The sequence below is a fragment of the Bufo bufo genome, chromosome 1 (assembly GCF_905171765.1).
Source record: "Bufo bufo chromosome 1, aBufBuf1.1, whole genome shotgun sequence".
NCBI lineage: Eukaryota > Metazoa > Chordata > Amphibia > Anura > Bufonidae > Bufo > Bufo bufo.
The window spans coordinates 334,082,852-334,227,030 of NC_053389.1; the positions used below are offsets into that span (position 1 = coordinate 334,082,852).

Here is a 144,179-nt window from a genome sequence, read left to right on the forward strand (position 1 = left end):
TGTCATTGATCACCCCCCCTGTCATTGATCACCCCCCCTGTCAGGCTGCATTCAGATGTCCGTATGATTTTTACGGATCCACGGATACATGGATCGGATCCGCAAAACACATACGGACATCTGAATGGAGCCTTATAGGGGGGTGATCAATGACAGGGGGGTGATCACCCCATATAGACTCCCTGATCACCCCCCTGTCATTGATCACCCCCCTGTCATTGATCACCCCCCTGTAAGGCTCCATTCAGACATTTTTTTGGCCCAAGTTAGCGGAAATTATTATTTTTTTCTTACAAAGTCTCATATTCCAATAACTTGTGTCAAAAAATAAAATCTCACATGAACTCACCATACCCCTCACGGAATCCAAATGCGTAAAAATTTTTAGACATTTATATTCCAGACTTCTTCTCACGCTTTAGGGCCCCTAGAATGCCAGGGCAGTATAAATACCCCACATGTGACCCCATTTCGGAAAGAAGACACCCCAAGGTATTCCGTGAGGGGCATATTGAGTCCATGAAAGATTGAAATTTTTGTCCCAAGTTAGCGGAAAGGGAGACTTTGTGAGAAAAAAATAAATAAAATCAATTTCCGCTAACTTGTGCCAAAAAAAAAAAATTTATATGAACTCGCCATGCCCCTCATTGAATACCTTGGGGTGTCTTCTTTCCAAAATGGGGTCACATGTGGGGTATTTATACTGCCCTGGCATTCTAGGGGCCCTAAAGCGTGAGAAGAAGTCTGGGATCCAAATGTCTAAAAATGCCCTCATAAAAGGAATGTGGGCCCCTTTGCGCATCTAGGCTGCAAAAAAGTGCCACACATGTGGTATTGCCGTACTCAGGAGAAGTTGGGGAATGTGTTTTGGGGTGTCATTTTACATATACCCATGCTGGGTGAGAGAAATATCTTGGCAAAAGACAACTTTTCCCATTTTTTTTATACAAAGTTGGCATTTGACCAAGATATTTATCTCACCCAGCATGGGTATATGTAAAATGACACCCCAAAACACATTCCCCAACTTCTCCTGAATACGGCGATACCAGATGTGTGACACTTTTTTGCAGCCTAGGTGGGCAAAGGGGCCCACATTCCAAAGAGCACCTTTCGGATTTCACAGGTCATTTACCTACTTACAACACATTAGGGCCCCTGGAAAATGCCAGGGCAGTATAACTACCCCACAAGTGACCCCATTTTGGAAAGAAGACACCCCAAGGTACTCCGTGAGGGGCATGGCAAGTTCCTAGAATTTTTTATTTTTTTGTCACAAGTTAGTGGAAAATGATGATTTTATTTTTTATTTTTTTTCCTTACAAAGTCTCATATTCCACTAACTTGTGACAAAAAATAAAAACTTCCATGAACTCACTATGCCCATCAGCGAATACCTTGGGGTGTCTTCTTTCCAAAATGGGGTCACTTGTGGGGTAGTTATACTGCCCTGGCATTCTAGGGGCCCAAATGTGTGGTAAGGAGTTTGAAATCAAATTCTGCAAAAAAAGACCAGTGAAATCCGAAAGGTGCTCTTTGGAATATGGGCCCCTTTGCCCACCTAGGCTGCAAAAAAGTGTCACACATCTGGTATCTCCGTATTCAGGAGAAGTTGGGGAATGTGTTTTGGGGTGTCTTTTTACATATACCCATGCTGGTTGAGATAAATATCTTGGTCAAATGCCAACTTTGTATAAAAAAATGGGAAAAGTTGTCATTTGCCAAGATATTTCTCTCACCCAGCATGGGTATATGTAAAATGACACCCCAAAACACATTCCCCAACTTCTCCTGAATACGGAGATACCAGATGTGTGACACTTTTTTGCAGCCTAGGTGGGCAAAGGGGCCCATATTCCAAAGAGCACCTTTCGGATTTCACTGGTCATTTTTTACAGAATTTGATTTCAAACTCCTTACCACACATTTGGGCCCCTAGAATGCCAGGGCAGTATAACTACCCCACAAGTGACCCCATTTTGGAAAGAAGACACCCCAAGGTATTCGCTGATGGGCATAGTGAGTTCATGGAAGTTTTTATTTTTTGTTACAAGTTAGTGGAATATGAGACTTTGTAAGAAAAAAAATAAAAAATACTTTCAGAAATGGGGTCATTTGTGGGGTGTTTGTACTGTCTGGGCATTGTAGAACCTCAGGAAACATGACAGGTGCTCAGAAAGTCAGAGCTGCTTCAAAAAGTGGAAATTCACATTTTTGTACCATAGTTTGTAAACGCTATAACTTTTACCCAAACCATTTTTTTTTTACCCAAACATTTTTTTTTATCAAAGACATGTAGAACAATAAATTTAGAGCAAAATTTATATATGGATGTCGTTTTTTTTGCAAAATTTTACAACTGAAAGTGAAAAATGTCATTTTTTTGCAAAAAAATCATTAAATTTCGATTAATAACAAAAAAAGTAAAAATGTCAGCAGCAATGAAATACCACCAAATGAAAGCTCTATTAGTGAGAAGAAAAGGAGGTAAAATTCATTTGGGTGGTAAGTTGCATGACCAAGCAATAAACGGTGAAAGTAGTGTAGGTCAGAAGTGTAAAAAGTGGCCTGGTCTTTCAGGGTGTTTAAGCACTGGGGGCTGAGGTGGTTAAGAGTGACTTTGACAACGGCCGCCCCTTTAAGAGTGACTTGAACAGTGGCTGCCCCTTTAAGAGTGACTTGAACAGTGGCTGCCCGTTTAAGAGTGACTTTGACAACGGCCTCCCTTTTAACAGTGACTTTGACAACGAGCTCCCCTTTAACAGTGACTAGAACAGTGGCCGCCCCTTTAAGAGTGACTTGAACAGTGGCTGCCCCTTCAAGAGTGACTTGAACAGTGGCCTCCCCTTTAACAGTGACTTGAACAGTGTCTGCCATTTTAAGAGTGAGTTGAACAGTGCCCTCCCCTTTAACAGTGACTTTGACAACGGCCTCCCCTTTAACAATGACTAGAACAGTGGCCGCCCCTTTAAGAGTGACTTGAACAGTGGCTGTCCCTTTAAGAGTGACTTTGACAACGGCCGCCCCTTTAAGAGTGACTTGAACAGTGGCTGCCTCTTTAAGAGTGATATCAAATATACTATCTTAATAGGGTGTCTTTTAGTTGTTTGTTAAGTGCTCCGTGTACCTCTTGTTGTCTACACATCATCAGGGTTGTATACAGGGTGGGCCATTTATATGGATACACCTTAATAAAATGGGAATGGTTGGTGATATTAACTTCCTGTTTGTGGCACATTAGTATATGTGAGGGGGAAAACTTTTCAAGATGGGTGGTGACCATGGCGGCCATTTTGAAGTAGGCCATTTTGAATCCAACTTTTGTTTTTTCAATAGGAAAAGGGTCATGTGACACATCAAACTTATTGGGAATTTCACAAGAAAAACAATGGTGTGCTTGGTTTTAACATAACTTTATTCTTTCATGAGTTATTTACAAGTTTCTGACCACTTATAAAATGTGTTCAATGTGCTGCCCATTGTGTTGGATTGTCAATGCAACCCTCTTCTCCCACTCTTCACACACTGATAGAAACACCACAGGAGAAATGCTAGCACAGGCTTCCAGTATCCGTAGTTTCAGGTGCTGCACATCTCGTATCTTCACAGCATAGACAATTGCCTTCAGATGACCCCAAAGATAAAAGTCTAAGGGGGTCAGATCGGGAGACCTTGGGGGCCATTCAACTGGCCCACGACGACCAATCCACTTTCCAGGAAACTGTTCATCTAGGAATGCTCGGACCTGACACCCATAATGTGGTGGTGCACCATCTTGCTGGAAAAACTCAGGGAACGTGCCAGCTAGATGAACAGTTTCCTGGAAAGTGGATTGGTCATCGTGGGCCAGTTGAATGGCCCCCAAGGTCTCCCGATCTGACCCCCTTAGACTTTTATCTTTGGGGTCATCTGAAGGCAATTGTCTATGCTGTGAAGATACGAGATGTGCAGCACCTAAAACTACGGATACTGGAAGCCTATGCTAGCATTTCTCCTGCGGTGTTGCTATCAGTGTGTGAAGAGTGGGAGAAGAGGGTTGCATTGACAATCCAACACAATGGGCAGCACATTGAACACATTTTATAAGTGGTCAGAAACTTGTAAATAACTCATGAAAGAATAAAGTTACGTTAAAACCAAGCACACCATTTTTTTTCTTGTGAAATTCCCAATAAGTTTGATGTGTCACATGACCCTCTTCCTATTGAAAAAACAAAAGTTGGATTCAAAATGGCCGCCATGGTCACCACCCATCTTGAAAAGTTTCCCCCCTCACATATACTAATGTACCACAAACAGGAAGTTAATATCACCAACCATTCCCATTTTATTAAGGTATATCCATATAAATGGCCCATCCTGTACATAGGGCACGTCTGTGTTTGTCTTGTCTGTCTGTCCATGTAGGAGTCCACTTTTAGGCTCTAATCCACCAGCTGACATAAAATTTAGGGTATAATAGGAGCTGGTAGCCAAGGCTCGAGGACAGGGAGTCCCCACCATTAGGGGCCGTCCCTGGGCAGAGGGTATAGCTTTAGGGTGTCTATATAGGGAGAGCTTCCCCACCCATTACTAGCTTACCCAGCCTTCTTGTGGATCTACCTACAATAGGTTAATATTGTACTTCATTTTGTATAATTATTATTAAAATTATAATTTTCTCTATAAGGGTTACTCTTAGCTGGACTTTAAAACTCTTTAAGAGTGACTTTGACAACGGCCTCCCCTTTAACCACCTCAGCCCCCAGTGCTTAAACACCCTGAAAGACCAGGCCACTTTTTACACTTCTGACCTACACTACTTTCACCGTTTATTGCTCGGTCATGCAACTTACCACCCAAATGAATTTTACCTCCTTTTCTTCTCACTAATAGAGCTTTCATTTGGTGGTATTTCATTGCTGCTGACATTTTTACTTTTTTTGTTATTAATCGAAATTTAACGATTTTTTTGCAAAAAAATGACATTTTTCACTTTCAGTAGTAAAATTTTGCAAAAAAAAACGACATCCATATAGAAATTTTGCTCTAAATTTATAGTTCTACATGTCTTTGATAAAAAAAAAATGTTTGGGTAAAAAAAAAATGGTTTGGGTAAAAGTTATAGCGTTTACAAACTATGGTACAAAAATGTGAATTTCCGCTTTTTGAAGCAGCTCTGACTTTCTGAGCACCTGTCATGTTTCCTGAGGTTCTACAATGCCCAGACAGTACAAACACCCCACAAATGACCCCATTTCTGAAAGTACACACCCTAAGGTATTCGCTGATGGGCATAGTGAGTTCATAGAACTTTTTATTTTTTGTCACAAGTTAGCGGAAAATTATGATTTTTTTTTTTTTTCTTACAAAGTCTCATATTCCACTAACTTGTGACAAAAAATAAAAAGTTTTATGAACTCACTATGCCCATCAGCGAATACCTTGGGGTCTCTTCTTTCCAAAATGGGGTCACTTGTGGGGTAGTTATACTGCCCTGGCATTCTAGGGGCCCAAATGTGTGGTAAGGAGTTTGAAATCAAATTCTGTAAAAAATGACCTGTGAAATCCGAAAGGTGCTCTTTGGAATATGGGCCCCTTTGCCCACCTAGGCTGCAAAAAAGTGTCACACATCTGGTATCTCCGTACTCAGGAGAAGGTGGGGAATGTGTTTTGGGGTGTCATTTTATATATACCCATGCTGGGTGAGAGAAATATCTTGGCAAAAGACAACTTTTCCCATTTTTTTATACAAAGTTGTCATTTGACCAAGATATTTATCTCACCCAGCATGGGTATATGTAAAAAGACACCCCAAAACACATTCCTCAACTTCTCCTGAGTACGGGGATACCAGATGTGTGACACTTTTTTGCAGCCTAGGTGGGCAAAGGGGCCCATATTCCAAAGAGCACCTTTCGGATTTCACTCCTCATTTTTTCTTGAATTTGATTTCAAACTCCTTACCACACATTTGGGCCCCTAGAATACCAGGGCAGTATAACTACCCCACAAGTGACCCCATTTTGGAAAGAAGACACCCCAAGGTATTCCGTGAGGGGCATGGCGAGTTCCTAGAATTTTTTATTTTTTGTCACAAGTTAGTGGAAAATGATGATTTTTTTTTAAATTTTTTTTTTCATACAAAGTCTCATATTCCACAAACTTGTGACAAAAAATAAAAACTTCCATGAACTCACTATGCCCATCAGCGAATACCTTGGGGTCTCTTCTTTCCAAAATGGGGTCACTTGTGGGGTAGTTATACTGCCCTGGCATTCTAGGGGCCCAAATGTGTGGTAAGTAGGTAAATGACCTGTGAAATCCGAAAGGTGCTCTTTGGAATGTGGGCCCCTTTGCCCACCTAGGCTGCAAAAAAGTGTCACACATCTGGTATCTCTGTATTCAGGAGAAGTTGAGGAATGTGTTTTGGGGTGTCTTTTTACATATACCCATGCTGGGTGAGATAAATATCTTGGTCAAATGCCAACTTTGTATAAAAAAATGGGAAAAGTTGTCTTTTGCCAAGATATTTCTCTCACCCAGCATGGGTATATGTAAAATGACACCCCAAAACACATTCCCCAACTTCTCCCGATTACGGAGATACCAGATGTGTGACACTTTTTTGCAGCCTAGGTGGGCAAAGGGGCCCATATTCAAAAGAGCACCTTTCGGATTTCACAGGTCATTTTTTACAGAATTTGATTTCAAACTCCTTACCACACATTTGGGCCCCTAGAATGCCAGGGCAGTATAACTACCCCACAAGTGACCCCATTTTGGAAAGAAGAGACCCCAAGGTATTCGCTGATGGGCATAGTGAGTTCATGGAACTTTTTATTTTTTGTCACAAGTTAGTGGAATATGAGACTTTGTATGAAAAAAAAAATAAAAAAAAAAATAAGCATTTTCCACTAACTTGTGACAAAAAATAAAAAATTCTAGGAACTCGCCATGCCCCTCACGGAATACCTTGGGGTGTCTTCTTTCCAAAATGGGGTCACTTGTGGGGTAGTTATACTGCCCTGGCATTTTCCAGGGGCCCTAATGTGTGGTAAGTAGGTAAATGACCTGTGAAATCCTAAAGGTGCTCTTTGGAATATGGGCCCCTTTGCCCACCTAGGCTGCAAAAAAGTGTCACACATGTGGTATCGCCGTATTCAGGAGAAGTTGGGGAATGTGTTTTGGGGTGTCATTTTACATATACCCATGCTGGGTGAGAGAAATATCTTGGCAAAAGACAACTTTTCCCATTTTTTTATACAAAGTTGGCATTTGACCAAGATATTTCTCTCACCCAGCATGGGTATATGTAAAATGACACCCCAAAACACATTCCCCAACTTCTCCTGAGTACGGCGATACCAGATGTGTGACACTTTTTTGCAGCCTAGATGCGCAAAGGTGCCCAAATTCCTTTTAGGAGGGCATTTTTAGACATTTGGATACCAGACTTCTTCTCACGCTTTGGGGCCCCTAGAATGCCAGAGCAGTATAAATACCCCACATGTGACCCCATTTTGGAAAGAAGACACCCCAAGGTATTCAATGAGGGGCATGGCGAGTTCATAGAATTTTTTTTTTTTTGGCACAAGTTAGCGGAAATTGATATTTTTAATTTTTTTCTCACAAAGTCTCCCGTTCCGCTAACTTGGGACAAAAAATTCAATCTTTCATGGACTCAATATGCCCCTCACGGAATACCTGGGGGTGTCTTCTTTCCGAAATGGGGTCACATGTGGGGTATTTATACTGCCCTGGCATTCTAGGGGCCCTAAAGCGTGAGAAGAAGTCTGGAATATAAATGTCTAAAAAATTTTACGCATTTGGATTCCGTGAGGGGTATGGTGAGTTCATGTGAGATTTTATTTTTTGACACAAGTTAGTGGAATATGAGACTTTGTAAGAAAAAAAAAAAAAAATTCTGCTAACTTGGGCCAAAAAAATATCTGAATGGAGCCTTACAGGGGGGTGATCAATGACAGGGGGGTGATCAATGACAGGGGGGTGATCAATGACAGGGGGGTGATCAATGACAGGGGGGTGATCAGGGAGTCTATATGGGGTGATAACCACAGTCATTGATCACGCCCCTGTAAGGCTTCATTCAGACGTCCGGATGCATTTTGCGGATCCGATCCATCTATCAGTGCATCCGTAAAAATCATGCGGACATCTGAATGGAGCTTTACAGGGGGGTAATCAATGACAGGGGGGTGATCAGGGAGTCTATATGGGGTGATCACCACAGTCATTGATCATGCCCCTGTAAGGCTTCATTCAGACGTCCGGATGCGTTTTGCGGATCGGATCCATCTATCAGTGCATCCGTAAAAATCATGCGGACATCTGAATGGAGCTTTACAGGGGGGTGATCAGGGAGTCTATATGGGGTGATCACCACAGTCATTGATCATGCCCCTGTAAGGCTTCATTCAGACGTCCGGATGCGTTTTGAGGATCGGATCCATCTATCAGTGCATCCGTAAAAATCATGCGGACGTCTGAATGGAGCTTTACAGGGGGTTGATCAATGACAGGGGTGTAATCAATGACAGGGGGGGTGATCAGGGAGTCTATATGGGGTGATAACCACAGTCATTGATCACGCCCCTGTAAGGCTTCATTCAGACGTCCGGATGCGTTTTGCGGATCTGATCCATCTATCAGTGGATCCGTAAAAATCATGCGGACATCTGAATGGAGCTTTACAGGGGGGTAATCAATGACAGGGGGGTGATCAATGACAGGGGGGTGATCAGGGAGTCTATATGGGGTGATCAGGGGTGATCAGGGGCTAATAAGGGGTTAATAAGTGACGGGGGGGGGTGTAGTGTAGTGTAGTGGTGCTTGGTGGGACTTTACTGAGCTACCTGTGTCCTCTGGTGGTCGATCCAAACAAATGGGACCACCAGAGGACCAGGTAGCAGGTATATTAGACGCTGTTATCAAAACAGCGTCTAATATACCTGTTAGGGGTTAAAAAAAACACATCTCCAGCCTGCCAGCGAACGATCGCCGCTGGCAGGCTGGAGATCAACTCTCTTACCTTCCGTTCCTGTGAGCGCGCGCGCCTGTGTGCGCGCGTTCACAGGAAATCTCGCCCATCGCGAGATGACGCATATATGCGTGACTCTGCGCAGGGCTGCCACCTCCGGAACGCGATCCTGCGTTAGGCGGTCCGGAGGTGGTTAACAGTGACTTTGACAACGACCTCCCCTTTAACAGTGACTAGGACAGTGGCCGCCCCTTTAAGAGTGACTTGAACAGTGGCTGTCCCTTTAAGAGTGACTTTGACAACGGCCTCCCCTTTAACAGTGACTTTGACAACGACCTCCCCTTTAACAGTGACTAGGACAGTGGCCGCCCCTTTAAGAGTGACTTGAACAGTGGCTGTCCCTTTAAGAGTGACTTTGACAACGGCCTCCCCTTTAACAGTGACTAGAACATTGGCCGCCCCTTTAAGAGTAACTTGAACAGTGGCCTCCCCTTTAACAGTGACATTGACAACGGCCTCCCCTTTAACAATGACTAGAACAGTGGCCGCCCCTTTAACAGTGACTTGAACAGTGGCCTCCCCTTTAACAGTGACATACTTGTTAGGTAGAATTACTTACAGTGATCAAAAATTCCAGCTCTTCTGGATTGAAATAGCTTTTTGCCATTTTCGAATAAAGTTTTCAAAATCTGTCTATAGAATCTGTCTCTCTCCACTCTCCTTGCAATCCAAAGACAGGCATGCACGTACAGACGCACGCACGTACAGACGCACGCTCACGATTATTTAAATTACGTATTATCGAGATAACAAACCAAACATAGTAGACTGTATAGGCAGGCAAATTTCATATTGGTACCTTGCTCTAAGTTGTATTCGCGTATGAATGAAACTTAATTCTATTGAGCCAAACAATAGTAAATCAGACTAATAGCTCTAAGTTGTATTCGCGTACGAATGAAACTTAATTCTATTGAGCCAAACAATAGTAAATCAGACTAATAGCTTTAAGTTGTATTCGCGTACGAATGAAACTTAATTCTATTAACTTCGTTAATTCTAGCAAGCTGACCCATTCGAAACCCAGCTCTAAGTTGAAATCGCAATGCGATTAATATAACTTGAAGTAATCGCATTGCGATTTCAACTTAGACCTGGTTTACTATGGTAGAATTAGCGAAGAAGAGGAATATGACGAATGTATTCGTCATATTCCTCAAAACGAAGATAAAGAAATATTCTCCATCTTCGTTTTAGCTCCATATTCGTCAACTTCGCTAATTCTAGCAATCAAATAGGAAAGTTGACTATAGAGACAGCTGTGTTTAATTCGCTATGAGATTATATTACTTAGCTTTTTTTTAAAATAAATACTGTAGAATAATTATAATACTTGATAATTATTATAATTATTCTATTTATTAAAAAAAAAGCTAAGTAATATAATCGCATAGCGAGTTAAACTTAGCTGTCTCTATAGTCAACTTTCCTATTTGATTGCTAGAATTAGCGAAGTTGACAAATAGATAGCTAAAACGAAGATGGAGAATACTTTGTTATCTTCGTTTTGAGGAATATGACGAATACATTCGTCATATTCGTCATCTTCGCTAATTCTAGATATCAAACCAATAGGAAAGTAGCCTTAAGTTACAATCGCAATACGCGATTATTTAAATCGCATATTAATCACGATAACTAGAATAATGGCGAATATTCGATTTCGACGAATATGAGACAAATATTCTAGCGAATATTTGCGAATTTCGCCGAAATCGAATATGGCACCTCCCGCTCATCACTACTGATGAAATACTGACGCAAAAAACTGACCAAATACTGATTATGTGATATAGGCCATTAAAGTGCTGCATGCAGGATTTATTTTCCATCTGAATAAAACCGATTTCAGAAGCAAATGGACAAAAAACATATGGAAATTGAGCATGAGGCCTCGGATCCGCAAAACACTTACGGACGTGTGAATGGACCCTTAGAGAGTTTTTTTTCCCCTTTACCTAATGCATGTGGCGATTTTTAACTGTGCATGTTTATTAATGTTTGTAATGCTCTTAGCATTAACAGAAAAGAATCTGCGGTATGCCAGACCGACAGGGGAAATTATATGTGAGCATTAGGTGGGCCAAGGTAAATACAGTTCTGGTCACTCACAGTTACGTCGTCCCTGGGCAGTCCTGCATTAGTGAAGAGGAGAACGGCACAATAATTCTCTGGGGCACACTCTGGTGTAAGGGACACAGGCCAGAGGGTGGTTCGAGGTGCCCTTGATGGTCTGTATTAATGTGCCTATGGCAAGGTCCCTTGTAGTCGTGACGCCAGTACCTTTTGTAGTGGTACAACCATTTACTGTAGTGTTAATTGAGGAACTGAAGACTGAGACAGGTATGGTGCAATCCAAATGATAACTTTTACTGAGCGTTGCTCCTAGTAACAATTCCATCCAATTTAAAAAACAGTCTTTGGTACATCCCAGTATAAAATACAGTCTCATGCATACAGGGGTAGGGTAATGTAAGTCCTCAGAAGAAACAGGCTCTTAGTCTTATGTATACATGTAAGAAAGCTGCTGCTTCAGACTAGGCTTTGAAGAAATAAAAGTCTTTGGCTGGTAAAAACTCTCACCTGATTCTAACCTGACTTGAAGGTGGTTTGCTGAGTCCTTTAACCTCTATTTTCCAGTGTTTTCCGACAGATGGCCTATCTGTCCTCAGGGTATAAACTGGAAGGTGTGGATGCCGGAAGCTATGTCCTACACCTGCTTGCAAAGGTGCCTGGGAAGCCCTTAAGTATGTCTGTCTGCTATCCTTTGACTTTAAGACAATATCAAAATCCCCTTGAATACTTGCTTTAGTAGCTGGACACTGGTCACCCCGGAAGAGTGAGCTGTAGAAGTGGACTTCTCACCTCTGGGTGGAATCTTGTGGCTTTAACCCTAGACTGTGGAGCCAACAGGGAGAGAGCAGAGAGGCAGGAGGCCTCCCTCAAGCAAGCAGCTACTTTATGGCAGCTCTCTGACTAAACTGGCCCAGACTGGAACTCACTGCCTAACTTGTGCCTGAGCTAAGCTATATATACACTGTAACACTGCCCCATCTTGTGAAGAAACTAGTGTAGTGCCCCCTAACAAGACCTGTGTAAAGGATCTTACATGTAAAATCACATAATGACATGGGAGAATATGACATGAGATGAAATACAGCATACATGCATAATATAATGACAATAAAACACAATAAAAACAAGTTTGCGGTGCCCACAGTTACGTAGTGGGACACTGCAAATCTGGCCACCAGATGTCAGGTGAATGATCTGTCTCATGTGTATAGACAGAAATAATGATACATTTCTAGTAATCAAACTAAATGTCACAATTTTTACCATTTATGCACATAGTATGCTAATGACTTTAGAAAGTATTTATTATTTGGACATATGGATGTCATGGGGGGGCCTTCCCTGCTCAGAACCCCCTCTCTGCGCCAGAATGAAGAGCTTCTCTGTAACAGCAGCTTCCATTATGGTGGACCTGACCAGGGATTCTACTGTATATATTAAATTGCATAGGAGGTGTGTGATGCTTCTATGAAAGGTTGTTTGTTCAGTTCAACTAAGCTTCTATGAAAGTACCTACAAAGTCAATATAGCTTTTTTATTGACCTTCACATACACTGTTCAGTGTGATACCATGAGAATTTCACCACAAGGCTATCAATGTTAATTATAGAAGTGCACATATTACACTGTCACTGTGAAAATAGTCTAAGCCTTCATATCTACTGTTCTGCAATATTTCATCCATTCGGCCTAGAAGCATTTACAGAGCACTCTTTTAGGAAATTTAAATTGTTTCCCTGATAGCTCAATTGTCCTGTTTTTTTTAAACCTTTCCATCTATACTGTAAGTAGCCTTAGGTAGGGTTCACACGGGCGTTGCGGGAAAATGTGCGGGTGCGTTGCGGGAACACCCGCGATTTTTACGCGCAAGTGCAAAACATTGTAATGCGTTTTGCACTCGCGTGAGAAAAATCGCGCATGTTTGGTACCCAAACCCGAACTTCTTCACAGAAGTTCGGGCTTGGGATCGGTGTTCTGTAGATTGTATTATTTCCCCTTATAACATAGTTATAAGGGAAAATAATAGCATTCTGAATACAGAATGCATAGTAAAACAGCGCTGGAGGGTTTAAAAAAAAATAAATAATAAAAAAATAATATTTAACTCACCTTAGTCCACTTGATCGCGGCCCGGCATCTCCTTCTGTCTCCTTTGCTGAACAGGACCTGTGGTGAGCATTAATTACAGGTAAAGGACCTTTGGTGACGTCACTCCGGTCATCACATGATCCATCACCATGGTAAAAGATCATGTGATGGATCATGTGATGACCGGAGTGACCTCACCAAAGGTCCTTTACCTGTAATTAATGCTCACCACAGGTCCTGTTCAGCAAAGGAGACAGAAGGAGATGCCGGGCCGCGATCAAGTGGACTAAGGTGAGTTAAATTTTTTTATTATTTTTTTTAAACCCTCCAGCGCTGTTTTACTATGCATTCTATATTCAGAATGCTATTATTTTCCCTTATAACCATGTTATAAGGGAAAATAATAATGATCGGGTCTCCATCCCGATCGTCTCCTAGCAACCGTGCGTGAAAATCGCACCGCATCCGCACTTGCTTGCGGATGCTTGCGATTTTCACGCAGCCCCATTCACTTCTATGGGGCCTGCGTTGCGTGAAAAATGCAGAATATAGAGCATGCTGCGATTTTCACGCAACGCACAAGTGATGTGTGAAAATCACTGCTCGTGTGCACAGCCCCATAGAAATGAATGGGTCGGGATTCAGTGCGGGTTCAATGCGTTCAACTCACGCATCGCATCCGCGTGGAATACTCGCCCGTGTGAAAGGGGCCTTACACCTTTGTATCCATCACATAACTAGGACAGATTTTAACCTTTAGGCCCTTTTTCACACGAGCGTGACGGATTAGGTCCGGATGCGTTCAGTGAAACTCGCACCATTTTGCAAGCAAGTTCAGTCAGTTTTGTCTGCAATTGCATTCAGTTGTTCAGTTTTTTTCTGCGCAGGTGCAATGCGTTTTGATGCACTTTTCATGCGCGTGATAAAAAACTGAAGGTTTACAAACATCTCCTAGCAACCAAAAACGCATCGCACCTGCACTTGCTTGCGGATGCAATGCGTTTTTCATGCAGCCCTGGCCCCATAGAAGTGAATGGGGCTGCGTGCAAATCGCTGAATATAGAATATGCTGCAGTTTTAACGCAATACAGAACTGATGCGTGAAAAAAATGAATGGGTCAGGATTCAGTGCGGGTGCTATGCGTTCACGTCACGCATTGCACCCGCGCGGAAAACTCGCTCGTGTGAAAGGGGCCTCAGGAATAAACAATTCTTGAAATTGGGAAGGAACTGATACAGATGGCATATATACACTTTACATGATACAGCAAATAAACTGTATTTGCCGAAACTATAATTGCTCTTTCAAACGAGCAGATCCCGCGCGGGTAATCCGCTGCGTGAAAGAGTGCCAAGCCCCATTCCGGACAGCAGAGACACGGAGCATTAACATGATTGATACTGCTCTGTGCCTCTCTGTGACCTTTTTACTACAAAATCAAAGTGACAACTTTATCTCACTGTGATTTTGTAGTAAAAAGATCACAGAGAGGCACAGAGCAGTATCAATCATGTTAATGCTCCGTGTCTCTGCTGTCCAGAGTGCGGCTTGGCACTCTTTTACGCAGCGGATTACCCGCATGGCATCCGCTCGTGTGAAAGAGCCCTAATACCTCTTTGAATCCTCTAAAATAATAATAATTCATTTTGTCATATGCCTAGGTCTAAGACAGGGATCAGCAACCTCTGGAAATCCAGCTGGTCAGAAACTACAACTTTCTGAAAGCTTCATTCACTTCTAGGGGAGTTAGTATAACAGCCAAGCATATTTGCATGCTGGGAGTTGTTATTTCACAGCAGCTGGAGTGCTGAAGGTTGCTGATCCATGGTTTAGGAGATGAAGTTAGGCAGAGCATTTGCACCATGCATACCCTTGCCATATCCTGCTAATATTAGGAAATAGTATATAAAATCATCTCCTGATGGCACCAGGTCCTGCTTATTTTAATATATCCTACACTGTCTTAGGGCTCATGCACACAACCGTATTTTGCATTTGTGTCCGATTTGCATTTTTTGTGGACTGCACACAGACACATTTTTATAGGTCCAGAAAAAAAGAAAAGAAAAAAGGACAGCACATTCGTTTGATGTCTGCATCTGTATGTTCATTCCACAATATAGAACATGTCCTATTCCTGTATTTATTGCAGACAGGAATAGTCATTTCTAGTGATGGAAGTGAGAAAAATGTGGTTTGCACATAAGGTTCTGTATTTTGCGAATACGTGGTTTGTGGATGGCAATATGAACACGGTCGTGTGCATGACACCTTACAGCTAAAGGAACTCAACCATTAGACAGAAAAGGACCTATATCTGCTGCACAAATGCCAGAAAAACACTACCAGTTAGGAATGTCCAAAAATTTGCTGAATATTTTTCAACTGCTCTGGGCATGACAAAATATGAAGTAGCATCTGGTCACAGCAGTAATTTTCTACGGTGTCTGATATGTGGCTATGCCTGAGATCATGAAGATAAGCTAACATTAGAGATCCAGAGGCTACCACTATTGTATTCTGTCTAGATAATGCCCAGCTTGAACTGCAGAGCGATACGTTTAGTGAACATTGTACACTGAAACGTAGTAGCAATCTACCAGATATTTGTGCAGCTATCATAAAATTAAAGGATTGTTCTCAACTCTCTGCCTTTTTATAGGTGGGGGTAGGCCATAGCAGTGCATGGTAGCTTGGCAAATGATTAGTACAGTTAACTATGCTGTTTCAGTAACATTTTGGTTAGCTCCCAATCACTGCTGTGGGTGTTATGGAAAAAGTGGGGAGCAACAGGCTTGAATTTTTCCGTGACTCTTTCCATCTCGGCCTTAAAAGTGTAACTGTCATTTTCATTTATTTTTTAGATTGTGTAAGGACAGTGATTTCAACTATCTGTGTAATATACTTTATTATTATTACTTAGTTATTATTTCTACTAGATAACTGCATGCAAAATGTCAAATCCAAGTGTCAAGTGTCAAATTGTATTGGAGTCTATGAGAGAAGCAATCTAATGATTGCTTGATCAAGTTCCCTAGGGTAACTATTAAAAAGTGTAGAAAAAAAATTGAGAAATATAAAAATTCAAATCACTTCACGTTCACCAAAATTAAAATTAAAATGCATGAATAATTGATAAAATAAACATCATTGGTATCAGCTAGTGCACAAAAAAAGCCTGTACTATTAAAATATGAAAATATTCATCCCAAGCGGCGAAACTAAAAAAAAAGTAAAAAATGGCTGATTCGCTGTTTTTTGGTCACCACCCACAAAAAACTGAATAAAAAGTGATCAAAAAGTCATAGACATTCCACAATAGTATCAATAAAAAGTTTAGATCGCCCCTAAAAACTGAGCCCTAACACAGCTCCGTACACATAAAAAAAAAAGTTGAGAGTTAGAGAAAAAATAGTTTTTTCCAAAGTTTTTTTTCTTCAGTATTAAAACACAAGAAAAACTACACATATCTAGTATAATTGTAATTGTACATTCCACCCCACTTGAAATTCTTTTTCCCACTTCCCACTACATTGTATGCAATGTGGTGTCATTAGAAAGTACAACTTATGTGAATGGAAAAATAAAAAACGTATTGCTTTGGGAAGGCTGGGAGCAAAATACGAAAATGAAAAAAAGGAAAAGAGTTTTCCAGGACTGGAATACTGATGACCTGCAGGTGAAACTCGAAACTCTAAAATATGAGATGGACTCATTACATGCAAAGCGAGATATTTCAAGCCTTTATTTGTTATAATTTGGATGATTATGGCTTATAGCTTATGAAACCCCAAAGTCATAATTTTGAGGTACCCTTTGCTCAGGGGGTATGGATTAATTAGCTGACTAGAGTGTGATACCTTGAGCCTAGAACATTGAACCTTTTCACAAAATTTTAAATTTAAGCTGCATTAATGCAATTCCTTTTAATTTGCATTACTGAAATAAATGGACTTTTGCGCGATATTCTTGTCACGAGGGTGTCAAGATCCACGTCTGACTCCGTTATACCTGGGGTCAGGAAGTCGCAGCTGGTGGCTGCGCGCTCTATGTCTAAAGATCACACTGCTTCTTAATGATAGCTTTCTGTGTTTGCCTTGCAATCTTTTTTGTCTCACTCAGGGATCCGTAGCTTCTTCTCCTCAGCTGTTTCTTGTCCGTCACTCCCAACCTCCTTATATTCTCCCTCCCACTTCTCTGGTTGCCAGATATAGAGCTTCCTGCCTGGACTTCTATACTGACCTACTGGAGCTGTGTAGCTGTGATTCCTGATTGTTGTTTCAGAGCATCACCCTCCGGATGCCTGTTGGGCTTTTGTTGTCCGCTATTGTCGCCCACCTGGGATTATATGTTTTGTCTGTATTGTCTGTCCTCTCCTTGGTGTTTTCCTTTAGTGTTAGTGGTGCGGAATAGTGTACCCACCGCCCTATTCACTACCTAGGGCTCATCTTAGGGAAAGCCAGGGTTTAGGCACGAGATCGGCATACGGGTGAGAAACCCGTCTAGGGACGTCAGGGCAGTCAGGTGCCAGCCTCAAGGTGAGTTAGGGGTCACCACCTTTCCCTCTCCCTTGGACAGGGCCTTCCCTTTTCCCTCCCTTTGCGTCACGTATGTGATCGGCACGCCGGTCGTGATAATTCTAATTTTTCGAGTTTCACTTGTATACTCAGGATAGAACATCAGTATCTGATAGGTGGAGGTCAGACACCTGGGAACAGCTGTTTGAGAAGGCACCTGCCCTCCTGTGAGCGCCGTGGCCTTCTCCTTGCTCACCAAGCATAGCGGCATACATTGTATAGTGGCTATGCTTGGTATTGCGCTCAGCCTCATGAGGCTGAGCTGCAACTAGGCCACGTGACCAGTAAACGTGTCGTCACTGGCCTAGGAAACGCTGAGAGAAGGCCGTGGCACTACTCTGAGCACCGCTGTCTTCTCAAACAGCTAATTGGCAGCGGTCCTTGATGTTGGAGTCTCGGGAAACCCCTTTAAGTATTGTATAATCTTTCTACAGTACTCTGAATGCTTGTGGTAAAATATTAGTTTTGTAAAAACCTACTGTATGTATGTGTCACGCCGTGCCCTGTGTGTGGTTTAAGGAGATCTGTCAGAATTGCTGCACGTGACTCGATCTGATAGTTTGTTTGTGGGTTTGAGCACAGTTCCACCTTCTCCCAGGTGGTGTTCTTTTGGTAATTAGTAAAGCTATTTGTACCTCCCTTTTTCCCTATAGCCTTTGCAGGTTATAGTTCTACCTTGTGTGAGCTTTGGATGCTTGTTGGATCGTCTTCTCCTTCTCGTATGAGAAGTCTTTTCCCTTCTCTTTTCCCTTTTGGTTTCTGTTTGGTCTAGGCCTCTAGCGGAGACGCTAGCGCCTTCGGTGGTAGAAGGCGCTGTGTGACTCTTACCCTTTTTCCCTATTGCTGAGGGTCTGTTTAGTGTGTTATAGTCTTAGGCATGGGGACATGTGTATATCTACCATTGAGCTATGCACATGGACTTAGCAGCCTAGGGAAAGTGTGTCAGGGATTGCTAGGAGGCGACCTTGACCTTGTTTTTCCCTAGCTTGTGGGTCCTAGTCCGTTGTTTAGTTTGTCTTTCAGTTTGCTGTTCCCTTCCCTACCTATCGTGAAATTATAACCTGTCACTACCGTTATTTTGTTTTCCCTTGTTCCGTGCAAAATGGATGCTTTGACTGATCGCATGCAGGAATTAACTTGGGAGGTAGCTGACCTCCGTAATTCAGTTGCACTGTGTCAGAATTTTCTGCTGCATGGCTCTGCTGGTGGAAGTCAGTTCAGCCTTGAACCTAAGGTCGCTCTCCCTGATAGGTTTTCCAGGGGAAGTGATAACTTTGTTCGGTACAGGGAATCCTGCAAATTGTATTTTCTTCTGCGGCCAATTTCATCTGGAGATGAAAACCAAAAGGTAGAGATGATTATCTCTCTGCTAAAGGGCGACTCTCAGTCTTGGGCTTTTTCTCTGCTGACCGTTTCACAGTCCTTCCGGTCAGTGGATGAATTTTTCGGAGCCCTGGGTCTGATTTATGATGACCCAGACCGGGTATCAATGGCTGAATCTAGGTTGCGCAGTTTGTGCCAGAGAGAACGTACCGCTGAGTACTATTGTGCTGAATTTAGAAGATGGGCGACTGACTCGGAATGGAATGACCCTGCACTCCACAGTCAGTCCTGTCAGGGGCTATCTGAGAGATTAAAAGATGCCCTTTCTTTTCATGAAAACTTAGATTCTTTGGAGGCGGCCATGTCTTTGGCCGTAAGGATTGATAGACGACTTAGGGAGAGGTGCAAAGTTCTCCGTGGGCAGGGGGTGCTGTCTGGTGGTGAATCAGCCCTTCCTGTCCCTTGGGGTTCTATGACACTTGAATCCGGCGCTAGAGAGAAGCCTATGCAATTGGGTCAGATTACGTCTTGCTGTGATTATATGAATTTTAGGAAGCTGAATCGACTGTGTTTCTTCTGTGGTAATAAAGGTCATTTCATTAATGTATGCCCCTTTATTAAACCGCTAAATGGTAATGAAAAACAATTAGGGGATTAATTCAAAGAAAAAAATAACTCCCTTACGCTCGGTAGCGTGAATGGGGAGTCAGAGCAGGCATATTCGTATCCTACCTGCAGTACCCGATTTCTCCTGCCTGCCACGAAAATTTTGAGTTAAAGGTATTTGTTGACAGTGGTGCAGGGGTTAATCTTATTGATTTTCAATTTCTCCAGAGTCATGGTTTCAAAACTGGCGCTTTAAGCAAAGAGATACCAGTGTTTGCTATAGATTCCGCCCCTCTCTCGCAAAGAAGTCTAACTCATATAGTTCAGGATATTCATTTGAGGGTGGGTGATTCTCATGTTGAGGTGTGCCCGCTGTGCCCGCTTCGATGGTTCTGGCTTTACCATGGTTGATAAAACATAACCCTACCATTGACTGGCAAACTAGACAAATTTGTAATTGGAGTGAATTTTGTATGTAAAACTGTCTTAATGCCTTTATTTCGGGGGTGTCCACTATGGTGTTGCCTCAGTTTCTTTCCAATTTTTTGGATGTATTCTCGGAGGGTGGAGCTCAGGAGTTGCCTCCGGTCAACCTTATACCCAGAGCTAAATTGCCTGTCTCGGTTATATAATATTTCACAACCTGAAAGAGTAGCTATGCGGGAGTATATTACCGAGAGTTTGGCAAAGGGTCATATTAGACCATCTAAGTCTCCTATGGCCGCTGGCTTCTTTTTTGTAAAGACGAAAGATGGATCCTTTAGAACGTGCCTAGATTTCCAGGAACTGAATCTCATTACTGTCCGGGACCCTTATCCCCTTCCCTTGATTCCGGATCTATTTGATCAGATTGTCGGTGCCAAGGTGTTTTTTAAGTTGGAGCTTATAATCTGATCAGGGAAGGGGATGAATGGAAGACGGCCTTCAATACCCCTGAGGGACACTTCGAGAATTTAGTCATGCCCTTTGGTTTAACTAATGCCCCTGCAGTCTTTCAGGGCTTTATCAACGACATTTTTCATCATTTGGTGGGGAGGTTTGTGGTTATTTACCTCGATGACATACTTATTTATTCTCCCGATATGAAGACCCATCAGGATCATTTGAGACAAGTGTTTTTGATCCTTCGGGAGAATAGGTTGTATGCTAAGTTGGAAAAATGTGTGTTTGCTGTTCAGGAGCTGCCGTTTTGGGGGTGCTTTCTGCCTCCGGCTTTTGTATGGATCTCGAAAAAGGTCCGTGCGGTACTGGAATGGGATCGGCCGGAGAATCAAAAAGCCCTGTTGCGGTTTTTAGGATTTACGAATTACTACAGAAAAATCATCCTGAATTATTCCACCATTGTCAAACCTCTGACAGATATGACTAGGAAGGGCACTGACTGGTTGGAGGAGGCATTGCAGGCCTTTTCTGCTATTAAGAAATGTTTTGCTTCTGCTCCCATTCTGATGCAGCCTGATGTGTATTAACCCTTCATTGTGGAGGTTGATGCATCAGAAGTTGGTGTCAGAGCAGTCTTGTCGCAGGGTCCCTCTCCCAGTAAATGGCGTCCGTGCGCTTTTTTTCTCCAAGAAACTCTCGGCCGCCGAAATAAATTATGATGTGGGGAATAGAGAGTTGTTGGCCATCAAACTGGCCTTTGAAGAGTGGCGTCATTGGCTGGAAGGGGCTACTCATCCGATTACGGTATTTACTGACCATAAGAATCTGGCTTACCTGCAATCTGCTAAGCGTTTGAATCCTAGGCAGGCTAGATGGTCATTGTTTTTTACTAGGTTTAATTTTGTGGTCACTTATCGCCCGGGGGTTAAAAACGTCAAGGCGGATGCTTTGTCACGTAGTTTTCCGGGGGGGGGGGGGGGGAGATTCAGAGGATCCCTCTCCAATTTTGGCTGATGGGGTGGTGGTTTCTGCCCTTTACCCTGAGCTGGAGACGGAAGTGTTGGGGGCCCAAGAGGAGGCATCTGATTCTTGTCCTCCAGGCAAGTTGTTTGTTCCCTCTGAACTGCGATACAAAGTGTTCAAGGAACATCATGATACCGTCCTTGCGGGACATCCTGGAAGTGTATATCTACCATTGAGGTATGCACATGGGTTAAGCAGCCTAGGGAAAGTGTGTCAGGGATTTCTAGGAGGTGACCTTGTTTTTCCCTAGTTTGTGGATCCTAGTCCGTTGTTTAGTTTGTCTTTCAGTTTGCTGTTCCCTTCCCTACCTATCGTGACAGTATGATACAATTGACTTTGTGAAGACCTTAGGATTAAAGGGGTATTCCTATTTCAGACCTTTATGGCATATCAACAGAATAGTCTGCTAGATGTTTGTCCCAACTCTGGGACCCGTATCTATCTGAAGAATAGAGAGGTGGCCACGCATGTGCTTCTTCAACTTTTCTTGGCTTTTCTCTGAACAGAAGTCAATGGAAAGAGCTGTGCATGTTTCCATATACTGCAGCTGGCAAATGGGGCCCCTTTCTAGAGACCAATGCGGGATCCAGAGGTGGATATGTGGATATGTCCTAAAATCAGACATAGGAATACCCCTTTAAAGAGGTTAAAATGAAAATTTTATTCTGATTTATAGATGTAACAATTTGCATTTGCAAAGAATTGTTACTCTAACACATAACCCTAAATGTGCATGTGTAGCTATAGTAGGTGCTGAAGTAGTAGTCACACCTGGACTCGGGTACCTGAGGGGGTGTGGTCATAGGACCACTGATGGGAGTCTCTAAAAGTGCCTTCACACATGGCAGATTTTGTGGCAGAAAATTCCACGACTGAAAATCAGTTCCTTTCATTTAAATGGGGCAGCAAGCACATGGATTTCTGCAAGCCCCATTTTGGGTGCATTCACATTCACATATTTACATACATACTGTATGTATTTTGCGGTCTGCAAAAAAAAAGTATGACATCCGTGTGGAGTTCATGTTGGATCCGTTTTTTTTGCAGACCCATTGTAACAATGCTTATTCTTCTCTGAAAAATGGACAAGAATAGGACATGTTCTCTCTTTTTTGCGGCACTACAGAAAGGATATATGGATGGGGTCAGCACACGGTGAGGTCTGCATTTTTTGTGGAACCATTGAAATGAATGGGTCCACACCCAATCCACAAGAAATGTGGATCGGATGCAGACCAGATTTTAAAATCTGCTGATTGTGAAGATGGGTTTTTTATGCATTTTTTGAAGCCAAAACCAGGAGTGGATTGAAGAAAGTGGAGAAGTTTTTTCTGTCCATAATATTTTCTCTCCTCCTATGAGCCATACCTGATTTTGGCTTAAATAACTGCATCAAAAAGACTGAACGTGTTTCAGCACTCCAAATCATTTGCAGAGACTTACTTAACCCCTTAATTATCGTGTCATTTTTTTCCAGAAAAAAGTCTGGTAACACGTTCGGCTGGTTTCACATCTGCATTGTGAACTCCGCCACTCTGTCGGAGTCAAGTCAGTGTATCCACTATATATGCCGGCTTTGACCAGAAAAAAAAATTACATGCAGCATTTTTGTCTGGCCAAAAGCTGACATATATGCCATAAAGCGGCTGGGTCCCATTACAGTGAATGAGGATTATCTATTTGCTCAAATACCACTCTTCTGACACCAAGTGTAATGTAACCTGACTTCTAAAGATTTGAGAATGAATAAACTTACGTAGGCTAAGTGAATAAATATAACTAAGTGTGATTAAATATACGATAACACAAAAAAATCACATACAGAATAATAAAAAGTAAATTAACATCACTAGCCTAAATATGGGGTATAGATCTGGTTGATCATGCTATAAACCATGGCTGTCTAAAATGCTATAACACATGACCGACACCCCAGGGTGTACAACAGATAGGGCAAATCAATACTTACATCCTACCTAGAGTGAAGTTGCTGGTCGAATCATAATTATTTGTTAGTGCAGACCACAGTTATTTCCATCAGCCCCTCCTCCAGTGTGCATCACGCATGTTTCTGAAATCACTCAGGAATGTGTTCTTCTCAGCACAATTATATTGTATATACAATTATTTATAACCCACTACATTGCAAGGGAAACTTTAATATACAGGATATTAAAGGTAATATAAAAAACTGAATTTAAGGGGACAGAACCAATCAGTACTTAAAAATACCCTTACAATACAAGGTTTCAACTGTGCACGGTAGTATCCAGCTATGCCGGATACAGAGAACTCCAGCCATGGGCAGACTGTAAACTTAAAGTGGCCCTGGAAAAAAAACTAAAAGTGGCTGCATGTTGTAGGCGGGTCTAAATTGAAAGAAGGCGGGGAACACAAGTAGGCAGGACCAACACAAATAGGCAGCGACAACAGATGAAGCCAGGCTTGCAATACTGTAGTGCAACGCAAAATACTGTCTCAATAGAAGCAAATACCACAGTTCTGCAGAAAATACTGCTGCCCTCACCACAGTATATTCAACTGTATCACTGTTTTGAGGAGTCAAGGTTTGTTGGGTTTTGTTTGTATGGACAAGAAAGGAACGTAAATTGATATAGATAAGATAGCATGGTATCCCAGTGTAAATACAAATCAAAAAGTTTATAGAAATAGGACCCTTAAAATCCAATACTTTATTTCTAATTAGATAAAAATATATCCCAAGCCTAATATAGAGGCTAACTCTGATGTACACAAATAACGATAAACAAAAGTAACACAAAAACAAAATAACACACAACCACTATCGTAGGGACCAATAGATTATTAAAGGAAAAATAACACGGGGGAGTGACTGGCTGACCAGGGAAGGGAGAACTATCCCTAACAAAAGCCCTGGTCTACCCTCAGCCCAGGGACTACTCCTGGTGGTGGGGTTTCCCCGTCCCAGTACCTGTCCTAATAACACTAAGAAAGCCTTTTGTTAGGGATAGTTCTCCCTTCCCTGGTCAGCCGGTCACTCCCCCTGTGTTCTTTTACCTTTAATAATCTATTGGTCCCTACGATATTGGTTGTGTGTTATTTTGTTTTTGTGTTACTTTTGTTTATCTGTTATTTGTCTACATCAGAGTTATCCTCTATATTAGGCTTGGGAGATATTTTTTATCTAATTAGAAATAAAGTATTGGATTTTAAAGGTTTTGTTTGTATGGCCTTCACTCTGTGCTAAAAATGACATGATGACCCTATTCTGCAGGTCAGGATAATTACAGCGATGCCAAATTTATATGGTCTTTATTTTCTTTTACTACTTTTCACATAATGAAAACCTGCTAAAAATCTGTTTTGCATCACCATATTCTGACATCATAACTTTGTTATGCTTTTATCTACAGAGCTGTGTAGTAACTGTGGGTAGAAATACATGGAGCCAAAAACAATAATAAAATACTAATAGGAGTTTATTATAAGCCACCTAATATACCAGAGTCCAAATAAAATCTACTTCTAAACTAAATAGACAACGCGGCAAATCATAATTAGGTCGTCATTATGAGGGACTTCATCTACCCAGATATAGACTGGGAAACTTAAACCTGTACATCTCATAAAGGATACAGGTTCTTGGCAATAACCAAAGACAATTACCTTTCCAAACTGGCTCAGGACCCGACTAGAGGGACGGCCACACTGGACTTAGTATTAACCAATAGACCTGACAGAACAACAGATGTGCAGGTTGGGGGACACCTTGGAAATACTGAACATAAAGTAATAACCTTCCTATTGTCAATCAAAAGAGTGTTTCTTCAGGGAGGAACAAAAATACCAAACTTCAAAAAATCTAAATTTAGCCAACTAAGACATGCCATAGGCCTAACTAACTGGGACAAAGTTCTCAAAAATAAAAATACAGCCACAAAATGGGATATTTTTAAAACCCTCCTAAAATCTAATTGTGACAGGTACATACCTTATGGGAATAAAAGATTAAGGAATAAGAAAAAAACTATGTGGATAAATAGAATTGTAAAGAAAGCAATAAATGACAAAAAGAAAGCATTTCAATCACTAAAACAGGAGGAATCCTTGAAAAACTATAAGGAAAAAAATAGAATATGTAAAAGACAAATAAAAGCAGCCAAACTAAAGACCGAGAGATTAATTGCCAAAGAGAGTATAACTAACCCTAAAATGTTCTTCAATTATATAAATGGTAAAAAGTATAAATCTGAAGGTGTCGGCCTTTTACAGTGTAATGAGGGGGGAGTTTCAGAGAGCGATGAGGAGAAAGCAAAGCTATTAAATATTTTTTTCTCCACTGTATTCACTGAGGAAAATAAACTGTCAGATGAAATGCAGAATGTAAAAGTAAATTCCCCATTAAAAATGCCCTGTCTGACCCAGGAAGATGTACAACAGCGACTTAAAAAGATTAAAATAGACAAATCGCCAGGACCAGATGGCATTCACCCCTGTATCCTAAGAGAATTAAGTAATGTCATAGCCAGACCCTTATTTTTGATATTTAAGGACTCTATAATGACAAGGAGTGTTCCACAGGATTGGCGCCTAGCAAATGTGGTGCCAATATTCAAAAAGGGTCCAAAAACAGAGCCCGGAAACTATAGGCTGGTAAGTTTAACATCTGTAGTGGGTAAACTGTTTGAAGGTTTTGTAACAGATGCTATCTTGTCAATGAAAATAAGCAAATAACGCCATATCAGCATGACTTCATGAGAGATCGGTCATGTCAAACTAATTTAATCATTTTCTATGAGAAGGTAAGTTCTAGACTTGACCACGGCGAATCAATGGATGTCGTATATCTAGACCTCTCCAAAGCATTTCACACCACATAAAAGGTTAGTATATAAAACTAGATGGTGTAGTTTCTGAAGAAACCACAGGATGTTGGCTTGAAAACGCTAGAGATATGGGCAAAGTCTGTTTAACCTGGCTTATTAAAATTTGAACCCAAGTCACCCAATGACTGACTGTGCCAAATTTGAGGACCCTGCCATTAACAGTCTAGGAGTGGCGGCAATTTAAATTTTCCCATATATAACAAAGTACTGAAATGTGATTGGCCTCTGGCTTTAAAACTGTGAGAATGGCAGTATTTGAAAGTTTTACATTGAAGTCAATAGGTGAAATCTGATTGGGTGTTTTAGGCTCCACCCACTTTTCTTAAATTTTGACCGCAGTTACCCAGTGAGTAATTGTGCTAAGTTTGAGACACTTGGCATTTAAACTGTGATAATAGCAGTAGTTTATCTTTTTTTCATTAAGGTCAATGGCTGAAATGTGATTGGCTGTTGTTACCCCGCCCCTTTTTTCCCTAATTGTGAACCAGTCACCCAGTGACTAACACTTTAAGGTTTGGGAATTATGGCATTTAAGGGTACTTTCACACTTGCGTTAAATTTTTCCGGTATTGAGTTCCATCCTAGGGGCTCAATACTGGAAAAAAACTGATCAGTTTTATCCTAATGCATTCTGAATGGAAAGCAATCAGGATGTCTTCATTTCATTCACTGTACGGTTTTTGAATGACGAAAATACCGCAGCATGCTGCGGTAATTTCTCCGTCCAAAATTCCGGAACACTTGCCGGAAACTGGATCCGGCATTATTTTTCATTGAAATGCATTAATGCCGGATCCAGCCCCAAGTTTTCCAGAAAAATGGATCCGGTTTTGCGGTCTGCGCATGCACAGACTTCAAAAAATTTGAAAAAGATAAATACCGGATCCGTTTTTCCAGATGACAACCGGAGAGACGGATCCGGTATTACAATGCATTTCTGAGACTTATCCGCATCCGTCTCCGTCTACAAACGTTATCTGTTTGCATACAGATTGCCGGATCCAGCAGGCAGTTCCAGCGACGGAACTGCCTGCCGGAATTCAACAACACAAGTGTGAAAGTACCCGAACGTGTACAAATGGCAGCAGTTTTATTTTTTTTCTATTGAAAATCAATGAGTGAAATTTGATTGGTTGTTGTTGACTCCGCCCACTTTTTCTAACCTTGAAGTGGAAACACCCAATGACCACATTTGTGATATTTGAGGTCCATGACATCAATAATGTGAGAAAGGCAGTATTTTTAAGTTTCCCATTTAAATCAATCAAAGAAATCTGATTGGCTGGACCCCATGACTAAGTGACCCAAGTTTGGTGAGTTTAAGGCTACATTCACATTGGCGTTTTGGTTTCCGGTTGTGAGATCCGTTCAGGGATCTCACAAGTGGTACAAAACAGATCAGTTTTGCCCTTAATGCATTCCAAATGGAAAAGGATCCACTCAGAATGCATCAGTTTGGCTCAGTTTGGCTCCGTTCAGCCTCCATTCCGCTTGCAGCATTTTGGTGTCTGTCTGACAAAACTGAGCCAAACGGATCCATCCTGACACACAATGTAAGTCAATAGGGACAGATCCGTTTTCACTGACACAATATGGCACAATAGAAAACGGATCCGTCCTCCATTGACTTTCATTGACGGATTCATTTTGGCTATGTTAAAAATAGTACAAACGAATCCATTCTGAACGGATGAATGCGGTTGTATTATCTGAACGGATGTGTTTGGTGCAGATCCATGATTGATCCGCACCAAACGCGAGTGGGAAAATAGCCTAAATTCAAAGCTGTACGAGTGGCAAAAGTTTACAATTTTCCAATGAAAGTCTATGGCAAAAAGTGGGGTCTTCGGGGGGCCACACCATGGGCATAGAGGGTGGGATTGGTTAACAAAGCACAAACAACCTATTCTGGTATGTGCCGCACAAGTGTGCAAAGTTTTGTAATTGTACTCCTAAACCTGTGGGAGGAGTAGCGTAGAGAAAATAGCTAAATTTTAATTGGCCATTGCTAGCTCCGCCCACTTTAGGTGTCCCCCAAAAAATTCACCATTTTATTCAGGTTGACACCAACAATATGTGGTCTGGGGATTGTAGCTCCAAAACTGCGAGTGGGAGCGATTTGAAAATTTTCCCTGTTAAAGTCAATGGAGAAAAAGGGGTCCGCCGCAGGGGTGCGGAGGGTGGGATCGCTTATTAAAGCACAAGAAACTTACTTCGCTATAGGTCGAAGAAGTGTGGACAGTATGGCGTATGCACCAACAAAACTGTAGGAGGAGTAGTGTATAGAAAGAGAGTGGGCGCTAAGAATAATAAAACTTAACTAGATGGTCTCATTTCTGAACAAACCACAGGATGTTGGCTTGAAATCTGATTGGCTGTATGTGGCTCCACCCACTTTTTAAAATTCAAACCCAAGTCACCCAATGATTGTGCCAAATTTGAGGCCCCTGCCATTAACAGTCAAAGAGCGACAGTAATTAAAATTTTCCCATATAAAATGAAATGTGATTGGCTGTTAAAGGCTCCACCCACTTTTCCTAAATTATAACCACACTCACTCAGTGACCCATAGTGCCAATTTCATTGAAGTCAATAGGGAAAATCTGATTGGTTGTTTGTGGCTCCGCCCACTTTTTACATTTGAATTCCCGTCACCCAGTTACCGAATGCACCAAGTTTGAAGACCCTGCCATTAACAGTGTATTTTAAATTTAAATATTCCCATTGAATAACACTAGGTAATATTTGATGGGCTGTTTTAAGCTCCGCCCAGTTTTCCAAATTTTACCCGCCCGCGGACCGCCTAACGCAGGATCGCGTTCCGGAGGTGGCAGCTCCAGGCAGAGTCACGCATATACGCGTCATCTCGCGAGACGCGAGATTTCCTGTGAACGCGCGCACACAGGCGCGCGCGTTCACAGGAACTGCAGGTAAGCGAGTGGATCTACAGCCTGCCAGCGGCGATCGTTCGCTGGCAGGCTGTAGATGCGATTTTTTTAACCCCCTAATAGGGGTGCACCGAAATGAAAATTCTGGTCCGAAACCGAAACCGAAAATTCAGGATGCCCTTGACCGAAAACCGAAACCGAAACTGCCTTTTTGCCCAAATACTTTTAAAATACTTTTTTTTTAATGATTTTATTAATAATTCTTTTTCATGAATGAAATTCATCTGTGGGTGGCGCTGTTATGGAGAGGGGGATCTGTGGGTGGCGCTGTTATGGAGAGGGGGATCTGTGGGTGGCGCTGTTATGGAGAGGGGGATCTGTGGGTGGCGCTATGGAGAGGGGGATCTGTGGGTGGCGCTGTTATGGAGAGGGGGATCTGTGGGTGGCGCTGTTATGGAGAGGGGGATCTGTGGGTGGCGCTGTTATGGAGAGGGGGATCTGTGGGTGGCGCTGTTATGGAGAGGGGGATCTGTGGGTGGCGCTGTTATGGAGAGGGGGATCTGTGGGTGGCGCTGTTATGGAGAGGGTAATCTGTGGGTGGCGCTGTTATGGAGAGGGGGATCTGTGGGTGGCGCTGTTATGGAGAGGGGGATCTGTGCACTGTTATGGAAAGGGGATATGTGCACTGTTATGGGCATAACAGTGCACAGATCCCTTTCCCCATAACAGTGCACAGATCCCTTTCCCCATAACAGTGCACAGATCCCCCCTCCCCATAGCAGTGCACAGATCCCCCCTCCCCATAGCAGTGCCATAGACCGATCCCCCTACCCATAACAGCCCCGGCCCTGCTGCTCACAGCATCACTCACTGCATCTTTATTTTACCTTACAATCGTGACGCTCCGGTAACAACTCTGCAGGCAGAGCGGAGGGCGGCGTAACGTCACTTACTCACGTGACGCACCTGCTCCGCCCACTTTATGAATGAAGGAGGCGGAGCAGGCGCGTCACGTGAGTAAGTGACGTTACGCCGGCCTCCGCTCTGCCTGCAGAGTTGTTAGTTACTGGAGCCTCACGATTGTAAGGTAAAATAAAGATGCAGTGACAAAGTAAACCGCCCGCCCGCAGATGGTGGGTGACAAATCCCACACCCCATATTTTCGGCCGATATGTAACAATATCGGCCGAAGTGGATTAGGTGCATTTTCGGCCGATATTTTCGGCTGCCGAAATTTCGGTGCACCCCTACCCCCTAACAGGTATATTAGACGCTGTTTTGATAACAGCGTCTAATATACCTGCTACCTGGTCCTCTGGTGGTCCCCTTTGCTTGGATCGACCACCAGAGGACACAGGCAGCTCTGTAATAAGTAGCACCAAGCACCACACTACACTACACCCCCCCTGTCACTTATTAACCCCTTATTAACCCCTGATCACCCCATATAGACTCCCTGATCACCCCCCTGTCATTGATCACCCCCCTGTAAGGCTCCATTCAGACGTCTGTATGTGTTTTACGGATCCACGGATCCATGGATCGGATCCGCAAAACACATATGGACGTCTGAATGGAGCCTTACAGGGGGGTGATCAATGACAGGGGGGTGATCACCCCATATAGACTCCCTGATCACCCCCCTGTCATTGATCACCCCCCTGTAAGGCTCCATTCAGACGTCTGTATGTGTTTTATGGATCCATGGATCGGATCCGCAAAACACATATGGACGTCTGAATGGAGCCTTACAGGGGGGTGATCAATGACAGGGGGGTGATCACACCATATAGACTCCCTGATCACCCCCCTATCATTGATCACCCCCCTGTAAAGCTCCATTCAGGCATTTTTTTGGCACAAGTTAGTGGAAATAGATTTTATTTATTTTTATTATTTTTTTCTTACAAAGTCTCATATTCCACTAACTTGTCACAAAAAATAAAATCTCACATGAACTCCCCATACCCCTCACGGAATCCAAATGCGTAAAAATCTTTAGACATTTATATTCCAGACTTCTTCTCACACTTTAGGGCCCCTAAAATGCCAGGGGAGTATAAATACCCCACATGTAACCCCATTTCGGAAAGAAGACACCCCAAGGTATTCGCTGAGGGGCATATTGAGTCCATGAAAGATTGAAATTTTTGTCCCAAGTTAGCGGAAAGGGAGACTTTGTGAGAAAAAACTAAAAAAAATCAATTTCCGCTAACTTGTGCCAAAAAAAAAAAAATTCTATGAACTCGCCATGCCCCTCATTGAATACCTTGGGGTGTCTTCTTTCCAAAATGGGGTCACATGTGGGGTATTTATACTGCCCTGGCATTTTAGGGGCCCTAAAGCGTGAGAAGAAGTCTGGGATCCAAATGTCTAAAAATGCCCTCCTAAAAGGAATTTGGGCCCCTTTGCGCATCTAGGCTGCAAAAAAGTGTCACACATGTGGTATCGCCGTACTCAGGAGAAGTTGGGCAATGTGTTTTAGGGTGTCATTTTACATATACCCATGCTGGGTGAGATAAATATCTTGGTCAAATGGCAACTTTGTATAAAAAAAATGGGAAAAGTTGTCTTTTGCCGAGATATTTCTCTCACCCAGCATGGGTATATGTAAAAAGACACCCCAAAACACATTGCCCTACTTCTTCTGAGTACGGCGATACCAGATGTGTGACACTTTTTTTGCAGCCTAGGTGGGCAAATGGGCCCACATTCCAAAGAGCACCTTTAGGATTTCACAAGGCATTTTTTACACATTTTGATTTCAAACTACTTACCACACATTAGGGCCCCTAGAATGCCAGGGCAGTATAACTACCCCACAAGTGACCCCATTTTGGAAAGAAGACACCCCAAGGTATTTTGTGATGGGCATAGTGAGTTCATGGAAGTTTTTGTCACAAGTTAGTGGAATATGAGACTTTGTAAGGGAAAAAAAAAAAATCATCATTTTCCCGCTAACTTGTGACAAAAAATTAAAAGTTCTATGAACTCACTATGCCCATCAGCGAATACCTTAGGGTGTCTACTTTCCGAAATGGGGTCATTTGTGGGGTGTTTGTACTGTCTGGCCATTGTAGAACCTCAGGAAACATGACAGGTGCTCAGAAAGTCAGAGCTGCTTCAAAAAGCGGAAATTCACATTTTTGTACCATAGTTTGTAAATGCTATAACTTTTACCCAAACCATTTTTTTTTTTACCCAAACATTATTATTTTTTTATCAAAGACATGTAGAACAAGAAATTTAGAGAAAAATTTATATATGGATGTAGTTTTAAAAAAAAAAAAATTACAACTGAAAATGAAAAATGTCATTTTTAAAAAAAAATTTCGTTACATTTCGATTAATAACAAAAAAAGTAAAAATGTCAGCAGCAATGAAATACCACCAAATGAAAGCTCTATTAGTGAGAAGAAAAGGAGGTAAAATTCATTTGGGTGGTAAGTTGCATGACCGAGCAATAAACGGTGAAAGTAGTGTAGTGCAGAAGTGTAAAAAGTGGCCTGGTCATTAAGGGTGTTTAAGCTAGGGGGGCTGAGGTGGTTAATATATACAGCATTTATATTCTGTTACCAAAAAAAGACTTTTTTTGGCAATCTACAACATCTGTATTAGTCAGTGTGCAATTGAAGGTAGAAATACACCCATCATTTTCTGTGGTTTGAAAAACACACTTTTAAAAAAACAAACAAACTGTATTTTCCAGATCTGCAAGTGTTAAATTCAAGTTTAATATATACAGCTTTCATATTCTGTTACCAAAAAAAGACTTTTTTGGCAATCTACAACATCTGTATTAGTCAGTGTGCAATTTAAACTAGAAATACACCCATCATTTTCTGTGGTTTGAAAAACACACTTTTTTTCTTCAAAAAACAGTATTTTCCAGATCTGCAAGTGTTAAATTCAAGTTTAATATATACAGCTTTCATATTCTGTTACCAAAAAAACACTTTTTTGGCAATCTACAACATCTTTATTAGGCCTCATGCACACGACCGTTGTTGGGTTCCGTGTCCGTTGTTCCGTTTTCCGTGATTTTCTGCGGACCCATTGACTTTCATAGGGTCCGTTGAAAACTCTGAAAATGCACCGTTTGTCATCCGCGTCCGTGATCTGTGTCCGTTTTTTCCCTATAATTTTCAAGGTAAACTTGACTTAGATTTTATTTTCACTTTTCTTGTCTGGTGATCCTCCAAAAATCAAGGAAGACACACGGAAGAAAAAACGGACACGGATCACGGAACAACGGAACCCCGTTTTGCGGACCGTGAAAAAATACTGTCGCGTACATGAGGCCTTAGTCGGTGTGCACTTTAGGCTAGAAATACACCCATCATTTTCTGGGGTTTGAAAAACACACATTTATTTTTAGAAAAAACACTATTTTCAGGCCTTGCAGCATCAGCACGTGTGAAATTACAGGCTTATATACTGCTGTCAAATTCAGTTGTTAAACAAACACTCATTTGGCCACAAAAAATTTAGTTGGCAGCCTTTGATGCAGATGTTATTGTGAGATACATCCTTAATACATTAGGGTTACATTCAGAGAGCCATTTTGGGCAAAGAAATATTTACTTCAGGACTACACTGGTTCAGACTGTGTGATATACCCCCTCTACATACAGGGGTTTGATTCAGGGATTTGAAATACAGCCATTTGAAATACAGCCATTTTGTGCAAAGAAATATTTACTTCAGGCCTACACTGGTTCAAGCCCTGTAAGATACTCACTCTACATACAGGGGTTTGAATCAGGCATTTGAAATACAGCCATTTGAAATACAGCCATTTTGTGCAAATAAATATGTACTACAGGTCTACACTGGTTCAGGCCGTGTGAGATACTCCCTCTACATACAGGGATTTGATTCAGGGATTTGAAATACAGCCATTTGAAATACAGCCATTTTGGGCAAAGAAATATTTAATTCAAGCATACACTGGTTCACACCGTGTGAGATACACCCTTTACATACTGTCGTTCTATTCTACTATTAATTAAACACCCATTTAGGGCAAGATCCTAAACTTGAAAAATATGAGGAGAGCGTCAAATTAGGGACATGGCCCAGGTCGTGGTTCTGCTGGTGGAGCTCCTGTTGCAGGGAGAGGAAGTGGTCGATCTGTGCCAGCTACACGCACAAGTGAAACCCCTTCCTCAGGTGTGAGTAGGCGACAAAACCTGGTCGGGCCTAATGCTGCTCTACGAATGGTGAGGCCTGAACAAGTACAGGCGATAGTGGATTGGGTTGCTGACAGTGGATCCAGTTCCTTCACATTGTCTCCCACCCAGTCTCCTGCTGAAAGAACACAGTTGGCACCTGCAGCCGATGTCCATCAGTCTTTCACCTCACCCCCTTGCAAATCAGCCAAGCAGTCTGAGCCCCAAGTTATGCAGCAGTCTCTTCTGCTTTTTGATGACTCTGTTAGCAGGGTTTCCAAGGGCCATCCACCTAGCCCTGCCCCAGAAGTGGAAGAGATTGAGTGCACCGATGCCCAACCACTTATCTTTCAAGATGAGTACATGGGAGGACCATCGCAGCACGTCTCGGATGATGACGAAACACAGGTGCCAACTGCTGGGGCTTTCAAAAGTGTGCAGACCGACACGGAAGGCAGGGGTGAAGACTGGGTGGAAAATGATGTGGAGGACGATGAGGTCCTCGACCCCACATGGAATCAAGGTCATGCGAGTGACCTATGTAGTTCGAAGGAAGAGGCGGTTGTCGCACAGAGCCACCAGCACAGCAGAAGAGGGAGCAGGGTGCAAAAGCGGAGCGGCCATCCTCTAGATAGTACGCCTCCTACTGCCCACAGCAGCAAGGGACCGAGCACACCAAAGCCAGCTCCAAGGTGTTCCCTGGCGTGGCAGTTCTTCAGACAATATGCTGACGACAAGACACGAGTGGTTTGCACGCTGTGCAACCAGAGCCTGAAGCGAGGCATAAACGTTCTCAACCTGAGCACAACCTGCATGACCAGGCATTTAAGTGCAAAGCACGAGCTGCAGTGGAGAGGAAGAGGAAGTACCCCCCTACCCAACCGCGATCCCTAACCCTGAATGCCAGCATTTCTAAATTGCTAGCATTTGAAATGCTGTCATTCCGTCTGGTGGAGACGGATAGTTTTAAAGGCCTTATGGCGGTGGCTGTCCCACAGCACGTCGTGCCCAGCCGCCACTACTTTTCAAGGCGAGCCATCCCTTCCCTTCACAACCAAGTAGGGGACAAAATCAGGTGTGCACTGCGTAACGCCATCTGTGGCAAGGTGCACCTGACTACGGATACGTGGACTAGTAAGCACGGTCAGGGCCGTTATATCTCCATAACAGCACACTGGGTAAATGCAGTGGTGGCTGGGCCTGAGGCGGATAGCAGTTTGGCGCATGTCCTTCCATCACCGAGGATTGCAGGGAGCTTCAGTTTGCCTCCTGTTGCTTCCTCCTCCTACTCTGCTTTCTCATCCTCTACCAGCTCCTCATCCGGTCAGCGTAACACCTTCACCACCCACTTTAGCACAGCCAGGGGTAAACGATAGCAGGCAGTTTTAAAACTTATCTGTTTGGGGGACAAACCCCACACCGCGCAGGAGCTGTGGACGGGCCTTGAACAACAGACCGATGAGTGGTTTGTGCCAGTCAGCCTCAAGCCCGGCCTGGTGGTGTGCGATAATGGGCGAAATCTCGTAGCAGCTCTGGGACTAGCCGGTTAGACGCACATCCCTTGCTTGGCGCATGTGCTGAATTTGGTGGTGCAGAGATTCCTTAAAAATTACCCCGATATGTCAGAGCTGCTGCATAAAGTGCAGGCCGTCTGTGCGCGCTTTTGGCGTTCTCACCCTGCTGCTGCTCGCCTGTCAGCGCTGCAGCGTAACTTCGGCCTTCCCGCTCACCGCCTCATATGCAACGTGCCCACAAGGTGGAGCTCCACCTTGCATGTGCTGGCCAGACTGTGCAAGCAGCAGCAGGCGATAGTGGAGTTTCAGCTGCAGCACGCACGGGTGAGTCGCTCGGCGGAATAGCACCACTTCACCACCAATGACTGGGCCTCCATGCAAGACCTGTGTTCCTTGTTGCGCTGTTTCGAGTACTCCACCAACATGGCCAGTGCCGATAACGCCGTTCTCAGCGTTACTATCCCACTTCTATGCCTCCTTGAAAAAAACGCTCCTGGCGATGATGGAAGAGGATGTGGCACAGGAGGAGGAGGAGGAAGAGGGATCATTTTGTAGGGTTTCCGGCCAGTCATTCCCAAGTGGCTCCGAGGGTGGGTTCCTGCACCCACAAACCCAAGGTACACAATTGTCCAGCCAGGCCACAGTTCTGGAGGATGACGAGGTGGAGGATGAGGAGATGGAGGAGGAGGAACCATGTTCACAGCAGGGTGGCACCCAGACCAGCTCATGGCCATCACTGGTGCGTGGATGGGGGGATACAGAGGACACAGATGATACACCTCCCACAGAGGACAGCTTTTCGTTGCCTCTGGGCAGCCTGGCACACATGAGCGATTACATGCTGCAGTGTCTCCGCAACGACCACCAAGTTGCCTACATTCTAACTTGTGCTGATTACTGGGTGGCCAAGCTGCTGGATCCCCGTTACAAGGACTGTCCTTAATTCCGTCACTGGAGCATGATCGTAAGATGCGCGAGTACAAGCGCGCTGGTAGACGCGCTGCTGGTGGCATTCTCACCTGACAGCGGGGGCACAGTGGAAGCAGAAGGTGAAGGCAGAGGAGGAGGAAGAGGTCGCCAACGCAGCTTCGGCACTGCCAGCACCTCAGAAGGCAGTGTTAGCATGGCCGAAATGTGGAAAAGCTTTGTCAGCACGCCACAACAACCAGTACCACCAGCTGATATGGAACGTCTTAGCAGGAGGCAGCATTTCACCAACATGGTGGAGCAGTATGTGTGCACACGCCTACACGTACTGAATGACGGGTCTGCCCCCTTCAACTTCTGGGTCTCCAAATTGGGTACATGGCCTGAGCTTGCCCTTTACGCCTTGGAGGTGCTGGCCTACCCTGCAGCCAGTGTATTATCTGAACGAGTGTTTAGTACAGCAGGGGGCGTCATCACAGACAAGCGCAGCCGCCTGTCCACAGCCAATGTGGACAAGCTCACATTCATTAAAATTAACCAGGCATGGATCCCTCAGTACTTGTCCGTACCTTGTGCAGAATAGACATTTCCCTTACGTCCTAACCAGTGGCACAAATGGGGTATTCTGCCCCTGTGGACTGGTTAGGACAGGTGGAAGTTTTAATGAAACAATAAAAAAAACACTGGCATGCACACGCCCTCCCTGCCCCCAATAAAGAGCGGTGTGACCCTCCGAACCCTGTGTTTTTTTCTGTCCTGCGGACAGGACGGGACGGGTGGTGCACTCCTCCATCCCTGCGGTGGAGAGAGTGTCTTTTCCCTTTCTTTATTTTGTTCCTTAGGAACTGGGCCGCTCCTCCTATGCGGCCTGAGGATGTCCTCTGGCCTTAGCTGAGTTTGCTCCCGTGTACAGAGCCCTGTCACTGTTGGGGCTTACCTCATTCCGGAGGCTGGAGCTGCTGGAGCGGCGGTAGCGGCGTCCCGCATGTTCGGCTGGGCGCCACCATCTTGCGGAAGTGACGTCAGGTGACGTCACTTCCGGGTTTCTCTCCGGCCGATCGCAGTAACGTCGTCCGGAGGTGTATTTTGATTGACCAAGGCCGTGGGGGGTCTTTAAATGTTTCAGGGTCCCTCTCTGGGCCATAGTATATAGTTTTGTCATTTAGTTCCAAAGTTATAAACTTACAGGTTTACCCCGGCCCTTTTGCGGGCGGGGCTTTCTTTTTGGCGCCAACAACCCTATTTAAACTTGGTGAAGCTCCAGGTTCAGTCTCCTGGAGCGCAGCTTGCTGTTAACCTTGAGTGTCGTTTGGTGCTAGAGTGTTTGCTAACCTCTGTGTGCTGAAAATCTTTTTTGCTTACGATAAGAGCTTGCTAGGATCTTCTGGGTAAAGATCCTGAAGCTTGCGATTAAGCTCTGTTTTCTTGAATTTTGCTAAATTCATGTCTCTTTTCATTTTCAGCCATGTCGTCTACCGGTGACGGTGAGCGAGAGCCCAGCAGGAAGTCCGCGGGCAAGAGGCGCCACCTGCAGTGCCATGACTGCCAGACCGTGCTGGAGGACTCCTATGATTTCTCCCGGTGCCCATCCTGTAGGGCCAAGACACTCCCCCAGCTGGAGCCATCTGTCCACGACGTGGTCGATTGGGTGAAGGGGTATATGGAGTCCAACATGAGCCAGGTCAACGCCTCCATACAGGAGCTGAAGAGTACCCTGGTCTCCAAACGCCATCGTCCCTCCTCCCCCCATCGTGCGATGGAGGTCTCGGGGGGTCAGGAGGCGAGAGAAGGTTCAGCCTCTTCCTCCTCGTATGAGGAGGATGGATTCTCATATTTTTTTCCGCTGGAGAAGGCCCAGCGGCTACTAAAATCCGTCCGGTCGGGGGACCAGGACGTTGATCCGGGGGAAGCCTCATCCTCTGCCTCTAGGGGGCCTAGGGCCTTTAAAGCAGATGATTCTCTCCTGTCTCTGATGAAAACAGAGTGGAGAAAGCCAGAGAAAGGTCCAGTGTTGACCAAAAGGTTCAAGGCTGTGTTTCCGGTCAAAGAGGATCAGGTATCTTCCTGGGGGCCTGTCCCCAAAGTGGACATGGCGATCGCGAAGTTATCCAGAAGGACCCTGATCCCATCAGACGACGGGTCAAGTTTGCTGGACCCAATGGACCGGAAGGCGGACTGCGCCCTTAGGCGCGCTTATTCCTCGGCCTCAGTCGCGATTTCCTCGTCCGAAGTGGCGAATTTTCTAAAAACGAGATTCTCCCAAATTCAGTCTGACCTGGACCAAGGGGTCTCTAGGGACGACATTCTGGCCTCATGTAAGACGGCCAGCCTTGCCATTGACTTCTTGTGTGACGCAGCTCCACAACAATTGAAGCTGGCATCCAAGTCCATGGCTGTTTCAACCGCGGGCAGGCGTCCGCTTTGGTTGAAACCTTGGAAGGCCGATACGACCTCAAAACATAATCTTTGTGCCATGGCATATGAACCCGGCAAACTCTTTGGTGCAGAGCTGGACCACATAATGGAGGGGCTGTCGGACAAGTCCCTTCCCCAGCAGTCTTTTCGTGGTCGGGGCAAGGGGTATAGTTCCAGAGCGGAACCGCAACCCAGACCCCAGAGGAATTGGGGTTCCCGTAGAGGAGGGAAATCCTCTCGGGGTTCTAGACCCCCCAAGAAGTCCTCGGCGCTCTGATTGCGGGCCTCCTAGAGGCTCTTGGTATTTAGCCGGTCTGACTGGAAATCTCGGGCTCCCTTCTCCCCACATTCCCGTAGGTGGTCGCCTACAGCACTTTCTACCTTGTTGGCAGGATCATATCCAGGACAGTTGGGTCCTGCGTGTAATTTCTCAGGGCTACCTGGTAGACTTGAGCAGTTTGCCTCTGGACAAGTTTGTCCAAACAAGGCTTCTTCCCAGCAACAAGCAGAAGATTCTAGAAAGTTACGTGCTAGAATACTTCCAGAAGGGGGCCTTAGAAGAGGTTCCTCTCCAAGAGAGGGGAACAGGTATCTACTCCCCAGTTTTCCTGGTACCCAAGAGTACCGGAGGTTGGAGGATGATTATAGATCTGAGGTTCTTCAACCGTTTCATAAAACAAAAGAAGTTCCGTATGGAAACTATCCAGTCAGTGACCAATCTTCTTATGCCGGGAGATTTCTTGGCAACCTTAGACCTCAAGGATGCTTATCTCCATATTCCCATCCATCCTGGGTCCAGAAGATTCTTAAGGATCGCGGTAAACATCGGGGGGGTCCTAAAACATTTTCAGTTTGTGGCCCTCCCGTTTGGGATTTCTTCAGCCCCACACACTTTCACCAAAGTAATGGTCTCTGTGGTGGCCGCACTAAGGCTTCAGGGCCTGAGTATAGTTCCATACCTGGACGACTGGCTCCTCAGAGCTCTTTCCCAAGCGATCCTGTCCCAACACATCCAACAGGCTGTTACATTCCTACATCAGTTAGGATGGATAATCAATTGGGACAAATCCCAACTTCAACCAGCCACCTCGGTAAGGTTCCTGGGGTTCATGGTGGATTCAGTCAGGATGACGATTCATCTCACTCCCGAAAGAAGGCAATCCGTGCAACAGACAGCCCGTTCTCTCTCTGTACCAAAACAGGTAACGATTCGAACGTGGATGAGGATGTTGGGACTAATGTCTTCAACCGCAGAGGCGGTACCTTGGGCATTATGGCATCTACGTCCGCTCCAGTCGGAAGTATTAGCCAAGTGGAATCACAGTCCAGTGGGACTCAATTCCATGCTCTCCCTGCCTTACAAAGTCCGATCCTCTCTGAGGTGGTGGTCCCACCTCACGGACGGCAAGTCCCTGATCCAGCCCTCTTGGATCATACTTACTTCAGACGCATCCCTAGTAGGCTGGGGTGCGCATCTTCAGGACAAGACAGTCCAGGGAACTTGGACACCTCAGGAGAGGTTATTGTCATCGAATCTCCTGGAGATCAGAGCAATCAGACTAGCTCTTCTTCATTTTGCTCCAGTCATTCGAGAGAAGGCAGTGAAGGTACGGTCAGACAGCATGACCGCTGTGCTGTATATCAACAAGCAGGGAGGCACGAGGTCACAAAGTCTCCTGAGAGAGATAGGGGTGATTTTGGATTGGGCAGAACTGAACCTCACCCACTTATCAGCCGTTCACATTCGCGGAGTTCACAATGTGATTGCGGATCGCCTGAGCCGAGGTCTTCCAGCCGGAAAATGGTCACTTCATCCAGAGGTCTTCAAGGAGATAACGCTCAGGTGGGGCATGCCAGAGATCGATCTCATGGCAACGAGGTTCAACACCAAGGTGGAGAGGTATTGCTCCCTTTACAGGGAGGACAACCCGGTGGCAATAGATACATTGTCACTCCCATGGAGGTTCAGGCTGGCCTACATCTTCCCTCCAATTTCCTTGATACCAAGGGTCTTGATGAAAATCAGGCAGGACCAAGCGTCAGTTATCGCCATTATCCCATACTGGCCGAAAAGAGCTTGGTTTACCCAACTCTTACAGATGAGTCAGGGTCAATTTCTGAGGCTTCCCCCAGAGAGAGTACTGGTGTCGGGGGGCACCCAGGTCTCCTCAAATCTTCAACCTGACGGCCTGGAGGTTGATCAGTCCCTTCCAAGAATAGAAGGGCTATCGGGGTCTGTCTTGAGAACCCTGGAGCACTCCAGATCAGAAGCTACCAATAAGGCCTACTCCAGAATCTGGAAGATCTTTTCATCCTGGTGTACAAGGCATCAGCAAAGATCCGCTGAAGCTTCCATCCCGATGATCCTCCAATTTCTTCAGGACGGTCTGGACAGGGGGCTATCACCAGCTACCCTTAAAGTGCAGATTTCAGCAATCTTTGCTTGTCTCAACAGAGCTATTTCTCAAAACCCCCTTATCAAGAGATTCCTGAAGGGAGCCTCAAGATTAAAGCCTACAGTAATCAGACCTATCCCGGCTTGGGATTTGTCGGTCGTGCTCAGGGGGTTATCATCTCCCCCCTTTGAGCCCCTAGAGGAGGCGGGATTCAGGTTCCTGACCTGGAAGATCACCTTCTTGTTAGCTGTTACCTCTGCAAAGCGAGTTGGGGAACTCCAGGCTTTTTCTGCCTTTGAGCCATATACGAAGTTCCTGGTACTTCTAAAATTTTTACCTACCTTCATCCCAAAGGTTCCTTCCTTTGACAATATCAATCAGGTGATCTCCCTATCAACATTGGCTCCACCCCCCTCCTCTGAGGAAAGAGGGCTCCATACCCTCGATATTGCGAGATGTCTTAGGATTTACCTGGAACACTCCAAGGTATTTAGGAAGGATGAAAACCTCCTTATCCTTTTTTTCGGTACCCATAAGGGGAGGAAAGCCTCTAAGCCCTCCATCAGTCGCTGGATTAAAGAGGCAATTCGGGAGTCTTATATGTCTCAGGGCTCGGAGTCCCCTGAATTTGTAAGGGCCCACTCTACTCGAGCAGTGGCCACTTCTTTTGCAGAGAGAAGCTCGATCCCATTGGACGTGATCTGTAAGTCAGCTTCTTGGAGTTCTCACTCCACTTTTATCTCACACTATAGAGTGGATACCAGAATACATAGTTATTCCTCATTTGGCCAGACAGTGTTATCTTCCACCAGGCATGAGGACCCTCCCATGGGGGTTTCTACTTGCTAAATCCCCATTTGTGCCACTGGTTAGGACGTAAGGGAATCGTTAATTTCTAACGATAATTTTTTTTCCCTTAGTCCTAACAGTGGCACACAAATTTCCCCCCCTATGTTTATTAATTGTGGTTATGTTTGTCTACTTGTAATTACACAGGGTTCGGAGGGTCACACCCCTCTTTATTGGGGGCAGGGAGGGCGTGTGCATGCCAGTGTTTTTTTATTGTTTCATTAAAACTTCCACCTGTCCTAACCAGTCCACAGGGGCAGAATACCCCATTTGTGCCACTGTTAGGACTAAGGGAAAACAAATTATCGTTAGAAATTAACAAGTATACCGGCACTAACCAGCCATGTTGTTATACTGCAGCGCAATTGCTCATGTTTGTATTTTGGATATTTCACACTCTTTTGGAGTGTACCTTAATTTTACAAAATTAAATTAAAACTAAAAACCTGTGTTGGCTTTCTCGTCCTCCTCCACCGCCGATTCCACCTACTCGGCTACGTCCATCGCCTCCTCAAACTCCTACTCCATATGGAACTCCACCTCATAAATAATTTTTTTTTTTTTTTTTTACATGTTTTATTTTATTACACTACTTTGTCATTTACATTTTCTGGAAAGTGCATTTTCTGAAATTAACCAATTTTTGGGTGTATAGTACCACTGCTATACCTAGTATGCCGGGTTTAAAAAAATAAAAATAAATTGTCATTAACATTTTCTGGTGAAATTCACCAATTTTTGGGTGTATAGTACCACTGCTATACCTAGTATGCCGGTTAACAAAAACAATTAATTTGTCAGTTACATTTTCAGTTGAAATTTAACAATTTTTGGGTGTAAAGTACCACTGCTATACCTAGTAGACAGGTTAAACAATAAAACAATTTGTCTGTTACATTTTATGGTGAAATTCACCAATTTTTGAGTATGATGTACCACTGCTATACCTACTAGGCTGTTTAAAAAAAAAAAATTGTCAGTTACATTTTCGGGTGAAATTAACCAATTATTGGGTGTATAGTACCACTGCTATACCTAGTAGGCCGGTTAACAAAAAAAATATAATTGTCAGTTACATTTTCTGGTGAAATTCAGCAATTTTTTGTTATGAAGTACCACTGCTATACCTAGTAGACCGGTAAAAAAATATAAAAAAAATTGGCAGTTACATTTTCTGGTGATATTCAGCAATTTTTTGGTGTGATGTACCACTGCTATACCTATTAGATCGGTAAAAAAAAAATAACATTTGTCAGTTACATTTTATGGTGACAATAAACAATTGTTTTCTGTCATAGACTCCTGCTCTACCAAGTAGACAGGTTAATTAATTTCTGTAATTTTTCTGTTACATTCTTGGGTTGACATTATACAATTTTAGACGTGAATAAACCCCTGCTCTGCATAGGTGACAGGGAATAAAATTTCTGAACTGCTTCTTTAATTGATGCGCACCACCTCCTTTGATTCAATGCCTAAACTTAAACAAGTTGTACCACATTTAAGCTTTAATACTTTGTCCCACATTTCCGCTATACTCTTTTGGCCAACATTTGCACCTCAATAGCTTTTCCCACAATTCCGCTTGACTCTTTTGGGCCACATTTGGGCTTCTGCAATTGGTCCCAGATTTACGCCTCATTAGCTTTTCCCACATTTCTTCTCGATCCCCACATTTTTTTATAAATTTATCTCCCTTAAATTTGGTCTCTTTTTCTCACGCTCCCTCTCCAGCCTGGAACCCTGATTCCCTTCCACCCGTAATCACCATGGTAGGCGCATAAAAGAACATCGAAAGTTGATAGAGCAGATATCAAATTGGATCGTGAACATCACGGGGACGTGCGACATGGTGGGGCAGTAAGTGTGCACACGCCTACACGAACTAACTGACAGGGGTCAGCCCCTGCAACTTCTGGGTCTCCAAATTGGGCACATGGTCTGAGCTTGCCCTTTACGCATTGGAGGTGCTGGCCTGCCCTGCAGCCAGTGTATTGTCTGAACGTGTGTTTAGCACGACTGGAGGGTTATATTTCCCAATGTTTTGGGGTGTACCCTAATTTAAAAAAATATAAATAAATTTTAAAACAAAAAGCAGTGTAGGCTACCTCCTCCTCCTTCACCGCCACTTCCACCTACACCGCCACATCCACCGTCTCCTGAACCTCCTACTCCATATAGACCTGGTCCTCCTAGATCAAGATTATTTTTTATTTTTACGTATTTTGTTATTTTAACCACTTCAGCCCCCTTAGCTTAAACACCCTTAATGACCAGGCCAGGCCACTTTTTACACTTCTGCACTACACTACTTTCACCGATTATTGCTCAGTCATGCAACTTACCACCCAAATGAATTTTACCTCCTTTTCTTCTCACTAATAGAGCTTTCATTTGGTGGTATTTCATTGCTGCTGACATTTTTACTTTTTCTGTTATTTAAAAAAAATAAAAATAAATGGTTTGGGTAAAAGTTATAGCGTTTACAAACTATGGTACAAAAATGTGAATTCTCGCTTTTTGAAGCAGCTCTGACTTTCTGAGTACCTGTCATGTTTCCTGAGGTTCTACAATGCCCAGACAGTACAAACACCCCACAAATGACCCCATTTTGGAAAGTACACACCCTAAGGTATTCCCTGATGGGCATAGTGAGTTCAAAGAACTTTTTATTTTTTGTCACAAGTTAGTGGAATATGAGACTTTGTAAGAAAAAAATAAAAATTATCATTTTCCGCTAACTTGTGACAAAAAATAAAAAGTTCTATGAACTCACTATGCCCATCAGCGAATACCTTAGGGTGTCTACTTTCCAAAATGGGGTCATTTGTGGGGTGTTTGTACTGTCTGGCCATTGTAGAACCTCAGGAAACATGACAGGTGCTCAGAAAGTCAGAGCTGCTTCAAAAAGCGGAAATTCACATTTTTGTACCATAGTTTGTAAACGCTATAACTTTTACCCAAACCATTTTTTTTTTATCAAAGACATGTAGAACAATAAATTTAGAGAAAAATTTATATATGGATGTCGTTTTTCTTGCAAAATTTTACAACTGAAAGTGAAAAATTTCATTTTTTTGCAAAAAAAATCGTTCAATTTCGATTAATAACAAAAAAAGTAAAAATGTCAGCAGCAATGAAATACCACCAAATGAAAGCTCTATTAGTGAGAAGAAAAGGAGGTAAAATTCATTTGGGTGGTAAGTTGCATGACCGAGCAATAAACCATGAAAGTAGTGTAGGTCAGAAGTGTAAAAAGTGGTCTGGTCTTTCAGGGTGTTTAAGGTAGGGGAGCTGAAGTGGTTAAGTTCTTTTATAATACAAAAAAATATGAAGCTGTATGAACATGGCTTTAGTTATGTCTCTAAAGCTCCCATTTCCTTAGTATTTCTATTTAATATCCTCTTGACTTTGACCTAAAAACTGCATGTGTGAACCCTGCGTTACAGTGAGTGGCCATGGAGTCCTCGGTCAGCTGGCCCCAAATGGTGGGAAGAACTCCTCTTTCTAGACAGAATGCATTGTTACCAAGCAATGGGCATAGAATATGGAACAACCCCGTGCCCTTCACCATCAGGGTAACTGGGCAGGTCCTCCATGTCCCACATGTGAAGGGTAGTGGCCATACTCCCTGCGCAATAAGGACGCTTGGTGAAGGCCTACACTCCGCGTCCCACCACACGGAGTCAGTCACTAGCGCACCCGCGTCCCCAGCCAATCAGAATCTGCCTTATTTCCACTAGCTCGTCCAATGGAAACGCAAAGTGCTGGCGGCGGCAGGAAGTGACGTCTGGTACCCCATGTGAGCGAGCCTGCAACACATGCAGCAGCCGCGGCGAAGAAAGAAGCCGGTTTCTACGTCACTTCTGGGAGCTGGGGCTGACTCCATTGAGATCGGACGTCGTGGTCTAGACTGAAAGCCGGGATAAGGGGACAGGTGAGCTGCACGTTCCTTGGCCACATGATTCGGGGGCAAGGCCTCCTGGCATGTAATCTCTGGCGTGCTGTGACCAACCGCTGGCTTTTCTGTTGAGCAGCTCTCGGCTTCAGACAGGAGGAGGAGAGAAGATGGCGGACGATCCGAGTGCGGCAGACAGAAATGTGGAAATCTGGAAGATCAAGAAGCTGATCAAGAGCTTAGAGGCGGCCAGAGGGTGAGTGAGAGGCGGCGGAGCGCGGGATGTTCTGCCCCGGGAGGCCCAGGGCCCGGCGCCCACTGCTGCGCCACATGCGCCCTGCCTTATGTCATGTTCTGTGCGCGCGGTTTATTCCTTCCATTGGTCTGGTAAATCCCTGTTCACACAGATTATTTTCCTTTCTTTAACCTTCAGGATGGCACTATAATAATAATAATAATAATAATTAATAATAATACATTCCCTGCCTTAGTATGCCAGCCTGGGGTGTGGGCACCACATCTCCCCCACCTGACCAATCTGCCCTGGGTGACTCCTTTAACCAACCTTGTGCACTTGATGCACTGTGTGGACACTGGCAGATTTCCATGGGGTTTTTCTGGTTTAACTGGCCATAATGAAGTCACTGTTACCTGTGCTGGTAGTCTATGGGGGAATTAAAGGGGCTGTCCATTATGAAGAAGTGTTTTTATACAACGGGCAGAATGGTTTGAAATAACATTATTCTCCTCGTTGGGACGATGGTGTAGAAAGCTACAGACAGCATCTGCTGATATAAAACTGATGTCCTGGTGACAGATGCCTTAGACTTTTCTAGTGCTGCTCTGGAAGCGTCTGGCCGGCTTCACCTACTTATCAGCGAGCAGCCCTGCGGAGTACCTTTACTGGGTGCTCATACGCACTGGGTGGATGATTTTGTGGGAATATTGGTAAGCAGGGATCTGTTGGGTGTTATATTTATATGTCCTGCCTTTTAAACGAGCCGCCACTCCGGTCACTGTGCGTTGTGCGGTGATGGCGTTACCTCCATCGTTCATGTGACCTCCATCGTTCAGTGCCTGGCCTCAGCGGACACGTGATCATATGTGGCCACTACGGCTAGCGATTTAGCTGCAACTATCATGTTAGTGGTGAATGGTACAGGCCTGCTGCAGGCATAACAGGGCCCGGAGTGGCTGGACATTTGAGAAGTTGGGGATTATTTAATTTATAACCCCCCCACGATCAGTGAAATTTTCTAAAAACATAAGAAACCCCTCTAAACTGCTCATACACAATGAATAAAATCATCCGCGGTCAGCTGACTACCGAATCTCCTGGGGATCTTCCTGAGCGCCTGTCAGCGGTTTCTTCATCTCTTCTCTTGATAATAGAGGCACACTTGGGGAAGTATGCATGCATATGGTGGAGAGCAGCTGTCCGCTAGACAGGTTCTGCCATCTAGAGTCCGTGGCAAGGTGCTTACTGAAGGCTCATTGTCTTCTTTACCTTTCTCTTACTGATGATCTATCCTTTGGGGTCCCTGGTGTCAGGGATAGATAATCAGTAAGAAAAAGTAGAGTACTCCTTTAAACTCAATTAAAAAAAATATAATTCATTCAGTGTTGTAAGACTGTGCTGCCATAGAATGGTGGCTGGATTCATCTGATGTGAGGGGGAAGATGAGGAAAATGGTGAGTGCCTCTTTATCATTGACGGAGAGCCGCGCTGAAATCCCGCTGGCAGCAGTGTCCATCCTGCCACCCATTCCTATCAATGGGAGGCAGCGCACAGGATCGCCTCAGAGGTCCTCTGCACTGCTTCCCGTTAAAACGAATGGGAGGCAGAAACCATGCGGCCGCTGGCAAAATTCCAGCATCGTTGTTCCACTTTAAAAGGCGCCATGTGAACGGCTCCTAAGGACTGCAGTATTTTTTCTGTCTGCTTTCTAATCAGTGGATCTAAGGAGAAAGTTTAGTATTGTACGACGTTTAGTAAACTCCTTAAAGGGAACCTGTCACCTCCCAAAACCATCCCAATCCGCCAGCGGCGTGTTTTTGATGCCTTTCTTGAAGGCAGATGCGGCTAAAGTACTGAAAACGTTGTTTTATCCCCTGCCAGGTTCCCTTTAAGGCTAGGTTAGAATCTGCTTCTGTTGGGAGCCTCCATTGCAGATTCTGGCAAAAAATACCACAGGATGCACCACAGACTTAACTGAAACTGACAGACTCCATTAGTCAGTGGCTCCACCCAGCACTTTTTTGGTAACACCCCATTTTTCTCTTGCTAGACCTTAGTATTAAAAACATTGGTGGTGCAGTGCCATAGGGTCCCCTCATTGGTGGCAGTGGCAGCTTCTGATCGGTGCCCCAGCAGCCAGGACGCTACTGAAGCTCTGGCTGCCATAGTCAGGGACAGTGTGAAGTCCTAGTCATCCTAATAGAGATCTATCAGGGTGAATAGGACAAGGGTTTTAGGCCCTAAGGGGGCTAAAAGTGAGTAAAAAAATCACAATCGCCAAAATATTAAGTATAATTGAAAAACAAAGATGCACAGAATATCTGTATAAATTATCGGCCTGAAAGTTCGCAGATTATTGGAATCTGCTCTAAAAAAAAATCATTATCGGTCGATCCCTACTATAGGGAAACCATTGTGCCGAGCAGTGTAGACCACACCCTTGCAGTGGCAGTTATTTATTCTTTTTTTTTTTTTCCCCCTCAAATGTGACCAGCACAGGATAAAAGGGCAAAAATGAGCTTGCACAGAAATTGCCTGGTTTTTCCACCACAGTTTTGGCTTAGGGGGCTTGATAAATCTTCCCCGCACAAGTAGCAAGTGTTGTATTTTACTTTAATGCCATATGGCAGGAAAATCGTGTTGTTTTCCAGCAAATTGCTGTGATACCAGCCTAAACTCTGTGTGGTAGTTATTGATGCAGCTTTTTCTTTCTTTTTTTTACCCAAAACCATCAGGAAGAAATATCCCTCCTTGACATTTTTCATTCCTTTACAACCCACATCAGGCTTTGGCTAAAAAATAAAAACGGTGTCCAAAAACTTCTGTGTTGCCACCCTGAGCCCAGTTTCCCAGGCGTGTTTTGGGTCTATAAACATGGTCCATGTGACGGCCCCTTGTCCCAGTTCAGCCACTGCTCCGCTGGGCAGAAGGCACTGTAACACTGGTTTATGATGCTGTGAGGACCAGCCTGACTGTCCTCTACTCGCCGCATCATGTGAGTAAGGGCTGGAGCTGGCTGCATCATACTGTAGATTGCTATGAGGCCTGCTGCACGTGACTGTATCCATCGAATGGGGTCCGTGTGCATCCTGCAAATTTTGCGGGACCCCATGTAAAAGGCCAGTTCCGCAAAACAGACAATAGGACAGGTTGTAACATTTGCAGCCTGACCACATGTATGGCATCTGTGTGGTTTTTTTTTTTGCGCTAAATTTCCCCCAGAGTAAATGCACTATAGTTTTTATTCTCTGGACTAATCCATCACTCCCCAGGCAGGCTATACTTCTGTGTATGTCCAGAGAAGAAACCAGATGATGAAGCCATAGTGGATTTACTTTGCAGAAGCTATGTGCAATAGTTGGGGTATTTGAGATCTGTGTAATGTCCCTGTGCTTGCATGGGTTTCCTCCCACGCTCCAAAGACATATTGATAAGGAACTTAGATTGTGAGCACCATTGGGGACAGCCTGATTCTAATGTCTGTAAAAGTGCTACGGAATATGTCAGCCCTATATATATATTAGAGTATAGGAGTATGCTGATACATTATACGGTAGGGTTGTCTCAGGTATCGAATTTTCGATACCCAATAGATACTTTTGCCTGGTATCGACCTCTATACCAGGATTTGCCTTTTTTCGGTACTAGGCTTCGCTTTTGCGCAGTCTAGTATCAGAGAACATGGAGCTCACTGCTCTCAGCACGCTCCGTGTTCTCGGCAGCACAGATGGGAAGGAAGCACTCTCCCTCCCCTTCCCCCGTGCCGCTGCCACCAATGAGGAGAGAGGGACGGGTGCACTGCGCCACCAATGAAAGAATGTTTAATACAAATCCCAGAGGCGGGAGCTGTGATTAGCGGCAGTTAACCCCTCAGGTGCCGCACCCGCCTCCTGTATTAATGTTATCATTGGTGGCGCAGTGCGCCTCCCCCAGTATTAAAATCATTGGTGGCAGTGGCTAGGGATCGACCGATATTGATTTTTTAGGACCGATACCGATAATTTGTGAACTTTCAGGCCGATAGCCGATAGATTATACCGATATTCTGGGAATTTTCATTTTTGAGAAAAAAAAAAATTCCTACACAAATCTGCTGAAAATTAATGTTTATTGTTAATGTGTATTTTTTTTTATATAAATCTTTTTCATTTATACTTAATATTTTTGTGTTTTTTTTTTTACTAACTTTTAACCCCCTTAGGGACTAGAACCTTTGTCCTATTCACCCTGATAGATCTCTATCAGGGTGAATAGGATCTCACACTGTCCCTGCTGCTCTGTGCATAGTGCACACAGCAGCATGGAGCTGAACATGGCAGCCAGGGCTTCAATAGCGTCCTGGCTGCCATGGTAACCGATCGGAGCCCCAGGCTTACACAGCTGGGGCTCCGATCGGAGGAGCAGGGGAGAGGGGATCCTGTGGCCACTGCCACCAATGATTAATACTGGGTGGGGGTGGGGGGCGCACTGCGCCACCAATGTTTTTACTATTGGCCGGGATTGGGATGGGGGTGGGGGGCGCACTGCGCCACCAATGATTAATACTGGGGGGCTTGGGGGGGCGCACTGCGCCACCAATGAAGATAAGTCTATCGATCATTCATATACAGGAGGCGGGAGCTGGCTGCAGAATCACATAGCCGGCTCCCGACCTCTATCAGCGGTAGCTGCGATCCGCGGCACCTGAGGAGTTAACTACCGCGGACCGCAGCTATTGCTCATAGAGGTCGGGAGCCGGCTATGTGATTCTGCAGCTCCCGCCTCCTGTATATATGAATGAATGAAAGGCTTATCTTCATTGGTGGCGCAGCGGCCACAGCCCCTCCCCTCCTCTTATGTTCTATCCCCTCATTGGCGGCAGCAGCAGCACAGGGGGAGGAGACACTGCTTCCTTCTCCCCTGTGCTGCGGAGGGAACACAGAGAGCGCTGTCAGCAGCGCGTTCTGTGTTCCCCATACGTTATCGGTATATTGGCAAAATTGATGCCGATACCGATAACGTTCAAAATCCTCAATATCGGCCGATTAATATCGGCCAAACCGATAATCGGTCGATCCCTAGCAGTGGCCACAGGGTCCCCTTCCCTCCTCCTCATTAGTGGCAGTGGCAGTTCCGATCGGAGCCCCAGCAGTGTAATCCTGTGGCTCCGATTGGTTACCATGTCACCCAGGACTCTACTGAAGCTCTGGCTGCCGTGGTAACATCTCTGCTGCTGTGTGTACTATGCACAGGGCAGCAGGGACAGTGTGAAGTCCTATTCACTCTGATAGAGCTCTATTGGGATGAATAGGACAAGATCACAGGTTCTGGCCCCCTAAGTATTTAAAGGGAACCTGTCACCGGGATTTTGGGTATAGAGCTGAGGACATGGGTTGCTAGATCACCGCTAGCAGATCCGCAATACCAAGTCCCCGTAGCTCTGTGTTTTTATTGTGTAAAAAAACCCATTTGATATGCAAATTAACCTGAGATGAGTCAGGGATAGGACTTATCTCAGGTTAATTTGCATTTGTATCAAATAGTTTTTTTAACACAATAAAAGCACACAGAGCTATGGGGACTGGGTATTATGGATGTGCTAGCGGTGATCTAGCAAACAATGTCCTCGGCTCCAAATCCAGGTGACAGGTTCCTTTTAAAGGGAACCTGTCATGTGGATATTTGATTATAATCTAACTAATTATATACAATCATTAACTACTAAAAAGTACCTTAGATGTATTCACTTACTGGTGTGACAGATGGTTACCCCCTAATATACACACAAAGATGCCAATGAGCTGATTTGAGTCCAGCGTGATGTCAGTGAGTCCAGCGTGTTTTTTTTAAATTCAGAGATATAGCCACTCCCCTGCCCACCTGCTGCTGATTCATATGGAAAATAACTCATTAAGCAGCAGGGAGAGTCAGGAGCTCATAGATATTCATGACTCATCATTATGAGCTGGAGCTTTTCAATACAAGATGTAAGCAGATTGACTGGTTCAATTAAAGAAAGTGACCCAGCATTTTGCTAAGAGAATCGGTCACTTATTTATGTTGCCCTTAGTTAGGACACCATAAAACTGGTGACAGGTTCCCTTTAAGGACCCTGCCATGTTTCACCTTAAGGACCAGGCCATTTTTTGCAAATCTGACATGTTACTTTATGTGGTGATAACTTTAAAATGCTTTTACTTATCCAGGGCATTCTGAGATTTTTTCCTCACATTGTACTTCATGACAGTGGTAAAATTGAGTCAAAAAAATGTATTTTTATTTATTAAAAAAATACCAAATTTACCCAAAATTTTGATAAATTTAGCAACTTCTCAAATTTCTCAACTTTTATAATAGTAATACCTCCAAAAATAGTTACTTTACATTTCCCATACGTCTTCTTCATGTTTGGATCATTTTGAAAATTACATTTTATTTTCGGGGGACGTTAGAAGCAAAACTTGAAAATTTCCAAAACCCACTTTTTAAGGACCAGTTCAGGTCTGAAGTCACTTTGTGAGGCTTAAATAATAGAAACCACCCAAAAATGACCCCATTTTAGAAACTACACCCCTCAAGGTATTCCAAACTGATTTTACAAACTTTAACCCTTTAGGTGTTCCACAAGAATACATTTTTTTTCCAGTTACAAAGTAAGGGTTAACAGCCAAAGAAAACTCAATATTTATGGCTCTGACTCTGTAGATTACAGAAACACCCCATAAGTGGTTGTAAACTGCTGTACGGGCGCACAGCATTGCACAGAAGGAAAGGAACGCCATATGGTTTTGGAAGGCAGATTTTGCTGGACTGCTTTTTTGACACCATGTCCCATTTGAAGCCCCCCCGATGCACCCCTAAAGTAGAAACTCCAAAAAAGTGACCCCATTTTGGAAACTACGGTAAAAGGTGGCAGCTTTGTTGGTACTATTTTAGGGCACATATGATTTTTGGTTGCTCTAGATAACACTTTTTGTGAGGCAAGGTAACAAAAAATAGCTGTTTTGGCACCGTTTTTATTTTTTTGTTATTTACAACATTCATCTGACAGGTTAGATCATGTGGTATTTTTATAGAGTAGGTTGTTACGGACGCGACCATACCAAATATGACTACTTTTTTGGTGGTTTGTTTCAGTTTTACATAACAAAGCATTATTTTTTAATTCTGAAAGCCGTATATTTTTATTTTTTGGGCGACTGTCTTGTGTAGGGGCTAATTTTTTTTTTCGGGATAAGATGATTGGTACTATTAGGCCTCATGCACACGACCGTTGTTTGTTTTATTCCGTGTCCGTTGTTCCGTTTCGTGATTTTCTGCGGACCGTAGAAAACTCGGCTAATGCACCGTTTGTCATCCACGTCCATGGTTCCAGTCCGTCCAAAAAATATAACCTGTCCTATTTTTTTCACGGAAAACGGTTTGCGGACCCATTCAAGTCAATGGGACCGTGAAAAAACGCGGAGGCACACGATTGTCGTCCGCGTCCGTTTTTTTTCCTATCCTTTGCATGGCGAACTTGACTTAGACTTTTTTTTTTTTGACTTTCCTTTATGTCTGAACCTCCAAAAATAAAGGAAGACAGACGGAAACGGAGCAACGAAACCCCATTTTACGGAACACAACAACCGTCGTGTGCATGAGGCCTTATTGGGTGCTTATGTCTTTTTGATTGCTTGCTATTACACTTTTTGCGGTGTAAGGTGAAAAAAAAGGCTTTTTTTTTGCACTTTTTATTTTTTTTTAGAGACTGTCGTTATGGATGTGGCAATACCTAATATGTGTACTTATTTTATTTACTTAAGTTTTAAACAATAACAGCATTTTTGAAACCCAAAAAATGTTTGTCTCCATATTCTGAGCCATAGTTTTATTTTTTGTGGGATTGTCTTAGTTAGGGGCTCATTTTTTGCGGGATGAGGTGACGGTTAAATTGGTACTATTTTGGGGGGGTATATGCCTTTTTGATAGCTTAGTGTTGCACTTTTAGTGATGTAAGGTGACAATTTTTTTTTTATTTAGCACATTTTTTTTTATTTTTTTTGACGGTGTTCATCTGAGGGGTTAGTTCATGTGATATTTTTATAGAGCCGGTCGATACGGACGCGGCGATGCCTAAGGCTACTTTAACACTGCAGTTTCAGGATCCACCTGTGAGATCCGTTTCAAGGCTCTCACAAGCGGCCCCAAACGGATCAGTTTAGCCCCAATGCATTCTGAATGGATAAGGATCTGTTCAGAATGCATCAGTTTGGCTCCGTTCCGCTCAGGAGGTGGACACCAAAAGGCTGCTTGCGATGCGGAGCCAAACGGATCCGTCCTGACTTACAATGTAAGTCAGTGGGGACGGATCCGTTTACATTTACACAATATTGGTGCAATTGTAAACTGATCCGTCCCCCATTGACTTTAAATGTAAAGTCAGGACAGATCCGTTTGACTTACACTTAGGCCCCTTTCACACGGGCGAGTATTCCGCGCGGATGCGATGCGTGAGTTGAGTGCATTGCACCCGCACTGAATCCTGACCCATTCATTTCTATGGGGCTGTGCACACGAGCTGTGATTTTCACGCATCACTTGTGCGTTGCGTGAAAATCGCAGCATGCTCCTCTTTGTGCGTTTTTCACGTAACGCAGGCCCCATAGAAATGAATGGGCTTGCGTGAAAATCGCAAGCATCCGCAAGCATGGTTATAAGGGAAAATAACAGCATTCTGATTACAGAATGCATAGTAAAATAGGGCTGGAGGGGTTAAATTTTTATTTATTTTTTTAACTCCCCTTAATCCACTTGTTCGCGCAGCTATGAAGTCATCTCTTCTGTCTTAATCTGTGAGCAATAGGACCTTTGATGTCACTGCGTTCATCACATGGTCCATCAAGTGGCTTAACCTCCTCAGGACCGCCGTACGCAGGATTGCGTCTTTGCGGCGGTCCTGTTGTTCTGGGTGGACGCGCCGGTGCGTCCTCTCGCGAGACGCGAGATTTCCTGTGAACGCGCGCACACAGGCGCGCGCGTTCACAGGATCGGAAGGTAAGCGAGTGGATCTCCAGCCTGCCAGCGGCGATCGTTCGCTGGCAGGATGGAGATGTGATTTTTTTAACCCCTAACAGGTATATTAGACGCTGTTTTGATAACAGCGTCTAATATACCTGCTACCTGGTCCTCTGGTGGTCCCCTTTGTTTGGATCGACCACCAGAGGACACAGGTAGCTCAGTAATATGTTGCACCACACTACACTACACCCCCCCCCCCCCCCGTCACTTATTAACCCCTTATTAGCCCTTGATCACCCCTGATCACCCCATATAGACTCCCTGATCACCCCCCTGTCATTGATTACCCCCCTGTCATTGATCACCCCCCTGTAAAGCTCCATTCAGATGTCCGCATGATTTTTACGGATCCACTGATAGACTGATCGGATCCGTAAAAATCATACGGACGTCTGAATGCAGCCTTACAGGGGAGTGATCAATGACTGTGGTGATCACCCCATATAGACTCCCTGATCACCCCCCTGTCATTGATTACCCCTCTGTCATTGATCACCCCCCTGTAAAGCTCCATTCAGATGTCCGCATGATTTTTACGGATCCACTGATAGACTGATCGGATCCGTAAAAATCATACGGACGTCTGAATGCAGCCTTACAGGGGGGTGATCAATGACAGTTGGGTGATCACCCCATATAGACTCCCTGATCACCCCCCTGTCATTGATCCCCCCCCCCCCTCTGTAAGGCTGCATTCAGTCTTTTTTTTGGCCCAAGTTAGCGGAATTTTTTTTTTTTTCTTACAAAGTCACATATTCCACTAACTTGTGACAAAAAATAAAATCTCACATGAACTCACCATACCCCTCACGGAATCCAAATGCGTAAAATTTTTTAGACCTTTATATTCCAGACTTCTTCTCACGCTTTAGGGCCCCTAGAATGCCAGGGCAGTATAAATACCCCACATGTGACCCCATTTCGGAAAGAAGACACCCCCAGGTATTCAATGAGGGGCATGGCGAGTTCATATAATTTTTTTTTTTTTGGCACAAGTTAGCGGAAATTGATTTTATTTATTTTTTTCTCACAAAGTCTCCCTTTCCGCTAACTTGGGACAAAAATTTCAATCTTTCATGGACTCAATATGCCCCTCACGGAATACCTTGGGGTGTTAGCGGAACGGGAGACTTTGTGAGAAAAAAATAAAAAATATCAATTTCCGCTAACTTGTGCCAAAAAAAAAAAATTTCTATGAACTCGCCATGCCCCTCATTGAATACCTTGGGGTGTCTTCTTTCCAAAATGGGGTCACATGTGGGGTATTTATACTGCCCTGGCGTTCTAGGGGCCCCAAAGCGTGAGAAGAAGTCTGGTATCCAAATGTCTAAAAATGCCCTCCTAAAAGGAATTTGGGCCCCTTTGCGCATCTAGGCTGCAAAAAAGTGTCACACATCTGGTATCGCCGTACTCAGGAGAAGTTGGGCAATGTGTTTTGGGGTGTCATTTTACATATACCCATGCTGGGTGAGATAAATATCTTGGTCAAATGCCAACTTTGTATAAAAAAATGGAAAAAGTTGTCTTTTGCCAAGATATTTCTCTCACCCAGCATGGGTATATGTAAAAAGACACCCCAAAACACATTCCCCAACGTCTCCTGAATACGGCGATACCAGATGTGTGACACTTTTTTGCAGCCTAGGTGGGCAAAGGGGCCCACATTCCAAAGAGCACCTTTCGGATTTCACTGGTCATTTACCTACTTACCACACATTAGGGCCCCTGGAAAATGCCAGGGCAGTATAACTACCCCACAAGTGACCCCATTTTGGAAAGAAGACACCCCAAGGTATTCCGTGAGGGGCATGGCGAGTTCCTAGAATTTTTTTATTTTTTGTCACAAGTTAGTGGAAAATGATGATTTTTTTTTTTTTTTTTCATACAAAGTCTCATATTCCACTAACTTGTGACAAAAAATAAAAACTTCCATGAACTCACTATGCCCATCAGCGAATACCCTGGGGTCTCTTCTTTCCAAAATGGGGTCACTTGTGGGGTAGTTATACTGCCCTGGCATTCTAGGGGCCCAAATGTGTGGTAAGGAGTTTGAAATCAAATTCTGTAAAAAATGACGAGTGAAATCCGAAAGGTGCTCTTTGGAATATGGGCCCCTTTGCCCACCTAGGCTGCAAAAAAGTGTCACACATCTGGTATCTCCGTACTCAGGAGAAGGTGGGGAATGTGTTTTGGGGTGTCATTTTACATATACCCATGCTGGGTGAGAGAAATATCTTGGCAAAAGACAACTTTTCCCATTTTTTTATACAAAGTTGGCATTTGACCAAGATATTTATCTCACCCAGCATGGGTATATGTAAAAAGACACCCCAAAACACATTCCCCAACTTCTACTGAATACGGAGATACTAGATGTTTGACACTTTTTTGCAGCCTAGGTGGGCAAAGGGGCCCACATTCCAAAGAGCACCTTTCGGATTTCACTCGTCATTTTTTACAGAATTTGATTTCAAACTCCTTACCACACATTTGGGCCCCTAGAATGCCAGGGCAGTATAACTACCCCACAAGTGACCCCATTTTGGAAAGAAGAGACCCCAGGGTATTCGCTGATGGGCATAGTGAGTTCATGGAAGTTTTTATTTTTTGTCACAAGTTAGTGGAATATGAGACTTTGTAAGAAAAAAGAAAAAAATCATCATTTTCCGCTAACTTGTGACAAAAAATAAAAAGTTCTATGAACTCACTATGCCCATCAGCGAATACCTTAGGGTGTGTACTTTCCGAAATGGGGTCATTTGTGGGGTGTTTGTACTGTCTGGGCATTGTAGAACCTCAGGAAACATGACAGGTGCTCAGAAAGTCAGAGCTGCTTCAAAAAGCGGAAATTCACATTTTTGTACCATAGTTTGTAAACGCTATAACTTTTACCCAAACCATTTTTTTTTTACCCAAACATTTTTTTTTAATCAAAGACATGTAGAACTATAAATTTAGAGCAAAATTTATATATGGATGTCGTTTTTTTTGCAAAATTTTACAAAAAAATCGTTAAATTTCGATTAATAACAAAAAAAGTAAAAATGTCAGCAGCAATGAAATACCACCAAATGAAAGCACTATTAGTGAGAAGAAAAGGAGGTAAAATTCATTTGGGTGGTAAGTTGCATGACCGAGCAATAAACGGTGAAAGTAGTGTAGGTCAGAAGTGTAAAAAGTGGCCTGGTCTTTCAGGGTGTTTAAGCACTGGGGGCTGAGGTGGTTAAGGGGAGTTAAAAAAAAAATTTAATTTTTTTTTTCTAATCCCTCCAGCCCTATTGTACTATGCATTCTGTATTCAGAATGCTATTATTTTCCCTTATAACCATGTTATTAGGGGAAATAATACAATCTACACTACAACTAACCCAAACCTGAACTTCTGTTTTTTATCACGCGCGTGCAAAACACATAGCACCCGCGCGATAAAAACTGAACATTGGAACGCAATCGCAGTCAAAACTGACTGCAATTGCGTTCCTACTCGCGCGGGTTTGCCACAATGCACCGGGACGCATCCGGACCTAACCAGGACACGCCCGTGTGAAAGAGGCCTTAGACTTTTTTTTAAATTAAGTTATGCAGATGGATCCGTACTGAACGGATACCATTGTTTGCATTTATAGGTGCGGATCCGTCTGTGCAGATACCAGACGGATCCGCACCTAACGCAGGTGTGAAAGTAGCCTAATATGTCAAATTTTCTTTTTTCCCTGTTTTTTATTTTTATTTTGAAACTTTTTGGGGGGGAAACGTAATTTTTGTAACTTTTTCTTTTTTCACTTTATTTTTTGTCCCACTGTGGGACTTCATCTTTTGGGGATCTGATCCCCTTTACAATGCTTGACAATACTTCTGTGTTGTCATGCATTGGCTGTATGTGTATTACACACTGTAATACACTTACAGCCTTCCTGCCTGTGAGATCCTGGAAGGCAGCCACGATGCCTAAGGAAGGAATTGTGCTGGCTTCCATGCCATCGGGTCCCTGTCACAGCAGGCGCATGCAGCAGGGGTCTGGTTATCAGTGACTGCCAGACCCCTGCCGCGGATCGGGCTCCTGCACCCGCCCGATCACCATGACATATATGTACTTCTCTGGTCCTTAAAGGGAACTTGTCACCGGGATTTTGGGTATAGAGCTAAGGACATGGGTTGCTGGATGGCCGCTAGCACATCCGCAATACCCAGTCCCCATAGCTCTGTGTGCTTTTATTGTGTAAATAAAAAAGATTTGATACATATGACTTGTGTGACCAGAGAAGAGTCATATTTTCAAGTTCTGACTCCTCTCGGGTTAATTTGCATATGTATCAAATCGGTTTTTATACACAATAAAAGCACACAGAGCTATGGGGAATGGATATTGCGGATGTGCTAGCGGCCATCTAGCAACCCATGTCCTCAGGGGGCTGGATCTCACAGGCACATCACAGGAAGGCATCGCGCTGCCTTCCATGCCATCGGGTCCCCCCCTACAGCCGCATGGGGACCCGATGGCACCGCCGATTGCCGCCGCAAACCGCAGGTCTGAATTTAGGCCCCCCCCCCCCCCGCATTTAGCCAAGGTGCCTGCTTAATGATTTGAGCAGGCACCTTGTTCCGATCAGCGCCCTCCAGGCGGCGGTGATCGGAAATACACAGGACGTACCGGTACGCCCTGTGTCCTAAAGAGGTTAAGGGGTCAAAAATAATTTAAAAGCTACACAATTCATTTATCAGGATATTTAGTATGAAACCTGAACAGCATACAATAAGCAAAAAGCAGTGCCTACATTTATTTTTTTTCCTCAGCAAAAACATCATAATTTATTTGCACCACAAGCAATGCCAAATATTCGTAAAAATTTTCCCGCATAAAACAAGGTGCCACATCCATGAAAAAAGTTAAGTTATGGCTACTGAAATGCATGGAGGGGAGAAGTTGTGTGAAAGCGCAGTGACCATTTAGTGGCTGTGCACGATTACGTGCGTTTTTTGTTTGGCAGTTTGTTTTTTTTGCAGAAAAAATGCAGTGTAACAAAGTACCAGCAAAGAGTGGAAGAGTGGTTTTACTTCAATGGGGTTGTTAAACAGAAAAAAACGCACTAAAATAAAGATATAGTGCAGGTTTATGTGCATGCCTAACAAAGTTTGGGAATGGATGCGGGTCTGGCATTAAAAAAAAAAAAAAAGACCGGTCGTGTGCATGAGGCCTTACTGCAATTTGCTTATGGCTGAAAGCCTACGTAGCCCAGACCTGAGAGTCATTTAACCCAGACTAGAAATTGTCCTTATAACTGGGCAACATCAGGTGCTTTTTGGCAAATGCCCTGTTCCATGCCTGGATAAATCCTGAGTCAGGTGACTTCTCCAAACTGTTAAGAGGTGCCCTAAACTGCTCATATAGGTTACAGGTTCATATGAAGCTTTGTCTCATAGTGGGTTATTGACATAGCAGTCTGTCTTCCTCGTTGCAGAAATGGCACCAGTATGATCTCTTTGATCATTCCTCCCAAAGACCAAATTTCAAGAGTGGCCAAGATGTTGGCAGATGAGTTCGGTACAGCGTCCAACATTAAGTCCCGTGTGAACCGTCTGTCTGTCCTGGGAGCAATTACGTCTGTACAGCAGAGGCTTAAGCTCTACAATAAAGGTAAGCAAATGGATCTGTCCTGAAGGCAGATGTAGACCTCTTTAGGGGTCAGATGCTGTAATACCGTGAAGTACCCCCTAGTGACAAGAATCTGCCCCAGTACTCCTCAGAAAGCCATCAGTTAAGAATGTTCACAAAAAATAGCTATTCCCACATGGCCATCAGAGGCTCTGTGTGGAGATCCTTCAGGTTTGATCTGAAAATAGAGCAGCATGCATTTTTCCTATGAAAATGACAAACACCATGTTGGAACCCCATCCCTTTTGATGGGGTCTATTGTATGACTTTGGCATCATGCCTTCTGTTATAGTGCACTGCACAACCTGTGGTCTTTATGCCCTGTCTGTTTTGGATAGAACTCGTTCCAGCAGACAACATCATATGATCCCCCTTCAGCGGTCACAAGGGTAAATCAAGTGAATGTGAGCTGAACTGCAGTAACCCGGGGCGGTCACAACACTTTGGAGCTGTGCAAAGTACTTGTGCCGGAGGCTGCAGGGGACACCGTTCGGGTATTGATTGACCTATCCTGAGGGTAGGTCCTCAATATTGGGAGTATGGCAAACCCCTTTCAGTACTGACCTGCTTTTTACAAAGGATTGGGCACCCTTTAAAAATTTTCTGCAGGCTAGCAAATGTATATGTAGATTGACTATGTTAGACTCTCCTATCTGACAAAATATTGCTTTTTCTCTCAGTACCACCAAATGGTTTAGTGGTTTACTGCGGAACAATTGTAACAGAAGAAGGAAAGGAGAAGAAAGTCAACATTGACTTTGAACCTTTCAAACCAATCAACACATCGTTGTATTTATGTGACAACAAGTTTCACACAGAGGTATGGACTTTTACTTGTTACTGTCAGTGATTTACCTACTGCCTTTTCTTCATGTTCTGGGAATTGATAGCAGAAGCGCCACACTTGTAGGGACAGTGATTGTATGTATATATAGTGAGCCTGTCAGGTGATTTCTGCTGCCTTATATGAGAGCAGGGTAAGATGAAAATATATATATAATCACAACACTGCCTCTTCGGCCCCCCCCACCACCTACCAAGCCTTCATCCTCTCCCCACTGACATTACAGCGCATCATTTCTAAGGCCCCTTTCATACGCGCAATGCGTGACGTGAACGCATAGCACCCGCACTGAATCCTGACCCATTCATTTCAGTGGGTCTGTGTACATGATCCTTTTTTTAAAAAAAAAATTCACGCAGCCCTGGCCCCATAGAAGTGAATGGGGCTTCAGTGAAAAACGCATTGCATCCGCACTTGCTTCTGGATGCAATGTGTTTTTCACTGATGGTTTCTAAGAGATGTTTTTTTTTATCATGCACGTGAATAACCCTTCAAAACGCATTACACCTGCGCGTAAAAAAACTGCCGGCAAAATGGTGAGCGTTTCACTGGACGCATCCGGACCTAATCCGTCACGCTCGTGTGAAAGAGGCCTAAATCTCTCACAGACGCCCTCTGGCACCTCCTCACTACATCCCCTTTCTTTAACCATAAGGAATTAGGAATTGAGCAGCACCTGCACATAACACGTCCCTGAGGCAATAGTTCACAGGAGGAAAGTGCACGAAGCGCATCTCGGAGCATCTACTGAGACTTGGGAATGAGGAAGAATTGGAAGTTCAGGGGGGAGCAGATGTTGGGAAAGACAGCTGGGGGTTGGGCCTAGTTGGACACATTGGATCTATTTTGCATATGGACATTCCAGGTGATTTTCAGGTATTTGTATGTATGTACTACAGAGTTGTGTGTTTTTGTATAATGTCATGATCATGGAGCGTAAAAAAGACCAGAAAATATAGTAGAACAAGCATGGTGGTACAATGCAAAGCAATCACAGGAGACACATTTACTTGGATAGTGAGGTGACCACATGCCCGGGTCATCTGTTGCTCGGGAACTCCTTCCTTGTGAACCCCCACAAGCCCAAGTATCGACCAGATCTCCTTCTTGTTATGCAGCTGTAAGAAGAGGCAGACATTGCTCACTTCCTAGGCCATGTGATGTCACCGTATATCTATCACATGACTTAGTTGTGACTCAGCTCTCCCCGGTTTAATAATGATGAGCTATCCGGAAGATGGGTCAGCATTATCAATTTCTGCATGACCCCTTTAAACTGCCAGGGAAGGTTTAATTATGCCTCGTTCGCATCTCCAGCTGGCACAAATGGCAGCTGTCGGCCGGACAGAAAACCGTTGCATGCAATTTTTTTTTTTTTTGTCCAGCCAATATTTTTTGCTGGAAAGCGACGGATCCCATTAAAGTTAACAGGGATCAGACAGTGAGCTGTTAAATTTGGCAGTGGAGACGCGAACACAGCTTAAGTAAATATTTTTTGGTAATTTTCTTTTTAAACAACTGGGATGGGTCTTGTGGTCTGTTACATCTTAAAGGGGATCCGGCACCTCAGTAGTACATGAGCAGCACTGCAGATGAGGAGTCCACGTCAGTTTTTTATTATTTTCCTACTGTTCTGTTTCCCCTAGGTCAAGAAAGTGACAGTGGGGTACCTGGTGGCAGGCGGAAAATAAAGAATAGTGGTCTGGACTCCTTATCTGCAGTACTACTTACTGTAGAGAAGTCCAAGATCGAGGTGACAGGTTCCCCTTTTCTCTGTAAAATATGAGATGTGTGTATAATATACATATACACACCACATTTTTAGATTGTTATAATTATTTATAATGTACTTTATCCCATTAACATATTTTCATCAATTGTCACATGTATCATTTTCTCACACATAAAATCATCACGTGCATCAGTCTCATCACATGTACACAATACAATTGGTGTGGTTTGCACATGTTCATTGCTCCATGTACATATTCTCAATATCGGTTTTTTGTGTGCACATTTCATTTGTTGTTCTGTGTACACACGAGGGTAATTACATTCGATGCCATGACAGTAATGCATTGTTATGAAACATGAGCTTCCCTGCGCGCTTACACAGGCACTTTGTGCCCAACACTCCCTCTAGTGCTTTAATTGGGGCCAGGTCTGGACATGTATGAGTCGCTCTGGCACTGGATAGGTTATGTCATGATCTGTTGGATGACACACATAGCATCGTATGTAATGGGGGTCACTATTCACACAGGGATAATATGCTGGTCACAGTATATTGTCCCTGTGTGAATAGTGACCCCCATTACACCACCGGGCCCCTCTCACAGCAGTCTTTTTATGTAATACTCCAGCAATGGCTCTGCTTTCTTCTGTAACAGTACTCCCTATCAAAGCAGCGGTCCGGCCGGCAGCATAACATAACTCAGTCAGTCGGAGGAGCATGACAGTGAGTGACATCACGCGCTGGCCGGACCGCTGCTTTGATAGGGAGTACTGTTACAGAAGAAAGCAGAGCCATTGCTGGAGTATTACATCAAAAGATTTTACATATAAAGACTGCTGTGAGCGGGGCACGATGTAATGGAGTACAGTGACTGCATCGGGCCCCACCACGAGTGAAACAGCAGTTGCCGGCCTCCAGCCCCTCCTCCCTCCCCGCTGATACATCGTAGGCCGCGCTGTGCAGCATAGCGGCCGGCAATGTATCCGTGTTAGACATTTAAAAAGTGCACCATTCGCTTTATAAGATGCACTGCCACCCCCCCCCCCCCCCCCTTTGGGGAAAAAAGTGTCTTATAAAGTAAAAAATACGGTATGTGAAATTTTTATTATATTAGGTAATTGGTGTAAAACATAAGTTATATTTATGGTAACTGCAATACCCCTTTAAGTCTTGAAGGTTGAATGTTCCCCCTTATTTCAGGATTTTAAATGTAGCTGCATACTTTGGTACCTAAAACGGTGCCACTTCCATTTCTGAAGAATTTGTATTAGTGGTGATGGGAATGTGTTTTTGCAGGCTCTTACAGCTCTCCTTTCCGATGACAGCAAGTTTGGATTTATAGTAATAGATGGTAGTGGAGCTCTTTTTGGAACTCTACAAGGAAATACAAGAGAAGTCCTGCACAAATTCACTGTGGATCTTCCAAAGAAGCATGGTAAGACTCCTCTTACTCTTGGATCTTAATACACTGGGTGGGGTGGGGGGATATTAAGTGACTTGTCAATTTGTGAGTATCTATTCAATTAGTAAAATAATACTGATCATTTTTTAATCTAAAACAGAGTAAGATGCTTCTGGAGAGTTTTCAGGCCAGTAATATTTGACTTCTGGAAATCCCCTTGCCTTCCTGTTGTTTGTGCAGTAAAATTGAGCCTTACAAACAGTTTACTTTATTTTTCCCTTCGTCTTATGACTGCACCAGGAGAGAGGATCCTCCGCCCAGGACAGGAAACCCACAGATATTTAAGAAGGAGGGGCCTCTCCATTCCTCAATGGTTTTTCTGTCCTGGGAGAGAATTCCTACTAGCATCTGCTGGCGAGTAGTTTCTCTCCAAGGCTGGGCTAGGGAGCGTGCCGGATGAGTTCCCCACTACGTGCTCCCTGATGAGGAGAGGGTGGCATACCTCTGGAGGATTCCCTTTCTTTTGTTTCTCCTGCCTAATGCGGGGAGGACTGGAACGCAGGTATTGGGAGATGGCACTACCCGTCCGTAGTATCGCGAGATCTCGCGCTACTTCGTCTCCTACTGCGCTGGAGCGCGGGATATTTGAATTTCTGGTCACATTGAACCCAGCTAGAGCGGCCTGTGGATCCCTGTTGGAAGGACCAGATCCAAAGCGTGTGTGGACCTCTGTACAGCATGGAGGACGCTGGAGAGGCACAGAAGGATCCATCTACCCCTGCACCTATGGTATGGTTGGAGGGTATGTACGGCAGGGGGTTCTATTCCCCCTTATCGTTTTTTCCATGACATGTGGGTTCATTATGGCATAATGTCTTTTAGGAAAAACCCAGAAAGGTGTCTGCTAAGACCAAACATAAGGAATGTGGAATTTGTGAAGCCAAATTGCCCCCATCCTATGTTAAACTACTCTGTCGCTCCTGCATAGAAAACACTATAGCAGAAGAGTCTCCCTCAATGTTTAAATGCATGAAAAGGCTGATTAGAGAAGAAATGGGTTATGCCCTTAAATCCAAAAAAGAAGCCCATAGAAGCAGAGACAGATCACCTTCTGGGCAAAAATTCTCGGACGTTTCTAGTTCGGATGGAAATGCCTTAATAGAAAGTGGGGAAATTTCATCCTACTCATCTTCGGATGAAGATGGAAGCGGTAGACCATTCTTTCCCTTTCAGGACATTGATCAACCTTTTTGAAAGCCGTTAGAGCTACATTGAATATTGAGGACCCCAAGTAAGTAAGATCAGTACAGGACGTAATGTTTGAGGGGTTGGAAGGGAGAAAAGATCCATTTATTTTATTTTTTTTTCACAAGAACGTGGCAGCTATGATAACGAATGAGTGGAAAAATCCGGACAAACGTAATTTTATTCCCTCGTCTGTTAAACGCAAATACCCCTTTGGCTCTGCGGATTCAGTACTCTGGGATGTTGCACTAAAAATTAACGTGCCAATTACTAAAGTTTCGCGCAGATCATCTTTGCCTCTTGATGATCCTGGGCAGCTTAAGGACGCCATGGACAGGAGAGCAGATAGCTTCCTAAGGCGAACATCGGAATCATCGGGGGCCTCCCTTAAACCTAACATAGCAGCCACTTGTACTACTAGGGCCCTTATCTTATGGGTAAAGCAGTTAGAAGACCAGATCAGGGATAAGACTCCTAGGGATCAGTTAATAGAATCTATTACGGTTATTACCAAAGCAGCTGACTTTCTGGCGGATGCTTCCGCTGATGCAGTTAGATTGTCTGCTAGGTCATCCTCCCTGGCTAATTCGGTTCGTAGAGCCCCTTGGCTTAAGAATTGGTATGGGGACGTGGCGTCTAATAGACTTTGTAGTATTCCATGTGAAGGAAAATACTTGTTTGGGTCTGCCTTAGACTATATCCTTGAAAAAGCAGGAGATAAGGAAAAAAAGGGGTTTCCCTCTTCCTTTCGTCGGATCAGAAGATTTTCAGGAGAGTGGCACTGAAGGTACAGGGATGTCTGAGGCATTTTCAGTTCCTGGTACTATCCTTTGGAATCTCCATGGCGCCGCGGAACTTCACAAAGCTTGTAGCGGAAATGGCTGCTCATATAGGAGAAAAGGAGATCCTGTTTGTGCCATATCTGGACGATTTCCTGATCATAGCCCAGTCCAAACAAGTCTGTCTCGCCCAGATGGAACAAGTGATCTGCATTCTGAACTCTGGAGTGGATAATCAATGTGGAAAAGTCCAGAATGGTCCTTCAGAAGGTTCAGCAATTCCTGGGCATATTACCTGACTCTACATCTCAGAAATCTCTTCTGCCGCCAGAGAGTAAGGTCAGTGGTACGTCAGATTATTCAGTTTCCTTCGCTGTCTTTTAGAAACGGCATGTCAGCTCTGACTTCCTGCATTCCGGCGGTTCCATGGGCTCAGGCTCACTCCAGGAGATTTTCCAGTCTTGGTCAGGGAAAGTAGAGGAGTTAGACAGAAAGTTTTCAATTTCCAGGCAGATATGCAGTTCCCTGAAATGGCAGTTGGATACAGTCAACCTTGCTTTGGGGGTTCCTAGGAGGGTTGTGGACCCAAAAGTAGTAACTACAGACGCCAGTCCTGTTAGTTGGGGAGCTCTTGTCCAGGGCAGAGTTTTGCATGGCCCTTGGGACAGATTGATATGGGCAGCCTCTTCAAATGTAAAAGAGTTGATGGCGGTTCTTCTAGCCTTGCAGGAGATTTTGCCCTGGCTTGAGAACAGTCATCTAAAAGTTTTGTCAGACAATGGTTCCATCGTAGCTTATCTGAATGATCAGGGAGGGACCAGGTCAAAACAATTTACAGCAGATAACCGCTCAAATTTTTTCCCTGTTAGTAAGAAGAATCCTGTCATTGTCCAATCCTCTGATATGAAGGGCCAACAATCAACAGGCGGAATTTCTAAGTCTCCACAAACTAGACCAGAGAGAGTGGTCTTTGAATCAGGGTGTTTTCTCCCAGCTAGTACTGGTTTGGGGGGAGCAATCGGTGGATCTCTTTGCTACAAGATCCAGCAGAAAGGTGGAAACGTTCCCCCCCCCCCCTTCTTTCCGTGAGACCTTCCTTCGGTAGTAGATGCCTTTCTACAGCCGTGGGACCAAGGTCTTCTCTATGCATTCCTGCCTCTTCAATTAATCTCCAGGGTTCTCAAGAAGATAAGGGAGGACAGGGCTTTGGTGATCATGATAGCACCTTTTTGGCCCCTGTCGTGCCTTGCATGCTACCAGGGACCAGTCATCCACCCTCCGGTAAAGGGCCTTCACTTGACAGCCTGGTTTTTGAAATGTCACTGCGAATGCATAAGGGTTTGTCTGAATCAGTTATTTCCACTCTGCTTAAAAGTAGGAAACCTGTAACCACCAGGATCTGCTAGAACCTAGCCAGCTTTCTTTGCTTTCCTGGGAATTGATCCTGTCTCTCTATTCCCAGAATTTTTCAGTTTCTTTAAAGGGGTCTAGAGAAAGGCCTTTCCCTTAGTACTTTAAAGGTCCAGATTTCCGCTTTAAGCATTCTGTTTAACATTAGGTTGGCTGTTCATCCCCTTATCATGAGATTTTGTAAAGCAATAGCAAGGGACATGCCGACTAGGGTTTTACAGGTTCCTCCCTGGGACCTAAATCTATTACTGCAGAGTATGATGAAAGGACCCTTTGAACCCATTTCTGAGATCTCTATCAGAATGTTGACCCTTAAATGTACCTTTTTGGTGGCAATCACGTCAGCTAGAAGGATAGGGGAGATCCAGTCCTTGTCCCTCAATCCCACATATACTTCCATCCAGGAGGATAGTATTGTCCAGACCCAGCTTTCCTTCCCAAAGTAGTATCTAACTTCCATAAGTTAATTATCACGTCCTTCGGTATAGAGTTGTTGCGATACCAAATTTTTGATTCGGTTTCGATACCATGAAAAAGTATTGCGATACTCGATACCACGCGAAAAAAATAAACCAAAAAAGCCACCTGCATTCCGCATTTTTAAAAATGGCGAATCGCGCATTTTTTATTTTTTTTTTTCTGTTCCGGCGTTCACCGCATAGATTAATTTTTTTATTTTTTATATTTTAATAGTTTGGACTTTTCTGACGTGGCGATATGTAATATGTTTATTATTTATACATTTTATATGTGAAATTGGGAAAAGGGGGTGATTTATACTATTTATACCACCAATGAGGAGGAGGGGACCCTGTGGCCACTGCCACCAATGATTTCGGGGGGGTTGAGGGGGGTCGGCGCACTGTGCCACCAATAATTTTAATGGGGTGGGGGGTTGAGGGGGACGGGGGCGGTGCACTGCGCCACCAATGATAATTACCCCTTAATACAGGAGGCGGATACTGGCAGATCAGCGGCGGTTAACCCCACAGGTGCCTCACCTGAGGGGTTAACTGCCGCTGATCGCAGCTCCCTGTCCGGGGCAGGGTGCCGGCAATGCGATTCTGCTGCCGGCACCCGCCTCCTGTATTATGTGTTAGTCTACTTTTCCTGGGTTCGGACTTAGTTAAGTATTAGGCTGGGTTCAGACCTGAGCGTCTTTGATATGCGCGTTTAACGCGCGTTTTTTATGCACGTTTTTTGCAATAGTAAACGCGCATTTGACGCGCGTTTGTGTGATTGACTGCAATGTCCTATGGCCACAAACGCGCTGTAAAACGCCCCAAAGAAGCTCAAGTACTTGTTTGAGCGTAGGGCGTTTTACAGCGCGTTTTTCAGCGCTATAAAACGCTCAAGTGAGAACCAGGGCCATAGGGAAGCATTGGTTTTCATGTGTTGAGCGTTTTACAGCGCGTTTGAACGCGCTGTAAAACGCTCAAGTGTGAACCCAGCCTTAGGCTACACAGAGCAGCGCCCAGAGATGTCCCAGCACTTACTATTAGTCCTAGGCGCCGCTCTGTTCGCCCGCTGTGCCCCATTACGGTCTCCTCTCCTGCTCCACATGCTAATTACTATCTGAGCGATGGGGAGGAGACATCAGCTTCTCTAGTGGGCGTTCCTTCTCCCTGGTTGTAGCGCTGTCCAATCGCAGCGCAGGGAGAAGGAACGCCCACTAGAGAAGCTGATGTCTCCTCCCCATCGCTCCGATAGTAATTAGCATGTGGAGCAGGAGTGGAGACAGTAATGGGGCACAGTGGGCGAACGGAGCGGCGCCCAGGAATAATTGTGAGTGCTGGGACATCGCTGGGCGCCGCTCTGTGTAGGAAAAGTTGCATCATCGATGGCGCAGTGCGCCCGCCCCCCCCTCCGCCCCTCTCTTCTCATTGGTTGCAGCGGCAGCACAGGGGGGAGGGAGGACAGCGTCCTTCTCCCATGTGCTGCTGAGGGAACATGAGCGTGCCGACAGCAGCGCGCTCATGTTCAGAGATACTAGACTGCGCAGAAGCGCAGCCCAGTATTGAAAAAATGGAAATCCCGGTATCGTATCGATACCGGGACAAAAGTATCGATTGGGTATCGAAATTTTGATACCCGCAACAAACCTACTTCGGTACCAACCCCAGGTGTCAGAAGGAGTTGGAATTTAGTTACTTAGACGTTAGGAGATGTGTTCTAGCTTACCTGGATGCTACTAGGGATTGGAGTAAGTCAGGTGCCTTGTTTGTTCAATATTCAGGTCCTAATAAAGGGAAGGCTGCCAGCAAAGGTTCCAAAGGTGGATTAAACAGGCTATCTGTCTAGCTTATGTTTCCTTACAGAAACCAGTGCCTGTGGAGTGCGCCGTCCAACCCATAAGACCGGTATCTACTTCGTGGGCAGAGAGAGCAGATGCGTCCATCCACGATATTTGCAAAACAGCTACCTGGTCTTCTGCTCTAACCTTCTATAGGCACTATAGACTGGACCTCTCTTCTGTTTCTGATCTGTGTTTTGGTCGCAAGGTCTTGTTAATCTCTATCTCTGAGATCTCTCCTGGTGCTGTCACAGGAAGAAGTGAAAAATGAGAATTACTCTTACCGGTAATTAGATTTTCCAGAGTCCGTGACGGCACCCTTTATATTCCCTCCCTTGGTTTGGTGTTGGTGATGGGTCTTTGTTATGGTACACAGGGTGCGCAGAGAATTTTTTTTTTTTTTTTATTTCAATGAATTAAAGGATAACTGTCATATTTATTTTATTTTTTTTGCTAAAGTGTAGGGCAAGTGGTAAGTAACAATTTTGCAATAGACTTTATTTGGCCAAAACGTTTATTTTTGGTAGAAAACTGGGGCTGAAATAGCCCTTAGCAGCACTCTTCAAAAGAGCGTTGCTAAGGGCCATCCGTCCATTAGAAAAGTCTGGCTGAGCTTCTGAAGCATGCTTCCCTGGGAGACAGAAGGCTGGGCACATGAGTCTTAGGAGTTAAAATTACATTTATATTCCCCCTTTCTATGCAATCTAATACTCCTTTACATTCACTGAGCTGCGATCCCTGTGATAATAATTCATGAATCCGCAGCCGGAAGTAGAAGCACTGTGTGCAGTGAGCCGGCTGGTTCATGAATTATTATCACAGGGATCGCAGGTCAGTGAATTTAACGGAGCATTAGATTGCATAGAAACGGGGAATATAAAGGTAATTTTAACTCCTAAGACTCCTGTGCCCAGCCTTCTGTCTCCCAGGGAAGCACGCTTCAGAAGCACAGCGTCTGCACAGCCAGTCTTTTCTAATGGACTGATGGCCCTTAGCAACGCTCTTTTGAAGACTGCTGCTAAGGGCCATTTCAGCCCCAGTTTTCTACCAAAAATAAACGTTTTGGCTAATTAAAATCTATTGCAAAATTGGTACCTATCACTTGTCCTACACTTTTTAGCAAAAAAAATAATAATAATATGACAGTTATCCTTTAAACTAAATGGATTTGGATGAATCAGAAGGATGGTTATCGGGGATGCTCTCCTTCGTCTCTGAGGACCACTGAGGAATGGAGATGCCCCTCCTTCTTAAATATCTGTGGTTTTCCTGTCCTGGGCGGAGGATCCTCTCTCCTGGTGCTGTCATTGACTCTGGAAAATCAAATTACCGGTAAGACTAATTAGCTTTTTTTTTTTTTTTCCCCCGACAGGCAGAGGAGGGCAGTCTGCTTTGCGTTTTGCACGTCTAAGAATGGAGAAACGTCACAACTATGTCAGGAAAGTAGCAGAAACTGCAGTGCAGCTGTTCATTTCTGGTGATAAAGTGAATGTAGCCGGTCTCGTGCTGGCTGGGTCCGCTGACTTCAAAACGGAGCTTAGTCAGTCTGATATGTTTGATCAGGTGAGAGCTTTTGTTTTTTATTAGATTTTTAGGGGTAAAGTCCACCTTTCTATTGTTTTCCAAACTTCACCCCAGACTGTGTCCCATAGTTGCCTTCTGTAGCACCACGTTTCCCTAGCCAGATCAATCCCAACAGAAGGAGACATTTACTCAGGAGTGCAGGACTAGCTGCAAATATTTTCTCATTTGATTACAAAATCTTGATAGAAAAAAAACCCTCAGCTTGTCTTGAGATGTCTGCATCCTGCTTATACTCTCTTATTCTTCCTGGAAATGTGTAAATAAACTGGATGCTGTGTATTCACAAGTGTCACTGTATAGGACGCGTATTGTCAAGGTGAATAGTAACACTAAACCTACAAGCCAAAAGTCTAGTCATTAAACATAGTTACTTGAAAATTCATAGAGAAAAAAAGTAAAACTGATAAGGATGCAGTACTGCCATGAAATGCCACCTGCACACAGAATACTTGAGTAACAATATATGACACCATTGATTTCACAAGGTCCCCCTTTTAATCGTATATAGAATAAAGTGCACAGTAAATGTATAAAGACCATAATATACAAAGGTCTGCATCATAAACGAGTGCAAACGCGGCATGCGAAGCAAATTAATACCTGGTCCACAGTTGGAGCATGCCTTGCTTGCCTGGAGCTTCTGAGATTCCAGGAGTGGCCTCAAGCACAATGATGTGTAGTGTCAGACATCAGGATACTACACTGCACAGGCCCATCCGGTTGTCCTTTTTATTGATGCAGGAGCAGCACAGCACACATTCCACAGAATAAGAGGCTGCACATGTAACCGTGCATATAGCAGATCACTGCTGACTGTAGATTATCTTGTACTGTTCCTTTTATAAATGTTTGACGGTAAACGTTTTGCCTCTTAGCGATTGCAATCCAAAGTCCTGAAGCTAGTAGATATCTCTTATGGAGGAGAAAATGGTTTTAACCAAGCAATTGAACTATCAACGGAAGTCCTTTCGAATGTGAAATTTATCCAGGAGAAGAAGCTAATAGGTATGAAACATGTAGATTGCCTAGCAAAAGCATTTTGGTTTAGAAATCTGGGTGGAAGCTTTTAATTCAGTTTACCTTTAGAAACCCCTGACTTTTCCCACTACTATGTGTTAGATCAACCCTTCACCTTGATTTATCAGGATGACCTTGTGCTATGTGCCTTATGTTAAAGCACAACTAGGGCCCACAGCATCCTCTCAGTTGAGTTTGTGAGGAGTACCGTATTTTTCGCCCTATAAGACGCGACGGCCCATAAGACGCACCTAGGTTTTTGAGGAGGAAAATAAGAAAAATATTTTTAACTAAAAGGTGTGCTTTTGGTGGGTTTTGAACTAATGGTGGTCTTTGCATGACACTTCTATGGGGGATCTGAGGGGGGCACTGTTATGGGGGGGATCTGAGGGGGGCACTGTTGTGGGGGGAGGTGATCTGTGGATGGCACTGCTATATATGTATCACCCACAGATCTCTCACCCCATAATAGTGGCATCCACAGATGCCCTAATATACGGGAGCTAAACCTGTGGGAGGGGCCGGTGTCATGCAAATGCAGCGGGGCCGGTGCCGTCAGTGTACTCCGGCCCCACCGCTCACTCACTGCTTTATTGCCTAAACATTTTATAATGATAGCTTTCATTGAAGTTCCGATCCCCAGCCCCATCTGTACTACTTACTATGTTTATGAATGAAGTAGGCGGCGCAGGCACGTGACGTCAGTGAGTTCCGGCCTGCCGCCCCCCCTGCTCTACCTGCTACAGGTCATTTAGTAAGTAGTACAGATGGGGCTGGGGATCGGAACTTCAATGAAGGCTATTATAAAATGTTTAGGCAATAAAGCAGTGAGTGAGCGGTGGGGCAGGAGTACATTGACCGCATTTGCATGACACCGGCCCCTCCCCCGTCCAGCTGATCCATCGCAGACTGCAATGTAAAATGGCAGCATTTGCCCCATAAGACACGGGCATTTTCCCCCCCACTTTTGGGGGGGGTGGGGGGGAGTTCAACTTGTGCGGCGAAAAATACGGTATATTATTTCTGAACGGATTTAGTTAACAGGTATTGATGATTTGTATTGATTTTGTGAATTAAAGACTGTACACATTTTGGGAGCATTTATTTATTTTTATATTATTCCATTGTACTCACTCTGAGCTAAACATTTTTTTTTTCATAGTCCCTTTTTCTGTATATAGCTGAGATGCTCTAGAAGCTGCCTGTGGATTTTCTCTTTTCCATCAGTTGGGAAGCTGACAGGCTCCTTATCTCTGCTCTCTGACCTTATAAATAGCTATATGATATTATAGCTCAGTTCTTATCTTACTGATAAGAATGTGGCTAAGGATACTTTCACACTTGAGGCAAAGGATTCCGGCAGGTAGTTCCGTCTCCGAAACTGCCTGCTGGATCCGTCAAAACGTATGGCATTTGTCCGACAGATCAGGATCCTGATCCGTATGACAAATGCATTGAAATGCCAGATCAGTCTCTCCGGTGTCATCCGGGACAACGGATCTGGCATTTATTTTTTTTCTATTTTTTTTTTGCGGTCTGAGCATGCGCAGATCCAGATCCGGCATTAATGCATGTCAATGGGGAAAAATGCTGGATCTGGCATTTCGGCAAGTGTCCCGGAATTTTGGATGGAGATAAAACCGAAGCATGCTGTGGTATTATCTCCATCCTGAAAAAGGCAAAAAGACTGAACTATAGACATCCTGATGCATCCTGAACGGATTGCTCTCCATTCAGAATGCATGGGGATAAAACTGATCAGTTCTTTTCCGGTATTGAGCCCTTAGGACGGAATTCAATGCCGGAAAAGAATAACGCTAGTGTGAAAGTACCCTTAAATAAGGATTTATGACCTCAGTAGTTTAGAGATGAGGGTTATTAGATGAGTGAAAGTACCAGTCACACAGCTAAAAAACAGTTAACCCTCTGTGACAGAATGGCTCGCTATAAGTCCAATTGAAAATATGATTAGCCAAAAATGAGTAAAATGGAATCATTGCTTCCAAAGATGCACATAGCCTTTCAATTTAATTTAAATTATTTACAGGGAGATACTTTGATGAAATCAGCCAGGACACGGGGAAGTATTGTTTTGGTGTTGAAGACACACTAAAGGCATTGGAAATGGGAGCGGTCGAAATTCTGATAGTTTATGAGAACCTGGATATAATGAGATATGTCTTGCGATGTAATGGCTCAGAAGGTAATTTTTATTTATTTTTTTCTCTTTTATCAATTAAAGAAAGTTAAGTATCATGAAGCATTAATTTTAAGACTGACTTTTTTCCCCCCGTTTAGAAGACAAAGTTCTTTATCTAACACCAGAACAAGAAAAAGACAAATCCCACTTCACTGACAAAGAGGTACACATTATATAAAATAAGGATCGGGCTTCTGTTTGCTTAAAAATTGTTTGACGTTTTTGAACCGCAGATACAGTTGCAAGAAAAAGTATTTGAACCCTTTGGAATTATATTGATTTCTGCACAAATTGGTCATAAAATGTGATCTGTAGGGGTGCACCGAAATGAAAATTCTGGTCCGAAACCGAAAATTCAGTATGCCCTTGACCGAAAACCGAAACCGAAACTGCCTTTTTGCCCAAATACTTTTAAAATACTTTTTTTTTAATGATTTTATTAATAATTCTTTTTCATGAATGAAATTCATCTGTGGGTGGCGCGATCTTATGGAGAGGGGGATCTGTGGGTGGCGCGATCTTATGGAGAGGGGGATCTGTGGGTGGCGCTGTTATGGAGAGGGGGATCTGTGGGTGGCGCTGTTATGGAGAGGGGGATCTGTGGGTGGCGCTGTTATGGAGAGGGGGATCTGTGGGTGGCGCTGTTATGGAGAGGGGGATCTGTGGGTGGCGCTGTTATGGAGAGGGGGATCTGTGGGTGGCGCTGTTATGGAGAGGGGGATCTGTGCACTGTTATGTAAAGGGGATATGTGCACTGTTATGGGCATAACAGTGCACAGATCCCTTTCCCCATAACAGTGCACAGATCCCCCCTCACCATAGCAGTGCACAGATCCCCCCTCCCCATAGCAGTGCCATAGACCGATCCCCCTACCCATAACAGCCCCGGCCCTGCTGCTCACAGCATCACTCACTGCATCTTTATTTTACCTTACAATCGTGACGCTCCGGTAACAACTCTGCAGGCAGAGCGGAGGGCGGCGTAACGTCACTTACTCACGTGACGCACCTGCTCCGCCCACTTTATGAATGAAGGAGGCGGAGCAGGCGCGTCACGTGAGTAAGTGACGTTACGCCGCCCTCCGCTCTGCCTGCAGAGTTGTTAGTTACTGGAGCCTCACGATTGTAAGGTAAAATAAAGATGCAGTGACAAAGTAAACCGCCCGCCCGGCGCCCGCCCGCAGATGGTGGGTGACAAATCCCACACCCCATATTTTCGGCCGATATGTAACAATATCGGCCGAAGTGGATTAGGTGCATTTTCGGCCGATATTTTCGGCTGCCGAAATTTCGGTGCACCCCTAGTGATCTGATCTTCATCTAAGTCACAACAATAGACAATCACAGTCTGCTTAAACTAATAACACACACAGAATTAAATGTTACCATGTTTTTATTGAACACACCATGTAAACATTCACAGTGCAGGTGGAAAAAGTATGTGACCCCCTAGACTAATGACATCTCCAAGAGCTAATTGGAGTGAGGTGTCAGCCAACTGGAGTCCAATCAATGAGATGAGATTGGAGGTGTTGGTTACAGCTGCTCTGCCCTATAAAAAACACACCAGTTCTGGGTTTGCTTCTCACAAGAAGCATTGCCTGATGTGAATGATGCATCGCACAAAAGAGCTCTCAGAAGACCTATGATTAAGAATTGTTGACTTGCATAAAGCTGAAAAGGGTTATAAAAGTATCTCCAAAAGCCTTGCTGTTCATCAGTCCACGGTAAGACAAATTGTCTATAAATGGAGAAAGTTCAGCACTGCTGCTACTCTCCCTAGGAGTGGCCGTCCTGTAAAGATGACTGCAAGAGCACAGTGCAGACAGCTCAATGACATGACGAAGAATCCTAGAGTGTCGGCTAAAGACTTACAAAAGTCTCTGGCATATGCTAACATCCCTGTTAGCGAATCTGATACGTAAAACACTAAACAAGAATGGATTTCATGGGAGGATACCACAGAGGAAGCCACTGCTGTCCAAAAAAAATTAATTGCTGCACGTTTACAGTTTACACCTGGATGTTCCACAGCAGTACTAGCAAAATATTCTGTGGACAGTTGAGTTGTTTGGAAGAAACGCACAACACTATGTGTGGAGAAAAAGAGGCACAGCACACCAACATCAAAACCTCATCCCAACTGTGAAGTATGGTGGTGGGGGCATCATGGTTTGGGGCTGCTTTGCTGCGTCAGGGCCTGGACGGATTGCTATCATCGAAGGAAAAATGAATTACCAAGTTTATCAAGACATTTTGCAGGAGCACTTAAGGCCATCTGTCCACCAGCTGAAGCTCAACAGAAGATGGGTGTTGCAACAAGACAACGACCCAAAGCATAGAAGTAAATCAACAACAGAATGGCTTAAACAGAAGAAAATACGCCTTCTGGAGTGGCCCAGTCGGAGTCCTGACCTCAACCTGATTGAGATGCTGTGGCATGACCTCAAGAAAGCGATTCACACCAGACATCCCAAGAATATTGCTGAGCTGAAACAGTTCTGTAAAGAGGAATGGTCAAGAATTACTCTTGACCGTTGTGCACGTCTGATCTGCAACTACAGGAAACGTTTGGTTGAAGTTATTGCTGCCAAAGGAGGTTCAACCAGTTATTAAATCCAAGGGTTCACATACTTTTTCCACCTGCACTGTGAATGTTTACATGGGGTGTTCAATAAAAACATGGTAACATTTAATTCTTTGTGTGTTATTAGTTTAAGCAGACTGTGATTGTCTATTGTTGTGACTTAGAAGAAGATCAGATCACATTTTATGACCAATTTGTGCAGAAATCCATATCATTCCAAAGGGCTCACATACTTTTTCTTGCAACTGTATATTGTAATTAGTTTTACATCAGACCTGTTTTTGTTATGCATGCAGTCCTGTCTGTGCTCGATATGTTGTACAGCAGGAGCTGAGCAGATTGATAAATAGTTTTGTGGGAAAACTTTCAGCATCACCTGTCATTTATTCCTTTAACCCCCTTAATGACCAGTAAAATGTTTTAGTTTTTGCCTCTATTATAGCAGCCAAAACTTCAGCATATTAATTAAGGTTTAATATTTTATTTATTTTTTAGGGTACTTTCACACTAGTGTTTTTCTTTTCCGGCACAGGGGCTCAATACTGGAAAAGAACTAATCAGTTTTATCCCCTTTTAATTCTGAATGGATTGAAATATTCCGATGCTCTCCTTTGCCCTGTGCTAAATCGCGCACGGCAAAGGCATTTTCAGGCGTTCCGGTGACGAACCAGGCTCTCCATGATGCTGCCAGGAACCCCTGTGAAGTCACCGGCACTGATGGGCGGGATTTAGCACTGCCCTAGCCAGTAAAACGGCAAGAGCAGCGCTAAAGCCCGCCATCAGAGCCGGTGACGTAATTGAACACACTGCTGGGCGGATGTTTCCGCCCGGCAATGTGTTATTGAAAACAAAAGAACCCGTGCCCTGCGCGATCTAGCACAGGGCAAGGGAGCGCATCGGAGCATGAGATGCTCCGATGCTAGCCTCAGGGGGACTGCCTGGGTGAAAATAAGGGTTTGTCCGGGTTCAGCTCTGAACCTGGACAACCCCTTTAAGGGCGCATTCACACGACTATGTATTTTGCAGTCCGCAAATACGTGTGACATCATCTGGTTTTTGTGGGCACGTTTTAACAATGCCTATTCTTGCCTGCAAAACGGACAAGAATAGAATATGTCCTATCTGTTTTGCAGGACTGTGGAATGGACATACTTAAGTGTGCTGTCCGCATTTTTTGCGGCCCCATTGAAATGAATCGATCCGCATCCACTCAGCAAAAAATGCAGGGCAAAAATACAGTTGTGTGAATGGGGCCTTCTCTTTGCCTTCTCACCTTCCTGTGAAATGCTATCGGTACATAACTGAGGGGTTATCGGTGGTTGTATACACACGTGTTCCCAATGCTGTCCGTCACTGACAACCCCTCACCACTGTACCGATGGCTGTACACAGGAGGTGGGAAATGCAAAGATATAAATGTATACTTTTTTTTTTTTTTTTTTTTTTTGAGGAATCTCTTTTCCATTGTAGGGTGAAAAAATAAAATAAAAATCTATCTTCCTACCTACTTTATCAGTTTCTCTAGAACATGATGCTGTCATAGCATTTTGTTTTGACAGGTCCTTTCTAACTCATCACACCCTCTGAGTGGATTCCTCTCATCCTGTGCCTGTATATATGGCAAAGCTGAGAACATGAATGATCAGCTTATTGTGACTGCTGCCAGTATGAAAACTGTAATAAAGTAATATAGTAACATAGTACATAAGTACATAATATGGCGAGATTATGTGGATAGTGACATAAAATATTAAACCTCAAACGTGAGCATGTAGAGGTATCTCCCGGGAAAAGAGAACCATTTGCTAGCAAAGCCAAATATCCCTCCATAAACCGCAGTTTCAGGGTGATGTCCACTCATCAACATGTAGTCGGAGTGTGGCTCTCCCTAAGGGTCCATTCACACGACCATATCGGTTTTAGCGGACCATAAATTACCGATCCGCTAAACACTGATACTGGCCTGTGTGTGTTCTGCATTTTGCAGATCGGAACGTCCTTTCCTGACAAGAATGGGATATGTTCTGTGGAACGGATGTGTGGGTATGGACTGCACAGAGTGTGCCCTCCATATCTTTTGCGGCCCTATTGAAATGAGTGGGTGCGCATCCCAGGGGAGAGCTGTGAGCTCATGATTATGGAGACTCGTTCGGCATGAGCTGTTTAGCACAAGATTTTAGCAAAGTGGCTAGGTGAATTAAAGAAAGTGACCCTGCATTTTGCTAAGGGGATCTGTCACTAGTTTATAGACACCATAAAAATGGTGACAGACTACCTTTAAACAGACCAGCTCTCTGTTCTATATTGACTCATAGGGAACCACTTCTGGAAGGTGGCGTTCTGGTTCTTTCCCTGGGAGATACCTACTAATGGAGCTTTGCCATGCCTAGGGTGCTGGCTGTCCTTTTAAAGGATAACTGTCACATTTAGACCCTAATTTCAATTTTCATATGTGTAGTTACTAATAACATGATATTCCAGAATCAGTTACTATTAGACTGACTTACCCCATATTTAATAAGATTCAGCCCTTAGCAACCAGTCTGCATAAAACGGCAATTTCACTATTCAGTTAAGATGGCCGCCACTGCCCTCACCCTGAGGCTAATCCCGCCTGCCCTCATTAGCCAGTAACAATAGCCCTCCAAAAGTGTCAGTAACCAGAGCCCTCCCCCTAAAGGGTTAATCTCCTGCAGCACAAAGGGGTCCTCTTACCACATGTTGCTTTCATTTATACACTGAGCAGACGGCAGATCTCCCTTCCCTGTTGTGTGCTGCACCAACTCTGCATTCTCCAAGTCTGCTGAGTGAGGGAGCGTCTGCCAAGCGCAGGGACAGGGAGAAGTGCACACAGCCCAGGCACTGTTATCAGCTGCTGGGGAGGACCTGGCTTTAATCATTTACTTACAGTCCCTGGCTGTCAGTACTCCGTCTCGGACCATGCCTAGCAACCCTATTTTAAGCACAGGTAAAAGTAGGCAGTACAGGGAACAAAAATGTGGAATTAAGGGGTAATTGAATACACAGTGAAAAGTTGAAATAGGGCCACCAAGGTGACATTAATCACCACAATCCAATACTCCAAAAAAATAAAAATACGACAGTTATCCTTTAAGAGACCAGCTGTAGGCAATTTATCAAGGGTAATATTTAAAGTCAGTTTTGCTTAAGTCTGCATTGGCTTACTCTGCGCAAAATGTATCAAACGTTGCACGATATTCTTTGAATTTGGTGCATTTTTAATAGAATTGGGACGAAGCTAAGTGACCTAGCTAACCACACCACTTTTCCACCCATAATACAGAACTGAAGTGAGTGGTGTAAAAATGCAGTAAAGTTTTGTGTACAGTTAAGCCCAAAAAGTTGCAAAGATCCTATTCTGCAACTTTGAAGTAAAAATGGAGTGCAGGGTGTGATAAATCCTCCATAGTTCTAACACAGTAACTGGTTTAAAGGGGTTTTCTGGGTAAGGATCTGACTCCTAAAGGTCTATGGTGCTTTTATAAGTGCTGTCCCATTCCTAGTTTACCAGGAACAGCTCTGGACATCTTGTAATGACTGTGCCTGTTACAACAACTCCCTCCCATTCTGAGCAACAGGAAACTTCAGTACCAGGCAGAGCACTACTAAATGTACAGAGCTGTGTGTGGTATACAAAGAATCGGGCGCAGTGCAGGAGCACCATACATGTCCTTCAGCTGATGAGTGGTGATGCCTGCCCATCTTATATTGATGACTTCTAAGTATAGACCATCAGTGTCAAAGTGGGAATACTTTAAAGGGGTTGTCTCACTTCAGTGAATAGATTTTATTATGTAGAGGAAGATAATACAACTTACTAATGTATTGCGATTGTCCATATTGCTTCCTTTGCTGGCTGGATTACTGTTTCCATCACATTTTACACTGCTGGTTTCCATGGTTATGACCACCCTGCAATCCATCAGTGGTGGTTGTGTTTCCACACAATGGGTAAAAGCGCCCTCCTCTCTGGTGGCTGGGGCTGTGGGAGCTCACATAGGTTGGTGCTTTTTCCTATAGTGTGGAAGCATGGCCACCGTTGACTGACTGTATGCAGGAAACGAGCAGTGTATAACACATGTGATGGAAAACAAATCCAGCCAGCAAAGTCGATAAGGCTACTCTCCAGGACGTCCTACATGACAGCACTACATGGAGGATGTCCCCCCGCCCACTATTGGGACAGGAAACAGAGAGGTTAAAAGCTCCCCCACCCACTTCCACCACTGTTTTTTCCTGTCCCAATAATGGACGCGGCAGAGAGAGGATCTCTCCTTTTTATATTTTTAATTTTTTCTTGTCTCGCCTGGCTAATACCCCTAAACTGGAGGTCCCTTAGCCTCCCAGACCTTTCCAGTACCTGTGGGTCATGCGGCTCACTTCTGGAGCGGAGTCCTAGGGGCTTGGATACGGTAGCCGCAACCCCGCCGGGGCTCTGGGCTGCTTGGTGCCTTCTCCCCGGGATCTCAGAGGCCGCGCAGGAACCGGAGCGTCTTCTGTCGCTTCCAGCCTTCTGCGCTGAGCCGGAAGTGACGTAAGGATGCCGGGAAGAGGTGCGCATGCGCGTAACCTCAGACACTGGATCCAGTATGGCGGCGCCCTACGATCGATCCCACGGCGAGGGATGCTGGAGGCCGGGAGTTCTGGCCTTGCGTCCCATCCGGTGCCTCTTTGAGCAGGTATTGGAAGGAGAAATGGGAGGAGCATCTACGTCAGGAGGGGGTAAGTGCCAGTGGCATTTTAAATTCTGTTGGGGCTAGTGAGTGTTCCTCGCTCATGGATTCCTCCGGTATGAGAGAGCAGTCGCCAGACCCTCCTGCCCAGGGACATGTGACTAATCCAAAGAAGGAAAAATGGTAGGATTAGGGAAACATTATCGCCTTCTTATTCTATCATCATGTCTCTTAGGGAGAAAGATCCTACCCTCAAGGTGGAAAGTAAAAAGAAGCCTAAAAGATGCGCTATCTGCAGCAAAAGGCTTCAGCATTCATGTGCAAAGAAACTTTGTGTGGAATGTATTAATAAGATGATGAAAGAGGAACAGCCGTCCCTACTAACGGACCTTAGAGCTATTATTAAAGAAGAAATTAAGGCTGAGTTCACACGGGCGTTGCGGGAAAAGGTGCGGGTGCGTTGTGGGAACATGCACGATTTTTCCGCGCGAGTGCAAATTATTGTAATGCGTTTTGCACGCGCGTGAGAAAAATCGGCATATTTGGTACCTGAACTTCTTCACAGAAGTTCGGGCTTGGGATCGGTGTTCTGTAGATTGTAATATTTTCCCTTATAACATGGTTATAAGGGAAAATAATGGCATTCTGAATACAGAATGCATAGTAAAATAGCGCTGGAGGGGTTAAAAATAAAAAAAATAACTCTCCTTAATCCACTTGCTCGCGCAGCCCGGCATCTCTTCCTGTCTTCATCTTAGCTGTGTGCAGGAAAATGACCTGTGGTGACGTCACTCCGGTCGTCACATGGTCCGTCACATGATCTTTTACCATGGTGATGGATCATGTGATGACCGAAGTGACGTCACCACAGGTCCTTTTCCTGCACACAGCAAAGAAGACAGAAGAGAAGCCGGGCTGCGCGAGCAAGCGGATTAATGTGAGTTAAATTTATTTTTTTTAACCCCTCCAGCGCTATTTTACTAAGCATTCTATATTCAGAATGTGCTATTATTTTCCCTTATAACCATGTTATAAGGGAAAATAATAATGATCGGGTCTCCATCCTGATAGTCTCCTAGCAACCGTGCGTGAAAATCGCTCCGCATTAGCTTGCGGATGCTTGCGATTTTCACGCAGCCCCATTCACTTCTATGGGGTCTGCGTTGCGTGGAAAACACACAATATAGAGCATGCTGCGATTTTCACGCAACGCATAAGTGATGCGTGAAAATCACAGCTCATGTGCACAGCCCCATAGAAATGAATGGGTCCAGATTCAATGCGGGTGCAACGCGTTCACCTCCCGCATTGCACCCGCGCGGAATACTCGCCCGTGTGAACTCAGCCTAAAGCGTCTGTTTCCTCCTTGATAATGCCTAAGGTGGCTGAACAAACTACGGGTATAAAAAGTCCTAGAGAGGCCTTAGATTCAGACCCAGAGGTTATAGAGGTGGAATTTTCGGATGAGGAAGAAGAATCCTTGCCTTCTTCATCCCACGAAGAGAAGCGTAAATACTGTTTCTCAACTGAAGACATGGATTCTCTTCTGTCCGCAGTAAGGCAAACTATGGATATCTCGGACGAATCGACAAAAAGATCCATTCAGGAGGAGATGTTTGCCGGCCTAATTACAAAAAAGAGAAAGGTTTTTCCCTTGAATTCTAGTTTAAAACAGATGATCCTGGAAGGAGTGGGAAGATGTAGAAAAGAGGCTTTTTATTCCCAGGGAATTCAAAAGTCGCTTATCCTTTGACAAAGAGGATACTAAACTATGGGAAGAAATCCCAAAAATAGACTCCCCAGTCGCCAGGGTAGCTAAAAAAAACTGCGATCCTATTTGAGGACTCTTCCCAACTGAAAGACCACATGGACCGCAAAGCTGATGGTCTCCTGAGAAAATCTTGGGAGTCTTCTGCGGCCTTAATTTCAACCAACGTCGGAGCTAAATCAGTTGCTAGATCCATGTTGATGTGGTTATCTCAGCTGTAGAATCATTTGTCAATGGGAACTCCCAGGGAAGACATTCTGGAGACTATCCCGCTCCTAAAGATGGCAACTGCCTTTACAGCGGACGCCTCGGCTGAATCAGTCAGGTTCGCAGCTAAAAACTGAGTCCTTCTGAACACGGCAAGAAGAGCTCTGTGGTTGAAAAACTGGTCTGGCGATCTTACCACAAAAAATAAATTGTGTGCAATTCCGTTTTCAGGATCAAATGTTTTTGTGCTTAGCTTGGATAAAATTCTTGAGAAAGCCTCAGATTAAAAAAAATAGGGTTTCCAGAAACGAAAACGAAGAAAACACATTTTTTCCCTACGCCTCCACAACGGCAGTAAACATGGAGAGATTATCCCGCCTTCTCAGGGACAGGAAACAGCTTTGTGGATCAGCCCATATAAGGCCCCCTCCCTCTTACCTCTCCAGTTGTTTTCCTGTCCCTCAGAAGGTCAGGACTTGCCGGATCAGTCACGCGCCCAGCCTTTTCGGTTTGTTATCCCGGCTCTGGCCGGAGGGCTGAGGCAGGGGATAGGGTCGCGGAACTCTGCAAGAAGTTCCTCCTTCCCTGTGGTTTAAGCCCAGCGTTGCTGGCCACCCCGGGCTTTGGACCCGCGTCCAGTGCGGACCGGCCCTGTTTCTGCGAGCCGGGGGAGCGTTCCTGGGCCTGGGAGCGCTCCCCACACATTTCCCCTATGCGCGCGCGCCGGCAGTTGAATTCTATGTGACGTCGGAGGCCGGCGCGTGACGCGGGGGGGGGGGCGGAGCATAATGTCGTCATCAGTGGGAACCAGGAAGTAAAGGAGCGCGGCTGCCGGCGTTCCAGGCAGCTCCTGCGCTCTTCTCCCGAGAATGTCCCAGCAAGCTGACGATTCGCCCAGGCGGCCCACAGATTCCTCCAGGCCCTCTAGCCCGGTAAGCCTCCTCCCATTACTAAATAACAGGGTGCCTTATCCTGTATGGGGGTCTCCTTGGTGGTGGTTCTTTACCCTTCTCTTTAGAGACTAAGGATAAAACTTTCCTCTCCAATTTTGTGTCTCTCAGGGTAAAGAATCCTCAAAAAAGGATCCACCCTTGAAGAAAAAATGCGTAATGTGCAAGAAATCGCTATCTGGTACATACAAGATCTATGTGCCAAAAGTGTTGTGACAAGGTTGTGTCAGAGGAGACCCCATCTTTAATTGAAAGTCTGAAAACCATAATCAGAGAAGAAGTGGGTGCAGCTGTAGAAGCTAAGTTATCTACATTGTCTCCCAGACCATCTACCTCAGGAGCCATAGTCTCTAATGTGCAGGACTCTGACCTGGATGAAGGTGAAATTTCCTCTGGGTCTGACTCGGATATTTCAGATCAAGCAGGCGGTAAACCTCTCTGTTCAGTTGAGGAGACGAATTCCCTACTGAAAACCATTAGGGCTACAATAAGCCTGGAAGAGCCCAGAGAACCCCTTTCAGTACAGGACCAATTGTTTGCTGGATTAGGGGACAAGAAAAAACGAGTCTTTCCCGTCCACCCTAACATCCGGGCTTTAATACACTCAGAATGGAGAGACCCTGAGAAAAAACAATCCGCCTCTAAGTGGTTAAAGAGACCCTTTCGCGGAAGAAGATTCTGTGGCCTGGGATAAGACCCCTAAAGTAGATGCCCCAGTAGCAGGAATCTCCAAAAAAACTGCCCTTCCATTTGAAGACCTCGGCCTTCTGAAAGATCCGATGGACAAAAGATGTGAAAACCTCCTTAAAAAGATGTGGGAATCCTCTACGGCCACTCTAAGACCAGGGATATCTGCAACTTATACGGCGAGAACCCTGGGCCTTTGGTTGGGACAGTTGGAGGAACATCTAGAGTCAGGCACTCCACGAGAAGAAATCCTAGCTTCTATACCTATGCTAAAACAGGCCGCTAATTTTATGGCAGACGCGTCAGCAGACATAGTGAAGCTTTCAGCCAGATCTGCTGCCCTCTCTAACTCTGCTAGAAGAGCAGTATGGTTACGCACCTGGTCCGGTGACACAGCCTCCAAGAACAAGCTGTGCACTCTGCCATGTGAGGGAGATAGGGTGTTCGGTACGGCCTTGGACGACATTCTAGAGAAAGCTTCAGATAGAAAAAAGGGCTTTCCTACAGAATCAAAATTTTTTCAACAAAGGCGGTCCTTTCGGTCCCAGAACCGGGGTAGGCCGGACCAAAACAGAAGGGACACTAGACCAGCCTGGCAGTCCAATAGGGGTAAAGGCAGAGGGTTCCTGTTTAACCCTGACAAATCGGCCCACACCTCTACTCAATGACGCCCAAAGCGTAGTGGGAGGAAGACTGTCCCAATTCTATCCTGCCTGGGTAAATATCCAGGCCTCTCCATGGGTTCTGTCAGTCATAAAAAAGGGGTACAGTCTAGAGTTAAAAACCTGCCCACCAGACAGATATATGGAGAACCCTCGTCCGGGGGAGATAAGCCAACAAACTACACCCTCCCTCCTGCAGAGGAATGTAAAGATCTTGTCGGGCAACTCTACAACAGTGGAGTACCTGAACAAACAGGGCGGCACAAGAAAGCTATCGCTAGCCCTGGTGGTGAGAAAAATCTTCAGTTGGGCAGAAAAGAATATTCAGTCCCTTTCAGCAGCCCATGTGAGAGGGAAAGAGAATCAGGTGGCGGATTTCCTCAGCCGGGACCAGCTAAACGCAGGAGAGTGGATACTAAACCCTCAGGTATTCAAGCAGATCTGTTCCAGGTGGGGAACGCCGAAGATCGACCTGTTCGCCAGAAGAAAAAACAAACATGTTCCGAATTTCTACTCTCTGGCAGTGGAAGATCAACCCTTAAAGGTGGATGCGCTCTCGGTACCCTGGCCACCAGTCCTGTTATATGCATTCCCACCATTCTCCCTCATACAGCGGGTCATAGCAAAGATTTTGGAAGAAAGAGTACGAATCATCCTGATCACTCCATTTTGGCCCCGCAGATCATGGTTTCCGATCCTGAAGATTCTAGCAGGAGAAGAATTCTGGATCCTCCCTCCTCGCCCAGACCTTCTACTTCAGGGTCCGGTTTCTCATCCTCAAGTCACCCAACTCCGTCTGACGGCCTGGAGGCTGAAAGAAACATCCTGAGGAAAAAAGGTTTCTCCGGGAAAGTGATCTCCACCTTACTTCTTAGTAGGAAACCGGTCACCTCGAAAATATATCTAAGGGCCTGGAAATCCTTTCTGCTCTTCGGGAAGGATAAATACGACCCGTCAGGAGAACCTCAGATGTCCCTCATACTGGACTTTCTCCAAGCAGGGTTGGATAAAGGCCTCGCAGTAAGTACACTAAAAGTTCAGATAGCAGCCTTGAGTGTATTTATGGACTGTAAACTGGCTAACATGGAAATAATAAAAAGGTTTTTTAAGGCGGCCGTCAGGATTCGCCCTAGGTTAAGATCCCTAGTGCCTCCTTGGGACTTAAGCTTGGTACTGTCCAAGCTTATGTACCCTCCATTTGAGCCAATCACAGATATACCCTTAAGAATTCTTACTCTTAAGACATCATTCCTGCTAGCCATCACTACGGCCAGAAGAGTAGGCGAAATACAAGCCTTTTCTATCCTGCCTCCATACCTTTCCATTTCAGACGACAGGATCACGCTAAAACATGCTCCAGAATTCCTTCCGAAGGTAGTCTCAAAATTTCACTGCCAACAGGAAATTATCCTTCCCTCCTTTTGTTCTCAGGCAAAGAACGAAAAAGAGAGACTTCTTCATAACCTGGACGTCAGGAGATGTGTCCTCCAATACCTGGAAGCCACTAAGGAGATTAGGAAGACTAATCAACTTCTAATTCAATACCTGGGCATGTTGAAGGGAAAAGCGGCCAGCAAGACTTCAATATCAAGATGGATCAAGTCCTGTATCTATCTAGCCTACCAGACAGAGGGTGTTCCTCCTCCACCGTTTCTCAAAGCTCACTCTACCAGGGCCCTAGCCACATCCTGGGCCGAGGGTGCTTCAGCTTCCTTAGAGGACATTTGCCGTGCAGCCACATGGTCCAATCCATGTACATTTTTTAGACATTACAGATTAGATGTTTCTGCAAATAGGGATTTAGCCTTTGGGCGGAGGGTCCTATCTGCAGTTGTCCCACCCTAGGCTGTTATCCTATGTTACTTCCTCCATGTTTACTGCCGTTGTGGAGGCGTAGGGAAAAGACTTACATTACTCTTACCGGTAATCGTTTTTTCCCTTTAGCCTCCACAACGGCAGGAGGAATTCCCCCCCTAAAAAAAAAAAAAAAAAAATCTACTATATATAGATATACATTATTTAATACGTATAAATACTTATGTGTATATTCTATTGATGAAATATATGTTCTTCTAAGTTAGAGCAGACTGGCTCTGATATTTGTTACTTTGTTCTTTATTAAACCTTCCTTGCATTTATCTCTGAGTACTAGGTTACTAACTGGAGAGGTAAGAGGGAGGGGGCCTTATATGGGCTGATCCACAAAGCTGTTTCCTGTCCCTGAGAAGGCGGGATAATCTCTCCATGTTTACTGCCGTTGTGGAGGCTAAAGGGAAAAAACGATTACCGGTAAGAGTAATGTAAGTCTTTTTTCGTAAGAAATTCCAGCCTAAAAACCAAACCTATAAGGATAAAGGGAAATCGGGAAGGTGGTCCTATCCAAAAGGGGGTAAAGGTAGAGGATTTTTGCTTAACCCCAACACTTCCCAGGACAAACAATGACACCAGGCCAGTCGGGGGGAGATTAAAATTTTTTTCTCCCAGCATGGAGCCAAATAACGAAAAATCCGTGGGTGCTCCAAATTATTCAGGAAGGATACCAGATAGAATTTTTATCACCACCTCAACAAAAATTTGTGCTGACAGGGTACGGAGAAGGTACATCACAAGCAAATCTATTAAAAGACGTTGTGAAATTGAGAAATCTAGGCGCGGTGACTCGCGTCCCTGTAGATCAGTAAGGCAGGGGCTACTATTCAAGACTATTCCTGGTCAAAAAAACAGATGGTTCATTCAGAACTATAATCAACTTAAAACCCCTAAACGTCTTCATAAAGTATCGCCGCTTCAAGATGGAGTCTGTAAAATCAGCTACACCCCTCATCTCTCAGGGAGCGGTAATGTGCACCTTGGACTTAAAGGATGCTTTTTACCATGTACCAATACATCCGGACCACCAAAAATTCTGAAGATTTGCGATAAGAGAAGCAGGGAAAGTAAATAACTATCAATTTCAATGTCTGCCCTTTGGAATATCATCGGCCCCTCGGGTGTTTACGAAGCTGGTAATAGAGATAGTGGCTTTTCTCAGATTGAAGGGAATAAAGATTGTACCTTACTTAGACGATCTTCTCCTAACCGCAGACTCTGTGGAAGTACTAATGGAGCAAACGCAGACGACAATATCCCTCTTACAGGACCTAGGCTGGATCCTGAATTGGGAAAAATCAGACCTAGTACCAGAAACCGGGAACATTTTCCTAGGAACGATGCTAGATTCGAATTTACAGAGATCTTTCCTTCCAGTTCAAAAACAACAGAACCTTGTCAGGAGATTAAATGCGTTTCAGAAGAAATCCGTGTGCACCATCAGAGAGGCCATGAGCATTCTGGGACTAATGACAGCTTGTATCTTCATGGTACCGTGGAGTCAACACCACACAAGAGTCTTACAGAAAATAATCCTAGCGGTCTGGGACGGAGACCATCGATCCATAGACCGGAAAATCCTTATAAAAGAAGATGCTTGGAGATCTCTGGATTTGTTGAAAATAACAGACCACCTATCAAAAAGAGTCTCCTGGAATCTAAGTCCGTATATTGTAGTGACAACTGATGCCAGCCAACAAGGATAGGCTGCAAAGGTTGGAATCTACTACTTCCAGGGAACCTGGAACCAGACCATAAAAAACAGATCTTCACATTTCAGAGAGCTTCAAGCAGTTTGGGAGACGCTCAGAGTCAGGATCTCCTGAGCGGTCAAAATATAAGAATTCTATCAGACAATATGACAGCGGTGTCCTTCCTCAAACATCAGGGGGGAACAAAATATCCCCTCCTTCAGAATCTGGCAAACAAAATTTTTTTCCTGGGCAGAAGAGAATGTGCTGTCAATCTCAGCGGTACACCTACAGGGCCCAAAAAAACAGTCGGCAGATTTCCTCAGCAGACATTTTGTAGATCCAAACGAATGGACTCTAAACAGACAAGTGTTTCTAGAACTGACATCAACATGGGGGATATCCCGAGAGATCTCTTCGCATCAAGGGAGAGATCTCTTCGCATCCCGAAATCCAGCTGACCATCCCACAGCGGTAGACTCTTTATCCCAGCCCTGGAACATGAAGCTAGCTTAGGAGTTTCCTCCTTTCCCCTTAATTTCAATAGCCCTAAGGAAGATCAGCAGGGAATCATCCAGAGGGATCTTCATAGCCCCCTTTTGGCCAAAACAAGCCTGGTTCCCGGTTCTGTCCTCACTAAGCCAGGAAAATCCGATTCCTCTCCCCCTCAGGCCAGACCTGCTGTATCAGGGTTTAATCTGGAATCCGGAAATAACCAAACTAAAATTAACGGCATGGCTTCTGAAAGGGACTTATTGAAATTACAGGGATTCTCAGACAAAGTAATATCCACCATTCAGAGGGGCCATAAACAGGTTACATCTGCTATTTATAATAAAATTTGGAAAAAATTCTGCTCCTGGATGACGCTGAGAGAAAAAAAATCCTCTACTCCCGAGTCTAGGAGATGTTCTAGATTTTCTCCAAGAAGGGTTCAATATGGGTCTTAAACCCAGTACCCTTAAAGAGGACCTTTCACCATAATAAAACCTCTAAACTAACTATACAGACGCGTAGAGCGGTGCCCAGGGATCCCCCTGCACTTACTGTTATACCCGGGCGCCGCTCCGTTCGCCCTGTATAGCCTCCGGTATCTTCATAGTTAGGCTCCACCCAGGGGAACCTGCCAGCGTCTCATTCTGCCATGCTGTAGCGCTGGCCAATCGCAGTGCTCAGCTCATAGCCTGAGACAAAAAAAAAAACACCTCAGGCTATGAGCAGAGCGCTGTGATTGGCCAGCGCTACAGCATAGGAGAAAGAGACTGCGTCAGGTTCCCCTGGGTGGAGCCTAACTATGAAGATACCGGAGGCTATAACCGGAGAACGGAGCGGCGCCCGGGGATAACGGTAAGTGCAGGGAGATCCCTGGGCGCCGCTCTACACGTCTGTATAGTTAGTTTAGAGGTTTTATTATGGTGAAAGGTCCTCTTTAAGGTTCAGATAGCAGCCTTAAGCTGGTTCCTAAATTACTCTTTCAGAAAATCGATGGGTAAACAGGTTTTTAAAGGCAATGACACGGATTAGACCAACACTAAAGTCCCCGGTTCCACCTTGGGATCTGTCGCTAGTTCTCAATGCCTTAATAAAGCCACCCTTTGAACCTTTACATGAAAGCAGTTTAAGAAACTTAACCTTGAAAATGATGATTCTAGTAGCTATCACATCAGCTCGTAGACTAGGGGAAGTCCAAGCTCTTACCATCCGTGAGCCATACCTTACAATCTGTGAAGATAGTCATACTAAGACTAGACCCATCTTTTATACCTTAAGTGGTTTCTTCCTTTCACCTTAATCAGGAAATAGTACTACCAACCTTCTACACAGATCCAAAAACCGAAAAGGAGTTCCATCTTCTAGACTTTAGACGTTCTCTCCTTACCTACCTAGACGTTACTAGTACTTTCAGATTAGATTCTAATCCGTTTATTCAGTTCTCAGGCCGCAATAAAGGCAAAAAAGCTTCTAAAACTACATTAGCCAGATGGATTAAAACAGTGATTAAAGAGGCCTATCCAGGTCCAAGGACTCCCCTGTCCTCAAGGTTTTAGGGCTCCATCAACTAGAGCAGTCTCTGCTTCATGGGCCGAACACGCAAACGCTTCTATTGATCAGATATGTAAGGCAGGCACCTGGGCAAGTTCCCATACCTTTTGTAGACATTACAGATTAAATGTGTCAGGGAATGACGACCAGACGTTCGGACGTAAAGTTCTTCAGGCTGCGGTCCCTCCCTAGTTATTAGATTAATTTGGTATTTCTACTCCATGTAGTGCTGTCATGGAGGATGTCCTGGAAAGTAATAATTAGTCTTACCGGTAATGATGTTTCCAGGAGTCCGACATGACAGCACTGGTAGTTCCCTCCCTAATATTTGAAGTATTTTTTTCTTTTTGTATTACGATACCCATTATTGTGTGATAATCTATAAAACACTGGTGGAAGTGGGTGGGGGGGGGGGGGGGAGCTTTTAACCTCTCTCGGTTTCCTGTCCCAATAGTGGGCGGGGGGACATCCTCCATGTAGTGCTGTCATGTCGGACTCCTGGAAACATCATTACCGGCAAGACTAATTCTTACTTTCACACTCGCATTTTTGGGCGGATCTGTCATGAATCTGCAAAAAAGATCCGTTACAATAATACAACTGCCTGCATCTGTCATGAACGGATCCATTTGTATTATCTTTAACATAGCCAAACATGAACTCCATTGAAAGTCAATGGGAGATGGATCTGTTTTCTATTGTCAGTGAAAACTGATCCGTCCACATTGACTTACATTGTGTGGAATGCGGAGAAAAGAGACGGCACTCACCTTGAAAGTCGAAGTGTTACTTTATTCCTCCACAAGGTATGGACACACAGGCAGATTAACAGGGCGCCACATAGGCACCATGAAGCAACAGCCGTTTCGCGTGAGATCACGCTTCCTCAGGCCATGGTGCCTGTATGGCGCCCTGTTAATCTGCCTGTGTCTCCATACCTTGTGGATGAATAAAGTAACACTTCGACTTTCATGGTGAGTGCCGTCTCTTTTCTCTGCATTCCATGTTCACAAAAGTTTGAGTTCAGTTGTCACTGGTGCGGAGTATGTGTTCCCGGAAACCGTGGAGGACAGTGGAAGTTCTGACGTTCTATCTGTTCATCTTTTTGTGTGACTTACATTGTGTGTCAGGACTGATCTGTTTGGCTCAGCTTCGTCAAGTGGACAGCAAAACGCTGCAGGCGTTATTTTGGTGTCCGCCTCCAAATCATAATGGTGACTGATCGGAGGCAAACTGATTCATTCTGAGCGGATCCTTTTCCATTCAGAATGCATTAGGGCAAAACTGATCCGTTTTGGACCGCTTGTGAGAGCCTATGACTGATCTCACAAACTGAAAGCCAAGACGCTAGTGTGAAAGTAGCCTAATACCATGTACAATATGTATACACATCAGACCATAACATTTAAATACAGCTCAGACTCTGCAAAACCACCGGGAACCATCCTCTTCTGTAAAGCTCGTAGGAATCTAACGTTTAATTTCTGATATTGTATTTTAGACTGGTCAAGAACATGAACTGATAGAGAGTATGCCTCTACTAGAATGGTTTGCTAATAACTACAAAAAATTTGGAGCAACACTGGAGATTGTTACAGACAAGTCACAAGAAGGATCTCAGTTTGTGAAAGGATTTGGTGGAATTGGAGGTAATTACATATATATGATGCTTGTTGTGTTAACCTTCCAGATGTTAGAGGACCTGTCACCGCTGACATGCCTGGTTTAGCAAGTGCTTGCATCCCCCTTGTAATTACAATTGACTGTTGATGTGACTCTGTTGTGCCGTTCCTCTATTATTCCTGCTAGAAGTTAAGAATGAGTAACTAGCAGTTTGCAGTGAAGGTCCAGGCGGGTGTCGCCAATTGAGGTAGTGTCCCTGCAGAGTCTGACACTGGCGGCGCTGATAATGTCACTGTCTAGGGACACCCTTCCCCCCCCCCCCCCCCCCCCCCCCCCAAACTGGTAATCCCATCTGGACCTTCATTGCAAACTGCTAGCAGTTCACTCCAAACACTTTCAGAAATAAGTGGCACAACATGGAGTCATAACAATAGATGACAGGGGGCAGCACAGGGGCTCAGTGTTTAGGACTCAACTGCAGAAAGGCACCAATGCTGAGTTCGAATCAGACCATGGACAACATCTGCATGGAGTTTTTTCCCCCTGTTTGTGTGGGTTTCCTCCGGGTACTCCCGTTTCTGCCCACACCAAAATATATACAAATAGGCAAATTGGCTTCCTAGGAAATTGATCCTAGTGTGCGCTGTGTGTTGGGGTTGAGCAACCATACAGTTGACTGACTTCCCAGTGAGTCGCCTCAGCCACAGAACTATGCCTGCACGGAGTCCCTGTGTGGAAAGCATATTACAGATGGTTGTCATTGTCATGCTCTAGAATTATTACTAAGGCCCTTTTCAGTTGAGCGTGTCTGGATGCGTTGCGTGTGCGAGTAGGTACACAATTGCAGTCAGTTTTGACTGCGATTGCATTCCGATGTTCAGCTTTTATCGCGCGGTGCAATGCGTTTTTCACGCGCGTGATAAAATACTGACTGTGGTACCCTGGACCCGAACCCGGACTTCTTCACTGAAGTTCGGGTTTGGGTTAGGTGTTTTATTCATTTTATTATTTTCCCTTATAACATGGTTATAAGGGAAAATAATAGCATTCTTAATACAGACTGCTTACTAAAATGTGGCTTTAGGGGTTAATAAAAAAAATAATTAACTCTCCTCATAACGCAGCCGGCATCTTCAAGACCTGCCAAAGGACCTCTGACGTAATTGCGCTCACCACGTGGTGAGCGCGGTGATGTCATCGCAGGTCCTGCTGAATGAAGATAGAAATTTGAGTTTGCCACTTCGCCCGACTCCTGGCCTGCGAGGAGTGTCCAGGCAGAGGAACAGGAGTGAGTGAGAGACCCTAAAAAGCATAGAATAGTGTCATAAATAAAGGTGGTATGTCAGACTGTCTGTCTTCTGTGGCCCTGTCCTGGTCCTTCCCTTCATGCCTGCAAGCTGCAGTTAGTGTCAGCACATTGATGTATAATAGCAGGCATTAGGGAATAATGAGTCACTCCCCCAAACATGAGCAACAAGAAGACATTATTGTATGTATGGTGGCCTGTGGCCACAAGACTTTATTATAACATCTCCTTGTGGCCGACCCCATACAGTATGGCGTCTCCTTGTGGCTGACCCCATACAGTATGGCGTCTCCTTGTGGCTGACCCCATACAGTATGGCGTCTCCTTGTGGCTGACCCCATACAGTATGGCGTCTCCTTGTGGCTGACCCCATACAGTATGGCGTCTCCTTGTGGCTGACCCCATACAGTATGGCGTCTCCTTGTGGCTGACCCCATACAGTATGGCGTCTCCTTGTGGCTGACCCCATACAGTATGGCGTCTCCTTGTGGCTGACCCCATACAGTATGGCGTCTCCTTGTGGCTGACCCCATACAGTATGGCGTCTCCTTGTGGCTGACCCCATACAGTATGGCGTCTCCTTGTGGCTGACCCCATACAGTATGGCGTCTCCTTGTGGCTGACCCCATACAGTATGGCGTCTCCTTGTGGCCGACCCCATACAGTATGGCGTCTCCTTGTGGCCGACCCCATACAGTATGGCGTCTCGTTTTTTTTTTCTTTTAAACGGATATTTATTGAGATAGAGATATATATATATATATATATATATATATATATATATATATATATATATATATATATATATATATATATATATATATATATATATATATTGTGTATGTATATGTATGTATATGCAATAAATTTCTTAATATAGTTATCGTCTGAATATTTTTGATATTGTGGACATCACAAAAGACTTGGCAAACAAGGGAGCACTACTTGGGAAATATAGGAAGTTGCACAGAATTAACTAGGCCACATTAACTAGAAAAGCTACAATTTCTGGGGAAATTGTGTGTAGTGTTCTTGCCTCCACCAGTAGTCTACAACTGGAGTGGGTGGAGTAACTGGGTGGAGTGGCTTGAGTAACTGTTGTGTGGTTGGACTGGGCAGAGTAACTGTGTGGAGTGTTTGGAGTGAGTAAAGATAGTAAACATTACACTACCCAATTGATCAAATTTAAAAAGTGCACATGGCAAGCTTGATGGAGTGGGAAATGCATTACAACTTTTATTTATATAGCACATTTAATTGAAATGTTGCCCAAAGTGCTTCACAGTTACATTAAAACATACATTTATAAAAACATTAGCAGCCGATTTGTGTAGGTAGACTTGAAAATGAGGGAGTGGTGGCAGTTTAGAAATCATGTCCTGATTTTTCAGCTCCCACTCTAGTTTTGAACTACCCGCCATTCATTCCTATGGGACCAATTTTGCCACAAAAACGCCTATATTTCGTGAACCATTCGGCGAAACGTTCCACAAAGTAATAAATAGCACACCAATCGGGAACAATCCACACATCTCGGTATGTTATTGTCTATGTAGTGTAAAAACTGGGAGGAGATAGAATGGTAAATTTGGCTATAATAATAAATACAGTATTTTTCGCCCTATAAGACACCTGGTTCTGGTTGGGTCACAGCTTGCAGCCTTAATGCAGTTTTTCAAAAATTTACTTTACTGGAATACCCCTTTAAGCATGGGACACAGATGCTGCCACCTGCTGGCCATATTAGTTCTGAGCTGAGCTCTCACGGGGCAGTGCTTAGTGAATGTACGCTTCCATTGTTAATTATGATACTTTATTTTTCAGGCATCTTGAGGTACAGAGTTGATTTTCAAGGAATGGATTACCAAGGAGGCGAAGATGATTTCTTTGACCTGGATGACTACTAGGTAGTCGATGGGTCTGGCAGAATGTGCCTAACCTTCCAGCATCCAACCCAAGAAGATGATTTATCGTGGAAGATAAAACGGTCCTTGCCTTAGAATTTGAACATTTCCAATTCTTTGCTTATAAGCATTGGATAAGAAAAATGAAAACTTTTTTATTTTTTTTTCCTTTCTGTCATGATGGTAAATGCGGCTGCAAGGTTCCCTCATGCCTCTTGGACATGTTTGCCAGAATCCATTTTTACTTACCAAGGAATCAGTTCATGTATTTTAAGAAATGTTTTCTTTCATTTTATCTTTATAGACAGGCAATTAGTTTGCTTCAGGTATCCATGCAAGTTCCTACACCATTGTTCGTACTTTTTATTTTATGTCAGGGGGAGAGAATCCATTGGAAAGCTATCCATTTATTATATGTTTGATTTTTCAAAATAAAGAATGGATGAGTTCATACTAAATCTATACAATGTATACAGCAGGTGGCAGACGGTGCACAGTCTGGTTGTAGTGTACATGTACGATGTAAATTTTAAAGCAAGTGAGGTCCATTGATGTGGCTACCCGCTAGAGACATCAGCGGGCGACATGGCACCTAAATGCTAGTAAACAGCATTAACATGAGGGGTATAACATAACCACGTTACAGGGTCAGTTATGAAGATAACTTATCCTTGCATGATCCTGTAAAAACAGCATGCATATAGTACCGCAAACACTAATCATGCTTCCAGCAGCATCTAATGGCTGACAAAGTATGGAGTATGTGGGTGGCACACAGTATCCTAATAAAAGTACTCAATTGATACCTGCAAAATGCCTGACTTCCAAGTCTTTGACCTGGGTTCTCTGTTTAATTTTAATTTTTAATTTTTTTTTGGTCTTTTTTGTGACTCATTTCCTTTATGTACAACTGTTTTCTTTGACAGGTCAGTGAGCATTCGACATGATTCATCTTAATTCAACATTCTGTAATCTGAGGCAAGAATACACCCGCTGCAACTTAGTTTGATTTATTCCCAATTTATTTTTATTTTTTTGTTTATGTGCTAAAGGTGCTTTTACACAAACCAATGATCTGTCGGGTTCAGGGAAGAGCATTTATATAGGCGCTCATTCTCGATAATCTGCCAGTGTGAAAGGTGCTGTCATTCACCGGATGAATGAGTAGATGCTCGTGGTTCCTGTGCAGCAGCTCATTCTCTCTAAACAACGATCTGCTGCGCTGGAATGATTCTGTAGCGGGGGCAACAATTGCTATATGGATTGCTTGTCCCTGTACAGCGGATGTGATTGCTGCATACAAATGCCGCCTTCATTGATCGGACAGTTATTGACAGAGTCTGCTTTGTTCCTGATAATCTGCCAGATCAGCTCTACATGTAAAAGGACCCTTTTCTCTTAGGACTTTCCTGCATAAGAAAGGCATTAGCTCTTTCCATATGGTTGTCCCAATTCTCTACTAAGGACTACATTTCTACTAGGACTAAATTTCGTCACGTTGAATATTACACCTATTTCCCTGATGCGTAGACTGATGTAAGTTGAATTGTCCCTTTAAAGACAGTCCTACATATTTTGTAGTCCCAGTTGCTTCCAAAATACATTTTTTGCTGTGTCTTGATATTCCAGAATGACAGTTTGAATAATGCTGTTGTACATGGGCCTGTTATAAAATTTCTAAGAAAAATGGATGTAAATTTGCATTGATTTAGAAAGCGTTTCTCCTTCAAATATAAAATTACCTTGGTAGCTTTCTTCCTTTTTGCTATATTTGGAAATGCCAAATTTTTGTATTTCTTTAATGTGTTCTTTTCAGTGGCACATCATATACATATATGTACAAATAAAATGGGGTACAATTCTTAACCTTATATATCCTGAATCGAGTGTTCCCAAGCAGTAATAACTTGGTGTTGTGATGTACAGAAATGGAGAAAAGTATTAAACCATATTTAAGAATAGTGATGTTTCTGGGTTGTCAATTGTCTTTAATTTTGCCTTCTCAAAAAACTGCATTTTATTTTCCTGGCCTATTTTCTTTATATTTCCCCATAGGATTACAGAAGCTGATGTTTTGTATGATTTCTCTTGATACTTATCAGGTTATCATTTACACTGTTTCTCTGTACATATTGTGATCCTGGAGGATTCTATCAGCATGATATTTTTTTTTTTCTCTGTAAAATGTCAAACTGTTTGACTTTTGGACGATCTGACCAATCAAATGTGGGTATCCAGTGCTAACAAAAGTATATAACTGCATGCAATTCTGTAGCTGAACCTTAGCAGTGGAATGTATTGCATTGAACAGGTCTGTGTCTTAGCTCCATGAAACGCTATCCTAGATGAATGCAGTAGGTTTTAATAGTCTGGAGGATCTTGAGAATAGTGTATTGGGCATCTACTAGGAGAAGACCTCTAGTAGGTGTGTGGACGTGATACCACTGTGAGCTTACTTTGTGCTTGCAAACTAAGAACTTTTACTCTCCATTATTGGAATTCCAGTGGGAGGTCCTACTCAGTGGGTGACAGCAATGACTGTGTACATAGTTAGAAAATGAAGATGGGATAGGATCACCAACTAAGGGCTCATGCACACGACCGTGTTTTTATCCACATCCGATCCACATTTTTTGAGAGTTAGATGCGGACCCAAGTGAACAGCCCCCTGTGTGCTGTCCGCATCTGTATGTCCGTTCCACCAACCTACAAAAAAAAATAGAACATATCCTACAGACAAGGCTAAAAGCGGTCTATAGAGGGCAGGGTGTTCCTTTCCGCAAAATGCGGAACGTGCACAGCTGGTATCTGTGTTTTGCAGAACTGCAATTTGCTGACCCTGTTCTCAGTGAATTTTTAATAAGACAAATGTTGGAGCTGCTTTCAATTAAAGCATTTAAGATACTCTGGTGCGCCAAATCAAGGTACCCAAGGGGTTAATATCCACGCGTGGCGGAAATACACTGACACAAGGGCAGGTCAAAGATGGTCTCTCTATTACAATGAATAAGGCAGTTTGTACATCTTCGAAATAATTTCATAGGGTGCTAGCGTCATCTTGTAATGGCCTCTCACGAACATTAATACTACATACGGACACATAAAGGAGGTGCTTTAAAAAATTTTTTTTTTATATGTACTGGATATATATGTAAATCATCCAACTAGGTAATTGGCTCAAGCATTCAACGGTCCATACATCACTCTTGACACATCTGTAGGCAGAGGAGAGGATGAGCACTTCCTGCAGCTGCGTGCCCCCCTCCCTTCAGTGTTGCATAAAAAGACAGCTTGGCTAGCAAAGGGTGGAGGGGAGACACTTTGGATAAGGAACAAGCAGCTTAAAGCAACTACTTAAAAACCTCATTGAATCTCATTTTTCCATTTCATCCACCATGACTGCCCACATTGAGATTGACCCTTGACCTCTGTAGGGGCAGGAACACATAGAGAGTTTAAATACCCCCCCACCTCCTCAGTGCTTTCCTGCCCCTACAGGGGCCAACATGTAGAGAGAGCCCTCCTTCCAGGAGGGTAGCAGCTTTATTTTCTTACAGGAATCTCTTGCTGGCCTCCCACGGGAGGAGCTAAGGCTGGCCAGCTTGGAGCAACAGGGACCCTCGTCTTAGCTTATTCTGAGGTCCTTCCCTACCTCAGACTTCCTTCCCTCTCCTGGGTAATGGTCGGGGGTGCCGGCTTCACAAGGCGCCTCGCGTCCTTCCTCTCAGGTGACCGACAGGAGGAGCGGTGCGGCGCATGGAGCGCATTAAGGGCGGGGCGGCGCACGTACCTCTTTCTAACAAGCTGGTGCGGCGCAGGCTCACGCTGTCAGTCGGGGCGCTGCTTGATGACGTCAGACGCCGGGACAAGAATTTAAAAAAGAAGCGCGGTTGTCAGCCTTTGACTGCTGCACCGCGATGTCTGAAGCACCTACTCCTCGCCAGGAAGGCTCTGACCCTTCGGTCATCAGTACCATGAGTCCCCTCTGGGGGGAAATTGTATTTTGAATTTTACTTTCAGTTCCAATTCTAAATACGGTATATCTGGTTGCTTCCTCCAGGGCAGCAAAGAATCTAAAACTAAAGCAAAGCTCTCAAAGTGCTGTGCATGCTCAAGAAGGTTACCTGAAAATTACAAAAAGAGGCTGTGCAAGCCTTGTACTGCCGAAATATGGAAGGAAGAGCAACCAGATATTCTGTCCGAAATGAAAACTTTTATTACGGATGAAATCAGATTTTCTTTGGCCACTATGTCTGTTCCCGCTAGTGTCCCCAACCCTCCCAAGAAGCGCAAACTGTCGGTCGTCTCCTCATCTGAGGGCGAGGATGTAGAGGAAACTTCTGTCACATCCAGACAGATTCCTGCTGTGGACCCCTTGTCAGAGGGGGAAATTTTGGAGGAAGACAAAAAATATTTTTTCTCCACAGACGAGATGGAGGATTTACTCAGAGCAGTCAGGTCCACAATGGGAATCGAGGATACCCCTAGACCCCGGACCGTCCAGGATGAAATGTTTGGCGGCCTTAGATCCAAGACTTCCATGGTCTTCCCCATAAATGAGAACATACGGGAAATGATAATGGAGGAGTGGTCAGATCCTGAGAAGAGATTAGGTGTCCCCAAGGAGTTCAGGAACCGACTCTGCTTTGACCCAGCAGAATGCAAGATATATAATCAGACCCCCAAAGTCGACATACAGGTGGCTAAGGTTGTAAAGAAAACCGCTCTTCCTTTTGAGGATTCCTCCCAATTAGGTGATCCAATGGACAGAAAAGCAGACGGGCTCCTAAAAAGATCCTGGGAATCAGCAATGTTTGGGGTAAAAGCAAACATTGCAGCAACTTCAGTAGCCAGGGCTATGTATATATGGCTGGGGGAATTGGACGAACACCTAAAAAATAAGACCCCAAGAGAAGAAATCAGGGAGTCTATTCCACTCCTTCGTTCCGCCACAGCATTCTTAGCGGATGCCTCTGCGGAATCCATCCGCTTCTCAGCCAAAGACGCTGCTCTCTCTAACGCAGCCAGGCGAGCATTATGGATGAAAGCATGGTCAGGGGACAAAGCAGCCAAAGCCAAACTCTGTTCTATCCCATTTTCCGGGGAGTTTGTCTTTAGTCCCACTCTAGATAAAATTCTAGAGGGAGCGGCAGATAAGAAAAAGGGATTTCCGGGGGACAAGGAGTCTAGAAAGAAGCCCTTTCGTCAGTTTCAGCCCCAGCAGAGATCCTACAGGGGGAAAGGAAAAACTGGCAGATGGAGCTATCCCAAAGGGGGAAGAGGGAGAGGCTTCATCCTCAATCCCCAAAACAGACAAAATAAGCAGCAATGACGCCAGAGTAGGGGGGAGACTGAAGGGGTTTTTACCATCTTGGGAACAGATCACCTCAAATCCCTGGGTTCTAGACGTAGTCTCTCAAGGCTACAAGATAGAATTCACATCAATCCCCCCAAGAAGATTCTGCATCTCAACCCAAAACAAAACAGAGCTTCCAAAAATATGGCAGGGCGTCCGAGACCTCTTAGATCTAGGGGTAATTCAGAGGGTCCCGCAACTAGAACAAAGGAGAGGTTTCTACTCCAACCTCTTCCTAGTAAAGAAACCAGACCATCATAAACCTAAAACCTCTAAACAGATCCATCTTATACAGGAAGTTCAGGATGGAAACCATTACATCCACTATTCCCCTAATCCAGAAAGGAGCGTTTATGTCGTCAATCGACCTCAAAGACGCATACTACCATATCCCTATTCATCATCTCTCCCAAAAGTATCTAAGATTTTCCCTAAAAGGGATGGACGGCTTGATCCACCATTTTCAATATGTCGCCCTCCCTTTCGGCATCTCCTCGGCCCCCAGGGTCTTCACAAAGGTGGTGGTGGAAATGGTGGCCTATCTTCGTCGGGAAGGTATAACAATTATCCCATACCTAGACGATTTCCTTATTCTTGGCAATACAGAAGCCGAAAATCTGTCTGCAACTCAGAGATTCTCAGAGATGCTAAAAGGTCTGGGTTGGATCATAAATATAAAAAAATCCACTCTGATTCCATCCAGAAGAATAAGGTTCCTAGGCGTAGAACTGGACTCAACCCTGTTAAAGACCTTTCTTCCCCAGGACAAAATTGTGGCACTAATAGAGAAGATCCGAATGTTTCAGAGTTCTCACAGATGCTCCATCAGACTGTCCATGAGTCTTCTGGGAAGTCTAACTGCCTGCATCCCCTCGGTTGCCTGGTGCCAAAGCCACACAAGGGTAACCCAAAGTTGGATCCTAAGTGTATGGGATGGAAGACAGATAAACTTAGACAAAAATGTATGGATTCCTCAGTCCGTAAAATCGGATCTAAGCTGGTGGAAAGAAAAAAAAAGACTGCTTGGAGGTCTACAGTGGCGGAACTACCCGGCCGTTCAGGTAATAACAGACGCAAGTCTCGAAGGCTGGGGAGCAAAAATAGGAGACCATCTTCTACAGGGTACTTGGCCAGAAGACATAAGGAAAAGATCCTCCAATTACAGAGAGCTGTATGCTGTCCTCGAGGCATTAACAAAAGGAGAGGACCTACTAAGGGGTCATCATTTAAAGATTCTATCCGACAATACCACAACTGTGGCATATCTACGACACCAAGGAGGGACAAGGTCACGCCTGTTGGGTGCTGTAGCAATGAGTATCTTCTCCTGTTGCTACAGGATACAGGGCAAGCCCAGTCCCGGCAATATTAAAGCCCACTCCACTAGGGCCACTGCCTCCTCTTGGGTTGAAAAAAGAGGCGTCTCACTAGACCAGATTTGTAGGGCCGCAACATGGGCTAGCGCAAACACCTTTGTAAGACACTATCGGCTTAATCTTCCGGACTCGAATGAGGCTCTTTTTGGTCTGAAGATTTTACAGGCCATATCCCCACCCATGTAGTCATTTGATACATCTCAATGTGGGCCGTCATGGTGGATGAAATGGAAAAACCGCAATTAGACTTACCAGTAATTCCGTTTCCTTGAATCCACCATGACGGCCCCGTACTATTCCCATCCCTAAAAAAAAACACATATCATATATGTATATATAAAAAATAAAATACGAGTTTAAGGGTATGAATCAATATCTTTTTACTCTCTTTTCCACCCTTCGGATAATTTGTAAAGCACTGAGGAGGTGGAGGGGTGGGGGGGGGTATTTAAACTCTCTGTGTTCCTGCCCCTACAGAGGTCAAGGGTCAATCTCAATGTGGGCCGTCATGGTGGATTCAAGGAAACGGAATTACCAGTAAGTCTAATTGCGGTTTTTTGCTCCGACTCTTCTCCAGCTTCCGTGACACTGGATTTGTGCACGGGGAAGTCAGATGATCTTTCCCTAATTTGCGCTGACTGCATATTGGGGAAGACTGGAGGTCATCAGTGCTTCTGATTTTCCTGGTTCAAAGTCTTCATACAATTCTCCCATCATCATCTCCGGTGTGGCCTCATATAACTCCTTTGCTGAACAATTTTTTATTTACATAGGGAATAAAACAGCAGATAATTATTACAAGAAAAACTAAAACAACAACAATATCAATTTGCAACAGAATTTGCTTCCAAATATTTTTATTTTATTTAAAGCAGCTCTCTAGCCCTTCTGCCCATTGAGTATTGTGAACATAATAACTATTAATCCTGAGAATCTTTGGGCAATACCATCAATGGATCACTGGGCTGGAAGTATCGGACTGTAAAAACTTTGTTCTTCCTTTTGCACAACTTTTTCAGCAGCCCAGAAACCTATTTTTACTAGCTCAGAATCAGTAGTCACACAAGGGTGAACAAGAAACCTCATCCTTTCAAGTCTCCAGACTCAACACTTTCTTGAAATGACTCCAATTAGGCTTTCCTTTGAGCTTCACTGTGCTTGTGGTTAACGCTCAGAATGGACCATCAAACCAGGGTTTGAGGATTTTTCTAACCTGTCTTTTTACTACCATTCAATCTCCAGACACAAGTGGGTGTGTGCCTGGTACTTTATCAAGATCTGGAATTGAAGCAAAAACTTGAGAAAATATGTGAATCAAATGCTTGTGCAAACTGATCACATAATCTGTCAGACAACCATGTTGCATCTGGAGCGGCTGTGTGAAATACAATCCTGTCCTAGGGCCTGACCCAAAATGGACCTTATAGGGACTAAGGCCTGTATTACGGTTAGGGGGTATACCTTACTGAAAAGAGGGCTACCAGCAGGCACTCTGTTCATAGCTTTTTGAATCTTTAACTTTAGTGTCCCAGTCATTTACTCCCCCCCCCCCCCCTCTTGCCTATGACACTACCCTTGGATAGCGTCCGCCCCTCCTCAGGACAGGAAACAACCCCTTTAAAGGAGGTACAAACCTCCCTCACGCCAGTTCTGTTTCCTGTCCTAAGGGACAGAGTTTGGATTCACAACCACACCAAGGAGAGCTGTGGGCGCCCCATGTGAGTACTTATGAGGAGGGCCTACCCGGCGGCGTAAGTCTGCTTAGGAAGCCGCTGCAGAGCCTGGACCTCTGACTCTTTTCCCCCGCTCCGGTCCCTTCTCTGTCGGGAGGTTTTACAGGTCTCCTGGACCTCTGTGGCCGCGGCCGCATGTTCGGCTCCCGACGTCTGTCGTCACTTCTGGTTGCTGGCGCTTATGTCCCTTGCGGTTTCTGCAGCAGGAGGAAGCACAATGCTGTAGACCGGAAGTTGGGGGACCCGGTGCTCGCCCGGCAGAGTTTAAGTTCAGCCAGCTCACACTGCTAGCTGGAGAAGAAGCTAGCAGTATCTGTCTCCATTTTTTTTCTGACTAGAGAGTGGGATCATGGAACAGATGCACTGCGCAGAATCCACTGAGACCACCAATGAATCTTTGGTACCGTGGTGGGGTAAGAGGGGTGAATACCCCAAAAATCTCTATAGCTTAAGTTTTCTTATAAGGCTATTTTTATATTTAGGTTTCCAAAGAGAAGGGTTTCCAGATCTAAAGACAAAGGGTGTGCTATTTGTAAGAAAAAGTTACCCTCAGGCTGGGGAAAACCTATTTAGCAGCTTGCCTATGCAGACTTGACAGAGGATGAGGCCCCATCTCTTATGACAAGCCTAAAGCAGATGATCCGGGATGAAGTTAAGGAGTTGGTGAGGGAGTTGGTTAATAGCCTCCTGAAGAATTGCCCCAGCACCTCTGCAGCCGCTTCTATTTCCCCTCCAGCGACCAGGAACTGTTGTCAAGATTGGGGGAAGAGGGAGAAAGCCCATAATCTGATAAATCCTTTGATCATGTAACAGGAAAGCCACTTTTTCAGGCCAAAAATATTAGCTCCTTACTCAGTAGTGAGAGCCACCATGGGGTTGGATGATTGTAAAGAGCCACAGTTGGTTAGAGACTCCATGTATGAAGGTCTGGGCCCTAGAAAGATTAATTGTTTTGATGTCCATGAAAATATTGCCACTGTTATCAAAAAAGAGTGGAGTAGACCAGATAGAAAAAAATGTATTCCCTCTGCCATAAAACGTAAATACCCATTTGATAAGGAGGTTTCGGCCTATTGGGACAGAGCCCCAAAATTGGATGCCCCAGTTGCCCAAATTTCCAGAAAAGTAGCCCTTCCCTTTTGAGGACTCTGGTTCCCTGAAAGATCCCATGGATAGAAGGGCTGGGATTTATTTAAAAAAGAGCTGGGAGGCTACGGCGGGTGCCTTTTAGACCTGCCATTGCGGCCACCTCTATTGCAAGATCCCTGAAGATATGGATGAAAGAATTAGAAGATCATATTAAGGAGGGAACCCCTAGAGAGGAGTTGCTTTCCTCCTTTCCAACCATATTTAATGCCATTGATTTCCTTGTGGATGCTTCTGCTGACTCTTTAAAATTCTCTGCTATGGCTTCCGCCCTTTCTAATTAAAGGACTGGAAGGGTGACTCATCCTCCAAAGCAAAATTATGTGCAATACCTTGTCAGGGAGAGTTCTTATTTGGGCCTGTCTTGGATGACCTGCTGGAGAAGGCTTCAGACAAGAAGGGCTTCCCGTCAATTAACCAGCAGTCTCATAAGAGTCATTTCCTCCCTCAGCCAAATAGAAATAGTTATAGGAGGCGAGATGTATCCAGGCAGATTTCAAGTAATACTAGAAAATCCCAGGGTTATCTTTTTTCTGGTGCAGAGGCCTCAAAAAAGCAGCAACAATGACGCCAGAGCCCCGATAGGAGGTCGGCTTTCTCTCTTCACAGAACATTGGAAGAAAATATCAAACAGCCCTTGGATAATCTCCATCCTGTCGGAGGGCTACAAAATAAATTTTCTGAGAATGCTGCCAGAAAGATTAGTTATAACAGACTATCGATCCAGTCCCCAAAAGCAAGAGGCCTTGTTTTCAGAGGTATCTTCCCTATTAGAAAAGAACGTTCTGTTAGAAGTCCGAGTGCAGGAAAGAGCAAAGGGGTTTTACTCAACACTCTTTTTTGTAAAAAAGCCAAATGGCACCTACCGTACGATAATAAACTTAAAACTTCTGAACAAGTATCTAGTGTACGAGAAATTTCGTATGGAAACAATCAGATCTGTGATATTAAATCTGTTTCCAGACTGTTTTATGACATCTCTGGATCTCAGGGATGCATACTATCATGTCCCCATACATCCCGATCATCAGAGATACATAAAAGTAGCGATTTAGTTGCAGGACAAAATCCTTCATGTACAATTTTGGGCTCTTCCCTTCGGGTTATCTCAAGCCCCCAGAATATTCACAAAGATTGTGGCAGAAATGATGGCCCATCTCAGAAAGAGAGATCTAGTCGTTATCCCATATCTAGACTACTTTCTCCTTCTCTCTCAGACGTCAAATCAGCTAGAACAGCAGATTTCATGGTTCAGGGAGGTATTAGACAGGTTAGGTTGGGACCTGAACATGGAGAAGTCCAGCCTAGTGCCGAGTCAAGTGTGTACCTTTTTGGGGATGTCCCTAGACTCCAGAACGCAGATGTGTTTTCTTCCCCTTCACAAAGCTTGCCTCATCAGATCCCGGGTTCAGTGGCTTTCCTCTCGCCAGTCAGTGTCTCTGAGGGAGGCCATGTCAGTCTTAGGTCTCATGACTGCGGCTATTCCCGGAGTGGAGTGGGCTAAATTCCACTTGAGACCTCTCCAACAACAAATTCTGGAGACCTCGGACACAAATCCTGTCCCTAGACTCAGATATTCATTTATCATCCCAGACGCTCTCCTCGCTGGAGTGGTGGATGAACCTGTTAAACCTTCAGGGAGGTGTTCCATAGCAGAAACAAAATGTCTTATTCCTGACCACAGATGCAAGCCCTTTCGGTTGGGGGGGGCTCACATAGAATCTCTCCTCCTGCAGGGTCAGTGGAATCAGGAGATCCAGGCCCAATCTCACAATTTCAGGGAATTAAACACTATGTTAATGGCCCTGAGCGAGAGTCTTCCGCTAATAAAAGGCAGAAATGTTCAGGTTTACTCAGACAGCATGACATCAGTGGCATACATCAACAGGCAGGGAGGTACAAAATCCCAGAGTCTTAGGTCTCTCAGTCTAAAAATTTTTTATCTGGCAGAAAATTCTCTTTCATCAATTTCTGCAGTTCATTTAAAAGGAAAAGAATGTGACAGCAGACTTCCTAAGCCGCTATCAGATTCGCCAGAGAGAATGGTCTTTAAATCAGCAGATATTCAACAAGATAGTTGCAGTATGGGGTCTCCCAATAATCTATCTCTTTGCCACCAGAGACAACAGAAGGGTAAAGAAATTCTCTCATTTTCCAGAAGAGCTTCTGTCTGCTGTGGATGCCATAGCTCAATCTTGGAGAGAGGGACTTCTTTACTCTTTTTCCCCATTGAAGTTACTGCCGAGAGTACTGGGGAAGATGAGAGGAGAATGCCTCGGTGATCATCATAGCTCCCTTTTGGCCAAGGAGGGTTTGGTTTTCTTGGCTAAGCAGGATGTCAGTGTCTTCCCCTTGGGTCCTACCAGTCTTCCTGGGACTTCTGACTCAGGATCCCATCCTTCATCCAGAGGTGGAGAATCTGCATTTGGCTACCTGGCTATTTGAAAGGCAGATTTTGAGGAAGAAGGGGCTATCAGAGGAGGTAGTAAATACTCTTTTAGCAAGCCGTAAGACGGTCATGTCCAAAATCTACTTACGGGTTTGGAAAGCCTTCTATGCTTTTGGAAAATTAACCAGTCAATGTATTTGAAGCTCCTGACTTACCTTTAGTTTTAGAATTTCTACAAGAAGGATGGAGAAAGAAGCTTAGACCTAGTACTCTAAAGGTACACATTTCAGCCTTGAGTGCTCTGTTTGAGTTCAGGCTGGCTGAGCATCCCTGGATAAAAAGATTTATTACGGCGATCTCTAAATTAGCCCCAGTGCAAAAGGTTAAAGTTCCTCCATGGGATCTAAATCTAGTTCTGTCCGCCCTTAAGTCAGAACCCTTTGAGCCCATTAAAGAAATCTCCATAAAGGTCTTAACATTGAAGTTAGCCTTTTTACTAGCCATTACATCAACTAGGAGAGTAAGTGAAATCTCAGCCTTCTCTACGGAAAAGCCATATTTAAAGGGATTCTGTCACCAGGTTTGACACCTGTCAGCTAAACGTATGCTGATGTTCAGGGCGTCTTCACGATTCCTAATGTGGGCTTATAAATGTCATCTGTGGGCTTATTTAGCTAAAAAACAGCTTTTACTAACCTGTCAGTCAAACAAATAAGGTGCCCAAGGGGATGTTAATGGGTGCAAGATGACCACCCCACCCACCGCCGTTCGTGCCCAGCGCCGCCTTTTCGGACTTCTGCGCCGCCTCCTAATCCTCTGTGCCGCCTCTCGCTCTCCCTCCCTCCCCCCTCCTTCTGTTGTAAGATCTCGCGCATACAGGGGTTGAGCGAAGTGCCGGCGCATGCGCACTTCGCTGTAAGAAGCCAAATGGAGAAGTCCGCACGGACGCATCAGGCAGAGCCCTGTGCGCAAGCGCGAGATCTTACAGCAGAAGGAGGGGGGAGGGAGGGAGAGCGAGAGGCAGCACAGAGGATTAGGAGGCGGCGCAGAAGTCCGGAAAGGCGGCGCTGGGCACGAACGGCGATGGGTGCGGCGGGCATCTTGCACCCATTAACATCCCCTTGGGCACCTTATTTGTTTGACTGACAGGTTAGTAAAAGCTGTTTTTTAGCTAAATAAGCCCACAGATGACCTTTTATAAGCCCACATTAGGAATCGTGATGAGGCCCTGAACATCAGCATATGTTTAGCTGACAGGGGTCAAACCTGGTGACAGAATCCCTTTAAACATTTTGGAAGATGGGGTGATTATTTCACCCGATCCTTCCTTCCTAAGGTATCTTCTTTCTTTCATCGCTCTCAGGATATCATCTATCCTTCCTTTTTGTGCCTCTCCAAAAAAATAAAAAAGAATCAGAACTCCACTGTTTAGCTGTCAGGAGATGTTTATTACAGTACTTGGAAATCACCCAGTCTTGGAGATCTTCCTCTAAGCTCCTCATTTCTTTTCAAGGCAAGAAAAAGGGTTCGGCTGCTTCCTCACAAACTATAGCCAGATGGATAAGACTGGCTATTCTGTTAGCTTATTCCTCCAACGGGATTTGGTGCCCACTCTACCAGAGCGGTCTCTACGTCCTGGGTTAGAGAGAGCCTCTGCCTCCATTGACCAAATTTGTAGGGCTGCCACCTGGAGTTCTCACACATTTGTCAGCTTCAGTTACCTTCTCAAGAGGGTCTAGTATTTGGGCGTAAAGTCTTTCAGGCAGTTGTCCCTCCCTAATCTGATCTCTCTTCTAGATTCAAGGGTGCTGTCATAGGCGAGGGGGGAAATATGTGATTACACTTACGGGTAATCTTTTTTCCTTTAGCCTATGATACCCGTTTAATTCCCTTCCCCCACAAAAAAAATTGATATATATATATATATATATAGGTTTCTTATTGGTATGAGAATAGTTTCCATAGTTGTTGAAATAGTACTGGCGTGAGGGAGGTTGGTATCTCCTTTAAAGTGGTTGTGTTTCCTGTTCTGAGGAGGGGGCGGACGCTATCCAAGGGTGCTGTCATAGGCTCAAGGAAAAAAAGATTACCGCTACGTGTAATCACATATTTCCCTACCCCATTGCTGCTTTGTGGATGGTACGAAGCATGTAAGACCTGTTCTACACCCAAAACCTTCATTATCTCCTGCATCACTTCACCTGTGAAGTGAACACTGTGACGCGATGTCACGTCCCTGTCCGGATCTTATTCATAAAATGACTGTCAGTTTAAAAAAAATGAACTACTTCTAGCCAGGGAACAGGACGTCCATATATGGCCATTCCTGTAGCCCTTTGCAGACCACATACTCTAATCACCCCCTGCTGAGATCACCTCACACCTCGAACAGCTTCAAAAGACAAACCCCAGACGATGCGTCTCCTGCCCACTTTGAAACCATGAAAGTTAACACATGCTAGTTGGCCCTTTTTTGCAGTCTGGTCAATTTACACATCAGAAGCAGAGATAGCTGGGAGGGGGGAGCGCATAGGAGAGACATGTGAACCGTGCTCTGAGAATCCCAAAAAGCATATTGGGGCTATATGGAATTATGACCCAAAAATATAGGTACACTCAAAATGCCAGAGGAAACGGGAGAGTCCAAACTTGGCAGCTCTGGGGTCTTCCCAGACTGGGAAATGGGTTACTAGTCACCTGGAGGGGAGAGGTGTGGTGTCACCCATGGAATTGTCCATAAATTCATGGGGGACCCAGCACAAGCGCCCGATTTTTCATATTTATTATGCCGGCAAAGTTATTGGCCATTTTTTGTAAAATTAGGGAAAACTGGCATGGCCAGCAGCAGGGAGGGGCGAACAATCCCTCCCAAAACCTCCTTCAGGAACCCACACCGTGCAGCCCTTGGACAGCGATTGGCTGGCTGGGCCAACCCCCCTTACCCTCCCACAAAATGTGACATAAAAGTCCGTGCGCAATGGGAGAGGGGAGCTTTTTGCCCTGTGGTCACATCGCCGATAGGCTGTCCGTTGGAACGTAAGTTTTGTGCCTGGATTTTGCATAGGCAAAATCCAAGATAGTAATTCCTCTTTTTATCCCTGTTTATTTTACACATGCTTCCCAGCTTGCTATTGTAATCTTTTTCTGTAAATTTTTGTATGCATTTTGTTTCACTTCTGTGTTACTTAACCACTTCAGCCCCCCCACTTCTGTGTTACTTAACCACTTCAGCCCCCCTAGCTTAAACACCCTTAATGACCAGACCACTTTTTACAATTCTGCACTACACTACTTTCACGGTTTATTGCTCGGTCATGCAACTTACCACCCAAATGAATTTTACCTCCTTTTCTTCTCACTAATAGAGCTTTCATTTGGTGGTATTTCATTGCTGCGGACATTTTTACTTTTTTTGTTATTAATCAAAATTTACCGAAATTGTATCAGTTGTATTTTTTTTTTTTTTTTTAAACTACATTTTCTATATAAATTTTTCTCAAAATTTATTGTTCTACATGTCTTTGTTAAAATAAAAATGTTTGGGTAAAAAAAAATGGTTTGGGTAAAAGTTATAGCGTTTACAAACTATGGTACAAAAATGTGAATTTCCGCTTTTTGAAGCAGCTCTGACTTTTTGAGCACCTGTCATGTTTCCTGAGGTTCTACAATGCCCAGATAGTAAAAACACCCCACAAATGACCCCATTTCGAAAGTAGACACCCTAAGGTATTCGCTGATGGGCAAAGTGAGTTCATAGAACTTTTTATTTTTTGTCACAAGTTAGCGGAAAATGATTATTTATTTATTATTTTTTTCCTTACAAAGTCTTATATTCCACTAACTTGTGACAAAAAATAAAAACTTCCAAGAACTCACTATGCCCATCACGAAATACCTTGGGGTGTCTTCTTTCCAAAATGGGGTCACTTGTGGGGTAGTTATACTGCCCTGGCATTTTAGGGGCCCTAATGCGTGAGAAGTAGTTTGAAATCAAAATGTGTAAAAAATGCCCTGTGAAATCCTAAAGGTGCTCTTTGGAATGTGGGCCCCTTTGCCCACCTAGGCTGCAAAAAAGTGTCACACATGTGGTATCGCCGTACTCAGGAGAAGTTGGGCAATGTTTTGGGGTGTCTTTTTACATATACCCATGCTGGGTGAAAGAAATATCTCGGCAAAAGACAACTTTTCCCATTTTTTTTTTATACAAAGTTGGCATTTGACCGAGATATTTATCTCACCCAGCATGGGTATATGTAAAATGACACCCCAAAACACATTTCCCAACTTCTCCTGAGTACGGCGATACCACATGTGTGACACTTTTTTGCAGCCTAGATGCGCAAAGGAGCCCAAATTCCTTTTAGGAGGGCATTTTTAGACATTTGGATCCCAGACTTCTTCTCACGCTTTAGGGCCTCTAAAATGCCAGGGCAGTATAAATACCCCACATGTGACCCCATTTTGGAAAGAAAACACCCCAAGGTATTCAATGAGAGGCATGGTGAGTTCATAGAAGATTTTTTTTTTTTTGGCACAAGTTAGCGGAAATAGATTTTATTTATTTATTTATTTTTTCTCAAAGTCTCCCTTTCCGCTAACTTGGGACAAAAAGTTTAATTTTTCATGGACTCAATATGCCCCTCAGCGAATACCTTGTGGTGTCTTCTTTCCGAAATGGGGTGGATCCGCGGATCCGCAAAACACATACGGACCTCTGAATGGAGCCTTACAGGGGGTGATCAATGACAGGGGGGTGATCAGGAAGTCTATATGGGGTGATCACCCCCCTGTCATTGGTCACCCCCCTGTAAGGCTCCATTCAGACGTCCGAATGTGTTTTGCGGATCCGTGGATCATCAAAACACATACGGACGTCTGAATGGAGCCTTACAGGGGGGTGATCAATGACAGGGGGGTGATCAGGGAGTCTATATGGGGTGATCACCCCCCTGTCATTGATCACCCCCCTGTAAGGCTCCATTCAGACGTCCATATGTGTTTTGCGGATCCGATCCATGGATCCGTAAAACACATACGGACGTCTGAATGGAGTCTTACAGGGGGGTGATCAGGGAGTCTATATGGGGTGATCACCCCCTGTCATTGATCACCCCCCCTGTAAGGCTCCATTTAGACGTCCGTATGTGTTTTGCGGATCCGATCCATGGATCCGTGGATCCGTAAAACACATATGGACGTCTGAATGGAGCCTTACAGGGGGGTGATCAATGACAGGGGGTGATCAGGGAGTCTATATGGGGTGATCAGGGGTTAATAAGTGGGGTGTAGTGTGGTGCTTGGTGCTACTTCTTACAGAGCTGCCTGTGTCCTCTGGTGGTCGATCCAAGCAAAAGGGACCACCAGAGGACCAGGTAGCAGGTATATTAGACGCTGTTATCAAAACAGCGTCTAATATACCTGTTAGGGGTTAGAAAAATCGCATCTACAGCCTGCCAGCGAACGATCGCCGCTGGCAGGCTGTAGATCCACTCGCTTACCTGCAGTTCCTGGGAACGCGCGCGCCTTCACAGGAAATCTCGCGTCTCGCGAGATGACGCGTATATGCGTCTAGGGGGAATGAATCAGCCGCCTCCGGAAAGCGATCCTGCGTTAGGCGGTCCGGAGGCGGTTAAAAAACTAGACAAAGAATTCCAAACTACCTCTCGTAACGACACCTTAATTAAACTAAAAAAAAAGCATGTTACCAACTTTATCTACACCTTCAAAATAACTACGACTTCCACCTTCGCAGGACTAAAGCCCTCCACTATAGCCAAGGTAACAGAGCAAACAAACAATTGGCCAGAAAAGTTAAAACGAAAGAAACCAAATCCAGAATTCCCTTTCTTTATGATCAACACAATAACAAAATTCTCAACCCTAAACTCATTTCAGAAGAATTTGCAAAGTACTATCGCGATTTATACAATTTCAACTCTTTATCCCTAGGACCATATCCTAATACTACTAATATAAACAGGTTTTTAGACTCTATATCCCTTCCCCAAATAACAAAGCAGCAAATACACATACTCCACAAAGAAATATCCGTCAACGAAACAATGAAATGCATTATCATCCTTAAAATTAAATAAATCACCAGGTCTGGACAGGTTAACCAATGAATATTACAAAAAATATGCCACCACACATACCCCTTATTTACTCAAAACTTTTAATCAAATAACACAAACAGGTAGTATACCCCCTGACATGCTCCAGGCCTTAATTATAACATTTCCCAGACCGGGAAAAACCCCAGACAGGCCCTTCAACTTTAGACCAATATCCCTACTCAATACGGATCTAAAAATATACTCAAAAATACTAGACTCAAGATTGGTGGATATTCTCCCCAACATAATTAACCATGATCAAGTAGGGTTTGTCAAAAACCGTCAATCTTTAGATGGTACAAGAAGATTTATTGATCTGTTGGAGGTGGTGCGAAATACCTGGACGCCTTCTCTAATCCTATCACTGGACGGGGAGAAGGCTTTCGATAGGGTACATTGGGAATATATAAAAGCTGTTCTCTTAAAATTTGGCATTTCTGTTTTTTTCTTATCGGCTGTAATGGCACTTTACTCATCTCCCACTGCCTTAGTTTATACCTCAGGCTTCTAATCATCCCCCTTCCCCATAACCAACGGTACACGTCAGGGATGCCCTCTTTCCCCACTTATTTTTGCCCTAGTCATGGAACCCTTTGCAGAACACATTAGATCCTCCCCTCTAATAGCAGGAATCAAATCAGGCCCCAGGAAAATTGTATTGGACTTTTTGCAGATGATGTAATTATTATCACTTCTAACCCTTTGATCTCATTAGAAGCAATTAGCAATATTATGAAATCAATTAGTCTAGCCTCTTACTATAAAGTAAATATATCCAAATCCCAAATTCTCAACTTAGACCTTCCTATCTCTACCATAACTCACTTCAAGAACACCTTTAGATACACCATAGCTAAATCCTCACTATCATATTTAGGCATTAAACTTACTTATCCTCCCTCCAATCTATATGAACACAACTTTATACGTTTACTGGAAACCATTAAAACAAGTTTATCTCTTCTGAAATTGCAAAACCTCTCATAGTTAGGAAGACAGGCCGCTATAAAAATGATAGTTCTCCCCAAGATCATATATCATGAGAAATGTACCCATACACCTTCCCAGATCATACCTTAATAAGCTACATTCTCTTCTCACTCAAGCCCAGAGTTAAATCTTCCACCCTTGTATTACATACTAAACAAGGAGGAATAAATCCCCCCTCCCTGCTACACTACCACCAAGCTTTGATCCTTGACCAAATGAGATCTCTACTATTTAACGATCCATCTAAACACTGGGTTCAAATTGAACTACACAATCTAAAAACCCACATATTCTCAAATTACCTAGCATCTCAATCCTTCTTCAAAACACAGACTCTACCCTCGCTCTCAACCCTTAATGCTATTCTTTGTCTGGAACTCTATCCCTAACAACACATCACTACTTTCTCAAAATTTGCAAAGCTCACCTTCAGTGTCCATTCACACGTCCGTTTTTTCTTTCCTGATCTGTTCCGTTTTTTGCTGAACAGATCTGGACCCATTCATTTTCAATGGGTCCTGGAAAAAAACGGACAGCTCAATGTCTGATTTTTTTCAGGACCCATTGAAAATGAATGGCTCCAGATCTGGTCCAGATCTGTTCAGCAAAAAACGGAACAGATCAGGAAAGAAACAACGGACGTGTGAATGGACCCTTAGACATTTGCGAATTGGCCATTAACAAATTATCTCTGTCAAATTGGAAGACAGGAGGTATTTCTAGGGTCGAACAACTATGGGATAACAATCTATTCATTTATTTCTCCCAACTGAAAGAGAAATACAATATACCCTCCAAAGACTTTTTCAAATACCTCCAAGTCAGACACTTACTGCAATCACACAAATCTCCAAATCCAAACTCTGTCAACAACAGATTGAAAGATTGGATACAATCTAATAATTTAAACAATAAAGGTATCTTCAAAGGTTATCAATTGTTGAAAGACTTATCCAGCGACTCCCTCAACTACCTAAAAAACAAATGGCAATCCGAACTCCAAACTGTTCTCAGATGACAAGTGGACGGAATCCTACACCATCACTTCTAAATTATCGAAAAATATAGGGCATTTTGAAAATGCCAGGAAGATATTCTACCATTGGTACTTCATGCCAGCATACTTAAATAGATTCCTCCCAGACATACCTCCTGAGTGCTGGAGGTGCCATAAACACATTGGTACTTATATACATATTTGGTGGACATGTCTCATAATAGTGGACCTTTGGAAGCAGGTCTTTGACCTCATATCCCAACTCTGTGTCACTCACATGAATCCTCCACTATTGGCTCTTTTATCAATTGGACTAGGCGATTTCCCTGATCATTCTTGAACAATTACAGCCCACATCATCTTTACCACTAGACTAAAAATCACATGCTGGAAGAAAGAAGAGGTCCCCTCTATTCATAGAATTATTAGAGAAATCAACAACTGTTGGTATGAGGGAATGTACGTCCATGCTCACAACAATTTATACATATTTAAACAGAGCTATCTGGCTAAATTCAGCTCACTGTTTTCTCCCTGACAAACTCTTCTAAGCTGCTCCAATCAACCCTCTTCTCCTTCTCTTTCTCTCTCTTATGAGTTTAGGGAACTTACTACCCATTGCTATTCATATTGCAATCTGGTACATATGAAACCAAATGTAATGAGACAAGGTCCTACTACCTCTTTTTCTAATGGTCATTATTATTATTCCTTTTGTTAAAGTTTGACACTCCTGTATAACCTACTCTTTTGTAGATTATGATCACTCACATGTTAATTACATGTATTACCTATTATTGTATTTACATGTGTTCCCGCTTGTAGCGGATACTTTGTCATTTTCTTATACTTGTTAAAACTTTCAATAAAAAACCTGAATGTAAAAATAAAAAAAAAGATGTTTATAGTAATAACCTACAAAAAAGAGCTCTGAGCCAACCATGTAGAAATACCTACAAAGACATACTGTATATTCAAAAGTAAAACTTTGTTCTTGTTTCCTGTCCTGTGGTGAAGGAAGCAGTCTCTCCAGGGATGTCATAGGCTCAAAGAAAACCCATAACCAAAAATGTAATCTAATTTTTTTTTAACAAATTACCCACTTTATCATTAAAAGTACATGTTATGGCTGAAGTGACTTGTAGGCATAGAGGCAGGCCAGCAACTATCCTCTTTCCTGAAGGACACACCTTCTTGAAGTGGTGAAGGGACCCCCATAATCAGTCATCTTGCTACTGCCTGATGCTGTATTTGCTTTTGGTCTTGGCTGATATAACCAGAGGGCCAAGACAAGAGCCAGTCAGCAGAGTATTGACAGGGTCAACAGGACAGTCTATGGAAAAGGCTAGGCAGCAGGCTACTACCGAAAATAACGTGTTTGGCGCTGCGATTTACAAATGGGGGTCAGGTAATATTTGCTAGTAGTTTTACACTGGGCTCCCAGAATGAACTATATTAGTGGGCCCTAGGCAACCCAGTCCGACACAGTACATCGGCCAAACATAAGCCAAAAGAACACTTGTTTGGGATATGTTCAGTGAACTGTCCATAGTCCTACTGCATGCACTAAATGCGGTGAGAGCCTTTCCTTACTCGTGTTTTCCCCCATACGTTTGCATTACATTTGTTGAATAATCACTGCACAAACAATGCAGTCAGCTTTGCTGAATTGCAGACTCCATTATAAACCCTGACCACTAGAGTGCACTGTATGCACACAAATACTTTTACTATGTATGTAGTGAGACCGCAATACCTGATATTACCACTGGAGATCACTTGATCCACACAAATTCCTGCTTTGGAAAACTACTGTACAGTGGAAATCCTGTATCCAAATATTTACTGTGACTGAATTAAACTGCATGCAAACATCCACCATCCCCAACACTAGAATAGGCTTGTGAGGGACATGCATCTATATATAAGATGACGTGAAAATGGCAAATTGAAACACTTGATTTGTGCAGAATGAAACCAACATGTATGTCTCCTATTGTGAGATAATTTGTATTGTGTATTTCTGATCTTATACAAACACTTTGATGTAATGAAGATGTAACATGCAGTTTGCAATGAAGACTACAGCAACTGCAAAATTACTGAGCGTTAGTTGTGTCCTCACCTTATACTATCAGGACTGCAGTGCTTCTCATCCTCAGATTGTTTTTATATTTTATAGACCATACATTTATTTCCCAGGTCAAAGGAGGGACATTTAAGGAGCAAAGAGAGACAGATGGACCTGGGTCAAAAAGGACTGTCCCTTCAAAAGAAGTCCACTTGGGAGGCATGCCATGGGTTAAGTAATGGCAGATGTCCATACTTGCCCCCAGAGGCATATCTCTGATAGAGGCAGACCACACAGCTTCTATGGGGCCCATGGTTGAAGGGGACCCGGCCGTGGATGAATGGCCCCGCCCCCTTCTGGCTCCTTGCTCCTTCATCTCGAGCTCCCCTCCTTAACCAGCCCATCGGTGACAGTGACCACCAATGAGTGCTCTGTCCTTCTGCTCAGCAGAGGAGCGTTAGCTGCAGTATGATCTGCAGACGTGTCACTTGTCTGCCTGCACACATCATCTATGACCTGACCTGGCCTAGCGTGACCTCCAGCTCCATGGGCCCCAGGCCCTGACTTCTGAGCTCTGTATGCTGAAGGAGAAGCACAGGAGAGCGATCTCTGTGTCAAGACTGTGTCAAGTTTATGGGGGCTGGTGTGTGCCAGGGAGGCTGTGGTGCTAAGATGGAGAATCCAGTGCACGCTTTATTGAGAAAAGGGAGGGGGACACAAACTAAGGTGGCCAGATGTCCGGTTTTATGGCTTCCTGTCCTCCGTCCGGTGTAGGACCTGGCAGCACTGCGCTGTCTGAGCGTGAGCTGCAGCAACTGACTGAGGCGTCTCTCACCCCCCAGTCAGTCACTAGAGCCGCAGACATGGCTCCCTGTGGCTGACTGAGGGGGAGAGAAGCACCCTGGCTGCCCCAGCTCACCTTTCATTCAGTAAGTTCGTCCCTCGCCTCCCCCCAGTTTTTTCCGATGTTGGGGGCGTGGCTTCATGGAGGCAGGGCGGGGCTTCATGGAGGTGGGCGCGGGTGGTTCGGTTTGGTTTTCTGGGGTGAAGCCAGTGGCCACCCTAGCACAGATACATTATATAAAAAGCAGCAACAACAGAAGGAACAGTTCATGGGGCAGGAAAGGGTATGGTAGGTTTATAATATGCAGTGGAAGGCACAGACTGTTAGGCCTGTTTCACATTTGCATTAAAACAGCAGGGAACAGCCTGCCGGATCTGTGAATACTGGGTGCCACCGTGCGCAGCCGATGTTCCGGCCCGACCCATTCACTATAATGGGGACCGGCTGAGATCCGGCTGCAAGCCGGCAAATATGCCAAGGGGCGGCAAGACGAAAATTACTGCATGAAGCTGTATTTGTCCAGGTGCCACTCGGCATGTCTGTTTTAACACAAATGTTAAACAAGCCTTAGGCAAGTATAGCACACTATATAATATGCAATAGAAGGCACAGTCTCTGGGCAGGTATTGCACACTATATAATATGCAACAGAAGGCACAGTCTCTCGGTAGGTATGGCACACTATTTAATACACAGCAGGAGGCACAGTCTCTGGGCAGGTATGGCACACTATATAATACACAGCAGGAGGCACAGACTCTGGGCAGGTATGGCACACTATATAATACACAGCAGGAGGCACAGTCTCTGGGCTGGTATGGCACAGTATATGATAAACAGCAGGAGGCCCAATCTCTGGGCAGGTATGGCACACTATATAATACACAGCAAGAGGCACAGTCTCTCGTGGGTATGGCACATTAAATAATATGCAGCAGGAGGCACAGCCTCTGGGCAGGTATGGTACACTGTATAATACGCAGCAGAAGACACTTTTTATGGGGTGTATGGTACACTGTATAATGCGTAGCAGAAGGCACTGTTCATGGGGGGGGGGGGGGGGGGGGGAGTATGGCACACTATATAATAACCGCAGCAGAAGATACAGTTCATGGGGTTATGGTAAACTCTATAATACTCAGCAGCAGGCATAGTAAATGAGGAGTACAGCACACTATATAATATGCATCAGCATGCACAGTTCTTTGGGGGGGCGGGGGGGGGGGGCACACTATATAATATGCAGCAGCAGACATTTCATGGGGGTATGGTACACTATATAATAAGCAGCAGCACGCACAGTTCATATGTGGGGCAGGGGAGGGACCAGGGATGGGAGGGGCAAGGAGGCCCAATTCAGATTCTTGCTATTGGACCCGTTAATTTCTATGTACGCCCCTGCTTGCCTACCTCACATACATGTTCGCCAGGTAGGTCCTTTGCATGCCACATAACCATGCCCCTTTTTAGCAGGCCATAGCCAATTTATACTTGGCTACATTCTTTTCTGCAGCACTGCCCCTTCAAAGCACAGTTTATTTGCCCCATCATCCATGTGTCTCTTACAGTTAAAGTGCAAGAGGGGCTGCTTTCCAGGAGAAAACAGCCCTTCATATACAGTAGGCCAAGGCAATTTGCCAGCTAACAAAAATCCATGAAAGAGAAAGGTAACACACCTACATTAAGGCTATAGACTTCTCGGCATGTTGTGGAAGCAAATAAGCTTCAGGTTCCCCGTCATAATAAAAGAACAGAATGGGACCATCTGCTCAGAGACTGTAGTCCACAGAGGATACTCGGGAGATACAGTGGGCTTATTGCACTAAACCTGTGTGCACCAACGCTAGCACATCACGTCAGAGAACCCAGCGTTGTACCTCAAACCTAGAACCACCAAGGGCACATCACCTAACATCAGGGAGGAGCCCTCAAAACCAAGGTGTGCACTTAAGGGAGGATGGTAGCATGTTGGACCTTCTTTGGCCTTCATAACTGCAGCAGTTCGTCATGGAATAAGTTCTACTAGGTGTTGAAATCATTCTGCAGGAATATTGGCCCATGAAAGTTCCAATCGTTAAAGGTCAGGTCTGTATAAAAAAGTAGCCACTGAATGCTCTGAGATGCAGCAATGTAGCATGCATCCACTTTGTCATGTTATATTCACAACGCTTTTGATAAGTGTGCTCATGGAAACAGTTTACACTTATTATTAAGAACATATACATATCACACTCTAAGGCCTCATGCACACGACCGTTCCGTTTTTTGCGGTCCGCAATCCGCGGATCCACAAAATACGGAAGCCGTCCGTGTTACCTTCCGCAATTTGCGGAACTGAACGGGCGCCGGCAATATAAATGCCTATTCTTTGCAAACAAGAATAGAACATGTTATATTTTTTTAGCGGGGCCGCGGAACAGAGCCACGGATGCAGACAGCACACAGAGTGCTTGTTGTAGATATCGGGTGGCACTGCGTGGAGTATGGGTGCACGGTCCGCGGGCGTCGCCCCAGATACTTCACTCCTTGCGTTGCACTCCTCGAGTCTCATATAGTCATGCACATAGTATGTCCATTTGATACCAATATATGATTGTTGTAGTTTCATTGCCATAGTAATTGGGCGTTATAGATGCGGCAAATTTTGGATATTCTCACTATATATACTGTTTGTATTAGTGTCATGTACACTTTTTAAATGAATTTCAATAAATATATTTTATTCAAGGAATCACATATACTCTTTTGGTTGTTGTTGAATTGAATTGATCGGAGATGTAGATCGTACAGTGTCGCCATCTATCCAGACACGTTTGGGAACTTAATGTTCCTTCCTCAGTGGCAGGTATTACATTTTATTTATCTATTTTTTATTCCTATTTCTATTACTATTAGGCCTCATGCACACGACCGTTGTTTGGGTCCGCATCCGAGCCGCCGTTTTGGCGGCCCGGATCCGGACCCATTCACTTCAATGGGGCCGCAAAAGATGCGGACTGCACTCTGTGTGCTTCAATGAAAAAAAGAACCAGCACTCCTTGCGTTGCGATAGTGAATGCTTTATTCGCCACTCATAAATGAAAGTGACGCGCGTTTCGGCGCATGCAAGTGCCTTTGTCAAACACAATTAAGCAGCAAGTGGCATTGAAATGAACATAGACATGTGTTTAAATAGCCCGCCCCCGATCACATGATAGAAGCCTTCAAGTCATGTGATTCTGACGTCATGTTGACAAGGTAACAGAAATAGTTTACTAACATCTAATCTCAAAAAAAACATAATAATTGCGATCCTTCTGTTTCATCGAGGATCGCGATAAATCAGTTACACTGCGGAGACACATAACAGAATAAAAGTTACACAGTTCAGACACGGAGGATAAATGTATCTAATGATCATCTCCTATGGGAGTCTAAAGCATTACAAGAAACTGGTCACCGCGTACTCTCGATTTAACCCTTTGGGTGTCATCGTTTGTAGGCGGTGAATCCAGTAGGCTTCACGTTTAAGTAGCAACTCCACTCTATTACCTCCCCTTCAAGGTGACAGTACTACTTCGATAATTTGAAAACGAAGTTGTGACACATTGTGTCTCTGTTGGTGAAAATACAAGGGGATAGGCAATAGTAAATTTTCATTGCGAATTGTCGACTTGTGTTTCCTTCATGTGCATCGTAGTCTCACCTACGTAACAAAGTCCGCATGGACATTTCAACAAGTATACAATGAAAGTACTATTGCAGGTAAAATTTCCCTCTATTGGAATTTGTTCCCCAGTGTGTGGATGTGAAATGTAGGGGCCTTTTATTATACTGGAACAATGGATGCAGCTTAAACGTTAAAAGGTGCCCTTCCTGACAGTTGACAATACCATTTGTCAGGGGCCCTTTCTGTTGGTACCTATATCCGCTCTAATAATTTTATCTTTCAAGTTACCTGCCCGTTTGTAACATAACATAGGGGGACTTTGAAATTCTAAGATTTGAGGATAGGACCTAGTCACTACATTTCAATGTTTTTGCCCTTACACGGTTAATCCTGGGGTGGTACTGTACGACTAGGGGGAGTCTTTTTTGTGGTAGTTTTAATGTGCCTACTGGTGCTGTTTAACATTTATTTCTTTGTTGTGCAAGTAACCATTCCGGGTATCCTCTCAGCCTAAACTTGTTAGTCATCTGATCGAGACGAATTCTGTGGGTAGAAGGATTACTAACGATTCTATTGACTCTTTGGAACTGTGAATAAGGTATAGACCTTTTAGTAGCCGGTGAATGATTACTCTCATAGCTGAGCAGACTATTGCGGTCTGTGTCTTTAGTATACAGATCTGTGGTGCATTTACCATCTTGGCCTTTTATGACCCAAGTGTCCAAGAAAGGTATTTTTAAAAAATCTGTGTGTACCGTAAATTTTAGCTCTGGCCATATATTGTTGATATAAAGAAAAAACTCTTGGATGGTCTCTACGTCGCACCGCCATATGCAAAACACATCGTCAATAAAACGTTTCCAAAAAATGCAATATTGCTGAAATAGTGGATGAGAATATATAAAATCCTGTTCAAACTGTGCCATATAGCAATTTGCATATAGCTCCATACACTTGTGCACCTTAGGGAGGGTATAAAATACAGGGGTGATTGGATGTTGTCTAATCAAAAATTCTCCTAGTTTCCGATTTATAATGGCATTATTCTCATATTCCCTTACAAGGGTTTCAAGCTTGTGTTTAATGTCAAAGACAGGGTCTCTCGACAGAGTTGCATATGTATCTTTGTCGGCTAATTGGCCAAAATTTCTTGCACATAATAATCCTTATCGAGTATCACCAGAGCTCCCCTTTATATGCGGGTTTAAATATGAGTGTATCATCATCTAACAAATAAAGTATTCACTATTGCAACGCAAGGAGTGCCGGTTCTTTTTTTCATTGAAGCACACAGAGTGCAGTGTCCGCATCTTTTGCGGCCCCATTGAAGTGAATGGGTCCGGATCCAGGCCGCCAAAACGGCAGCTCGGATGCGGACCCAAACAACGGTTGTGTGCATGAGGCCTAATAGTAATAGAAGTAGGAATAAAAAATAGATAAATAAAATTTATCAGTATAAAACTGAGTCTGCTTTATAAAGCACCTACCAGTAGCCATTTGGCTCCAGGAGAAGTATATAGTGGGCTCAGCATGCATGTTGGTACTTGCATCCCTGGATCCGATGAAAGCTGTAATGGCACCGGATGGGGTTAAAAGCAGAGTGTGCTTGGCGTGCATGCTGCACCTGCATTCCCTGGACTTTGTGTGGCTGTCATGGCCCATAAACAGGTAGGAACTAGTGTTGGGGACCACTCTATAGAAGCGACCTTGACGTGGTGAGTGCCTTATTACGCTTTGGCCAAAATGTACACCAATGCCTCATCCAGCATAGAGGCAGGGCAGAATGCTGGTTGCAGAGTGCTATTGCATTTGTATTTTGCGTTTAAATAAAATGTAATACCTGCCACTGAGGAAGGAACATTAAGTTCCTAAACGTGTCTGGATAGATGGCGACACTGTACGATCTACATCTCCGATCAATTCAACAACAACCAAAAGAGTATATGTGATTCCTTGAATAAAATATATTTATTGAAATTCATTTAAAAAGTGTACATGACACTAATACAAACAGTATATATAGTGAGAATATCCAAAATTTTCTGCATCTATAACACCCAATTACTATGGCAATGAAACTACAACAATCATATATTGGTATCAAATGGACATACTATGTGCATGACTATATGAGACTGCAGGATATATAATCCTTGCTATGTTCAACCGCACAGATGTCTGTATGTGGGTCTGATTGAAATAAAGTGACTAATGCATATAAATGAACCACATCTAAAGTCTGTCTATACCTGTGTGGTGGCGATATGGATGGGGGTGCCTCTCCTCGACGCGCGCTTCGTCGTCTTTGACTTCCTCAGGAGGAGTCACTTTTTAAATCAATTTCAATAAATATGTTTTATTCAAGGAATCACATATACTCTTTTGGTTGTTGTTGAATTGAATTGTTGAGTATTCCGGTCACGTTAGATCCGTCTAACTGTAGACCCTGCTGTGTAATAATCTCCGATCAATTATATCTCCCAGGACCATTGCAAGTCTAACAACATATCTACAATCACCTCCGGAAGTCTGGCATGGGTAAGAGCGCACAGCGCATGTGCCAGAATATCCTGGCCGGCAAAGAGATACAAGCGCGTTCAGTGCAGGGAAATCAGAACAGTCCTGGTAAGAGATATCCAATACGTTACTATAAAGTATTAAAGAACATTTACTATATATGAACGAACAGCTTAGGCTAATTTCACACTGACATTTTGCACGGACTCGTCTTGTAACTGCACAGATGGATCCGCACGAATAATGCAAACTCTTGTATCCGTTAATAACGGATCCGTTTGCATTATTCATTTTAAGTCAAAACAGATCAGTTTTCAATTGCACCATTTGTGTCAGTGAAAAACTGATCCATCCTAATTTACTTACATTGTAAGTCAGGACGGATCCGTTAGGCTCCGCATAGTCAGGCGGTCACAAAAACGCTGCAAACTCAGCCAAACTGATGCATTCTGAACGGATCCTTATCCATTCAGAATACATTGGGGCTTAACTGATCTGTTTTGTGCCACTTGTGAGAGCCCTGAAACGGATCTCCCAAGCGGACCCAGAAACGCCAGTGTGAAAGTAGCGAACTATTGAGACATTTAATATCTTGAGCGCAATAACATCGCAGTAACGCAGAGTTTAAAACCATCAATCCAAACAAGGAGCATGCAGTGCACATAAGTGAAATATACACTGTATAATATGATGAAATACAGCAAAATATAAATTTATAGTATTGACATTATTTATGAACTTTGTGAACTGCACGGAGAAATCATACATATGATATGCTAATGAAGGAGATTAAAACTCCCAGTCAGCCAACCGTCACCAACAATAGCACATGCGTGAGCTCCGCATGTGATTATATTAAAAGGGACCAAGACCGATCGATTGATTTGATTCTATACTATTTTAACTATTTATTCTGTTAGGGGTATATGTGGTAATGTGATCTCAATATATGACATTTTATTTATCTATTTTTTATTCATACTTTTATTCCTATTAGAATATTAGAATTAGAATTGTGATATGTATACATTCTTAATAATAAATGTAAACTTTTTCCGTGAGACAGCCATCTGTATGTTTCTGTGATTAACACCTTAAGGACCCAGGACAAGAAGGCTCGTCCTAAATGGCCGCTACTTCGTGCCCCAGGACGAGCATTCTCGTCCTGCGGTCCTTGCTCCCCCCATGTGCGGTCCGGCAATCAGCAGCACGGCTCCGACTGTTACTGACAGCCAGATCCCTGCTGCATCCACCAGCATCGGTGATAACGCTGATGCCGGTAGATTAACCCTTCATATGCCGCGGTCAGCGTTGACCGCGCCATATGGGAGGTTTTCACTCCCTCTCCTTAGCCATTGGGTCCCTGTGCTGCGGTGGCGGGGACCCGATGGTAGCCATGGCAGCCCCAAGCCATTCCAAGGCCTTGGGGCCTGGCATGTACAGAGGCCTATAAGGCCTAGCCCCCAGGCTGGGTCTCATAGGCAAACTATCAGTGTACTGATAGTATACACTGTGTAATACACTGATAGTCAATGCAGTACAATACAGATGTATTGTGCTGCATTGAAACAGGGATTAGACCTTGTAATTTTGAAGTCCCATAGTGGGACAAAAATTAAAAATAATAAAAGTGAAAAAAAGTGTTAAAAATTAAAATAAAAAGTTTCAATAAAAAAGCCCTTTTCCCATAAAAAGAGACATATAAAATTGTAAAAAATAGAAAACAGATTTAATAAAAAACAGACATATTAGGTATCACCGCGTGCGTAACAACCTTCTCTATAAAAATATCATGATTAAAATTAATAAAAACTGTGCTTAAAAAAGGAATTTTTTTGTCACCTTACATCACAAAAAGTGTAATACCAAACGATCAAAATGTCATACCAATCAAACCATCATCTCATCCCGCAAAAAATGAGACCCTACCTAAGGCTGCGTTCACACGGGCGAGATTTCCGCGCGGGTGCAATGCGGTAGGTGAACGCATTGCACCCGCACTGAATCTGGACCCATTCATTTCAATGGGGCTGTTCAGATGAGCGATGATTTTCACGCATCACTTATGCGTTGCGTGAAAATCGCAGCATGCTCTATATTCTGCGTTTTTCACGCAACGCAGGCCCCATAGAAGTGAATGGGGTTGCGTGAAAATCGCAAGCATCCGCAAGCAAGTGCGGATGCTGTGCGATTTTCACGCATGGTTGCTAGGTGACAGTCTATTCACTGTATTATTTTCCCTTATAACATGGTTATAAGGGAAAATAATAACATCTACACAACACCGAACCCAAACCTGAACTTCTGTGAAGAAGTTCGGGTCTGGGTACCACAGTCGGTTTTTTATCACGCGCGTGCAAAACACATTGCACACGCACGATAAAAACTGAACATCGGAACGCAATCGCAGTCAAAACTGACTGCAATTGCATTCCTACTCGCGCGGGTTTGCCGCAACACACCGGGACGCATCCGGAACTAATCCGGACACGCTCGTGTGAACGCAGCCTAAGACAATTGCCCCCTCAAAAAATAAACTATGGCTCCCAGAATATGGAGACACTAAAACATGATTTTTTTTGTTTCAAAAACGCTGTTAGGCCTCCTGCACACGACCTTTTTTTTTCCGTTTACTGGCCGTTTTTTTTGCGTTCCGTATACGGTTCGTATACAGAACCATTCATTTCAATTGTTCCGCAAAAAAAACCGGAATGTACTCCATATGCATTCCGTTTCCGTATTTCCGTTTTTCCGTTCCGTTGAAAGATAGAACATGTCCTATTATTGCCCGCAAATCATGTTCCGTGGCTCTATTCAAGTCAATGGGTCCGCAAAAAAAATGGAACACATATACGGAAATGCATCCGTATGTCTTCCGTATCCGTTCCATTTTTGCGGAACCATCTATTGAAAATGTTATGCTCAGCCCAATTTTTTCTATGTAATTACTGTATACTGTATACTGGAAAACGGAACGGAAACGGAAACATAACGGAAACAAAAAACGGAATAACGGATCCGTGAAAAACGAACCGCAAAACACTGAAAAAGCCATACGGTCGTGTGTCACCTTACATCACAAAAGTTTGTGTACCTAAGTTCCATTCTGAGTTTGTATGAACTGCTGGTTCTTGTACCATTAGTCTCTGAAGGTAAATGGAAAAGTGCACTGGGACCATACTAGAGGTGCGACCAGTGAGCCCTCGGCTAAGTTAATCATCAAGTCTCTGCCCTCTGTGTATGGCCCAAAGTCAAACAAGTGCACTTGGTCCAGTGGTATTACCTGCCACTGGTCCCTTACCTGCTGATCCAGTTTTCTGCCATGTCTGTATTTTGTTAATAAAGTATTCGGTTTTGGTTCTTGCCTTGTCTTTCTGATTGCTTGCCTCGTGTTTGTTTCCTTGCGATGTTCTAGCGGTCAGTAGGACTTTTACTAGAGCATGACACGTGACATATTTGTGAGGAAAAATAGAAATTGAAATTTTTCACACTTGCTTCAATTACGTAAAAAACGGTGAAGTAAAAATACTCACTACACCCCTAGATAAATACATTAAGGGGTCTAGTTTTCAAAATGGGTAATTTCTGGGGGGTTTCTATAATTTTGGCAACTCAACATCTTAAAGGGAATCTGTCACTAGCAATTTACCAATTTTTTTTTTTCATGAATCCATGTTTAACAGAGTACCTTTTTTCCATCTGTCTTGTTCTTTTGATTGTCAGTCTTGTCATTTCTTCATAAAATCGATTCTTATGATATGTAAATGACGCTGTAAGGAGCCCAGAGAGGCGTTCTTCTTTCTCCACGGTGCCCAGGAACGCCCCTCTGAAGTGCCGTGCCCGGCTAAATTTGAAAACGAATAACGCCTCCAAGTTCCTCTAAATCGCCTCCCAGAGGCGCGGCTAAGTGCTCAACACCCCCCCTCCTCAGCGCCGCGCTCTGTGGCAAACACCCCGATCCTCCTCTCGCCGGCATCCCAAATCCCGCGCAGGCGCAGTGCCGTCAGTCATCTTATCATAGCGCAGGCAATCGCCGGCACTGCGCCTGCGCGGGATTTGGGATGCCGGCGAGATTGGGATGCACCTAGTAGCCTGTGTCACATGGCCTGTTATAGGTGGGGCTTGCAGCCCTATCCCTTCTCCCACTGCATGAGTGATCTCACTATGGAGGTATGTGGGAGCTTGGCTGTGAGTTGGATCTTAGCACCTTTTAGACCATGTTCACACACCATAGGTAGTCTAGTGGTAGGACCCATGCCACACTGAGATACCTTGACGGTGGTGCAAAAGGGCTCCGTTGTGTTCCTTACTGGAATACATTGGCTAAAGTATCAGTTTTTAACATCAGCCTGAGGGATTAGCCAGTATTGTCAGTTGCATATCATTGGGGTGCACCTTTTGCAGCGATTTATGTATTTGTATATTTTCACCCACACACTTCTCCATCTTGTATAGGATGCCTTTGTAGTGCATGTGGTACGCTGCCGACATCCTCCATTGTATGCATTTTTGGCTGGGGATTGCCGCCAGGAGCGGATCACATGCAGAGGAATTGCTCCCCCGGTTATAAACACTCTACAGTGTTTGGGGGTTTTGAGCATTTCCTCCCATTTAGGCCACTTTATTTTAGTGATTTTCCACCTAAAAATTTACATTATATGAGGTTAAGCAGGAACATGAATCTTCTCTAAATTATGCATGACCTAAAGGTGGAAATAGCTTGTTCCCAGTCTTATTTTGATTGTAGAGCAGTCTGAATGAAATTTATCAATTGAAAAATCAAATGATAGATATATACATTATCCTGGTTATAAGGAAGATTTATGAGCTGGTTTAATTACTGTGATTTGATAAATTGTGTCACTTTATGAACTTTAGAAATTAGAATAGTTTTTCCCCAATTGCAGGAGGTTATCCATTCATCCATGGCATTGAATTATATAAGAGATTTTATTATCTTAGATTTGTATATCACATCTTGAATGTAGATCTCTAATGTTGTAACTTGTAAGGTCACCTTGGATTCATTGATGCCTTGAAAAATGATCACTGACATTTTTCTTTATTCTCAATATGATTTTCATTCCTAAAGTACTTTTAATATGAATACGTTGTACATTTCCCATTCATATGATAATTACATAAGATCCTCTTCTAAAGAATTAGAGACCCTTTGCAGATGGTCACTAATACTTGTTAACTCTCTCTCAATAATCTACCTGTAATATGTAGAATACATCTGCCTTTTCCTTTGTACTTATATGATTTTTGTTAGTGAAAACCTCCACACAATACTGAATCCTCTAGGAGGAATAATTAATAATTAGATGTAATTAACAATATAAGACAAAAATCTGAGATTGGAAAATTTCACGATTATTCAGTACAAGAAATATGCTATTTGCGGTCCACAGCATGAGCACAGGCTTCACACGGTCGTGTGAACAAGCCCTTACACAGAGAATTCTATCAGTCACTGACAACACCTCCACTGTGTATATCTAAAGTAGAAAAAAGCAGAGATATAAATGTATACATTTTTTAGTTTTACTGAATCTTTTCCCATAAAACTATATATCAATCTGCTCAGCTCCTCCTTCTCTATAACATGCTGCCTGCTGATTACACTGCATTTTTTGGTGACAGATCCTCTTTTAAATCCACTAGGGAGCTAAAACTAAATGTGAAAAAATTACAAAAATAAATAAATATGTACAGTATATATAAAAAAGAATTTTAAATTCAAATCAACCCCTTTCCCAATTTTACATAAATAAACAAAATAAATAAATAACAAAACGTAATTCGTATTACTAAAATGTCAGAATTATTAAAATATAAAAGCATTTGTCCTGTATGGTGAATGACATAATGGAAAAAAATTGAATGGCTGATTCAATTCCCCCCCCACCAAAAAATATATATCGATAATCGATAAAAAAACTGTGGTACCCTGGAACCGAAACCGAGTTCGGGAAATGTTTTTTTACAGTACAAATTAATTTATTAAGTTATTGCGCAAAGTCTCGTGAGACTTAGGCTCATCGGAGCCAATACATTCTAATACTATATGGAGCTCTTGCTCCATACAATATTAGAACAAAGTTTTATGCGAATCGACTTCGGATGTTTCATCTGAAGTCGATTCGCTCATCCCTACTCCTGACAAAGCCTGTTGAGGTGAAATGCACGTTGAGGTGCTGGCGCTCGGCGCTGTATTCTCTATACCAGCCATGTCGAAGGGTATGTACAGTTGATATCGTGGTTTCTTTTCTTTACGATTTAGTGACATCTCTTTATACAATATATTTAACACCCTTTGTGATATATGCATGTATGGGTTTGTTACCTTTTAGCTAGCCTCACCAGATTTGTTATAATTGGTGAAATCTGGCGTGGCGATGTGATAAGAAATAGGTATTGACCTGTATATATTTTTTATCAATGTTCTATACAGACCCTAGCTATTTTTATGTATCGAATTATTCCATCTAGCTGATCTCTTTCCTTCTTTCTCTGGGGATATTATGTTTCCAGCTTTGCGAGGATGTGGTAGGTGTGGCTGGTCCCTTTGCCAGGCTTACCCCTGTTTACAAGTTAAGTTTGATGACATTGTGTGAGGGCACTATACATGCGGGTACTAAAAGTACGGGGGGAATAATGCCTACTAGGCACTATTGTAGCATTACTTGTGGAATATCTGTGAATATAAGCTGTATTTTTGTATTTCCCATTCTGAATGCTGTTCCTATGACATGGATGTACGTAATTGTACTGTAAGGGTATTTTTTAAGTACTGATTTGTTCAATCCCTTTAATTCTGTTCCCTTTTATTATACCATTCTGTGTGATGATGTGCCTTGTAATCTAGTACCCATCCCCCCATTGTGCTGATAAGACCACATTCCTGAGTGATCTCAGAGACATGCGTGATGCACACTGTAGGAGGGGCTGATGGGAATAACTGTGGTCTGCACTAACAATTAATTGGAACTCCATTGAAGAGTTCAGTCTAGGTAGGATGTAAGTATTGACTTGCCCTATCTCTTGTACACCCTGGGGTGTCGTCCATGTGCTATGACATGGCAACCGGAGTGTCACCCCATATTGCATGTTGCATATTTAGGCTTGAGATGTTTATTTACTTTTTATTATTACATCTAATTTAATCACACTTAGTAAATATATTTATTAACCTAGCCTGCATAAGTTTATTCACTGTTGTGTGTTTCTGCCTGTTTTCAACTGTAATGAATTGTACTGACATAATGCAGACAGTAAAGAGCATTATAGTTGAGGTCAGAGAGGAACACACAGCATTATAAAACATTATAATGCCTTGGATCTATGTCACAGGAGCAGCATTCAGAATGGGAAATACCTCTGACACACAAAGCATATTCCTTGCATTCATCACAAAATCAATTAGAAGAATGATTACAAACTTTCTGATCTGGTCCAATAAATAAAACTGAGAAATTGCAGTGGTAATGCAAGAATGCCACAATGAAAGGGAATTATCACTAGTATTTTTTTTTATTAATTAAAACCTGATTGTGAAACATGTTCCCTTTTTTTCTAATCTTGTTTGTATTTTCTGTAGATCATAATAGAAAAAAAAAAATCGAATGGCTGATTTAATTTACACCCCCGAAAATATTGATAAAAAAACAAACAAACAGTGGTTTGTTTTTTTCTAATCTTGTTTGTATTTTCTGTAGATCTTTTTATTCTGTTTTCTGCATATGATTATGGGAGTGGCCATCTTGCCTGAACTGTTATTAACATAATTTAGGGATATGCTTAACAGCATCCACTTGGACCATAAGCTATAATGGACATGAGATTTTCATCGACTTCTATGACAGCGTTTTCTAGATATGCATTGTGACCTGTTATAGGTCATTGTTAGGGATGAGCGAATTGACTTTGGATGAAACATCCGAAGTCGATTTGCATATAACTTAGTTCTAATACTGTACGGAGCAGGAGCTCCGTACAGTATTAGAATGTATTGGCTCCGATGAGCCTTAGTTATTGCGAGACTTCGCGCAATAACTTCATAAATTAACTTGTACTGTAAAAAAACATTTCCCGAACTTGATTTCAGGAAATGTTTTTTTTTTACAGTACAGAGACTTTGCAAAGCAACAACTTTGGCTCATCGGAGCCAATGCATTCTAATACCGTACGGAGCTCCTGCTCTGTACATTATTTGAACGAAGTTTTATGCGAATCGACTTTGGATGTTTCATCCGAAGTCGATTCGCTCATCCCTAGTCATTGTGCAGGGAGGTGGGAATATATAAGCTGTGACAATCACCTATCTGCATGGAGTTTATATGTTTTTTCCATGTTTTTATGGGTTTCCTCCCACACTCCAAAAATAAAGAGGTAAAATTGTCTTCTTGTGAAATTGACCTGAGTATGTGTTGAGGATGAGCATTTATATTGCAGCCATTGATCCCTCTGCTTTTAGTGCTTTGTTTTAGCAAAGTGCATTAGAAATGCCTGGCATTGTTGTTTGTTTTTATCTATTGTGAATGGTGTGATGTGTTTTCAATACAGAGATTTTATCTTTCATTGTTATCCAGCCTGCAATAATAAGATGACTGCTGAAAAGCAATCTCTACAAAACAGGATTTTATTTTATTTTTTTAAATATATTGTCATGGAAATAAAAATATAACACTACCAAAAAATCTTTAGAAACATGTTTGACTTGAAAAAAATTGATTAAAAAAATCTGATGACATATTTCTTGTAAGGAATTGGTTCTGAGGAACATAAAGAGTAAACACATGTTTTTTCTGCATGTTAAAGGGAACCTGTCATCAACTTTATGCTGCCCATACTAATGGTCTGTCGTTTTTAAGTTAAAAGTAAGTGGTTTCCGAGAACCAACATCACAATTATTGCAGACTGCGCCTGCAAAAGAGTCACGGCCACCTGAGAAGAGTCATGGTTTTTCATAAATTCCTGCTCTCCTGCCCATCTGCTGGTGATTGACCGCTTTCTACCTAGTTTTCTCTTTTTCTCTCTAGGAGAGAACTGCCAATCTTCAGCAGATGGGTGAGAGAGCAGGAGATTATGAATAACCAGGACTCTTCTCAAGTAGATTTGACTCTTTTAAAGGCCTGTGCTGCAATACTTATGATGCTGGTTCTCAGCAACCACTTACTATTAGCTCATGACTGACACACCGCTGAAATCAGGATTTCTGTCACTAATTTATGCTGCCCTCAGTGAGGTCAGCATAAAGTTGACGACAGGTTCCCTTTAAAGTTAAAGAGATTGTCTTGAATTCAGACCTGATGACAAATTCATATAGTTAATGAAATATTAATGACCTGGGGGTCTACCTCGACACCATACTTGTAAAAATTGTACACAGGATGAATTGTGGCCACCACTAAACTACAGTGCTGGTGAAAAAAGTATTTGTATCCTTCCAGATGTCCATACTGTACTGTTTTTGGAATGGTTTCTAGATGCAATTCCAGACTAGAAACTTGAATAAATAAGTAGTGCACACTGTTAAACTCATATATTGCCTTTCATGAACTTTAAGCAGAATACACAATCATGGAAACTGTGCCCTTTAATCAATAGAAGTAGTGTGACGGGGGTTGAAAGTTCTGTTTAAAAAGGAGCATCATTCATCCCAATGTCACCAACATTTTTGCACCTTTACACCTAATAACTGGTTTCAATACCTTTCACAACTATTATTACTTTACAAACAATTCTTATAGTTTTAGTGGTTTTCTTTGCTGTTCAGGAACTTTGGTCCACTTATTTTCAGGGCATATCTAAGTTAAATTAGAAGGTTCTTGTTCATACACTGCTCATTTCAGGAGCCACCACAGCGTCTCTCTTAGGCCTTTTGCACACGACCGTATGGCTTTTTCAGTATTTTGCAGTCCGTTTTTCACAGATCTATTGTTCAGCTTTTTTGTTTCCGTTGTGTTTTCGTTTCCGTTCTGTAGTTCCACAAAAAATCTCTGTATGGTTTCCGTATACGATCCGTTGTTTGCGGATCGCAAATGGAAACATAACATTTTTAAGCATTTTAACAGTATACACATGGGCAAAGTGGGCATGGATCCGCAAAAAAAAAGATGACATACGGATGCATTCCGTATTTTTTACGGACCCATTGACTTGAATGGAGCCACGGATCATTATTTGCGGGCAATAAAAGGACAAGTTCTATCTTTCAGCAGAACGGAAATTTGGAAACAGAATGCATATGGAGTACATTCCGTTTTTTTTTTTTTTGCGGAACCATTGAAATGAATAGTTCATCATACGGACCACAAACAGAATCTGCAAAAACGGAACAGAACCAGAAAAAAAAACGTTCCTGTGCAAAAGGCCTTAGGCTTAAGAAGGAATTTATGTATGTGTAGGTCACAGTTTTACCTTTGTTTTCCTTCACACATTCAGATGTCAGGCAGCTTTTGTGTTTTGGATTATGCTTCGGCTCACAGAACCGATGACCGGACATTCTCCTAAATAATCACAATGCGGAAACCATAGTTCCTTCAGTAATCAATCCCATTTTGCCAAGTCTCTTTCTTATTGTGGAATTGTGAGAACTGACCTTAGCTGACATGTTTTGTGATTTCCTGGATGAATTGTCACTGCAGTTTTGCAGTAATTTTGCCAGACTGTCTTCTCCTGGGATGATTCACAACCAATTTTTCCATTTTGAGATAATAACAAAGTAATGGCTTTGTAACCCTTTCCAGACATATATGTCAACAACCCTTTTCCCATCTCTTCTGGACCAAGCAGTTCATACACAAATATTTTCCAATGTGTCTAAACTATAGCGAACAGTAAAAGAGAGGTCAAACATTCATCAACAGCAACACAAGATGGCCAAGTGATGTGTAATGTGTAGCATGGCTCTGCAGGTATAGGATAGAGTTGCAAAGACAGAGCAAGATAGATGGGGGTCATTTATCAAACTGGTGTAAAGTAGAACTGGCTTTGTTACCCATAGCAACCAATCAGATTCCAACTTTCATTTTTGATTGCTCCTTTGAAAATGAAAGGTGGTTGTTATGGGAAACTAAGCAAATTCTACTTTACAACTGGCTCCCACACGTCCATCTTCTGGTCCAAGGTTTGTTTTCTTCCTCCCTGACATGGATATAGTCACCAGATGCTTTTCAACAAACCGCTGGCCTCATCGGTGACGTGTCTCTTGTGGACACATCTCCACTGAAGCGGTTGGCTGAAGAGGATCAGGTAATCATGCCATGTAATATGAAAACCATGTTGGGGAGGAAGAAAACAAACCTTGGACCAGAAGATGGAGACACAGGAGACAGAGCGGTGGACTGGAGCGGCGTGGAGTAGGTAAATATAATGCCAGCATCTGTTAGAAACTATATATCCCTGGACAATCCCTTTAAAGTGTACCTAGGCCTTTAACAATTATTATTATTTTTTTTAAACTGTTAGAATGCCCTAATAATAATTTGTGTAATATATATTTAATTCTAGCAAAACAGGCCCCCAAAGTTCAGGCCTGTCTACGGTGCTTTTCACTGAAGTGCATACACAATCTGTAGCCAAGTATGCCGTACATGGATTGTGCAGAGAGCACAGGACTGTCAGAAACACACATCACTGCTCCTGCCTGTGCCCGCTTTGTTGAAACCTCTGCATAGTCCATCAGTGCAGGATATACTGTGCCAATGTGCTATGTCCGGCTTTAGCAGAGCAAAGACAAGCAGGAGCAATGATATGCTAAGCAGAGCTCCTGCATGTCCTCACTCCACTAAAGCCTAAAGATGTAGGACATCATTTCAGCAGAGCGGGCACAGACAGGAGCAGCGATGTGTGCTCCAACCAGTATGCTGATTTCTGCTGAATCGAATTAGCATTTTCAGTACAATCTCTGTAGTAGTCAGGAGATAGCTGAAGTACAGAGAGGAGGATGGATGTGTGGCTGATAAGCAGCAGCACTTGTATGCAGTCTGCTACATTACAATAGCCACACATTACCACAGCCTGTATTCTCCATCCTCACTTTACATCAGCTGTCTCCTAAAGGAACTCCATTACTACAGAGATTCAACTGAAGATCTTAGCTGTATTGAAGATCATAATCCCTGACATGTAGGAGGAGGATGAGGCATCTCTTTAGCTCAGTGTTCTGAAGAAACTTGTCCTGCTGTATGATTAGGACAGGTTTTGTGCATTAATGATATAATGGCTAATTGGCTATTTTATTTTCCCTGATGATTGCTCCTAAAGATGAGGGAATCAAAGTCAAACAAATTGATTTTGATTCAAATTTCAGGAAAAATTGAATTTGCCACATAGCCGAAATTACCTTGTGCTTCGTGGTAACTAATCTATTTTTCCTGAAATGACAGTGAAAAACCCCCATTAATATTGAGGCCTTTCCATGGTTAATCAGGGTAACAAAGATACTCACCTCATCCATTTAATCGCTGAGAGGCTGTCACAGCCATCTTGATTGAAGAAACCGTGCAAAATCTTGTCAGTAATGATGTCACCGCGCCTGGTCAGCATGTCACCACGCGAGTTTGCACGGTTTCTTCAATCAAGATGCCTCGCCGAGAGCAAATGGATAAGGTGAGTATTTTTTTTACCCGGATTAACCACGTAAAGGCCTTAATTTTAATGTCAGATACTGCAATCAGCGATGAACGCGACATCTGAGGGGTTCAATGATGGGGGGCAGCATTGCGCCCGGTACATACAATGGAAAGCGATTCGTGACAAAGTAACAAATCAAATTTCTTAGTGAAATTCAGCAAAGCAGCCGAATTGAATTTTTGATAACTGCGCTAATCACTAATTGCTCCCTAGAAAAAATGAGTAGTTACTAATGAAAGATATTTGGGAATATAGTTATAATACAGTAATATTTAAGTATTTTCAGTAATTTTATTTTACTAATTCCCAGAGAACCTGTATGTCTGCTCCCTTATACAGCCATCAGTGAGTGACAACTATGTATACACACTAAGGGCTCGTTCACACGAACGTGTACTGCCCATTGCCGTATTGAGGACCGCATTTGCGGATCCACAATACACGGGCACCGTTCCGTTTGCATTCTGCATCACGGATATGGACCCATTCACTTCAATGAGTCCGCAAATCCGGAGATGCGGAATGGAAGCACTACGGAGTGCTTCCTGGGGTTCCGTTCCATGCCTCTGCACCACAAGAAGATAGAACATGCTCTATCTTTTTGCGGAACAGAGGGATCGCCGACCAATTCAAGTGAATGGGTCCGCGATCCCCATGCGGCTGGGCTACGGTCAGTGCACTTGCATTGCTGTCCGCAATTTGCGGTCCACAGCATGAGCACAGGTTGTGTGAACGAGCCCTTAAACAGAGAATTCTATCAGTCACTGACAACACCTCCACTGTGTATATCTAAAGTAGGAAAAAGCAGAGATATAAATGTATCATTTTTTTTTGTTTTACTGACTCTTTTCCCATAAAACTATATATCAATCTGCTCAGCTCCTCCTGCTCTATAACATGCTGCCTGCTGATTACACTGCATTTTTTGGTCACAGATCCTCTTTTAAAACCACTAGGGCGCTAAAACTAAATGTGAAAAAATTTAAAAAGAAATATATATGTATATATAAAAAAGAATTAAAAATTCAAATCAACCCCTTTCCCAATTTTACATAAATAAACAAAAAATAAATAAATAAATAAAAAACAAAAGGTAATTCATATTACTAAAATGTCAGAACTATTAAAATATAAAAGCATTTGTCCTGTATGGTGAATGACATAATGGAAAAAAAAATCAAATGGCTGATTTAATTCACCCCCCCCCCAAAAATATTGATAAAAAAACAAACAAACAGTGGTACCTTGGAACCGAACCCGAGTTTTTTTACAGTACAAAATAATTTATGAAGTTATTGCGCGAAGTCTCATGAGACTTCGGCTTATCGGAGCCAATACATTTTAATACTATACTATAAGTTTTATGTGAATCGACTTCGGATGTTTCATCTGAAGTCGATTCGCTTATCCCTACTCCTGAAAAAGCCTGTTGAGGTGAAACGCGCGTTTAGGTGCTGGCGCTCGGGGCTGAATTCTCTATACCTGTATTCTCTGTACAATTGATATCTTGGTTTCTTTTCTTTACGATTTAGTGACATCTCTTTATACAATATATTTAACACCCTTTGTGATATTTGCATGGATGGGTTTGTTACCCTTTAGCTAGCCTCACCAGATTTGTTATAACTGGTAAAATCTGGCGTGGCGATGTGATAAGAAATAGGTATTGACCTGTATATTTTTTTTATCAATGTTCTATACAGACCCTAGCTATTTTTATGTATCAAATTATTCCATCTAGCTGATCTCTTTCCTTTTTTCTCTGGGGATATTATCGTTCCTGCTTTGTGAGGATGTGGTAGGTGTGTCTGGTCCCTTTGCCAGGCTGGCCCCTGTTTACAAGTTAAGTTTGATGACATTGTGTGAGGGTACTATACATGCGGGCACTATAAGTACTGGGGGCATTATACCTACTAGGCACTATTCTAGCATTACTCCTGGAATATCTGTGAATATAAGCTGTATTTTAAAAAGTGTCATAGTCACCCTCGTGGTATCGATGACAGCAAATATCACCATGACATAGGTTGGCCATAAGCCTATGATAAAAGTTGGCTGAACCTGCTGATTTATTTGTGAATGACTATGGGGGAGATTTATCAAACTGTTGTAAAGTAGAACTGGCTTAGTTGCCCATAGCAACCAATCAAATTCCAGTTTCATTTTTCCCAGCTCCTTTGGAAAATGAAATGTGAAATCTGATTGGTTGCTATGGGCAACTAAGCCAGTTCTACTTTACACCAGTTTGATAAATTTCCCCCTATGTGTTTATGGGCCCCCAAAATGATCCTTAATGGAGGAAGTTAGGGGAAAGAGGAATCAGGCATGTTGGATAGGCAATGGCTTATTTCCCCTTCTCCTTGAAGTATACCTTGATCGGTCATGTCAAACTAATTTAATCAGTTTCTAAAAGGAGGTAAGTTCTAGACTCGACCGCGGTGAATCAATTGATGTCGTATATCTGGACTTCTCCAAAGGATTTAATACTGTACCACATGAAAGGCTAGTATATAAAATGAAAATGCTTGGACTGGGAGGAAATGTCTGTAATAGTGGGCCGGGTCTATTGGTACAATCCCTGTGAAGTACTATAAGCTATTTTATATATAAGGAGACTTGCAAGTGTAAGCAACCAACACCGATGAAAGAAGACTCGCATACAGTCTGCTTAGTTTCCAAGTAGTTCTGCTCCCCTGTTAACATGCCTTAGACTATTTATTTGCATGGCTGCCCAATAATATTACAGATAGGCAGGTACCATCCACCTCATGCCTTAACCAATAGGAATACATTTCAGAAGGGACATATTTGGACACCTTCTGAGAGTGCCGGTGGGTGGAGCTCAAACATGCTCATGTGGCCTGTTGATCACAATCCACCATCACCCCCAAGACATGTGCAAATGCTTCCAAATGAATCAACCTGTCCTTAAACGGATACTGCCCTCTAATCGGCCATCCAATTAGTCCAGTGGAAGTCTCCTACCGACCCAAAGTTAACTTCTGTCAGGGGTCAGTCCCTGAGGAAGGTCTTTTAAAACAGGGTCAACCAAAAAGGTGATATAGCGTTCACATGGACACCAGTCCCACCAACCAATGTTTAGCAGCATGTTGAGCATCAGTGTACTATACCGCACCACTGCTGATGAGGACCCGCTGGTTGCTTTCACTAAGAACATTGCTCTCAGAGCCAGCAGCCATTAGATCACCCTAAAACCAAGGGTGGCAGCTTTCACATGGGGTAGCAGGAACTCAAGTGCTGATCTATAGAATTTCCCTGGTACCATCCTGACCCGATCACGCTCTCTTATAACCGTAATCTGTACAGACTTTACACAGGGAGGCATATACAAAATAAACCTACATAAAATTCCTAAGCTAAAGAGAAAGTCCACTATAGTCTTCCTAAGCTAATAAAAATTTCCACGACAATAAGGAGGTAAGTTCTAGACTTGACCGCAGTGAATCAATGGATGTCGTATATCTTGACTTTTCCAAAGCATTTACCGTATTTATCGCCCTATAAGACGCACCGGCCCATAAGATGCACCTAGGTTTTTGAGGAGGAAAGTAAGAAAAAATATATTTTGAACCAAAAGGTGTCTTTTTGGTGGGTTTTAAACTAATGGTGGTCTGTTGATGACACTATTATGAGGGATCTGTGAATGACGCACCGTTATAGGGGTCTGTGGCTGGCACTGTTATGGGGATCTGTGGATGGTATGACACTGCTATGGGGGGGATCTGTGGATGACACATAAATAGCATCCACAGATCCACCCTATAACAGTGTCCCTGTGTAGTGTGAATTGCTCCCAATACAGGGGGTGGGGGCCGGCATCTAGTTTTGTAATGGCAGTGGGACACGGTGCAGTCACTGTATTCTATTGCACCGGGCCCCGCTCACTGTAGTAATCTTATCGAAGTGTAGGCATTGTTTAACAATAGAATTAATCTTCATTCCAGCAGCCTGTATTACCGTACTTACTAACTTCTGTAGCAGGCAGGAGGCAAGAGGCCGGGCGGCTGTAGCGTAACTCACTACGTCACACGGCTACGCAGCCAATAAACGTTCAGGTATGTACTGCCCTCACTGTAATGCCGTAGCCATGTTGGTTACTGGCATTACAGTGATTGGCTGGCCGGCACGCGTCATCGGGTGCTATAAAGCACCCGATGACACGTGGTTTGGCCAGTCTTAGTCAGGGAGAGCTATGCTGTAGAAGGGACAGATAGTGTAGAGAATTTAATTTAATTTTTTGGTTAGGCAGGGTTGGTATTAGAGACCCAAAAGTCCTTTTAAGGACTATTGTTGTGTCTGGCAGCAATATATATTTTTAGCGCAACCTGCACTAAATTGCGTGCGATTAGAGACCCAAAAG

At 43.7% G+C, this 144,179-nt stretch overlaps 1 protein-coding gene across 1 annotated transcript; it reads left to right on the forward strand.

The window, feature by feature from the left end:
* Nucleotides 1-46,427: 46,427 nt before the first annotated feature.
* Nucleotides 46,428-99,933, forward strand: ETF1 (eukaryotic translation termination factor 1). Its single transcript, XM_040442334.1, has 11 exons — nucleotides 46,428-46,581; nucleotides 46,682-46,798; nucleotides 61,279-61,454; nucleotides 62,153-62,292; nucleotides 65,348-65,486; nucleotides 72,553-72,743; nucleotides 73,640-73,769; nucleotides 75,829-75,984; nucleotides 76,080-76,144; nucleotides 94,641-94,788; nucleotides 97,893-99,933. The coding sequence occupies exons 2-11, from the start codon at nucleotides 46,713-46,715 to the stop codon at nucleotides 97,973-97,975; spliced, it is 1,314 nt and encodes a 437-aa protein (XP_040298268.1). The 5' UTR covers nucleotides 46,428-46,581; nucleotides 46,682-46,712; the 3' UTR covers nucleotides 97,976-99,933.
* The last annotated feature ends 44,246 nt before the right edge of the window (nucleotides 99,934-144,179 follow it).

Excerpts from the sequence above, each read along its gene's own strand:
- ETF1 (XM_040442334.1), top strand. The coding sequence starts at position 46,713 with ATGGCGGACGATCCGAGTGCGGCAGACAGAAATGTGGAAATCTGGAAG. Across the intron at positions 61,455-62,152 it reads GCTTAAGCTCTACAATAAAG|TACCACCAAATGGTTTAGTG; the intron begins GTAAGCAAATGG and ends TTTTTCTCTCAG. Across the intron at positions 72,744-73,639 it reads AGTCTGATATGTTTGATCAG|CGATTGCAATCCAAAGTCCT; the intron begins GTGAGAGCTTTT and ends TTTGCCTCTTAG.